General features: G+C 49.0%; 3 protein-coding genes across 7 annotated transcripts; 1 reads left to right on the top strand and 2 right to left on the bottom strand.

Annotated features, from left to right (window-relative positions):
- Positions 1-33,543: 33,543 nt before the first annotated feature.
- Positions 33,544-36,626, bottom strand: LOC117063924. The gene is made up of 2 exons (XM_033177801.1): positions 34,163-36,626; positions 33,544-34,026 (listed from the first exon to the last, which is right to left on the bottom strand). Exon 1 carries the CDS (start codon positions 36,492-36,494, stop codon positions 35,652-35,654), a length of 843 nt encoding a protein of 280 aa, XP_033033692.1. The 5' UTR covers positions 36,495-36,626; the 3' UTR covers positions 33,544-34,026; positions 34,163-35,651.
- Positions 36,627-41,931: 5,305 nt separating this feature from the next.
- On the bottom strand, positions 41,932-107,155 carry ERICH1 (glutamate rich 1). Of its 5 annotated transcripts, none has more exons than XM_033177764.1 (6): positions 107,052-107,155; positions 91,309-91,455; positions 71,270-71,404; positions 54,859-55,497; positions 51,422-51,616; positions 41,941-42,487 (listed from the first exon to the last, which is right to left on the bottom strand). In XM_033177764.1, the coding sequence occupies exons 1-6, from the start codon at positions 107,071-107,073 to the stop codon at positions 42,318-42,320; spliced, it is 1,308 nt and encodes a 435-aa protein (XP_033033655.1). In that variant the 5' UTR covers positions 107,074-107,155; the 3' UTR covers positions 41,941-42,317. The 5 variants fall into 5 exon arrangements, 3 of the variants coding, with proteins under 3 accessions (XP_033033670.1, XP_033033655.1, XP_033033663.1); XR_004429166.1 differs by having other exon boundaries at positions 42,351-42,487; positions 51,422-51,606; XR_004429164.1 differs by lacking the exon at positions 41,941-42,487 and adding an exon at positions 46,878-47,347 and having other exon boundaries at positions 51,422-51,606.
- Positions 107,156-114,603: 7,448 nt separating this feature from the next.
- On the top strand, positions 114,604-116,407 carry LOC117063906. Its single transcript, XM_033177750.1, has one exon. The coding sequence runs from the start codon at positions 114,955-114,957 to the stop codon at positions 115,420-115,422; it is 468 nt and encodes a 155-aa protein (XP_033033641.1). The 5' UTR covers positions 114,604-114,954; the 3' UTR covers positions 115,423-116,407.
- The last annotated feature ends 27,257 nt before the right edge of the window (positions 116,408-143,664 follow it).

Raw genomic sequence — 143,664 nt, 5'->3', positions numbered from 1 at the left:
ACTCCTGAAATTACTTTGGGAGCTTCAGATTAAAGAACCAGATTTAAGTGCTTTTAGATGAAGTATATGTAATATTTTTATTAGATTCAAGTTCTTTAAAAATTAGATGAGCGGTTACATAACTAGGGATTTAGTAATTCATCTTTTAAATTAAACCCTTTAATTCACAAGCAGGTGTAAGAAATTATGCAGAGCTCCTACATTATCTTCATCTCCTCCCCCAGTGTTGATATCCTGCAAAACCATGTCACATCGGCACAGACCAGTGTCAACACCCATCTGGCCAAGATGCAACCCAGCCATGCCTTTCACGGCTGCACCTGAGCCCTGTGTCTCCCTGCTACCCTGACGGCCACTCCTCTGCTCTCCCTCTCCTCTAATTTTGTTGCAAGAATGTTTTGTAATTGGAATCATGCAATCTATACCTTTTTGTGATGAACTTTTTTTCCTACTCAGCACAATTCTCTGGAGATTCATCCAGGTCATGGTATCATATTCACTCCCTTTTAGCATGGGGGTAGAATTTCATGGTCAGACATAACGCAGTTTGACCCTTCAGGCACTGAAGGACAAGCTGACGTAATCTCTTGTGCACAGCTTTTGTGTGGACGTATGTCTTCGTTTCCTTGGGATGAGTGCCTGGGGTATGAATGCTGGGTTGCAGGGTAGTTGCAGGTTTAGTTTTTAAAGCCACTGACTGGTGCCCTCCAGGGCATCTGCACCATCTCCTGTTCCCAGCAGCAAAGCAGCAGCAAGCGGCCACTCCCTGGCCCAGGGCCTGGCACTGTCACTGTCATGTTAGCCATCGGGATAGGGGCGCGGTGGTTTCAATTTGCAGTTTTCTGATGACTAATGCTGTGGAGTGTTCTCATGTCCTTATTTGTCATCTGTACGTCCTCTTTGTGAAATGCCTCTACAGATCTTTTGCTCATTTTCTGATTGCATTGTTGGCTTTCCTTTCCTGTTGGAGTTTGAGCGTTCTCTAAATGTTCAAGGTGCTGGTCCGGTGTCGGATTTGTGTGCACTGCTCCCACCTGGAGCTTGTCTTGCACCCTCTTGGCAGGGTCTTTCACAGAGCAAGTTTTATGTTTTTGCAAAAGTCCAATTTGTAATCATTTTCCTTTGGATGTTTAGTGTCAAGAGTAAGAACTCCTTGCCTTGGTAGACCCTGATGATTTTCTCCTGCACTTTTCCTGACATATATATCCAGGGTCCACTTTGAGCTAATTTTGTAAGAGTGTGAGACTCAGGTTGAGGCTTGTTTTTGCCTCAGGGGTCCAGTGCCTCCCACAGATCGTGGACAGAGACGTCCTATCCCAAGTTGCACACATACCTTCATCAAACGTCAGCATGGCGAATTCATGCAGGTTTATTTCGGGGTCTCTAATCTTGATCCAGGGTCTGCCCCTCCACAAGTGTCACACTGTCTTTTCTGTCACTGTAAAATAAGTCTTGAAATTGGATAAAGTGTTCCCTCCCACTTTATTCTTTCCAAAATTGTTTTAGCTAATTTAGTTCCTTTGCCTTTTCATCAAATTTTGGAATAATTTTGTCTTTATTTCAAAAATTAATTGTTGGGTTTTGAGATGGAATCTCAATCTGTCGCCGCGGCTGGAGTGCAGTGGCACAATCTTGGTTCACTGCAACCTCTGCCTCCCAGCTTCAAACAGTTCTTGTGCCTCAGCCTTCCAAGTAGCTGTGATTAAAGGTGTGTGCCACCACATCCAGCTAATTTTTGTACTTGTAGTAGAGATGGAGTTTTGCCATGTTGGCCAGGCTGGTCTTACTCCTGACCTCAGGTGATCTGCCTGCCTCAGCCTCCCAAAGTGCTGGGATTATAGGTGTGAGCCATTATGCTCAGCTAATTGTTGGGATTTTAATAAGAATTTTGCTAAACTTGTATATCAATTTGGGGAGAATTGGTATCCTTACTATGTTGCGTCTTCCAATCCATTGATAAGCTACCTCTATTTATTTAGATTTTGGTTTCTTTCATCAGTGTTGTCTAGTTTTCAGCACACCAGTCCTGTAGAGGATGTGTTACATTCACACACATTTCTTTTTAGTAATTATAAATGGTATCAAATCTTTAATTTCAGCATCCATGTGTGCCTTCCTAGTATATAGAAATGCAATGGATTTTTGTGTGTTTATTTTGGAATGAATCTTATGGCCATGGGTGAATAATTATATCTTACATTGCTGACTTCTATTTGCTAATATTATGTTAAGAATTTCTGTATCTGTATTTATGGGGAGTATTGGTTCATGGTTTTCTTTTTGTGTACTGTCTTTTTGTCTGATTTTTGTATCAGTGTAATATCAGCTTCATAAAATCAATCAGGAAGCATTCTCTCTTCTGTTTTCTGAAAGTGATTGTGTAGAATTAGTGTTAATTCTCATATAAATATTTGTTAGAATTCTCCAGTGAAACCATCTGAGCCTGGAAATATCTTTTGAGGACTTCTTAAATTATGAATTTAATGTCCTTAATAGATATAGGTATAGTTGAATTGTTTATTCCATATTGGGTGAGTTGTGGAAGTTTGTGTATTTTGAAGAATTGGTCCATTTCATCTAAGTTGTCAAATTTATCTGTGTAAAGTTGTTCATGGTGTTGTCTCATTGTCTTTGGATGTCTGTGGGGTCTGTAGTGATGCCCCATCTCATTCCTGATGCTGATCAGTGCCTTCTCCCTTGGTTTTGTCGTCAGTCCAGGCAGAGCTTTGTTGGTTTTGTTGCCTCCTTGCAGATCTTTGAGCGGGGGAGTCTAGGCCCTCACACCCTTTGCTGGTGCAAGTAAGGTTGGCGCAAGTGAAGCTGTGGCCTCAGCTCTCTCTGCCTGAACATTCCCTCTCTAGGCTCCCTGGTTTCTGGTCCTGTGGCTGGTGTGAGCAGGCTTCCCTTGGGCCTGTTATTGTCTGCACCTCTTGTGTTGCAGTTTCCTGGCTTTTTCAGCTCCAGGTCTGGGATACACCAGGAAAAATTCATGGCTCACCTCGTGCCACTCCTCAATTCTGGGGTCCCCAGTCAGTATGCTTTCTTCTCACCTTTCAGTTTTTGTTTCCTTTCTATATGCTGTGTGGTTTTTAATTGGACTTAACATGAGAATAGAGAAAATTACATCTTCATCTTCTGATGAGTGGAAATCCTAGTAATTCATTTTTGAGGAAAGAAAGTCGAGCTGAAAGGATCTGTCACTTTGAAGGATCCTTCTCATAAAGGATCCTCCCATAAAGGAATTTTCAAAGTGACGATGTCTCAAGTGACCACTATCTTTCAGGATGTGTAAATATTTTATTTTTGACTTTCTGTGTATTATAATGTTTATTGGAGATTAAATCCTTCCTAGGTGGCAACTTTACAAATGTCCCTGAATTTTCTTCTACATTCTGTAAGATTTCAGATTGAACTCATGAGCTCAAGAAAGTCTTCCTTGTAATTCTGGTTTGCAAGTGAAGACAGCAGTTTGAATTTGTACAGAAGTGATCATGGCAGCACCATCAGACCCGAGGTCACAGCTGTCCTCTGTGCCCAACACATGACTTGACTCATATCAGATGCCAGACAGATGTTGACTGAATTAAATTTACAAATGCTGCTTCCTCACATCTGACGTTTGCTTTGAACCTCTGCATAGTTTGGTGGTTTGCAATGATTATTATTTTTTCTTTAAAGAAGAGGAGATGGAGACTGAGGGGCTGAGGCTACTTGTCCAATGTCAGAATACCAAGTTCAGTGGCTGGATTAGGACCAACATCATCTGCTTTAACTTAAGGGGTCCAGAACTTGCTACCCCAAAATATGCAACAATAGCATATTGATTAGTTTGAGCTAAAAGAAATTGAAGGCCAGGCACAGTGGCTCATGCCAGTAATCCCAGAATTTTGGGAGGCTGGGGTCAGAGGATTTCTTGAGCCCAGGAGTTTGAGACCAGCATGGGCAACATAGGGAGACCCCCGTTTTTAGAAAAAAGTAAAAAAATTAGCTGGGTGTGGTGGCATGCGCTTGTCGTCCCAGCTACTCAGGAGGCTGAGGTGGGAGGCTCACTTGAACCTGGGAGCTGGAGGCTGCAGTGAAAAAAAATTAAACAATTGAGAGCCAACACAAGAATGCTCTTTGCCTCCTCATAAAATGCCGAAATTAATGTATAAGTTTCCACTTTTGTAAAGGAACTGACACTGATAAGGGAAAGGCTTATTAGTAAAGATCTTGTACGAGGAGGAGAGTTACTCTAGACAGCCTCTACCCCAGAGCACCAGAGAAACTTTTTTTATTTTTTTGAGACAGAGTCTTGCTCTGTCCCCCAGGCTAGAGTGCAATGGCACCATCATGGTTCACTGCAGCCTTAACCTCCCAGGCTCAAGTGATTCTCCTGTCTCAGCCTCCTGAGTAGCTGGGACCACAGGTGTAAAGCATGCTCAGCTAATTTTTAAAACCTTTTTTGTAGAGATGGAGTCTCACTATGTTGCCCAGGCTGGTCTTGAACTCCTGGGCTCACGCAATCCTTCTGCCTTGGCCTCCCAAAGTGTTCGGATTACAGGTATGAGCCACTGAGCCTGGTCCAGAGAGACTCTTACCTGCACAACTAGACAACTTTATTCACCAGACAGCTCCTTCTTGCACCTTCCCAAAATTTGCCTCCACCACCCCCAAGAAGCCGCAAGCCTCTATTCCCTTCTGTGGCTCAGGATGCTGTATAGCCCCCATCAGCTGGCCCTTCCCAGGCCTGATGGCCCCGGAATGTCCACCTGTGGATTGTGCATGGTTACCCTTCCTGTCCCCACTGTCCCCCACCCCACCTAACATAGTCTGTGGCTGCTAAGTCATTCTGGACTTGAACCTCCTGAAGACCAGAGCATTCTGTTCAGCACAATCACCAGGAGGTCAGAGCCACCAAAATTCCTGTCTTTGGAAACGTGGAGCAGCATCCACTCTCTGCCCCAATGTCACGCCTTCTGAGGGAGATAAAACCAAAGGACATCATGAACCCCAAAGCAAAAGCCAGTTCAGCCTAATACCTGCTTGCCACCCAGCCAAAACAATGAAACAACAACCAACCATTTAACCCTCACAAAATTCTGGCTCCTTGACAAAAAGAAAATGCATGGAACACTGCCCTGTGCAGAATAGAGAATCAGCAAAATTACAGATGGACCAGCAGGTGGGGAGGACACCGGCTTCACTCCATCCCTGACATACACACTCCAGTATGGAGTGGAATTTAAGAGAGTCAAGTGCATCCTCATCTCTGGTTTCCCGTTGGATCTCATTTTGCCACGGGGGAGTTTAAACAATTGCAACGTGTTTTCTCATACACTTGTCTTAATGTACACCAATACTTTTACATAACTTCTGCTGCCTCGAATTAGCCAGAGACACACATGAACTTGTCCAACATTTGTTCTTATTTTAGTGTCAGTCCCTTGGGGAATGTGCCTTGGTCTGTGTAATAACAGAAAACACGGTCCCTAGATTTTCTGAAACAACAAAAATTTCAAAATTATTTTCTATTTTCCCTGAAGTACAGTCACACTTGTGAAATTGTGTCTTATTTAAACAAAACTATATGAAACACTTTTTTAATGATTAAAGAATCATATTTTCACTGCATAAAAATAAGAAAATTCAGTAAAGTATAGAGAAGAAAACCAAAACTATCCACAATCCATCATTAGAGGTAGCCATTAACATTTTGGTGTATTTTTCCAATATTTATACATATAATTGAGATCAGACTCTGTATGCAATAACTTTGAATATTGCATTTAAAAATAGACTTTCTTTTTTAGAGAAATTTAGATTTTTATAAAAATTGAGCAGAAAGTACAAAGTTTCCTCATACCTCCTCTCTCCAGTTTTCCCTATTATTTATATCTTGTCTTAGTGTGGTGCCTTTGTTACAATTCATGAACCAACATTGGTATGTTATTATTAACTAAAGTCAATCATTTAGAACGGCTAGGACTCACTGTTGGGTCTGTAAACGTTGTGGGTTTAGATAAATGTGTAATGACCTGTACCCGCCATTCCAGTATCACACAGAGACTCACTGCTCTGAAAATCATCTGTGCTCTGTGGCTTCATCCCTCTCTTCACCAATCCCAGCAACCACTGAGCTTTTTCCTGTCTCCACAGTTCTGCCATTTCTAGAATGTCCTGTAGCTGGAATCACACAGCGTGCAGCGTTTTCCAATTGGCTTCTCTCACTTAGTAATCTGCATTTAAATTCTTCCACGTCTTTTCATGGCTTGAAAGTGATTTTCTTTTTAGCCCTGAATCATATCCCATTGTCTTGAGTGAAGGTTAAACTTCTTCACCTGCCCCTAAAGGTATGAAAATGAATGGATGGGGTGAAGTCTTAGAGGAGGGACTAAATAGAAAACCCAGAACTGATTGATCCTGATGGCGGATTGACTGGCAGGAGCACAGGCATCATCTCTGGTGCCCCCACCGCATCCCTATAAGCCCCCCGCATTCTGAGCAGATGCTTCCCCTGCCAGGAGGGACCATGCTGCATCCCCCGGGGCTCTTGCGAGGACGATGGCAACCCCTCAAATAAAGTGAACAGCTCAATTGCTCAGTAATGCTGCGTTTATTAATAACAGCATCCTGGGCCGGGTGGGAGTCAGGCAGGGTCTGTCTTGTGAGTTCCTGGCACGAGAGCTGCACGATGTCCTGGGCCTATGAGTCATTGAGTAGCTAGAAGGGGCTCCGGGGACCTTGTGAGATTTGTGTCTTTTTAAATGTAACTATGATTTAGTATCTGATGCGGTGTAATAAATATTTAGTAGCACATTTTTCTGCAGATGGCGAGGGAGGAGGTCAGTCCCTGCCAACAAAACACAAGTTGTCTGATTTACTGAACTTCCTGGATGGTTTGGGTTTGTGTAGAACCAGCATCTGTTTGAAAAATGCTTGAAAAATAATGCAAAATCTTTCTCCAAACATTACCCAATTACCAAATACTGTAACTTATCTATTTCTTTCCAGTGGAATAAGTGCTAAGCGTGACTTCCATTTCCTAAAATAAAGTGCCTTACAATTAAGTATATATTCAACTATTGCAATTAGATTTTCACATTGATGGTGCAGAGCCCAGTGGAGTGGAGTTGATTAACTGTTGTGAAAACCAATTCCATTTATTTTATCTTCAAGTGAATTTTTAAAAGGAAGTTAATATGTTGACTTATCTTGGAACGATTTGTCATTATATTCCTCACTTAAGCCCTGGGTGTTAGTTTTCCTATTTTAGATTGCCCTAAATTGAAAAGCCGCTGCCATTCTCTCTTCTGATCTAGAGCTGTCTCTAAGTTTGTCTTTCTCATTTGTAAAGACTGAGTATAACCTCATCGCAACATTCTAGACACTGCCTATGAAGGTTCCAGAACGCATAGTGGTTTCGTTCGGAAAGACTTGGGAAAATGAGTCTTATTCTGAGAGATAAAGTGTCCCAAAGTGAGTTTTGAGAAAATAGATGTCTAACAGGGTCATTTATATCAACCTCAGAGACAAATGATATTTTTTGCTCGTTTCTTTTCTGTGGGCCAAGCTCAACTATGTTTCAACTGCAATTAATTTTATTAGACTTTCTTTTTATGTAACTCAGACCGAAGAGTGACTACATGGAGACTAGAGTAAATCATGTCACGAATTACCCCACATCCTTTACTCTAAAATGCAGTTTGCTGTCAGAATTATGCTTCCAAAATGGTCACAGATAATTACTATGTAGGGCCCAAGCACACAACACCCTGTGGGGAGAATCTCAGATTTTCTGCACAACTGTGCTTCCTGAGACCTGACGCTGTCAGCAGAGTACCCTGGAGCACACACACGAGTAAGACACCTCCCCGCCCTGGCTGCCACAGACTCACCAGAGTTCACAAGGTCTGCCTGAGGAGAACGACCATATCTAAAACCTAGTATCAGGATTTCCGGCTAGATTGCATCTTCCACTAAGTTTTTAAATATATGATTTTTTTAGAGGAGCAAAAAAGGGTGACATCACAAATATTCAAAAAGTTATATAAATACTATTGCATATGGATTACATAGGATGTTAGTGCTTATTAAAAATCTCATTATCGAAAATCATGCCAGGTGCAGTGGCTCATGCCTGTAATCCCAATGCTTTGGGAGGCTGAGGCAAGGGGATCAGTTGAGCCTAGGAGCTGACACCAGCCGGGCAATATAGGGACCCCGTCTCTACAAAAAATACAAAAATTAGCTGGGCGTGGTGGCGCATGCCTGTAGTCCCAGCTACTCAGGAGGCTGAGGCAGGAGGACTGTTTGAGCCTGGGAGGTTGAGACTGCAATGAGCTGGGTTCACACCACGGCACTCCAGCCTGGATGTCAGAGTGAGACACTGTCCCTAAATAAATTTAAGAAAGGATGAATTGTATTTGCAACAAGCCATCGTGGTGAGAGTGAGGGATTCGGGTACCATGGAGCTCAACGGCTGGTTTTGAATGCACCAGAGCATTAAAGGAAGGAAATGATCGACTCTTGGCCAGAGGCTCCCGTGACTGTCCTTAACGAATATCTTCCTTCCCATCTGAAATGGATCCATTTTGATTGGAGCTAGCACGCTCTATCTTTCTCTGCCTCCATCTCTATACTCTGCAGCATAAATGCATTCCCTCACAAAATAAAAGACATAGATTTTCTTTATTTCTCTTTCAACTCAATTTCTTATGATTAAAAGAGGAAAAGCAAAGTACTGGAACCAATGGAGTATGCGTGGCTGAGCCAGATTTGGTCTTTTCCAAGCTCCATGTCCTACTCAAGGGCTCAAAGACAATGACAATGTAGAGTAACAAAGCAACGCACTGCAATGCCTGCTTTTCAGATGTCTGGGCAAGTCCTGAGGGTTTGAGCAACCTGAACATGAATCAACTAACACAGTAACTAGTCGAGTTTGAAAGGTCACAACATTTGAAAATGTTCAAGGCCTCATTTCCATGGATGAAGAAAATCTTGCAGATTTGTTGTATCTTTTATTAATGTTAATTTAGCTAAGTAAAAAGATTTTCAATTTCCAATTTTTATTTAAGATGACATGCCCGTGAATAAAATCTGGAGACCAGTAAAGTATTTGTGCATATGCATGCATAATATACATAGAATGTGCAAAATAAAAATACTAAAGAATGAATTATGAACCTCATTATGTGGATAAAACGCATTTGAAGTGGAAAATACGCCAAACATGAAAGAGAATTTTCACTGGGTACAGTTCAGAAATTGTGACAAAGGAATATCTTAAATGTATTACTCTTCTTATGTAAGAACAGTTGTTTAAATTATAAGAATGCCGGCCGGGCGCGGTGGCTCAAGCCTGTAATCCCAGCACTTTGGGAGGCCGAGATGGGCGGATCATGAGGTCAGGAGTTCGAGACCATCCTGGCTAATACAGTGAAACCCCGTCTCTACTAAAAAATACAAAAAACTAGCCGGGCGACGAGGCGGGCGCCTGTAGTCCCAGCTACTCGGGAGGCTGAGACAGGAGAATGGCGTGAACCTGGGAGGCGGAGCTTGCAGTGAGCTGAGATCCGGCCACTGCACTCCAGCCTGGGTGGCAAAGCAAGACTCCGTCTCAAAAAAAAAAAAAAAATGCCTAATGGGTTGAATTTCATATGTGTAGACAGATCCAAATTTTTTAAAATAAAAATTCAATATTCATGAGACTCAATCTAGAAAATACATTAGAAAAGGAAAATATATGAAAAGTTATATGAGTAAATTATAAAATCCTAGTCAAAACTGATAAATAAAACACAAAATATTTGGTCAATAATCTCTCCAAGGCCCCTGTATGGCTTAATTTCTTTGTGCCTTTGTTTCGTTATCTGTGAAAGAGCTTCAAGAGTTGCATAAAGTCTCAAATCGGTTCGAAAAATTTAAGAGTTGTATTGATTTATTGGTCATTCTTTTGGCAAATACGTATCAAGTGCTTTACTACAAACACAGATGGTGGTTACAAAGATGCCTCTAGCATGTAATGTTCTCCGTGACCAAATTCACTTATTCATTCTTTTGCCAAGAAGAGAAGATTCCCACAAGGATTGGACACTCCATCAAGCTTCCTTTCAAAGCTTTGCTATCTCATGGCCAGCGATGAAAGACCAGTGCCCTAAAGCTCTGGTGCCACAGGCCGGGCATCGTGCATATTTCTCCTCCCAGGAACTCAGGGCAGTCGCTGTTCCCATCTGTAAGTGAAAGCAGGGCCGGGGGACTATTTCTTTCCCGAGGTCTCAGCGACTGCCCAGAACCAGAAGTGTCAGCCTTAGAATGCTCACCTGCTGCCCACGTGTCATCAGGGAGCACTCCCAGGCCCTGGCTGGCTCTTGGGCAGCTTTGGTACTGGTTTGGCCCCAGCTCCAGCGCAGCGGGCCTGACTCCCAGGTGACAGGCAGGTGGTGATGGAGGAGGCAGGTGCAACTGTAGCAAGGGCCGCCTCCCTTTGGAATCTGCCCAAAGATGCAAGCAGGATTCCCAGGAGGCAGCGGCACTGCAGACAAGTGGTTGAAACAAGGACAGCCTTGAAGAAATAACCCTGAAAACGTTTTGGGGGGACTCGATCAGTGTCTGAGAATTTCTGTACATGAATCACCTGTACACAACAGGCTGTTTGCTCTGGAAAGCCCATAGGCCAGATTTCACATTTCTCTGTAATGATCTGATGCCTCCTCTGTCAGCTGTCTGCAGTCCCGGCCATCGCCTACTGTCCCACAAACAGCTTCCCAGCCACCGAGGGGTGGAGTCTCAGGAACCTTATCTCAGACCCTTGGAAAACTCTCTCACTTTGAGACTTGGGGCCCACCTTTCGGAATTGCAAAAGAAACACTGACATACGTCTTCATTAAGACAAATCCACTGGGTATGGTTTCATGTTTTTACAGATATTTAACCTCTCTCAGTTCTGGAATTGTGTTAGCATTTGCACTTTTGATTCATTTGACTCCAAGTGTTATAACCCCCTTGGTATCTGTCTAGACAGGTGCTGCCTACTTAATGCAGTATTATTACAGATTTGTCAGGTTACTGGTGGGACCGTGTCAGGATCACTAATAGTCACGTGCGTGTGTCTATGACCCCTTCCAAATTCTAAGCTCTTCATGGATAAAGACTAGGATTTCTCTTCTTCTAGTGTTTCATGTCGGACTAAATAATAAGTATGAAAGAGTGTTGAGTCAATGTTTTCCATTCACTTCATTTCATCAATTCATTCTTTACCCAACATACACTTGTTGATGCCCGGCTCTGTGCCCGACACGATGGTAGCTGTGGATGGTAGCTTTTGATCTGAAAAAGCATCCTTCGTTCAGGTGGAAGCTGGACAGGAACAACCCACCCAGCCAGTTGGGTTCCTCAGCTGTGTGACACCAGGGAGCTGCTGTCTGGGGACTGCATATATTAGGAGAGGGACAGAGTGCGTGACTGAGCCACAGGCTCACCTCAGCCAGTCAGAAGGGCTTGAGCACTGCCTCATTCAAACCACTTTGGAGCAGACAAGACCCCGCCTCCCAGCAGCCCTGTACCCGTCGGCCACTGAAGATCTCAGCTCTCGCCCGCCTTGCAAAGCTCGCGGCATCTGAGTCTTGGGTTCCTGGTCCATTGCTTAAAAAGTCACTCACCACACAAAGTCGAAAGCAGACAGTTCAAAGTCAAAAGCTTGACCTGGAATTGCCCAGGTCAGCACCACAGCTGGTTAAGGCGCCCCCCTACTCTTTGCTCCTCTTATTTTCTTGGTCTTAAGCCTGCTTAGAACTCCTGGAAAATCAGGTTAAGGGAGATCAGTTGTGTTCATTATTTTAATACAATGTTTATTGATCCACAGATGTGTGCTGATTGCTGGGATAAAGAGATAACTAAGATTAGTCTTCCTAAGCCCTCCTTTTCTCAGTCATAAACAGGACAATGATCAAAGCAAGGATCACAATAGTGCCCGGGGTGGCTGTCGTCTCTATGAAGCCTGGTGCACTGATGCCATTCCTGCAACGGGCAGGCTCAGACAATGGCAGTGTTGATTACGGAGGTGATGGCTCCAGCTGCAGACAGCTATTTGGCAAGTGCTATGAACTATCCCTGATCGGCCCAGGGGAGGCGCGCATCTGACCCTTCACCATTGGAAATCAACTTAATGGACTGTCCTGGAAAGGCCATCAGTCTCATCTAAACAGGAAAGACAACATTCTTATTGCTTGGAGGTTTACTCGAGTGAGAACTGAGTGGAATGAGAGAGAAAACACCATTGCGATGAGCTACGTGGTAAAAGCTCAGAGAGGACAGAAAATTGCGTTTCATTTTCTGATAAAACATCTTGTTACAAATTTACAACCCTGTTTTCTGTCAATATTCTGCTTTCCTCTTTAATGAATATGCTGTGGTCTCACACAGTACAGAGAATCTAGGGAAAGTAACCTAATGAATTACTAAGTTACAATTTTCCAGATGACCTCGACTGCTGTTTTCTTGAAAATGTAGATGTTTGGGAATTGCTGGAGAAGACACACACACGTTCTCAGCCCATCACTCCCCTCTGTCACCTTTAGTGCACGCCATGCCCAGAAATGTGCAAGACAAGAAAGTCTGTTAAAAACACCCTGTACTTCTGGTAATTTTTTTCTCTGTACTGGTAAGTTATTAATAAGTATATTAAACTCAAGGGTACACCTTAAAGAAATTCCATAACCTGAAAAGTGTAGTCACGTGGGTTCATGACAGTTTCTCTGTGTCCAGGTGGTGTCTGGGGCACAGATCTCTGTAACGCTGCATTTTCACATTTGTGTGGCAGGGGGGGCAAGAGGGAGGGCGTTAACTGGCAGTTGCTGAAGACAGGTTCCTGTTGGCCAGGTGTGGGCAGCTGCCATCCTGAGACAGACTCCCGCCATGTGGGTGAGGTTGACAGAGCCCCGCACCCCCCGGTCATGCTCTCCTGGCTAAGCAGACTCAGGGCTGGACAACAAACCCAGATATGTACGACCAGAGCACTACTCCCAGGAATTTGGAATTGATATCTGGGGACCACAACACGCGCATCTGGGAAATGGAGCTGAAAAGCAGATAAAGTCAGGGCTGGGGAGAGAGGGAAAGAGAATAAGAGTGAATGGGGAGAGGGAGGCAGAGACAGAGAAGGAGAGAGAGACACAGAGAGAGGGGGAGGGGACAGAGGCAGAGGGAGAGGAAGACAGAGAGAGAGAGGGAGGGAGGGAAAGACAGGGAGAGAGGGGGAGAGAGAGAGATAGAGGCAGAGGGAGAGGAAGACAGAGAGAGAGAGGGAGGGAGAGAGAGACGGAGAGAGGGAGAGAGAGAGGGACAGAGGCAGAGGGAGAGGAAGACAGAGAGGGAGAGGGAGGAAGACAGAGACAGAGAGAGAGATGGGGGAAGACGGGGGGGGGGAGGAAGAGAGAAGGGGAGGAAGAGAGAGAAGGGGAGAGAGAGAGAAAGGGAGATAGAGAGAGAGGGAGACAGAGACAGAAAGAGAGAGAGAAAGAGAAAGAGAGACATTGATTATATAAGCAAGCAAATACCCAGAAGGAAGAAAAACGATTCAGGACCAATGGAATAATTCTGGTTCCTACTTTGATTCTTTGTCCCAGCCCACCCACGACTCTATGACAGTTCCTATGATTCCAGTTTAGCTGGCTCCGAAACTGAGCATGGAAGAAGGCAGGAGTTCATGCGGGGCACAGGCGGTAGGGAGCAAACGATCCCGAGGGGTACTGGTGCCTTCTTGAAGCGCTTCCATAAGAAGCGGGAAGTACTCCAACTGCTGGGAGCGTCTTCTAGATTGGGATGTTCCTGGCGGTTCAGGGCAGCCAGAGGATGCCTCCTCAGAGGGCTTCCCCCACTACGTCCAGAGCATCGCCGTTGCTCATGGCTCCACGCCTGCCTCACCGTTCTCAGCACTGATCACTCCCTGTCATCTGCTGCCTGCGTGTTTATCCATTTGCTCCTCATCTGACCCCACGGGGGAGTGCTGAGTGCTTGGTGCTCAGTCTATCCTCACTTCCCTCTGACTGCTGAGTGCTTGGTGCTTGGTCCATCCTCACTGCCCTCTGAGTGCTCTCAGTACTCGGTGCTTAGTCTGTCCTTACTGCCCTGTAAGTGCTTGGTGCTTGGTTTGTCCTCACTGCCTGGAGCAGTGCCTGGCATAAGCTCAGTGGGTACACGCTAACTGACTGAGTGACTGATAGCCTCCCCCTCCCACCCCACTCTCTTTCAGAGACCTTGGGCAACATTATCAAATCCTCCAGGCCTCAGCTATGAAATGGGTGTGACTGGAACCTCCTTCCAGGCTGTGGTTGAGACTAACTGTGTTATCACACACAGCATGCTCGGAATAGCACCCAATGGATATTAACTATTAAAATGGTGGTTAAACCTGGTGTCATGGACTACACTGCTATGTGTAATCTTAATGCAAGAGTACACAGACTGAGAGGGCCACTTGTGACGTGGTCCCCCAAATGCCTGACCAAGTCGGAGATCAGTGGTGGAATTTTCAAAGGTAGAGGACACAGCTACCACCTTGGGAGTGGTGGACTCCCCCGAGAAGACAATCATTTAACTGTAGAAAATGGTTTTAAACATCATTTAAAGTCTCTGAAATGATCCTAAGAGCATACACAGACTGAAAAACTATTTATTCAGGAAAATTCAGTAAATCTTGGTAAGAACAGTGAGCGTCTGTGGCATTTGAGCCTCAGCCTCCTTCTCCCCTCCCTCCCAGCCCATCAAGAAAATGGGAGCTCTGCTCTGTACAGATGTGGAAAAGAAAATGGGGGCCCTACTCCCCCAACGCCCAGTCCGGGGCTCTGGCCACCTGTGTTTCCCACCTCCCAGCCCCGTGTTAAAATGTGGAAAGCCAAATACAGAGAAAGTCTTGAGAGCAGCAATGGCAAGTGACCCACTGTGCAGGAGGGAGCTCCAGGGAGACCCGTCTCGCACAAGGGGATTCTGTAGGTAATTGTAAAAGACACTATAATATATTTCTTCTTTCTTCTCTTATTTTAAAAACACTTACATAAAAGAATATGTATATAATTATATTATTTGTGTTATAACATATAGAAATGTAATACATTTGAAAATAGCAGCACAAAGAAGGCGGTTTGGAACAAAGCTGTATTAGAGTGACAGAAATGGCATCAGATAGTGACCAAAATCCACAGGGGGAAGAAAAGAGAATCAGAAATGGTAAATAAGGAGGTTAATATAACAAACTTTATAAACATATACTTGCTCTCCTTTCTTCTCTCAACTTCTTTAAAAGACTTAAGATTATGTAAAGTAGTAATTACAACAATATATTGTTGGGTTTGTAACATATACAGGGACAATATATTAAACAAGAGCACAAAAAAGAAGTCTATGGAATGAAACTATGTTGTATGAAGTCTATGGAATTGAACTCATTCCACAGGAGTATGTTTCTATATTTCACTGGTATTAGGCTAGTATAAATCTAAAATTAAATTTGATGTTAAGATGTACATGGTAAGCCCCAGAGCAACCACTAAGAAAATGACTCAAATAATACAGTAAAAAAGTCATTTAAGGAATAAAAAGTATTACATTATAAAATATCCACTTAATACCAAAAAGCAATAAAAGAAAATGGATGAATAATAAGGACATATAGAAAACAAAAAGTGGGCCGGGCGTGGTGACTCACGCCTGTAATCCCAGCACTTCGGGAGGCCAAGGTGGGTGGATCACAAGGTCAGGAGTTCGAGACCAGCCTGACCAACATGGTGAAACCTTGTCTGTACTAAAAATACAAAAGTTAGCTGGGCATGGTGGCGCACACCTGTAATCCCAGCTACTCAGGAGGCTGAGGCAGGAGAATCGCTTGAATCTAGGAGGTGGAGGTTGTAGTGAGTGAGCCAAGATTGCACCACTGCACTCCAGCCTGGGCAACTGAGTGAGACTCTGTCTCAATAAATAAATAAATAAGAAAACAAAAAGCATAATGGTAGATATAAACCCAATAATCAATAAAAATAATATTTAAATGTGAATCAATTGAACAAGTCAATCAAAAGGCAGAAGTTATCAGACTGAATAAAGGGAAACAAGAAACCGGCTTATCAAGTGTGTCTGTGTGTCTGTCTAGTAGCTACAATGTACACTGACTTCCTATAGAAAAAGTATTCATCTTCTGTAGAAAATCCAGTGTAGCTTTTAAAAATATAAATGAGTTGAAAGTTAAAGAACAGAAAAACATATGCCATGCAAACAGCAACCATGACAGAGCTGGAGAGGCTATACTAACATCAGAAAAAATAGACCCTAAAACAGAAAATGTTACTAAAGATGAACATTTTGTAATGATAAAAGAGTCAATTCATCTGGACAATATAACAATTATAAACCCATATGCACCTAACAGTGGCACCCCAAAATATATAAAGCAAACTGGTGAAACCGAAGGGAGAAGTAGACAATTTAACAATGGTTTTTACAAACTTCAATACCCCACTTTTAATTATTTATGGAACAAATAGGCAGAAGATCTACACAGAAATAAAAACTTAAATAAACTTAGATTTAACCAGCATCTACAGAATACTTCACCAAAAACAGCAGAATACATATTCCCAAGTACACATAAAACATTCTCCACGATTGACAATATGGTGCATACACCATAAAATAAACTTGAATACCTTTAAATAGGATTGAAATCATAAGTATATTGTCTGAGCACAATGGACTTAAATTAAAAATCAGTAATAGGAAGAAACTTGGGAAATGCACAAATACCTGAAAATTAAACAATACACTCCTAAATAACCAATGGATGAAAGAAGAAATTACAAGGGAAATTAGAAAAAACCTTGAGAAGGATGGAAACAAAAGCACATCATGCCAATATTCATAGAATGCAGCTAAAGCAGTGCCCAGAAGAAAAGTTATAGCTGTACACGCTTATATGAAAAAAGAAGCTCTCAGATCAATAACCTTTCTAGAGAAACCACATCTATAACCACACTAGAGAAATTTCTCACAACAAAAGATAAGTGTGTGATGTGGTGGATATGTTAATTAGCTTGATATAACCATTTAACAATGTATACATATATCAAACATCATGCAGTAAATATATGTAATTTTTGTCAACTATACGTTAATAAAAATTTTGAAAATAATTAAATAATTAAAAAGAGAAACTAGATAGAGAAGAGCAAACTAAACTTAAAACCAGCAGAAGAAAGGAAATAATCAAGATTAGAGCAGAAATAACCGACAGAGAATAGAAAAACAATAGAGAAATCAGCAAGACCAATGGTTAGTTCTTTGAAAAGATTGACAAAATGACAATTCTTTAGAAAGACTAAGAAAAAAAGAGAGGGACTAAATTACCAAAATTAGAAACGGAAGGGAGGACATCTTGTAAAATAATGACCTTATAAAAGTAAAAAAGGATTACAAGTGAATAATATCAATTATATGCCAACAAAGTTAAATACAATTCCTAGAAAAACACAAACTACCCAAACCAACTCAAAAGAAAATAGATCTGAAACAATTAGAGATTAAATCAACAACGTTAAAACTTCCTTGCGGCTGAGTGTGGTGGCTCATGGCTGTAATCCCAGCACAATGGGAGGCCACGGATAACGATCACTTGATGCCAGGAGTTTGAGACCAGCCTGGACAACACAGTGAGACCATCTCTACAAAATATAAAAATGAAAAAAATTAACCAAGTGTGGTGGTATGTGCACCTGTAGTCTTAGCTACCTGGGAGACTCTGGCAGGAGGACTATTTGAACCCAGGAGTTTGAGATTATAGTGGCCTAAGATTGTGCCACTGTACTCCATCCTGGGTGACAGAGCAAGACTCTCAGAAAATTAAAATAAATAAATTCCTTGCTATGGTCTGAATGTTTGTATCCACCCCCATATATATATTGACACTCAATCACCAAGATGATGTTATTAGGAGGTGGGGCCTTTGGCGAGTGATTAGGTCATGAAGGCCCTGTGAAAAAAATAGGATTAATGCTTTTATAAAAGAGGCCCCCAAGAGCTGCCTTCCCTTCTGCTATGTGAGGATGCAGTGAGAAGGCACCATATCTATGAAGCAGAGAACGAAGCTTTTCTAGATACTAAATCTGGTGGTGCTGTGATCTTGGACTGTCTGGTCTCCAGAACTGTGAGCAATAAATTCTGCTGTTTATAAAGTACCCAGTATTGGGTATTTTGATATCATAGTCCAAACAGACTATCCTTGAAAACCCAGGCCAGGCAGCTTCACTAGCAAATTCTATCAGACATTTAAAAAGGCAGGACACAGTGGCTCACACCTGTAATCCCAGAACTTTGGGAGGCTGAGGTGGGAGGATCACCTGAGCCCAGGAGTTTCAGACCAGCCTTGGCAACAGAGTGAGACCCGATCTCTATAAAAAATCTTTTTTTTTAAATAGCCGGGTGTAGTGATGCACACCTGTGGTCCCAGCAACCCAGGATGCGGAGGTGGGATGATTGCTTGAGCCCAGGAATTCAAGGCTGCAGTGAGCCATGATTGTGCCACTGTACTCCAACTTGGGCAACAGAGGAGATCCTCTCTCTAAATAAATAAATAGATAAAACATCCATACTAATCAATACCAATACTGTCAATACGAATCCTACCAAAAAATAGAAAAGGGTTTAACACTTCCCAACTCATTCTATAGAACAGTATGACCCAGAGATAAAACAGGCAAAGATATCAAAAGAAAACTACAGACTAATGTTCCTTGTGAATACAGACACAAAAATCCTCAACCAAACACTAGCAAACAACTTAAAACAATGCATAAATGGAATTACACACCATGAGTAAATGGGATTTATCCAAGTAATTCAAGGTTGGTTTGGCAACAACCAAAGTAACAGCAACAACCAGTGTAACAGACACCATATGAATAAAGTACAAAATCCATGTGGCTTCCCAATAGATGCAGGAAAGAAATTTGGGGAAACTCAACACCCTTTCATACTAAAAGGATGCTCAACAAACTAGAAGTTGAAGGAAACCTCCTCAACCTGATGCTTATGTTTATGGTCAATTGATTTTCAACAAGAATACTATGACAACTTGAAAGGGAAAGAATAGTCTTCTATTTTTTAATTTAAAAATGTTTATTTTTTCCAGGTTTATTGAGGCATCGATGATAAAAATTGAATGTATTTAGGTTGTACAGTAGGATGTTTTCAAATATGTGTAGACTGTGAAATAATTACCACAATAAAGCTATTTAGCACATCTATCACCTCACAGAATTACCATTTTGTGTGCATGAAGAACAGTCATTTAAATAAATGATGCTGGAACAAGTGGACTTTATGTAAAAACATGAAGTTGAACCCTTTTCTTACACTACTCACAAAGACTAACTCAAAATGGACCACAGACCTTAGTGTCAGAACCGAAACAATAAAACTGTCTGAAAAAAACACAGGTGTAAGTCTTCGTAACCTTAGATCAGACAATGATTTCTTAGATATGAACCAAAAGCACTAGTAATGAAAGAAAAAAGTAGATAAATTGGCTACATTAAAAACTTTTTTGTTGCAAATGATACCACCAATAAAGAAAACAACACACAGAATGGGAGAAAATTTTGCAAATCATATACCTAATCTAATGAGGGACTAGTATCCAAAATATACAAACAACTCTTACAATTCAATAATAAAAAACCCAACTACACATTAGTGAAGGATCTGAATAGACATGGTTCTAAAGAAGTCATGCAAATGGCCAACGAGCACACGCAAAGATGTTCAACTTCATTATCCACCAAGAAAATGCAAATTGAAACCACAATGAGACATCACTTCAAACCTGTGAGGATGGCTAGATGAGAAAGATAGATGACGCAAGATTGGAGAGGATGTGAAGACGTCGGAACCACTGAGATGAGGAACCAAGGTAATGCATACATTCCTGATGAGGATGTGAGATGGTGCAACCATGTGGAACACAGTCCAGCAATTTCCCAAAGAGGTGAACACAGAGTCACCACATGACCCTGCAGTTCCACTCCTAGGCACAGACCCAAGAGAAGCAAAAATACATTCACGCCAAAGCTTGTACGTGATTGCTCACAGCAGAGTCGGTATCTGTCCATTCTTGAACTGCTATAAAAAACTACCTGAGACTTGGGTAATTTCTAAAGAAAAGATGTTTAATTGGCTCATGGTTCTGCAGGCTGTACAGGAAGCATGGCTGGGGAGGCCTCAGGAAACTTACAATCGTGGCGGAAGGTGAAGGGGAAACAGCACGTCCTGCATGGCTGTAGCAGGAGGAAAAGAGTGAAGGGGGAGCTGCTACACACTTTTAAACAGTCAGGCTCCCTGAGAACTCACTGTCACAAGAAAAGCCAGGTGGATTCCACCCCTGTGATCTAATCACTCCCACCAGGCCCCTCCTCCAACAATGGGGATTACAATTCTACATGAGATTTGGGTGGGGACACAAATCCAAACCATATCAGAGTCCTTCACAATCACCCAAAAGTAGAAACAACCCAAATGCCTGCTATCCGATGAACGGATAAAGCAAGATCTATTCCAACAATGGAATAGTAGCCACAAAAAGGAAAGCAGCAGTTAATGCTGCAGCAGGAATAAGCCCTGAAACCACGATGCTGAGTGAAAGAAGCCAGACACAGGAGGTCACGTAGCGTCGTGCTTGTCTACAGGACACGTCCAGAGGAGTGGACAAATCTGCAGAGACGGGAAGTAGGTTCGGGGTTGCTGGGGCTGAGGGTACCGGGTCTGGGTGCATGGTGGGGTCTAAAGAGCACGGATGTCTTTTGGGGGTAACACAAGTGTTCTCACATTCAGTGTGGTGATGATTGTACAACTCTGAATATACTAATAGCTGTTGAATTACACACTTTAAATAAGTGAATTTTACAGTAAGCAAATTATGTCTTAAGACATTAAAAATAATAACAAAGGATGGAACTCACACATCTTCTTTAGACAGAAATGGAGTCTCACGGCAGCAAGTGTGCTGAAACCTGCTTCTGAACCATGCGCAGTTGTAGGCCTGTCTCAAGTGTTCTGTCGCTGGCCTGTGTCCTGCCTTGCCGGGGGATGTGTACGTGGAACACGGTCATGTTCTCTGTTATGCAACGTAATTTTCACCTTGGGCTAAGATGACGTGATTTCTTCAAAGGTTTGTGGCAGAAATCCCATTTAAGAAACTGGTCCAGATTTCTTCATACCATAAAATTGTTTAAAGAAGTTATTTATTCTGCCTAGCAAAGAATATTATTTTTATTCCATTTTCATCCATTCTGCAATAGCAAATGTACTTCCCACTTCACAGCTTTCTTCTACACATATACAACTTTCGAACATGTGAACCATTTCCATGCACCCTCCCTGGCCTTCTGTGTTGAATTTTCTTTGTCATTTTCTCAGGGAAAGGAAGCTGCATATTTTGTGGCTGTTTTAAAGAAGAGTGAAAATAGACTGCACAGAATTATCTGTAGAGTTTGACATACAAATTGCTGGGAGTTAGGCCTGAGTCTACTCGGAAATTGTGATGGCTGAGAAAATCCCATCCTCTGACAATTCTACTCAGGGCCAAATAGTGAGGATCTGGGCACTCGTGGCTTGAAAGGGAGTGACCCGGGGGGGCTGCTCTAAAGACCCTACTTGTCTCCTGAGCCAAGTCTGAGCCTCTGCCAGGTCTTCAGGGGCAGGGGTGGGTCGTTCTGAGCAGGTTCTTAGATGAAGAAATGCACATGAACTCAGCTCTGAGACACGAATAACACAGTGCCTAGCGCACCTGCTGCAGGTACAAAGGTGAGCACCGGAGAGACATCCCCGTGACACAACTGAATGGACGCGCTGCCTGCAGAGGCACAGTTCCCTCCGAGGAGTGACACTCTGCCGGGGAATAATTTTATTATGAATGACCTTGTCAAGGTCCTCCTGAATACGGAACTGTGGCTGATGGCCTGCCTAAAGGGTGTTCCAGCGGGGATCTGTCTCTCATCACGATGCCATCCTCACCCTGAGCCCCTGGACTCCTGTCCTATCTCTCGGTTGCAGAGTGAAGATTTTCTGCTTTTTATATTTGCTGACTTATATCACATCATGGAGTTTTTGGTCTCTTGATCTGGGAGGCTGTACAGGGACAGCTAAGCAAATGCTGGCGGTTGGAACCTGCTCTTTCTTGTCTAGAGCAAGGTACCTTCCAGGACCAGCTGGGATCCTCTGGATTCTCAACCCCAGCTGTGCCATGGAGGAGGAAAGCGCAGCTTGGCCTGGTACTCACCAAGCTCTCATCATGGTGCCTGACACCCCCTTCTGTCTCCTCGGAGGGCCAGGCTTCCGTGCTCTGGGCTCCAGCAGGACGGGGACTAATGCATCACTGAACACCTGCATCAGTCAAGGTCATGGATATTGGGAAGACAGACAGCAGCAGATCCAGGTCTGAGCTCACATGCGGCCACTGACATGCTGTGTGACCTGTGGCATTGGCCCAGGCTCCCTGAGCTTCAGATTGAGCTGGAGATAAGAACACTTACCTTATAGGATTAAAAAGGGGTATATAACACGCCAGGCGCTGGCAAACAAAGTGCATGAGTGAATGACGGCTCCTTCTCTCCCATCCCTGGACAGGAAAAGTCTGCACCTCACTGAGAGCCTCGACTTCACATGCCAACTTCAACAAACTCTCACTGCATCTCTCCCAGGGGTCAGGCACTCACGCTACATTATATCTAACTCCCAGCACAGCCTTCTGAGGTAGGACGTATGACCGCCATCATTTTCCACACCAGGCAAGTTTTACGAAGTGTCGGTGCCTTCCCAGAGCCGCATAGCCAGTGGGTGAGAAGATGGCTCTTCAGCCACAGGTCAAGCACTTTGTCCTGTCTGTTTCACTGGCCTTCACGGAGGCCCGTGGTGCCTCCCTGCACCACCTGAACCCGACAGCAAGGCCATGGGGCTGTTGCTCGCCCCAGGGGCTCCTCTTGGCCTGAGAGTTCCATGCTCAGCTGCAGGGGGGTTGCCAGTCCCTGCTCTCTGCCTTTTCCTTGGAGAAGCCTCTGTCCAATTGTGTGGTCATAGCAAAGAGACAGCGAGGGTCTGACAGGCTGGGGAGCCCAGGAAGAGGAAGGCGAGGACCAAGCTCTGGGCAGATCCCAGCCTCCTCCCCTAGTCCCCTCGGGAAGGGGAGGCCCAGCAGAGAACACAGGGGCCGGGGGGCCTGGAACGTGCTGAGACCACAGTGCAGGACACTCCCAGCTCAAGAGGCCTCAGCAGGGGAGCCTTCCTGGGGAGTGAGAAGCCAGCAGCCCCTCCCCTCCCTTCCATTCTCATCTAAATGGTCCTCTCTCTGTCCCTGCCCCAGACCGCAGAGAAAGGAAAGCAGGCGCCATGAGGAAGCAACATGGGGCCTAGAGTCTTTCTAGATGGTTCATTATGAGGCTCTGGAAGTGCTATGTGTGGAAATTATAAAATTACTTGATGTTATCTGCAGGCTGGCCAGGGCCCCAGGCAGGCAGAGCGGGGTGGGACCCTGGCCAGGGCCCCAGGCAGGCAGAGCGGGGTGGGACCCTGGCCAGGGCCCCAGGCAGGCAGAGCGGGGTGGGACCCTGGCCAGGGCTCCTGTGTCAGCTCAGAGCTGGCTGTGGGTAGACCTGCATCCCAACTGCTATGGAAATTCTACTTTACTGGGAGTTTTTGTTGAAGTTTGGTCATAACTTTTGGCCTCTTGAGAGTGATGATCTCATCAACAGGACTGCTGTGATGGAGAGCAGGGCCTCCGCCTGCACCTTCCCTGGCAACCACTCCCCTGCACAGGGCATGTGGCTGCTCCCCGGTCCCCAGGCAGCTGGCGACCCTGGCCAGGCCCATCAGTGACCACAAGGGGCTGGGAGGGGCATGGGACCTGAGAGGACTCCCTGGAACTCCTGGGGTGATCAAAGGCTCAGGGCTGCCTTTCTTAACATGTTGAGGTCAGCCTCAGGTTGCGGCCGCACAACAGAAAGCAAAGCCAGAGGAGGACGTTGAGATGAGAGTAATGCCCTGTGGGCCTTCCCCTCATCCCCACCCACACCTCACGCCTTCCCTGAAGCTACAGCCCTGGGGTGAAAATCCTTCCTCCTTCCCTTTCAGAAGCTTTCATGAGCATTTCCTGGGCTCACCCAATGCTGAGGCAAACAAGCCCCCTCTCCCAGCTCCCCTCCTGTATGTCCTCCTGCAAGTCCCTCCCCTCACGCACCTCGGGGGTCTCAGGACCACCCCAGCTCAAGATCAACGTAAAGACTGAAGGACATGGGAGGGAGGGCCTGGCACCCGCCAAGCTGGCTTGAATCCAGCAGCATTCCCTGCTCAGAAGGGCTCTTGGGGCCATATGCAAACCCAGACAGGGACTCGGGCCATCGCTTGCATCCCATACCCCAACACAAAGCACCTCCAAAGTGATGGGCCCAAGGGATGGCTGAGAATCAGTCCTAAGGCTCTGACGGTCCTCACCCCCTCCCCAGGTTCCTCCCATTTCAGCCAGGAGGCCAAAGGCCAGGCCAGGAGCCAGTCCAAAGGTTGGGGTCAGAGTGGAAAGTTTAGGGACAAGCTCCTTTCTGTGAGCCCAGGCACATGACGACCGCACCTGCCAGACTGAGCACACATGATCACATGGTCCCACCCAGTACCCCCTTCCTAGCAACACTCAGGGCTTTATAATGGCAACAAAAACTGCTGACGCGCTAACCCAGGATGCAGGTGGAACACACAGATGACCAACTACACGAGGTAGAGCTGACTCACACCCTCCCGTGAACACCCACACAGACAGAGCTGACTCACACCCTCCTGTGAGAACTCACACAGACAGAGCTGACTCACACCCACACAGAGCTAACTCACACCCTCTCGTGAGCACCCACACAGACAGAGCTGACTCACACCCTCCTGTGAGAATCCACAGAGACACAGCTGACTCACACCCACACAGAGCTGACTCATACCCACATAGAGCTGACTCACACCCTCCTGTGAGAACCCACAGAGACACAGCTGACTCACACCCACACAGAGCTAACTCATACCCTCCTGTGAACACCCACACAGACAGAGCTGACTCACACCCTCCTGTGAACACCCAGAGCTGACTCACATCCTCCCGTGAACACCCACAGAGACAGAGCTAACTGACACCCACACAGAGCTGACTCACACCCTCCTGTGAACACCCAGAGCTGACTCATATCCTCCAGTGAACACCCACACAGACAGAGCTAACTCACACCCACACAGAGCTGACTCACACCCTCCCATGATCACTCACATGAGGCAGAGCTGACCCACACTCATTTCCCTCCTGACAAGACAGTTTTGAACCCACAAACGCTTATCTTTCCAGGTGCATTTCACAACTGCCCTCCTGCCAGTTACCACTGCCCCACCTGCCCACAACACTGCAACGGAAGCCGTGTCTCAAGCAGGCCTCACTGAAGACCACGGTCCATGCTGCTGAGGTCGTGAATGTGCCCAGCGTGGCCACCTGGCGCTGGCCTTCCCCATCTGGGGAAGCTGGAAATGCCCCAAAGTCCTGGTCTTGGGTTCTGCTTTTTCTACTCACATGAAGACACTCGGATCTGGGTCTGAAGTGCAGGCTGTGTTCCCACTTATCCCATCACTGAGGTCTTTGTGACCCCAGGGTCAGCTGTGTTCCCACTCGTCCCATCACTGAGCTTCTTTGGGACCCCAGGTCATCCTGCCTATTCTTCCCAGGCTGCAAATTTCAATGTATACGATCAGGATGAAATATCTTCCTAGAAGAAGTGATAGAGAAATAAATGAGGAGATGATTTGAAAAGCACTTTGAACTAAGAATTCGGGGCCTCTGGGCTATCACTCTGGGCATTCCACAAAATATCAAAGAACCTGCCTGTCGTCAGCCACCAATCCGGTTCGCAGACACACAGAGCACCCTGGATTCAGAGGCAGCCCTGTTCTTCAGTCCCAGCTCTGTTGTTTACTAGCCTCCTGGCCCTAATTAAGTTTCTTATTTCCTGAGCTTGTGTTTCCAGGTAAGAGTCTCAAGAGACAAAGGAGAATAACGGTCCCTAAAAGCTGCCGCATGCGTGCCCTGTGTGTGCCCATGACGTGTCCCAAGCCCTGATGGGGAGTGGCTCATTTTGTAGCACGCGGCTGTCATCCCCATTTCACAGAGGAAGAAACTGAGGGGGCTGAAATACTTGCCTTAGACATGGAAGCAGTCAGTGGCAGATAAACAAGAAACGGAGTGGAATGCCACCTAATCGAGGGACCTCTGTGGGAAGGTCCTCATGAAAAGGCAGCAGGTGCTCCTTTTTCATAGCAAAAATGTGAATTCTTTCTATTTCGGCTGAACTTTTCACATCCCAGCTCCTTTCTGGAGCTGCTGACACACAAGCCCCAGGTGGCAGCGCGAGCTCTCTCCGTCTGCTTATGTTTTTTTCTTGCTTGTGACCCTGAAAAATTGCCAAAGTCAAGGAACATTCTGTAATGAGATTTTACTATGAAAGAGGAGATTTACTCCCATGAATGTCAAATGGTACAACTTGTTTGTCAGCTAAGACGGCTGCTTTCCAGTCCTAATTCTGTTCTGGTAGATGCTTTAAGTATTTCATTTTTGTTGTGTTTCTAGTGAGAATGCAATGTGAGATGAGGCCAGCCTCAAGCTGCAGATGTAGAGAATCACCTGAAATGATCACAGGGAGTTGTCCTGCAAGGATCTGGGCACTCCAGGTGATGAGCTGCACGTGCACGAGAATGTGTGGATGGAAAGAGGAGTCCACGCAGGTTGTAAGATTCCTGAGTCCATGTCTCAGGTGTTGGTTCCTTGGGAACAGGCCTGGAGTATTTTCCATGTTGGGTGCAGCTGGGACTGAAGTGCTTCCAATTTGATTTTGATAAGAGCCAATAAAGGCTGGAAACACCGGACAATTGAAAATAACAGAAATTGTTAATTTTCTTAAAAATCTCAGTTTTGTTTCAATGAAGACTTCCAGAGTCAGTGAGTTTTGAGGGGGGTGTGGAATGCAGCAAAACGCTTGAGGACAGATCAGCTCACTTTTCGACCTCACATGGGATTCGCCCGGATGCTTCACCGACCCCTATTTATTAGGAGAAAACTCAAGTCAGCACCTCCCAGAACCACTCCCAGCCTCTCACTTCTGGAGGTGGTTGACATTTCCTTACTTACCCTGGACAGGTGGAGGCAGAGGACTTGGCATTTAATCTATAGTTTTACATAGAAATAGAGACACCAGTGGAAAATGATGGGTCATTTGCTGGAGTCTGACCACAAGCTGATTTTTCAAATTTCCTTGAGTTAATTCTAGTGGCGGAAATCTATGTGTAATTAATAATGCCACAGCCAACAATTTTCATACGTTAAACAGAAATCAGCCATTTAGGAGGCCCCTTAGTGGCCAAATATAAGCAGTGTTTACAGGGCCTCATTTTCAAAATTAAAAATTAAAAGAGGAAAAGAAATCCCAAGTCCCCTTAAGGAGTAATCTTGAGGAAGTCGTTGACAGCTTTAACCTTGGCTGGCTTTAATTAGCTTGGTAAAGGTTAATGGCTTCTATCGTAATGTATTTCCTCAAAGGTCTCTCTCATTCCACAGCTAAAGAACTTTTCCCACAGATTATTCAAATTACAGCTTAACAATATCTCTTGATTAATTGTACTGGGAGGAGGCAGCGTGTCTGAGCGTGATCGAACCTGTGGAGAACACAGTGGCCGTCATGCCCGGGTACGCTGGCAGCGGAGCTCCTCCCGGAGGACCCTCCCCCGCCTGACAATTGCCCTCCTGCTCCGTGTTTTCCAGGCTCATCTCAGATGCCGCCTCCTTGATGAAGCTCTCTCTGGTCCCTGCCCAGACCTCATCAGAATCAACGCCCCCAGGCTGTGCCGGCCAAAACCCTACAGTGCCTCTGGCCACATGAAGTCCTTTCTTCTGATCCCATCTCGTCCTCCAGTCACCACTGGTCTCAGGTCAAAGCTTTTTCCAAGGAGGCATCTATTAAATGTTGAAAGAATAGATTCGCAGCTGCCGCCTGCTCAGAGCAGTGGGAGACCATGCGGGAAAACGGCCTGCCAGGCAGACTGTGCCCTTGCAGATTCCTGATTCAAGGAGAACTTAGGGAAAGCCCAGAGATGATTTCACCCTGGGTGAGCACATACAAGAAGGGGCATGTGCAGATTCTTCACAAGCCCTCCTTAGACACTGGCCCACCATCCCAGCGCTGAACGCGACTGGCCCAGGTGGCAGAGGCACTGGTGTCCATCAGGGCCCCGGGGTCGGGAATGCACACTGCTAACTGCAATTTGCTTTGCTCTAATTCATCTTAGCAGGGGAACTGCTGCAAAGAACGTCCCTAAAAAGAATATCATGGTCTGGACTTTTTTTTTTTTTTTTTGAGATGGAGTCTCGCTCTGTCGCCCAGGCTGGAGGGCAGTGGCATGATCTCGGCTCACTGCAAGCTCCGCCTCCCGGGTTCATGCCTTTCTCCGGCCTCGGCCTCCCGAGTAGCTGGGACTACAGGCGCCGCCACTGTGCCCGGCTAATTTTTTGTATTCTTAGTAGAGACGGGGTTTCACCGTGTTCGCCAGGATGGTCTCGATCTCCTGACCTCGTGATCCGCCTGCCTCAGCCTCCCAAATGGAAAATTTTTTTTTAAGTTACAGAAACCGCAGCTGAGTATTTCATAGTAATCAGCCCACTGGCACGTCTGTTAGGAGGTCTTCATCATCCCACAAACACGCTGGTCTGCGTTGATCTTGTGAGGCGCTGGCTCTGGTCTTGTGAGTTCTCACCGGCTCGGAGGGTCGATGTGCATGAACCAACGCGTGCTGCACACCCAGGATGTCTACAGGGCTGGGGGCCGGAAAATCGAGTGGCTTGTCTCTTGCCCTCACACCTGTGGCAGGCAGTTCCAGGTAACGCACAGGAATCCCTCAGGCTGGTGGAGCTGGACAGGAGACTGTAGCCTCCTGACTGAGTGTGCAGGTGGGAGACGCCGAGGTACTTGCTGGAACGTGGCCCTAAGCAAACTGTGCGGTTTTGCTGGGCCTTCCCTGTTGCTACTGGAAGAGTCCCGTCAGATGGAAAAGCACCCCTGCCTCTCACAGCCCCAGGCCACCAGGTGCCCTTCAAGGTCCAGGGGAAGGCACCCTGCCTGGCATAGCCTGGACCATCTCCTGTCCACAGCCGGGGACTGCTTCGCGCCCGGCGCCCACATCCTGCCTCTCGTTAAACATTGAGTGTGACTCCTGCGATTCTCTGGCATGAGACGCTGATGCAGTGATGGGGTCACAGCAGGGACGGGAAGCTGGCAGGGCGCAGGTTGTGTTCACCACGCAGGCTGTGCTGCGGTGCAGGGGGACCAACCAGAGAGAAAGGCTGACCCCTGGGTGCCTCAGAGTCTGGCACATTCCAGCCACTCCAGGGCCCAGCTCTCATGGGACACACCATCCAGGGGGCATTTTGCAGACTGGGGATAGGACTGTCATGGTGACGGGGGCACTGATGGTCCCCAGCGTGCACAGCCCTGGGTCGAAGCCCTGCCCCTCCTGCCCCTGCTGGCTGGGCCCTGGCAACTCCCCCAACCCCCACACCTTTGAAAACCACATTCCCACCAAGCCTTCCTCAGGGTGGACTTGGTCTCCACGTCTGTCTGGGGACTCTGACCGATGGGATGGCATCTGGAACATCACTGAGAGCCACCTGCAATTTCGGGAGCTTGTGGGATGTGGTGTCAGGCATGGGGCGGCTCCCCAGGGCTGTCTGGACGGTTGTAGGCACAACTTCCTTTTGTCTCTTTTTATTGTAGTGAGGAAGCAGGATTCAGATCTGAAAATGATGTTTATAACTAGATGCTATACTCAAGATGATAAGACACGTGACAGAAAAAGGAGGCACGGACTCAGCACCTGGAGAAACACCCGGAATCGTGCTCCCAGCGGGATGCAGCCCCCTGAGCACCAGGACGGGGGCCTGACGGGGCAGGGGCGGCTCTCCAGGAGTAGGAGTCCTGTGGGCTTGGCGAGGGGCCCACTGGGCTTTCTCCAGTTGATCTTACATGTTAAGTAGGGACAAAAATCCGGGAAGGTGTCTGTTATGAATCAAGTCCCGGCCTCATGGGGCCACTGCTGCAGGGATCACTGTGTGGCCTCCTGGCCCCGTCCTAAGGCAAGTGCCTGGCCTCCTGCAGGTCTGGCCTGCGGCAGGCTCTGGCTTCGAGGCTTCTGCAGAGGGCGGCTCCTTCCTTTCCATGCGCTGTGGTCATCGTCCGTTTGTAAATTTAGTCTCTCGCTGGGGCCCACAGGTGGTGTTTTCTTGCTTGTGACCCAGAAAAACTGTCAAAGTCAAGGAAGATTCTTTAATGAGATTTTACTATGAAAGAGGAGCCTTACTCATGATAATCAAACAGCACAACTCACTCGTCAGCTAAGGTCACTGCTTTCCAGGCCGAATTCGGTTCTGGTAGATGCTTTAAGTATTTCATTTTCATTTTGTTTCTGATGAGAACGTAATGGGACATAAGGCTAACCTCCAGCCATAGACGTAGAGAATCACCTGCAGCAGGTTAACAGGACCCCAGTGCCTTCCAGGCGCTGCACGAGTGGCGTTCAGGGCCCAGCCGCGTCTCTCCCTCTCTACCCCAGTGTTGGTCTTAGGAGGAAAACATCCAGCCTGACCCGTTCTATGACAGACGTGTTGCCAACCTATCCAAACACTTCTCCCCCCGCAGCAGGTCTTGGGGCTCCCGAGTGGACCTGGGGTGAGTGGGGCAAGGTTTACCAGCAACGCCTACACGTGAGTTTCGGGCCCAGCCCTGCACCCACTTCCCAGAAGCCCAACACATGCTGAACGCTCGCGGGAGGCCGGGCCCTGAACACACTGTCCGCTCTCTCGGAGGCGGGAACTACGGGGCCCAGGGCCAGAAGAACTGAGATCCGCCTCCTCCCACGGGCTGGTCACGGCTGTAATCTCTCCTCTTTGCTTTCTGAAAAATGAAATTTTTATTCAAGGCCTGAGTCAGGGTGAGGGGATTTCAGAGACAAATTCCACACAGAGCAGTGAACCTGAGCTTCATTCACCCCGGGGGAGGTGGGTGTGGCCCCTGGCAGGGAAGGCCCCTTCCCCTCGGCTGGCACTGGAGTCTGCGTTGAGCTGAGCTGTGACCACACAGATGCGCTGTCCTTGCATCGGGACGCACCTGCAAGGAGACCCCGTCCGGTCCCCACTGGAAATGGGCCTTGTGGACTTTGCCCCAAAATGATTTCCTATTGTTGAAAAAACTTTCAGTCTAACTCTCCCCCCGAAATTACACAAGCAGGGTTTATTCTGGCATTTTTAATGTAAAAGATGCTTTGATTATTTAGAAAACACTGCATGCCTGAAGCTGTGCTTGAAAAGGTAAATCTCTTGAACCTGATGGCAGAGAGTCGTGCTGTCCTTGCTGTCCCCCCAACCCTCATCTTTCTTCGGAAGGAATTCTATGAGAGACCTGCCATCATCCTGCCATCGTTCCCTCAGCCCTGACCCAGTGCAGGGCGTGGCTGACCGTGGTGTCAGGGAGGCGACCGTGGAGGCTTGGGAGTTGGCAGGAATTTGAATTTCTGTAATTTTGCTTTGCTGCCCAGGTGGGTCTCAAACTCTTGGAAGCAATCCTCCCACCTCAGCCTCCCAAAGTGCTGGGATTACAGGCGTGAGCCATGGTGCCCAGCCCAGAAATCTGAATTTCTAGGACTTTCGGGTCCTGGTATCTTTCACCGCAGTTCCAGCCGTGCTATCCACTTCACGCTTGGCCCCCACTGGCTCCTTCTGTCCTGAAATGGAACCGGTGCTAATGGGATCATCAGGCATTTCTGCACATTGAGTGCCATGTCTGCACATCCGTGAGATGCACTGAGATGCATGTTTTTGGCACTGGCTGCTCTCATTTGTCTCCAACATGCAGTTACTCCAGGACGACGTGCAGTGGAGAAACACGGATTGTTTAAAGCAGGAGCTGTTGTAATTCTTTCTCTGAAGGTTTGGCATTGGCCTTGCAAGATGGCAGCCATTATCAAAAGTGATCAAAACTCGCTTGCTCCTCAGCAGAGGTTTAATGACGTCTCCATGAACCAAATGTTATGAGACTCAAGCAGGAGAAGACCATGTTTACTCAAACCGGCTTCACAGTGTCACAAACTAGAGTGACTTTGAGAAAAACTGATAGAGCGATTCAAAAGCTCTAATTAAAAGGAGAAAAAACATTTTTCTCTGCCTACAGCAGCCGTATGTATTCAGGATGATTCTCCGTAGATTAAAAAAAATGATCCTACCAAGAGTAACAATTTAAGTCCTTGAAAAATCTTTAGCTCTCACAAAAATTGGGAAATTTGCCTAAACTGGTGTTTAATTAAATGCAGAACAGAAATCCATTTTGGAAACTGCATTTTATTCCCAAGTAATAAAACTGGCATTGGGGGGAACTGATGGAAGGTGCCAGGCAGATGAACTATGTCCTGACAGCACCAGCCTCTCCTTGGGTCCTGTGGCCCAGCCCCTGCCGCCAGGCTGGATGCTGAGGGAGCCGTGCAAGCCGCAGCCCCACCTCACTGAGGGCCGCGTCCACGGGGAGGCGCATCAGAGCCCCGCCTTCCCCTGCCCCTGCACCTGCTTGTCATGAAGAAGACGGCAAAGGAGGGCCTGGTGGTGCCTGCTGTGAACAATACAGGCGACATGTGACCTCTGCAAATTCCTCGCTGGTGCCTCCGGTGAGTGTCCAGTGAACCAGGTGCCCCAGGGGTGCAGAAGTGTGCTGCCCACACCTGGTCTTGCTGGGAAACAGGCTCATCCCGGAAGTCACGTGGCAAAGCAGTTCACATCAGTTAATCTGTGCCGAGGGCCTACCGAGCACTCCATGTTCATACAGGGTCCTCATTTAATCCTTCTCAAAATCCCGTGAGGGAGGGTGTCATCCCAGTGTTCAGGTGCACACTCGGGTATCGTGACAGCAGCCCCAGCGTGGACTCTCACCATCATCCTGTGCACTTTAATGGAAACCACTCACATCCACACATCAGGCCCACGGCAAGGACGCTGACTCCAGGTCACAGGAGGGGAGGTGCTGGGACCTGTGGGGCTGACACAGTCGTGTCCCAAACTGGACACAAATCACACAGGTGGTCCACACAGGTGGTGGGAGTTGTGCTCAGGCCCTCGGCGCGCCCTTGGCAGCAGTTACACGCCCTGCTTTCAGAGACAGGTGGGGTCATCGTAACCGTTTCTGGATCACAAGGGGGAGGGATCCTACCTCTCAGGAAGTGAATCCTGTCGTGCCACTGGTTGTCTCTGAACCACAACTGTTACTAACAACGGTGGCACTGGCGACAAGACGCGTGAACCTTACCAAGTGGATGCTGAGTCTGTGTTCTTAATGAAATCCAGAATTAGGCAAAGAGGAGGGTCTGGCAGGAGTTTGAGTGAATTTTACCTTGGCACTGGACCTACACAAGGGTAGACATTTGTGTGTAGGATAATTTAAAAAGGACTTGCAATTTGAAAACAAATTTTTATTTTTATTTTAAAAGGACTTGCAATTTGAAAAGGAAACAGTGAGTCACACTGGAAAGGCAGCAGATAGCACAGTAGGTCTGCTAGGAGGGAAAATACAAACGAATGGTCCCTTGGTGAAGGGGTCCAGGCAACCCGGGAAGCTGCCTGGCAGCCCCCATGGAGTCAGGCCAGCTCACTCTCCTGGATGATCCCCAGAAACACTCCCCACTGTCTCCCAAGGTGACATCCTATAGCTGCTCCCAGGACTTCTCTGTGGTATCAGGGAGTGTCATCATTAGGGGAGCTGCATTTGTGGGGTGACAGGTTCAGGGGAGACGGGGCCCTGCCCACGGGGCCAGCTGGACTCTGAGTCTTTCAGTCTTGCTCTACTGCTGGCAGATGGTCTATCCCCGAGGCTGAAGCTGGTTCCCTACAGCCACGTCACAGCACTCCAGCCCCTGGGAGGAGGGATGGGAGATGGGTAGACAGATTTTTCATAAGGGCCTGGCCTGAAAGTTGCAGCCTTTGCTTTCCCTAAGGACCTCACTGGCCAGAACAGTTATACGCCGTGTGCGCCTGCAAGTTAAAACTCACCGCATCAGTGAAAGGAGGAGGGCAGAATGGACATGGGGACAATTAGTTCCTGCCACAGCAATGGAAACGTACAGTGTGGCTGATGCAAATGATGGCAGGTCAGACAGCAGCTAGAATCCACCGTGAGGTGCACAGACAGTAACACGTGTGCGCATCTTAGAAACAGGCTGTGAAGAGACCAGAGAAAGCGAAAGGCACAACACTGCTCACCTGAAGGCTGCTGTGGCCTGAATGCGTCCCCTCCCTAGAACGTCAGCCCCTTCACAGTGGACTTCCCAGCACCCAGAACTACGAGAAATACGTTTCTTTTCTTTACGGATGAACCTGTCTCGGGTATCGTGACAGCAGCCCCAGCGTGGACTCTCACCATCATCCTGTGCACTTTAATGGAAACCACTCACATCCACACATCAGGCCCACGGCAAGGACGCTGACTCCAGGTCACAAGAGGGGAGGTGCTGGGACCTGTGGGGCTGACACAGTCGTGTCCCAAACTGGACACAAATCACACAGCTGCCTGTGGCCGAGGTCACCAGAGAAAAGAAAAAGCAAAAAAACAAAAACAAAAAAAACACACAAAAGTACAGCAGACATCTGAACAAAAGGGGTTTTTAATCCCAAGTAGGAAGCCAGGAAGGAGTCCGCTGGTTCTGGTTCTTCCCTTCGCTCCAGCGTGCACTCCATGTGAACACGGGGCAGCCCTGTGGCCACCGGCCTGGCACCACCACTGCCAAAGTGCATCTTAAATGCAGAACAACAAATCATACTTCCATGTTTTGCATTTTGAAAATACTGGAAAGAAAGCTCCTTTGCAAGTGATTGAAACAGTTATTTTATATTTTGATGACTGGGTAAAAACCACATGTCAGAGATGAAAATTAAAGAGGAAATTTAACAATTACATAATGATAGTAGATTCAAATATATAATACTGGGAATCTAATTTTCCAAAGGCAAAAATAGAGAGTAGTTCTGTCATTTCCCATAAATCTATACCCAGGACATTTTCCTGCCTATAATCTCTGCATAGTTTTGAGTGGATTAGTTCCAACAGGTGTGTTCAAGGATATCTGCATACTAGTGCAAATATGTTAAGCTCAGCAGGGTGATTTCCTAAATTCTTTCAGATGCTATTATTGATAACAGGATTTTCTGTGGAACCGTGTGCCACTGTGGAAGGGCTGATCTGAGTTACTGCCTGTACAGACACAGATGCACTTTATTGCCTGGATGAATTTAGACATGGGGGCAGAAAACTGAGGCCAGGCTTTCCTCCCGTCCACCAGCACCTACCAGCATCCAGGGAGAGCAAGAGATGGCATATCTGTGCCAGTGGAGCTGTCTTTAGAATAACCAAGTATTTAGTTAAAATAACACATACCTATTTATTTGCATTTCACCCTGAAAACAACAAGAATAGAGCTTGCGAAAGGGCTTGTACGCTCAGAGTGTGGTAACCTGGCTTCTTGGCTAATAGCAGGGCTTTCTTTTATTCTGTGCTGTCCTCAAGGTCAAGCACAGAGAACTCCAGGGTGGGTGTATCCTGTGCATGGTGGAGGTGCTCAGAGCCCCCGGCCCTGGGGGGAGGGTCCACAGGGGAGAGGTGAGCCCTGTTGTCACCTTCCTTAGACTCCAGGACCGCACCTCTCCCGAGAGGGTGGGGGGAAGGGGTGCCAAGCGCCGGCTGCTCTGAGCTCTTCCCGCAGGAAGGTGGGCTCAGATCATAAAGCACTCCCTCCAGGAGGCAGGAGCGGGAAGACGCGGCTCCGAGGCTCTGTGGCCCCTGGCTGAGCAGCCTGACCATGAGTGCCGGTGCTGTCCGTCCGCGGACGCCAGTGCTGTCCGTCCACGCGAAGACAGAGCAGCTGCACAGGGCGGACGGCTCATCAGAGCAGGTGAGCTGACAGCTGGGCACCAGCAAGAGCTTCCCAGGAATCGGTGTCAGGGCTGGGAGCAGCGGTGGCCCCAGGTTGGGAGGAGCCGTGACAGGACTAGGCCCGGGGAAGCGTGTGCTGGGCGTCCGGGAGAAGGCGGCAGCTGCAACATCCGACACCCAGGGCTGCGGGGCCTGAGCACCCCAGGACCAGGCCAGGCGGGGGCGGCCTCCCTGCTGAGTGACCCCGGCCACGTGGGGCCTCCCTGCGCTGAGTGACCCCGGCACGTGGGGCCTCCCTGCGCTGAGTGACCTCGGCCACGTGGGGCCTCCCTGCCGCTGAGTGACCCCGGCCACGTGGGGCCTCCCTGCTGAGTGTGACCTGCACGTCCAGCATTGGCTTTGGGGCATGTTCAGAAGAACAAGGCTGGCAGGGTGTGGTCTTGGTGCTCGCTCCATGCTGGGAGTGCACAGAGCTGAATGTGTGTTGAGTGTGCGGCCCGGCGCGGAGCCCGCGTTCCTCTGTGCGTGGGAGGGAGCTACTTCCCCTTCAGTGCTGTCGAGGAGGATGCCGACCTCCGCCAGGCCGAGTCAGCACTTTGTCCCGGGTCTGACTCAACGGCCCTGTCCGCACTGGGCCTCCCTGTTCCAGCTTTAGTGACAGTCTCAGGAGAGAATGCAGGCAGAGTGCGCTCTCCTTTTTCTGCCCTGGGGGCTGACATCCACTCACGGATGCCACTGAAAGGGCGGCCCTTGTCGTCTCAACTCGCTTTTCATCAGTTACCATCCTCGGCAGGACATGGGCACCTCCTAAAGTGAGGATGAAACGGGCTTGAGCTCCCAGCAGCAGCCGCCCGGTGACTGCAGGTGCCCCCGAGGCCGGCCCCAGGCACGGAGAGGGAAGCAGCCAGGCAGCCGGCCAGGGAGGCACCGTGCCAACGCTCAGATTCCAGAGCCAGCGCCGTGCCCAACGGCGGGAGAGAAGGAGGACATGAGGCGCAGGACGCAAGTTCAGGCCACCCTGACCTGAGGAGGGGCAGCCGCCCCGCAGCCCATGCTGATAAAAGGGTCTCTTCTGCTGTGGGCTCCGAGGCCTGCAGAGCCGAGACCTGACCTCCTAAAGCGACAGCAAGGGGCCGCGGCCACCGCAGGAGGCTTCACCGATTCATGGTGAAAGGTCCAGTGAAATCCCAGGAGAGCCCAGGAGAGTGTGACTGGGAAGTAGATCTGGGGTCCCGTCGCCAAGGCGGTGTGTAAACAGTTTACAAATGACAGCAGATGTTAATCATCGCAGCCAAGAACAGTCCTCGTTCGTGCACGGTAGAGCTCTAGTCTTGCACGGGTTCAGTGGTTTCAGGAAGATGCCTTGTTGGGGAACCACAGTCCCTGGCTTATCGCACATACTTGCCATGGCTAGATTGAGGCCAATATGGATATGGATTGAGGCCGCATTTCAGTTAAGTTGAATCAGACGCTGCAAGTCAATGTCAGTTGTTTTGGGTTTAAGTTCATGTCTGGTCCAGCTTAAGTTGTTAGTACAAGGTTGGGAAGGGAAGTGGCGCTGGGCTTACAGGGTCCTCATCTCCTAAACCTGCCTGATACTGTGAGACGCTGGGGTGGGTGGGAGTGGGAAAAGAGGGAAAGGGATTTTGAAAATACTGATTCTAATTTTGAAATCTGTCTTTAAACATATCATCCCAGGGCTCCTTGGAGAAGCAGCTGATCCCAGCTCTGGGGCACGGAAAGTTTCAGGTGAGCGTGGGGCTTCGGGGCCTTCAGAGCAAGAAAGTGCCCTTGGCAATGGGGCAGGTGGAGAAGATGCAGGAGCCAGCCCAGAGGGGCTCCCACTGGCCAAAGAAGAACCTGGGAGTCCACGAAGTGGGAAGGGGGATTAGGGAGAGAGACAGAGAGCTGGGGGCGGGGACAGGAGAGCCAGAGAGAGAGGGACAGGCAGGGTTGGGGAAGAGTGAGGGGAGAGAGAGGCTGAAATGGAGTGGGAGGGGCAGGGCATCTCATTTCCCTTCAGCGGCCACTACGACATCATTGTCAACTCTCTACTTGGAAATCAGTGAGGAAAGGGATTGACTTCAGCAGCTCTCCCTTGCTTAAGAGAAACTGTTTCATCTCCTCTTGAGAAAATACCTTTTTCACAGAATGCTTGGTAATAAATGTGGCAGGAACGGTAAAATTAGATCGACTATTTTGCAACCCAGATGAAGGCACTGATTTAGGAAAAGGCCGTTGACAGTTGCCGAGGCATCGGGGACCTGGAGGCAGAGCGTCTGCGGGCGCTGAGGCATCTCTGCATGGGTTTACCAGCGACGGCTCTGCAGTCACCTCTTCAGACAAGGGATTGCCCTGGTGCTCCATGCCACCCCACCGACGCCTTCCCTGAGCTCACCCTGCACCCACATGCCCTCTGAATCCGACGCCTGCAGACCTTACTTCCGGTGGCAGGAAACGCAGCTGGCAGAAGGAAAGGTTACGTGATGGAGGGAGAATCCATTCCACAAGAGCGAGACTGTGGCCTGGCCCCAGCAGTCACCGCCTTTAGGGAAGCAGCAGACAGAGATCAATGAGACAACACAGGCCCGCAACCAAATGCAGAGCCCGACTGTTGGCTGCTAGTTGGAAAGACGTCCTGGGGACAGTGGGGAAATCCAAATAGGAACGGAGTGGAGTTGATATCACATAAAGTGACCACGAGCTTGCCTGGGATTATTCTGGCTCACACCTGCTGTTCCGGCATAATTATTAATCCCAACTCATTCACTTTCCAAAGTGTCGTGTTCTGGTGATAATTCCTATGGTCACTCAGAAGCTAGGGAATTGGTGTTAGTTGTCTTAGGCATGCTAGAGAATTGGTGTTAGTTGTCTTAGGCATGCTAGGGAATTGGTGTTAGTTGTCTTAGGCGTGAATAATGGTGTTGAGCTTACAGGGCATCTTCATTCCTAGGAGATGCCTCGGGCTCAGAGAATTTAAGCTACTTGGAGAGACCAGAGGCACACAGCTCATATGATGTAGAACTGGTTTATAAAAGCCGTGGTAAACAAAACCCAAAAGTGGGCACAGGACTGGAATGCACATTTCTCCTAAGAAGATATACAAAGGTCAACACGCACACAAAAAGACGTCTGACACCACTCATCAGCATGGAAACGCAAATCAAAACCACGAGGTGCTGCTTCATAACCATCGGGATGATTATCAGGTACTGTTATAAACCAGAAATAAGTGCTGGTGAGGATAAGCAGGAACGAGCACCCTCGAGCGCCGCTGCTGGGAATGAAAAACGGTGCAGCCGTTGTGGAAGACGATGTGAAAGTTCCTCAGAAAACGAAACCCAAATTTAATTACTGTATGATCCAGCACTTCCACTTATGGGCATAAACCCCCACCTTGAAAGCTGGAACTCAACAGGTGCTTGTACACCCACGTTCGGAGCAACATTACTTCAACAGCCAAAAGGCAAAAACAGCACCAAGTCCATGTACAGATGAATGCAAATGAACAAACACAGTGCAATGTGCTAACGCGAACTAAACATGGCCGGCGAAGGATGCCAGGACATCTATATTTGAGTCCTTGTGGACGAACCGTAACTCACCTTAATAGCAGACAGGACTGAAAACCTAATTCAGGAGTCTGTGCCTGTGACAGTGGCCGAGTCTTGACCAATCCCAGCGGCCATACGTCAACCACGCATAGACTGCCGAGTGTTCAAACTGTTTCAATAAGGCAAACGCCAACCTGGAACCAATCCAGCTGTTCTGCACCTCTCTGGCCATTTTTATACATCACTTCCCCCCCTCCTTTTTTTGTCTGTATATTTGTTCTGACCATGAGGCATCCCTGGAGTCTCTCGGAATCTGCGGTGATTCTGGCGCTGCCCGATTCATGAATCATTCATTGCTCAATTAAACTCCTTTAAATTTAATTCAGTTGAAGTGTTTCTTTTAACAAATGGAATATGAATTCAGCCTTAAAAAGGAGGGGAGTCGACACAGGCTATAACACGAGGAACCCTGAGAATGGTATGGTGAGTGAAATAAGCTGGTCACAGAAGGATGAATCCTAGAGGGTGGCACCGAGGAGAGGTCCCCAGAGGAGTCGGAGCCACAGAGACAGAAGGTAGGATGGTCGGTGGCTGCCAGGTGCGTAGTTCCTGTCTAATGGGGACAGAGTTTAGGTTTAGGAACTCTATATTTTAAAATGTAAATTTTACAGTATGTGTATTTTATCACAATAAAAATGTATTTTTTAAGTGTAGACTTTGCCTCAAAAGCCCCAGTTCTTTCAACCTAAGTAAGAAAATAATGCAAAATACACCAAAGACTTTAAGACCCTGTTCATCCTAAGGCAACGTAACAGTTCACAAATAAAAGAATAGCTAAGTTAATTGAGGTCCGTTAACTTATTAGCATATTGTGCTACCGTTAGGATGGATGGCCAGGAAGCTCCTTCAGAAGCTTGGTAAGAGAAAACTTAGAGTGACTGGAGGGGCGGAGCTAGGAGGGGGCCTCCTCGAGGGGCTGCAGCGCTGGGGAGGGCTGTTTCCCGTTCTGGGTGTGGGTTACAGGGGTCTCGGCATTTTGTGAGAGTTCCAGGAGGTGTGACATTATGGTTTATTATGTTTCTATATGTATGTTATACATCAAACAATGTTGACTACAGTTTTAAATAAATTCAAAAATTATGGATCCGTATTGGCAACTATGTAAAGACACACACTGAAGGGGAAGATGGAAAGGAACCTCTCACCAGCTACCAGAGACGGCTTAGGTGACATTCCCGAGGCCACCACAGTGACATCCCCCCAAGGCCGCCACGGAGACGTCCCCATAAGGACTTGGGCCGACATCAGTGTCCCCGTTGCTGCAAGGGGCGGGCAGTGGTGTCCGTGGTGTCAGTGCAGGTGGATACATCATGGGTTTGCCCTAGGAGAGGACTGTGCCCGTGGCTGCTGTGCCTCCAGCGGGACCCAAGGTGGGAACACCTACCAAGCTGGAGACAGCGGGTCACAATGGCTTTGCTCGCGGTGACCAAATCATCTCAGGCTGGACGCCAGTGCCCTGGGGAGTTGCGCCCTGGTGCTCACTTGAGTACTTTGATTATCTTTAGTAACAAATTCGCTTCAGCCCAACTCACCACAGAAAGATATGGAGAACAACAAAAAGGAAAACCAACCCCAAGTGGTCTCCGCCGAGCCCTGATGCACGACGGGACCTCAGGCCAAGCCCACACCAAGTCACGCCCCAAGGGACTAGGGAGAATAGCTGCGTTTGATTTTGTTCTTCAGCTCCACCTAAGTCTTTCTAACAGCAAGGACTTGGCTGTCTCTAGATAGGAGACAGACACTGTCCAACTTATTCTAAAACGCTCTTTCACTTTTACGCTCAGACGCCCTCATGCTACAGGCAGGTTGTAAGCAAATCCAACATGGCAAATAGTAATTAAGCCTGCAGAGAGGAATTCTGTATGTCAGCACACCCAGGACCGTATATAACAGGAGTCTCACTTGTTTTCATTTGCCCTGCTCTCACATAGACTTACCTTCTCACCTACGTGTGGGTCTCATGTTCTGGACAATGGTGCACCGGCACCTGCCCTCGCAGGAGCTCCTCTTTTCTTCTTTGCTGTGGTCAGTTCCAGGGGCCGAGTGGATCACGCAGTAACCATCATGGGGCATCGTTCCGGAGGCATACATGGCCTTTTCTCCGGCTTGCTCGCTCCTTATCTGCATCCATTCTGTCCTCTGCACTCCTTCCTTCTTTCCTCTGTGCCCCACTCCCATTCCACTCCTCTCTCATGCACAGTCACACACAGTAGAGAGTGTATTTCCTAAGGAATAGGAAACCATAACAATAATGGTGATAGATACTGCAAGAGTTGAAGAAAGAAGAAAGAAACATGAAAAGCAGCTCAACAGTCTAAGACAGGTTTATTTTGGAGAATAAACCAGAGAGGGGCTTCTGCCCAATTTTGGTCAGGAGCCTTTTCTCTTAGAGACTAAGGGTATTTAAGAGTTCTGGGAGGGGCAGCTTATGACAGGCTAGGAATGTTTCTGTGTGCAGGACAGTCTTATTGCAGGATTGGAATGTCTCTGGTCAGAGGAGAGGTTATCTCGGGGTTGGCACGTCTCTGGTCAGAGGTTTCATTTGTGGTTTAAGGTCATGTTGACATTAGCCATTAGGCTGATGTTTTGGGGCTGGATTTAGGCGGTTTCTAAACCAGAACTTACAGTGGTGATGCTTGTCTAAGATGGCGATGCTCCTGCTCCATCAGTGCAGACTGTGCCAGTCTCCCTGATGGTAAATCCAGTCTGGGTCTCTGCGGGGAATGGCATCGTTGGCCACTGGATTTCGTACAGGGGCTTGATTATGGAGTTCATCTGCATGAGTTTCAGCTGAACGCCAGGTGTGCCCTTTTTCATCAGGAGTGAGGGTGGAGGCTAGAATGATATAAATGCCATGCCACATTAAATTAAAGGACTGAGTAATATGCAGAAATTCCTTGCGATAATGAGAGGGATTTTCAGAGGAAGATCCCAGATGCTGTTGGATCTGTGACAAATCAGACGTAGAGAAAGGGTCATGAACGCGAGCACTGCCTTCAACCCAGCCACCCCCGGAAGAGGAAGAATGGCAGAGGTGGTTTGACTGGCTGGCGTTTCCTTTGTCTTTAATGTCCAAATGTAAGGCTGGGCCCACCAGTTCCCAGGGGGCATCCAGGAGGGGCCCCAACCCATCCCCATAGACCACGTTTGAGAGAGTGGCTGGCACGGCCCCTTTCTAGAGGCCATTCTTAGCTCCAGCTGCTGCTACCCTTCTTCGTGCCCAAGTGGCCTCTGGCTGGGCCCCAGTCTTTGGCTCCCAGGGCTGGGGCTGCAGCTGGACTGTGGTTCCTGGACTTCCTCACCACAGCCTCACCACAGGGACAGGAGGGCCTAGCCTGGCCCTGTCACCTGCCCCTCCTGGATAATCTGCCCAGGCAGATTACCTGGGCAGGCCTGATGGAGTCAAATGCAAGCTTTAAAAAGAGGTTCTCCATACCAGAGGGCTCTTCTGCCACCCTGAGGTTGGCTGCCAGGTTGGAGGGGCCACAGGACTGGGACTTGGGGCCTCGAGGAGTGGCGGCGGCCACAGTGTCAGCCAACAAGGACTCGGAGCCTCTGTCCTGTGGTCACAGGAACAGCATTTTGCTGGCGGCCGGTGGGTCCACAGAGGTCCCCGCATGGCTACGCGGAATCCCCACTCTGTACCGACACTGCGAGGCGGCAAATGGTGTCATTTCAAGCCACTGGGCCTATGGTCGTTTGTTATGCAGAAAAATAAAATTCATTAATACTTGTTACGATAAAAATTTTAGAATTCAGTTTCCTCCATCCCCGGCCCCGGCCCCGGCCCCGGCCCAAACTGGGAGGGAGCAAGAGATCAAAGAATGGCTGGGACACAGCCTGCCTGGACAGCCGCAGGACAGCACTAAGACCCGCAGCTTCCGAGCTGCTTCTGCGTGGGTTCCCGGGCTTGCTGCCGGCCATGAGCAATGGAACTACTCTCCCGGGCAGTTGCTGGCTCCAGGTTCTGGGGATGCCTGCTCCTACCCCAGGTCCTGGACAGTTCTCGGGTTGGCTCCAGGTTACTGGAATGTCTGCTCCTCCACGGGGCGCTGTGACCTTGGTTGGCTCGCTGCTCAGCCTTCAGGGTTCAGGCAGTGGACAAAAGCCCTCAGTAGCCTGGTGGGGAACTCACTGCACCACAATACCCTGTTGAATAGGTTTTGAGGAATTTCTGACCCCTTCAAAGCTGTACCCAATACTGGTGTGAGGCGGGGTGGAGGCATGCACGCTTCTTATGTGGGAGTGAGGCGGCCGGAGGCATGCACGCGTCTTATTTGGGAGGGGGTGGAACCCATCCCTGTGATTCTCTGACGAGCCCCAGGATGAGAGGAAACGTCACCTGGAAAGCGCTCGGGGCAAGAGCTGCAGAGAGAGGCAAAGCCCAGAACCGACCCTGTGGGCCCTGGAGTCTCCCGAACCCACCACAGTTCTGCCCTGGAGCCGGGCGGCAGCTGGGCCTGGGAAGCAAATTGGAGATGGGCTCATGCAAGCCCTCTCTGCTCAGGCTCTGCAGACACAGGCGGAGGTCCCAGGGTGCAGGCAGTACTGATGGGCTAAGAAATTCTGTGTTTTTTCCTTCTAGGCACAACTGTCTTAATATTAGCAACCTGATGACAATTCCTCATGCTCCTGAGTGCTTCCTTCTCTGCCTGTCTTAACTGACATGGTTTACAGAAAATAAATTACATGAACTGAATGAGTAGTTTGCACTATTGTAGAAGATAAATTGATTTAATTATTATCTAACTTCAAACACAGTGGAATAAACAGATTATCATATCTATGCTGGCATATTAGAGACAAGATTTATTTGCTTTTGTTTTGTAGAAGATGCATTTTCCCTTTTGGAATCAGAATGACACACAAAACGAATTAACCCTAAACTTCCACCTGCTCCACTGTACCCCTATTCCTCAATATTCTCAGGATCAGGAAAGTGAATGCAGGAGGTTTCACAAAGTAAAGCCCCACAGGATCACAGAAGCAAGAAGTGAGTCTACAGGGATTCTGCGGAACGCAGGAAAAGGCTGACACATTCCCCACCGCCCCCTGCAATGGCAGGGATTCCGTGGCACCTATAGGGATTCTCTGGAACCTACAGGGATTCCGTGGCATCCACAGGGATCCCGTGGCACCTACAGGGGATTCCGTGGAACCTACAGGGATTCCGTGGAATGCAGGAAAAGGCTGACACATTCCCCACTGCCCCCCCGGCCATGGCACATTCACTTGCAGGGGATGGAGAAAGTGGAGATGGTTCATCATTAAAAGACACAAGTGGGACGTTAAGAATAGTAAAATTATGAATTTGCCAATATTGAATTTATTTTCATATTTGCAAAGCATGTGCTATTAATTAAGAAGCATTTAGGCTAGGCACAGTGGCTCACGCCAGTAATCCAGCACTTTGGGAGGCTGAGGCGGGTGGATCACTTGAAGTTGGGAGTTCAAGACCAGCCTGACCAACATGGAGAAACCCCATCTCTAGAAATAAAAAATACAAAATTAGCTGCGTGTGGTTGGCGCATGCCTGTAATCCCAGCTACTCGGGAGGCTGAGGCAGGAGAATCGCTTGAACCTGGGAGGCGGAGGTTGCAGTGAGCCGAGATGGTGCCACTGCATTCCAGCCTGGGCAACAAGAGTGAGACTCCATCTCAAAAAAAAAAAAAAAAAAAAAAAAAGCAGCACTTAAACGGGAGGTTTGCAGGCTGCTGCCTCTGAGAGCCCAGGTTCCACAAGGCCATGGAGGTTCTCGGTGGAGGCAGGAATCTGGCTTGGCGTCACTTCAGCACAGGTTCTTACCATGGGACGAGGGGCTCCTGGCCACTCCCACGCCTCACAGTGACTTCCGAGTTAGGGGACGAGAAGGGAGGGCAGGGCTGGGCAGGGCGCCCTAAGGATGACCACAGCTCCCCTGAGGCCGAAAGACGGTGGAGCAGCAGCACCTGCAGCTCCTGCCTCACGTGTGGCCTCCTGGGAATGCCCCATCTGGAGCGGCCTGCGTCCTGTCCTCGGGTGATGCTGGGAACAGTGGCGTCCGCTGCCACATGCCTGTGCTCCAGGGCCTGCGACGTGCATCAAGCTGGGGATACTGCATGACCACCAGATCCCAGGGGACCGTCTCCAGTGCCAGAAACATCCCTGTTTCACCTGCTTCCAGAAGGTTCCAGCTTGTGGAAGAGACGTCTCTTAGAGACCTGGAGGGAACTGGCAGGACAGGGGGCAAGGGGGACGACAGGGCTTCCTTCCCCTCCCTCCACGCTGCCCACCTAAGCATCAGCTTTGGGCAGGGGTGGTCTGGGCTGATGTTCTCTAAAGACAGAAGCGGACAGCAACCCCCGAGCCGCCACCTCCACCCGCCACCTCCACCCGTCAGAATGGCCCTGATCAGCACTGGGGGTGTGGGGGGCCCAGCAGTCCGCCTGGCAGCCCCTCAGAACGTCGCCATCACCAGGTGACCCTGCAGTTCCATTCCCCAGAGGAAGGGAGACGAGCACCACACAGCGCCTGGGACACGGATGCTCACAGGCAGGACAGGGCACACGCGGGTCCTGGAAGGCACAGAGGGTTGCTCTCACCACAAACAGGATGAGCATGGTGGTCCCAGCAAAGCATGGCAAATGCATGTGGTACCTTGAATTATGCACCTAAAAATGACTAAAATGGAGTTTTATGTATGTTTTACCGCAATAAAACTCTTCATAGACAGAGGCACTGCCCACTGCCCTCACAAATGTTGTACCAATTGACTGATGCTTTTTTTTTTTTTTAATTTTTTTTTTTTTTTTTTTTTTGAGATGGAGTCTCGCTCTGTCGCCCAGGCTGGAGTGCAGTGGCCAAATCTCAGCTCACTGCAAGCTCCGTCTCCCGGGTTTACGCCATTCTCCTGCCTCAGCCTCCCGAGTAGCTGGGACTACAGGCGCCGCCACCATGCCTTGGCTAGGCTACTTTTTCGTATTTTTAGTAGAGACGGGGTTTCACCATATTAGCCAGGATGGTCTCGATCTCCTGACCTCTGATCCGCCCGCCTCGGCCTCCCATAGTGCTGGGATCACAGGCACGAGCCACTGCGCCCAGCCTGACTGATGCTTTTAAAACTTAGTAATACCAAGAACTGACAACTGCTTCGATGACAAAAAAGAAAGTCCAACAGGAAAAACTGGCACTTGATATGATTCACAAAGTAGAAAAGAGAAAAAAAGAAATTCAACTATAATCAGACTACTTAAACTAGAATATTTTAATACCTAGAAAGCATTCTTAAAACAGAGACTTTCAGATACAAGGTGATTCAAAACTTCATAAAAATATATGAGCTTCAAATGATACAGTTTAACAGAATGTCCATTTTCAATTTTTACAATAATTAGAAAAACAGAATCACATTTTATGTAGTAATTCAAGACATATATAATTGCAAATTGGTGAAAAATTTCCATTTTACCCCAATTTCTCATCCGAAGCCTCAGATGGCACCTTCCCCATCAGGAACAACACATGAATAAATAATATGGCAGAAACGTCTTTCAAGTTCCCAGAGAACTAACTCTAGGCCCACTTCACATTTGTCTTTCATGTTTTTATTAAAGAGGAGCTCGTCTTAAAGAGATATTCCATTTTAGTCACTGCTCTTCTCAGGGAGGATACGTGTGATCCAGTAACTAAAGAAAGCTGAGATTACTCTGGCATGGTCTGGAAAGCAAAAAACAGAAATAAACAAAAAATAAAACAAAGACAAAAAGAAAAATCAGAAGTTATTATTATGCATACATGAGCCTTTGGGCCCAAAGTGAACTCCCAAATAATCTAATAAAATGCAACTCTGGCATAAAACTGACGTTGAAAGTGACACATTACACCTGCTAATCACACATTATGTACTCCGTATGCCAACACACTGGCTCAGTTATGAATATTTGTATTTCACTGGGGCATGAACCCTTGGTTCACTGGCTCTGTTACACCAGCACTTCAAAACATTACAGTGCAATATATTACAGGCTTAAAATCAGACCTCAAAGAAAACCCATATACAAACCGAAATGAAAAGGAAATAGAAGTTTATGTCAAGGGTGAACAAGTAGAAAAAATTCAGAAGTGGAGCCGTAAGTGAGACAACATAGGACCACGTGGCGTCCACGTCATGAAACCAGGGCTGCAGCAGCACCAGCCAAAGGCAGCTGAGACACCACATCGCGACACCACAATCACCCCTGATGTTACCACAACCCTCAGGGCTTCCACAGCGGGGCCCCGGCTCCGACCTCTGAGCCCGCCAGTCCCCAGAGTCTGACCTCTGAGCCCGCCGGTCCCGGCTCTGACGTCTGTGCTCACCGGGCTCATGGCGGGACACTGGCTGCCAGGGAGGGCTCTCCCCAAAGTCAGGTTTTACAACTTGTCAGGGCACCAAATGCTGCACCTAGAATCTGCTGCTTCTGAAGCTTCCAACCACAGAGAGCCAAGCTACAGACAACAGAAGCCCATCCATGCTCCCCGCCCAGGCAGGCTCCATCCCGCCCGGGGGCAAACTGCCTGAGCTCTGGAAATCCCCAACAGTCAGGAAGATAAAAATCTAATTCCCTCACCGAGGGTTAGAGGAGGGTGCCAGTCCCCAGCCCTTCTCAGTGCGCGTGCGACAACACTCAAGGAACGGCAGCTACTACTGATGAGGAGCGTGTGTAACAAAACGTCACAGAAGCGGGGGAGCTTCGCCCTGACGCCGGCGTCCCAGCTGAACGCAGTCCCGCAACTGAGGAAAAGTAACTGCTGAGCCAGAGAAGAGGGAGAGGAGACACGATCGGCAGAAAACACCCACACCTGTTTTTTTTTTTTTTTTTTTTTTTTTTTTTTTTTTTTGAGACGGAGTCTTGCTCTGTCGCCCAGGCTGGAGTGCAGTGGCCGGATCTCAGCTCACTGCAAGCTCCGCCTCCGGGTTTACGCCATTCTCTAGCCTCAGCCTCCCGAGTAGCTGGGACTACAGGCGCCCGCCATCTCGCCCGGCTAATTTTTTGTATTTTTTTAGTAGAGACGGGGTTTCACCGTGTTAGCCAGGATGGTCTCGATCTCCTGACCTCGTGATCCGCCCGTCTCGGCCTCCCAAAGTGCTGGGATTACAGGCTTGAGCCACCGCGCCCGGCCCACACCTGCTTTTAAAATGTGATTTCTGTGCTCATCCTATGGAGGTGAGAGACACAGTGACTAATTAAATTCCTAAGCTAGTATTATGGAAAAAACCCTTAATTTCAAAAACTATATGCCAAGTCTGCATTAAACAAATACAATGTGTGAAAACAAAGCTTCATTGTTCATAAAATTTCATTTCATAAAATAGCTTGACGTAGAAAAACTGTAAGCACATATTCTACAGAACTCAAAGGAATCCTTTCTTAGAGAAAACAGATCCCTACACACAGTTTAGTTCTATCAGTGGCTTAACGTAAATATGTGTGTATACAAAACCTGTCCGATGATTTTAACATAAGAAACCAATTGTTTTAATATTGGGGGTTCTGCTAAATTCTTTTGATGCAAAAAAGAATTGCCAAAACTCTTTTGATGCATGTCAGAAAAGCCTCAAGTGTGAGAAACAGAACAAAAATTTAAAAAATTAAAAATTTAAAATCACTTACTTTCATCTCTCATAAAAATCTATCCGTTTAACATAATAAAATTGGCTTTTTTGCAGTTTGAGATAAATCTTATTATGGAAATCTAAGTTTTTTTATTTATTTATTTATTTTTTTTATTATACTTTAAGTTCTAGGGTACATGTGCATAATGTTTTCTAAGTTTGTTAAGTACTTGCTGTAAGAGATCTGACGACCAACCAGAAACAGAGATGCCGGCCTGGGGCCAACGCCACCCTCGCCTGCACACACAGGTGCCACCTTCCCGGTGGGGCTCCTCCCCTCTGCCACTGCCGCCCGTGGGCCCTGTGTCCTCCTCCAGTGTCGTTTCTCATGACCCCTGGCCACGCTCCTGGTGGGCGTCTGTACTCACTGTCCCTGATCTCTCTCCTCCCTGCACTCTGGGCCCCATGGCCCTCTTGAGCCTCAGCTGGAACCCGAGGTCTGACTGGCACCTGCACAGCCACCCAGCACTACGCTCCGGGCAGTGCTCTCACCTCAAACCCGATCCTTCTGGGAGCTCCACCTCCTCCTCACGGTGACCTGGTCCTCCCAGTGCCTCGCCGGCCACTCTGCAGCTCCCACTGGTTCTACCTCCACAGTGCACCTGGACGTCGGCTACAGCTGCCTAACCCGTGGCTGCACCTTGGTCTATGCTGCAGGCCCCTCTCAGCAGGTCCTCAGCAGCACCCACCTGGTCTCCATTCTCCATGCCCTCCATCCAGCCTCAAGATAACAGCCCAGAAGCCTCATAGCCTCCAGGAACCTCCTGTCTCTGCGTAGAAGCCCACAAGGCTGCACATGTGCCTGGTCCTGTCACCTCTCCCCCTTCTGAGACTCACTCAATGCACCTGGCCCTGTCACCCGCACCCCCTGGTCCAGCCACCAGGCTCCTCCCATGTGCCTGGCCCTGTCACCTCTCCACCTTCTGCACCTTCTGCGACTCACATCCATCCCCTTGTCCAGCCACCGGGCTCTTGGCAGCTCCCCAAACACACGGGTTCACCCACCTCAGCACATGCGCACTTGGCTGCAAAAACACCTCCTCTTCCCACTCCTCCACAGCCTCATCTCCAGGATCTACCTGGAGTGCTACGACGCATCTCACCGTGTATCTGGCTTCTTGTCCTTCTTTTCCAGCTCCTCAGCTAGGGAGCGAGTGCCCCGGGGCGGGGTCCCTGCCAGGCTTCCTCAGTGACAGGCTTCACAGCCCAGAGCACCACGCAGGGCAACACACAGCCGACACCTCCTCGACGGAGGAGGACGTTCTGCATAAAGGCAGCTCCTCCGGCACCCACATGCTCTGCACGCTGATGGTCCCCGCAGCCCCTGGCTCCCTGCGCCTGTGCCACGGCATCGTCATACCACGGTGATGTAGCGCTGTTCGTTATCTGGCTTCTCTAACATGCTAGTCTTGACACCTCAGCAACCCTGTGGGTTTCTAAGCACAGAAACCACCCCCGACACTTACTGTGAAACTCCCTCCACGAAATCTGCAGACTCCTTCTCTGGGACGGGTGCCACACACTGGCCCTGGCCAGGTGTGCTGCTCTACACTCAGTGGTGTGCAGGTGAATGGCTCAACAGCCTGGACTTCAGATTTTCAGCATTTGCCAGTTTCTGTGGCCTGAATACCCTCACCACAGCTTGTGTCACCACACATGGCATTGGGAAGACATGAGCACAGCTGCCCCAGCACACAACAGTTTACATGAAAAGGATGCCCAGTGGATGTGGTGGAAAATAAGTCATCATCACCACGTCAGGGGTCCAATAAGGTACCAGACAGTTGGAAGCCAGCAAAAATTTGCCATCTACTACACCAATAGAGAGAAGGAAAAGAGGAAGAAATGAATTCACTTCTATTGAAACTTAGGAAAATTTGGCTCCAAGAGTTGATAGCTCCCAAGTCTGGAAACTCAGACTGCACATGCGTTTCTGCATATATTATGTGAAATATTTTTATATCAAGCAGAGATGCAGGAAGCCTGTTTCTCTGTGGGACTCCATTCTCCCACGCCATATGTGCAGCGTCATATTTTCCAACTCATTGCTGTTTTGGTGCCATGTAAGTCTTTTAGAGGCAAACCTCAATGAGAGTATCTTAAGCAGGACCTTGAATAAATCGTACGGTACTTACCAGGAGGCATCGTGCAATGTTCTGGGAACATTTCCAGAGCACGCTTCAATCTCTCAGTATCTTGCAGAAGCAGCAGTGTTTTCAGGTGGTACAGGATGGACACGTCTGAGGGCGGCATGCTGTGTGATGCAAGACGGTCCAGCAGTTCCTCAGCGGCATCGGCGAGGGCGGCTGAAGCTGCATCTCTGGAGACACCTACATAAAGTCAGTTTTGCTTGGAAATACGGTTTTGTTTTTATTTCTATAAACTAAAGATAAGCTTTCCTCTCTTAAGGAAGGCCTCAAACCTACGCTTCCACATAGAATGAGATGTCTGGGAGATGAGAAGCTACCAGAAGAGAGAATCAGAACAGAGCTCAGTACAAAACACCACTGCACGAACGACCGTGGAAACCTGGCCCGTCTACGTGTCTGTCTGGTGAGATGCCTTCCCTGGCCCGTCTACGCATCTGTCTGGTGAGATGCCTTCCCTGGCCCGTCTACGCATCTGTCTGGTGAGATGCCTTCCCTGGCCCGTCTATGCGCCTGTCTGGTGAGATGCCTTCCTTGGCATCTGTCTGGTGAGATGCCTTCCCTGGCCCGTCTACGCGCCTGTCTGGTGAGATGCCTTCCCTGGCCCGTCTACGCGCCTGTCTGGTGAGATGCCTTCCCTGTCCAACACACAACTCAAGGCCACGAATAGCAGCAGGATAAACCAGACAATGAACCAAGCTCTCTATGTCATAGCTTTAAAAAAAGAATCAGACTGTGGCTGTTCGGAAGAAATCAAGGAGAACGGAAAACAAGCCCGACTTCCCCTCGGTCTGGTGGCTGGTCTTGTTTCTCTGGCTGCTGTTGAGCAGTTCGACTGCAAAATGTGGTCGCCTGTGGTGGTTTCGGCACTAACCCTGCTTGGACTTAGCAGGACTTCTTCAACCTGTGACTCTGTGTCCCATAACAATTGTATAAAACTCCCAACTGTCATGTCTTTCTGTCCCGCCACTGCTCCGTCCTCTCTCCTGTCCACCTGGGCCTGTTGCAGACACCGGACTTCCCACTCCAGGTCTGCTGGGCTCTTTCCTATGTTTTCATCCATTTTCTCTCCACCCTGCATTCTGGAGACTTTCTTTCACCCGTCTTCCCGGTCACTAATTCTCTTTTAGGCGAACCCTCATTTGCTGTTTCCCTGTCTTTTGAGGCCTGAATTTTTGTTACCATATTTCTCAGGCCTAAAATTTCCATTTGATTATTTTAGTACATTCAAATTACCTGGCAAAATGCTCCAATTTTTTCCCCCTTATTTTAAGCTTCCTGTCTGATAACATCAGTGTCTCCTGCTCCCGCTCTACTGCTCTTTTCTTCTTGTTTTTGGAGCTGTGGTCCTGTTTCGTGGCATGCCTGGTAAACTGCTGCTGAATGCACAGGAAAGACTGCAGAGGTCTAGGACGGCGATATTTTCTTCTAGACGTCTCACCCTTTGCTCCGCCAGGCAGACAGAGGAGAGGTGGATCCCCTGGACTGTGCAGGGACTGAACTGACTCCAGGGTGGCCACACATCTGGGACAGGGTCGTCTGCCTCTGGGCTGCCCTGCTCTGCTGGGCTTCAGAGTCAGGCCAATCCTCATCTGATCAGCACCTCAAGATGGCCAAGAGGCCCTGATGTTGTTCGGAGTCTCTCTGTGTGGCTTCTCGTCTTCCACCCACAGCTTCAGAATTGGGCAAAGGCGCTAAGGGAAGCCATGCAGAGTGTTGAGTTCTGTTCTCCAACCTCCGAGCCCGCCGGCCTCGGCTCCGACCTCCGAGCCCACTGGTCCCCAGGCTCCAACCTCTGAGCCCGCCGGCCCCGGCTCTAATGTCCATGCTCACCAGGCTCCAGGCTCTGCTTTTGGTCTCTCAACCTGTGAGGCTAGTTTTTCTGCCTCTCTGGGCTCCACCAGGTCCTTTCCCCAGACCCTCACCCAACGCCCACACTCAGGACTGGCAGATTCCTGAAGACAAGTGGCTGCAGATGTGTCCATGACAACCTCCCCGTGAGAGTTCCGGGAGTTTCGTCTTCCTATGAGCCCATTTCCTGAGGAGCTTGCTGATTCCTTCAATAGGTGTTTCTCAACCTAGCTTTTTGGTTACTCCCAGCATGACTGTTGGTCTGCCCCCAGGTGGTCGAGCACACACAGAATAGAAAGTTTACTGAGATCTTTCCGAATTCTACTCTACTTTGTAATGTCTTAGCCACGTCTTCCTGATGTGCCATCTGGATGTGTTTTCAATTTGTTAATATAATCTGCTGAGAAACATGCTAAAGAGGAAGAGGCTAGAGTGCTCTTCGTACTGAAACCAATCTATTAAAAATGGTACTTATGCATCACTGTTAAAAATCAGTTACTTAATTCCCCAATTATTACATAGCTGATACTTCTTAACCTTGTTCATAAGAACACCATCTGGGAGGCCGAGGCGGGTGGATCACGAGGTCAGGAGATCGAGACCCTCCTGGCTAACACGGTGAAACCCCGTCTCTACTAAAATTACAAAAACTAGCCGGGCGCGGTGGCGGGCGCCTGTAGTCCCAGCTACTCGGAGGCTGAGGCGGGAGAATGGCGGGAACCCGGGAGGCGGAGCTTGCAGTGAGCCAAGATCGCGCCACTGCACTCCAGCCTGGGCGACACAGCGAGACTCCGCTCTCAAAAAAAAAAAAAAAAAAAAAAAAAAAAAAAAGAAAAAGAACACCATCAAATGCCCTGCTTAAATCTGGATCTGCTAAACCCACATTAACCTGAACCTGCTGGTAACATCATTAAAAAGACACCTATACCCACAAAATTAAAAAGCATTAAAAAAAAAATAACAGAGAAAAAAACCAGGAAGCCATCCCTGGTGCGTATCTTTGTTCTGGGGCAACCCTGTGTCCCTAGGTCAGCTGTCGACAAAGCGGAGTGCAGATGTAAGCAAGCGCCATCTGTGACATTAAACCTGTGCTTACTTTCCTTATGTCCATACAAACAACTGCACAAAAATGTTTGCTGAGAAATCACGCATCCATTCCACGTGGAAGAGAAAATGAAATCTGTCCTAAAGGCGCAAGCTGTGTTTCCTTCACCTCTCAGTCTGCTTATGAAGGTGAGCTCAGTTCATCAAAACCTCTAATTTCGATTTATCTCTTGTTTAGAAAAACAGCCTGGATGCCAACACACTCCAAAACCTGACCTTAGAGGCATGGAGGACACGGGGCCAGCCTGTTCTTGGCACAGGCCACGGCCGCCACACTGCTTCTCTGGATATGCCAGGGGCACGTGCCCGTCCACATCATCAGTGGAAAGCACGTAAATACTCTGATCTTTGCCTTATAACTAATTATTTACATTGAATATTTTTAATGTATGTTTTCACATTTCAGCATATTTCTTTCTTTTAATAAACTTTTAAGTGGATGTCTCTATGCAAAACAGTAAAAAACATACCGTCATAAAAATACATTTCCTGTGTTGACTTCAAAAAATTTAGAACACTAGCTGCCTTTTCATCGGTAACTGTATCATCTTCCTCCCCAGCGTCTGCACCATCGTCCTCCCCGGCCGGTATCGGATCTTCCTCGCTGGCGTCGGCACCATCCTCCTCCCCGGCCAGTGTCGGGTCTTCCTTCCCAGATTCCACACCGTCCTCCTCCCTGGCTGGTGTTGGGTCTTCCTCCCAGGAGTCCGCACCTCCCTCCTCCCCGGTGTCTTTAATGTCTTCCTCCCTGGCCGGTGTCGGGTCTTCCTCGCTGGCGTCCGCACCTCCCCCCTCACCAGCCGCTCCCATGCCTTCCCCTTCACTGCTGCTGTCCTCCGGCTGGTACATGAAGCTGACACCAGCAGCCTTTGTTGCCAAGCCCGCTGCTTTCTTCCTTTTAATTTGCTGTTTCTTTTTCAGTTTCCTTTTTTTATTTTTGCTTATCATGGGCCCGTCTGTGTGCTGTCGCTGAAATTTCTCCTGTAATGGACTCTGCTGTTTCTCTAATTCTGCTTGTTCTACAAGAACACTGCTGGGATTTTTTAATTTTTTCTTTGACTTATGCTTCCTAATTCTTCTTCTCTTTGGCTGGTCATGAGGATCCTGATCTGTTAAAAAAATCAAATATAACAATTTTCAGTACAACGAAACCATAACAAACGTATGAGGCTAAATTTTCCATCAGGATCTTGTAGTTTTAGTAGAAAAAGAGTTTATACTATTTACTTCGGTGATTCTCAACTTTACCATCAAAGATCCTGGGATTAACAATAATATAAATTAGCAGCCTACTTTTTTTTCCCCATAAAAGACTCATTCAGATGTATATACACTCACAGATGCTACGATCATAATAAATGGTATGCTTTGAAGGATGTACAAGTTGTTGCTTTTTTTTTTTTTTGAGACGGAGTCTCGCTCTGTTGCCCAGGCTGGAGTGCAGTGGCCGGATCTCAGCTCACTGCAAGTTCCCCCCCCACCCCCCGGGTTCCCGCCATTCTCCTGCCTCAGCCTCCCGAGTAGCTGGGACTACAGGGCCCACTACCTCCCCCGGCTAGTTTTTTTTTTTTTTCTGTATTTTTTTAGTAGAGACGGGGTTTCACCGTGTTAGCCAGGATGGTCTTGATCTTGTGACCTTGTGATCTGCCCGTCTCGGCCTCCCAAAGTGCTGGGATTACAGGCTTGAGCCACCACGCCCGGCCTTTTTTTTTTTTTTTTTTTTTTTTCTGAGACAGAGTCTTACTTTGCTGCCCAGGCTGGAGTGCAATGGCACAATCTCGGCTCACTGCAACCTCTGCCCCCAGGTTCATGCGATTCCCCTGCCTCAGCCTCTCGAGTAGCTGGGATAATAGGCACGCACCACCAAGCCTGGCTAATTTTTGTATTTTCAGTAGAGATGGGGTTTTGCCATGTTGGCCAGGGTGGTCTCAAACTCCCGGCTTCAAGTGATCCACCTGCCTCGGCCTCCCAAAGTGCTGGGATTACAGGAATGAGCCATTGCACCTGGCCAGTTATTGCATTTTTAGAGTAAAATTTCATTTCTATGAGCCTTGGGTGGGGGGTGGGGGTGGGGTGGGGACAGGAAACCCTTATTTCTTATTTTTCTTAACTTTTATTTTACAACTAGGTCCTTTCTAAAGTTACTTGTGTGTGAGAATAAAAAGTAATGATGACTTGCCCATCTTCATGCATTTTGACACAAAGGCTAAGCTGGACTCCAGGTTGGCAGAAGGTGGTTTATAGACAGCATAGGTTGGTGGTGTGCTGGTAAATGGCTAACAACCAGCTCTCTGAAAAGTCCCGAGTCCTCCCATCTACTAATTTCCCTGGTGTAAATACTTCCCCACGGCCGATTTCAAACTACCACTCTGGTGATGCGGAACATGCGGAACAGAAGAGGCAGCACAACCGATTCTCACGGACTGAGAGGGGCAGCCTGGGTTGAAACGGGAGACTGGGGAGAGGGTGGGTAGAAAGCACCATGGATAAACCATGGCAGTCCCAACACCTCTGTGAGGACAGAGGCGCGGTGCCCCCTCGGTGAGGGCGGAGGCGTGGTGCAGTTCTGATTTTTAGGAAGTGCCTGTGTGAGTTTTCTGGGCTGTGCACCCCATCACAGACTGTGAGGAATCAAAATGAAAGAGCGTGAGTGAAGTTTGTGAGACACTGTAAAGGCAGGTTCCCTATCATTTCCACTCAGGCGCTCTCCCTTCACCTCCGAAATGAGATGGAATACATGAGTTCCTCTTCCACACTGCATCTCTTCACAGCGGCCTCCTATTCCCCTCTGTCTCAACAGCCTTGAGCACGCTGCCCTCAAAGCTCAGGGCCCGCCCGCCAGCCGGACAGGAACCCTGCAGAGGGCGAGCTCCGGGCTCCTGCCCAGCCGCGGACACCGGGAGCTGTGATTCGGTCCCACCCCACGACTGGATGAAGCAGTCGCATCCGTTTCTCTCACCCTGAAAATACAGTAAGTATTTTACCAAGCACCAGCCTCCCGTCTTCATCGGATGTAGACACCCCCAGCTCTGTTCACCACTGTGCAACTGTGAGCTGAGGCCGCTGCCGCTCTGTGGAGGAGAGCTCCCACCCTGTCTTGATGTGACTGGCTTCTGCACATCCTCTGCCGCCACAGCGGGGCACAGGCTGAAGCAGCTGCGCACAGTCGCAAGGTGAAGGCCGCCCAGCCTGAGGCTCCTCAACACCTTCGTCTTGCTCCTCACTCACCAGCGGGTGTTTGAATGATTTCATCTGCGAGTGTGTGTTGCTACTGGGGTCCACTGTGCAGGTCTGACCAACCAGCCTGGCCCAGACGTCTTTGAATAGCAACCCCTAGATCTGCCCTGAAAATACTGATGTTTAAAAACCAACCACGGCTAGGTAATCCATTTTAATTTCCCAGGTTCCGTTAAAAACAGATGAAATTAAGCCTCTCCTCTTAGGTGTCTATTAAAAAATATGCTTGCCTTCATTAATTTGGAGATAAGTAACACAGAGTATTTCCCCACCCAGAGGAAGCCCCTCTGGGGCGTGACAGGTCACAGGGGAGACCCCCATCACCCAGCAAGAACACTGCGTGGGGCTTATCAACCTCCAGGTTCCTCCTGGCACGTCCTTCTCCACCAGCTCTCAGTCAGGGCAGCTCCTCACCAGTGTCCCACCCCGGGGTCGGCTTCCCCTCCTAAGACTACAAGAGAAACAAATGGTTGCCCTATTGAGATCGATTATGCTATTGATCTATTTTTATATTTTTATAAGACTATAAAACAGTAATTTAAAAAGGTGAAGGAGGCAAAAAGGCCATAAAATGGTAAGTTTATCCTATTTTTTCACATAACTGTGTGTGCATGTGCTTGTGAAAAGGAAAACTTAATATACATTAAAAAAAGAGACTGGACATCCATTTCTCAGGATGCTCCCTGCGGTTGCTCCTTGGGTGGTCTAAGTACAGGCTGCTTTTTTCCCCCACTGTATTTCTCTGATTTCCAAATCTAGTTTAAGAGAGGAGGCTTGAACTACCAGCATCGGGAACACAGAGGTGCCGATACGTCTTGTTGGTGTTAAGAAGGTAATGAAAGGATACTGCATGCAATGTCGTGCAAATCAGCTAATCCGTTAGAAACAGATTCCTGAAAAAAGTACAGTTTATCCAATGGACACACAAAGAAACAAAATCACAAAACTCCTGTATCTGTCTTTAAAAATGAGTCTAGTTAAAAATAGTCCCACAAAAGAACTGCAGGCTTAGATAGGTTCACCCGTGACTTTTACCAAACATTTAAAGAAAAAGTCTTGGGAGGCCGAGACGGGCGGATCACGAGGTCAGGAGATTGAGACCATCCTGGCTAACACGGTGAAACCCCGTCTCTACTAAAAATACAAAAATTAGTCAGGCGTGGTGGCAGGCACCTGTGGTTGCAGCCACTTGGGAGGCTGAGGCAGGAGAATCGCTTGAACCCGGGGGGCAGAGGTTGCAGTGACCCGAGATTGCACCACTGCACTGCAGCCTGGACGACAGAGTGAGACTCCATCTCAAAAGAAAAGAAAAAGCCAACACGTCTTACCCGTTTCCAGAGAGCAGAAAAGATAATGACCTGAGTTTGTGTTTCCAGGTAAGAGTCTCAAGAGACAAAGGAGAATAACGGTCCCTAAAAGCTGCCGCACGTGTGCCCTGTGTGTGCCCATGACGTGCCCCAAGCCCTGATGGGGAGTGGCTCATTTGTAGCACGCGGCTGTCATCCCCATTTTACAGAGGAAGAAACTGAGGGGGCTGAAATACTTGTCTTAGACATGGAGGCAGTCAGTGGCAGATAAACAAGAAACGGAGTGGAATGCCACCTAATCGAGGGACCTCTGTGGGAAGGTCCTCATGAAAAGGCAGCAGGTGCTCCTTTTTCATAGCAAAAATGTGACTGGGGAGAGCAGAAAAGATAATGACCCCTGACGACTCCAAAGTCCCTCACGGCTCTGGGCCCTCATGGCCCCGACACCCGTCACAGCTCTGGCCTCTTAGGGTTCTGGCCCCTCCCAGCTCCGACCCCTCCCAGATCCCGCCCTTCCCAGCTCCTGCCCCTCAGAGAGAGTGACCCCTCACAGCTCTGGGCCCTCCCAGATCCAGCCACTCACAACTCCCACCCCTCACAGCAAGTGAACCCTCACAGCCCTGACCCCTCACAGCCCTGACCCCTCACAGCTTCGGCCTCTCACAGCTGCCACCCCTTATAGCTCCCACCCCTCTCAGCTCGGACCCCTCCCAACTCCCACCCCTCACAGCTTCGGCCCCTCTCAGCTTTGGCCCCTCCCAGCTCCAACCCCTCACAGCAACTGACCCTCTCAGCTCGGACCCCTCCCAATTCCCACCCCTCCCAGCTTCAGCCCCTCCCAGCTCCGACCTCTCACAGCTCCCACCTCTCACAGCTCCTACCTCTCACAGCTCCCACCTCTCACAGCTCCCACCTCTCACAGCTCTCACCCGTCACAGCTCCGGCCCCTCACACCTCCCACCCCTCACACCTCTGTGAAGCCCCCAGCATCTTCACTCCCCTGACAAGGGCATTGCAAGAGGGGAGCAGCACGGGCCCATCTCTCCCACCGATGTTGCTACAAATAGTCCATGCAAAATATTCACAAAATTCCAGTCATGTAAATCGTATGATAAAATCTCGAATCAAATGGCCTCAAAAGAAGAAATCTAAATCGGATACACGGTACCTACAAGCACCCACAGCCAAGGTCATACGTGATGGTGAAATGCCGAAAACCTTTTCTCCGACAGGTCCTGTGACATCACTGTGGCCACCTCCACACCAGGGCTCTGGGCAGGGCAAGAGGGAGACAAAGTGTACAAGAGCTGGAAAGGAAGAAATAGAGCTGCCACCCCTGTAAACACAGAAAATCCAAGAGAATCCACAGACTCCACCCCATCAACAGGCGAGCATGTTACAAACGCAGTGGTCACTACCCAGGAGAAAAAGGAACGCGCCACCAACACACACATCGTGAGCTGCAATATCCTGACAGTGTGTGAGAGCCCAGACCGCCCCATGTCCCCAGCTGCACACACCACCTGGCTCCACTTCTGTAAGTCCTGGGGTCGGTGAGCAGATCCACTGGGGCTTCCTGGACAGGGCAGAGGGGAGGAAGGGGCCCTCTCAGGGCACAAGGAGACCTGGTGGTGATGGACACATTCATTATTTCAACTGCGACAGTGGTCTTGGGGTCATGCTACATGCAGACTCATGAAACTGCACACTCTGAACGTCGGTGATGCTGCCCAAGGCCATTAAAAAACATTGTATCCCAAAGAGAAAGATTGGATGCGTCTGGCAGGCTCTGCCGCACCAGCTTGTGGCCTCTGCACCCCACTTCCCCTGCTGTCAACTGGGGGTGAGAGAGCAGCTCCACGGTCATGCAAATCCCCATGCCCAGAGTGCTACAGTGCTGCCCGGCCTGAGGACGCCGAGTCCACGGTGGCTACTCCATCCCAGATCTCAAAGTTCCTGACGCTTCTAGACAAGGGAGCACTGTACAAAATAGCTGACAATCCAGCCCGCAGAAAAAACAGCATCCTTTAACTCTGTCTTACTTAAAACATGTGCCTGCGTTTGTGGTGAGACGTACCCAGCAGGGGGCACACGAATTTGGCAACTGAGAAAAAAAAGATGTTTATGAATGACTTTCACATACAAGATGGAGAAAAGCTTCCTTGGGGATTGGAGTCTAATGCAAAGAATGCAAGAGTAATCAGAACTCGGAGGAAGGAAACGCAAACAGGATTGCAAAGCAGTGTCCTCCGCCTAACTTAGACAGAGGCCCTCCACAGGTCTTGCCAGCAGAAGCCACAGAACCCATCCGTTTTGCAACTGTTGAGCTTCGGTTCATTCAGACAGACCTGTTTCATTGTAATGATGTTTTCATTATGCTGTTAAGTTTCCTGCCAAGCCAGAAACCATTTCTTAAGCAGAAGCCGCATTTACGTTTGCCGTTTGGGTGGAGAGATGGCCAGAAGAGCCTCTTCCCAGCTGAGACTTCATCAGGCTCCGGACGGAACCTCCTCCGAGGCCCACCTGTGCACTTTCCGCAAAATCCAGTCTCAGCAACAACCCTGCTAAGCCACTTCAGCAAGGACCCCACCCTTGACACCTGATTGGGTTCCTCACCCCACCGCCCCTCGGTGACCTCTGAGGGCCCTGTCTGCCTTCACTAAGAATCCTGGTGGGGTGGTTCAGCCAGAATCTCCCTCACCTTTGATGTCTCCTCTCAGAAGTTTTCCATCCACCCCCACCCTGCTCCTTGGCTCCAGATTCCCACTTTTCCTTGTTGTGTTTGTTCTTGAGCCCAGGCCCTCTCCCCCAGTGCAAACCCGTGGTGGTGGTCCCTGTACCTATGGCGATGTCCTGAACGAAGGCTTCCTCACTGTGGTCTGACAGGTGTCTCGACCGCCGTGACACAATTACAGTCACAATCTCCCAGCTTCGCAGTCTCATCTGAGGGGTCTGACCAGCATTCCCTTCTCAGGTCTAGTGAGGAACACAAGACCCTAAGGAACATTACCCAAAATAAGACAGTGGCTCAGCAGGTCAAGGGGAAAACAACTGAGGCTTTATCCAAACAGCTCTGAAGCCCTGAGCGTGCTCTCTATGCTATGGAGTCCCGGTGGCTCTGACACAGGCCCTTTTACCCTGATGCACTGCGACTTCTCCACTCATGCTGCACCCTCCATATGACTTTTCAGAACCACTCCACAGACTCCAGAATGTCCACATCTCCAGGGTATCAAAGGCCCACAGTCCACGCCCTTCACACCCAGCAGCTGAAAGCGATGTGAGGGAAGAAGACGCCTGGCTATTTATAGTCAGAGCGCAGCACACTCTGAAAAGCTGCCATCCCCAAAACATAACTTTCAGACACACTCACTTCAAAAAGAGTCACAGTGTGTCAAAAATCCTTCCGCTACTATCTGGCACCTACCTTCTGATGAACTGCTGGTGTAGAGATAGATAGCAAAAATAACCAGTCTTCAGGTTATTCTAATTCTCACAGCTGCACCTTCTTACATGAAAGTAGGCTAGGCATTTTAAAGGAAATAGGAATTTTATTCTAGATTCAAAGCTAGGCTACAAATTGCATCTGATAATTACTGTCAAGCTACCCATGTCCACTAGGTGCTAAATAAAAAGTAGTAAACTTCTTACCAAGCAGATCTAAACCCTATCTGTGAAAGCAGACCTTTCAAATGTAGTAACATGAACTCTTCCAATTGCTCAGTGTGGTGTTTGCCTAAAATCCAGAATAGTATTTTGTAATAACACACAGAGTGTACTCATTTAGGCAAGGAAACACTGGGGCCTGCTGAGAAGCATGTCCTGCTCCAGGCAGGGTGGTTTGAGACCCCTGGGACTCAGGGATGGATGAGTGGTGGCTGTGGCTGGGGTGGACCATGGCAGTTGCTTTCCATGTAGAAGACCTGCCACAGAGAGAGGAATTCATGTTTGATTTGGCCTTTGAGGATAAAATGCAGACCCAGCAGCCAGGGCTTCAGGGAACGAAGGTGGCTCACACGGCTCCTGGGACAGAGACTTCTCCCCAGGGCCTCGGCCACCAAGGACTGCCTGTGAGACGGGGAGCACCCCTCCAGGGTCAGCCATGAGGGTCAGCAGGTGCCAGAACACCCTACGAATAAAGAGGACTTGAAGAGTTTCCTGTCACTTTAAAAAAATGGATTCTCGCTCTCTCTTCTCCTAATGGATCTGAATCTGGAGCAGTAATTTCCAAAGACAGCAAGGGAGGCACAGCCTCACAGCTGGAAATGTGGCTTCCTCCCCTGGCTCCATGCCAGCTGCAGAACATAATTTAGCTTTTGATTTCAAATGGCACTGAAAGAACATACGCGACCTCAACGTTATCAGAAACTGAGCTGGGCTAGAACACCACAATCTAGATGCTAAAGTTTTTGTGATTTTGTATTTGGATGCCTGGCAGTGATCAGGAACCACCAAAGGAAAGATTAGTTTTGCTCTAGATGAGATCTGCTGCTAAGCTAAATGTCTGCCTCATGAATACTTACTAAACATGTGGTCAAATACACATTATTTTATCATCTTCAACAAGATTAGTTCCTGAATTCTTCCCTGAGACAGACTTTGATACCGAAATAATGTTCAAATTTTCTAGGTTAGTTTTGAATAGGCTTGAATTATACATACTCAAGAAAATATTATGTTTCATGTTTACATGTTTTGAATCTTAAAAACTGACATAGTGGAAGAGTGAGTAGTGTCTCACCATAAAACACTTTGATAGTTTTAAAAACAATTCACAGTCATTTTCTGTAACTTTCCATAAAACGGCCAACAAAATGATAAGAACTTTATAAGCAATAAAAGGCTTAAAACAGGGCAATAAAGTGCTAAATTCCCTTAAATAAAACTGCCAAAACTATGAGGCAAGTCATTAAATTAAAATTAGATGAAGGAAAAAATTTTAAATTTAAATAATGAGAAAGTAATTACAACAATACAAATGAAGAAAAGACATTGAATTATTCAATAAATATAAAGCCACAGTAAATAAAAAATTTAAATAGTAAATTTAAACAGAGTAAATGTATCCTCAAAAAATGTTAAAATGAGGTTATATTTGTGGGAGGCTCTGAAACTATGAAGTGTTTTGTAAATATTCTTCACTGACTTGGACTCGTGACTTTCTGCGTTGAAAACTTAACTAAAACGCTCATTTACTTCACGGGTTTTCAGTGGTACCACAAAGAAGAGGGAGGCTCTGAAGCCTGCAGCTTAATTCCAGTTTCTGTCAGGACATCTGTTTTCCTCCTGGGGATATTTTAGCATCTTCTTCCGAGGCCTGTGTCTGGCATCTCGAGGGTCTTTCTTCATTATCATGGTAGGGACTTTCAGCCATCTTTCTGTTCCTGAGAGTCTCTTCAGCTTTGGGCAATTCATGTATTATTTCTTCAATAATTGGCTGGCCACAGTGGCTCAGGCCTGTAATCCCAGCAATCTGGGAGGCCGAGGCAAGCAGATCACTTGGCCCCAGGGGTTCGAGACCAGTCTGGCCAACAAGGTGAAGTCCCTTCTCTACTAAAAATACAAAAAAAAAAAAAAATTAGCTGGGTGCAGTGGTGCGCACCTGTAGTCCCAGCTTCTCGGGAGGCTGAGGCAGGAGGGTGGCTTAAACCCAGGAGGCAGAGGTTGCAGTGAGACTGTGCCACTGCACTCCAGCCTGGGTGACACAGCAAGACTCCATCTCAAAATAATAATGATAATCATCATTTTCTACCTTTTTTCTCAGTTATTCTTTAACTTCAATTAATTACATATTATTATCTAGTAAAATGTTCATAATCACTCTATTTTTGTAACACATTCACTTCAAGCTAAAAGTAGTATTAAGATATACCAATATCTAGACATTTCTCTAGTCCAAACTGCTTAGGCATATGTGCCAACAACAGCTTGGAAATCAAGTAACTATGTTTTAAGGAAACAAATGGCAATGAGAACAAATGCATTCTTTTATTTCTTCCTAGGCAAGCAAAACAAAACAAAACAAAAAGTGTAGATCCCACAGGTGAGTTACTTCAAAGTTAATGCCTGACCCCCTGCAACCACAGTCTTTAATCAAACAGCCAATGCTATGCTCACTGGCTTAAGTCCGGAAAGAATCTAGGAGATGCCAAAGATACAAAAACATGACCACACACAGCTCCAGCCTTTTAGAAACCATCACAGCCTTTTCTGATGGCCCAGGATGCATGAGCCCTCCAGGTCCAGGCTCTTATCTCACTTGTGCATATGGAAAGGCAGCTGAGCAACATGTCCCTGGCAGGACACCCAGCATGAGAGAGCGAGTGAGAGTGCGCGCACAGCAAGGCGCCCCTCCCCTCTTCTAGGACCAGGCGAGCTTGGACACAGCCGAATGTGTGAAGTCTCATTTCAATAAACCAGAACGACAAGAACGAAACACTGCTAGCTCTGACTCTGAGAGGCCCTTGAGAGGGTGAGATGCGAGGAATGCGGAGCGGGGACAGCCCCACCACCCGCCCCCTGCACCCACGAGCCACCACTCTGGAAGGCCTCAGAGAAGTCAGGCTAGGACTCCTACAGCAAAGGCAAAAAGCGGAGAAAGCCACGATTCTGTCAGAGCATGGACGGATGTTTAACTCACAAGGAATCCACATTACAACTGCGCATTTACGCATTCTTCCAGAAGCCGTGAAGTTAGTAACTAGTTCAACTGGTGCTTGCTGCTAGAATAATCATCACAATAGCTCTCTTCAACTGGTGCTTGCTGCTAGAATAATCATCACAATAGCTCTCCACAGAAATGACTTATGTTCATGATTCTGCAGCTGGATCTGAGCACAGAATCTGAGTCAATGCCTCAAACACCGCTTGTGATTACGAACCGGGGAAATACTGACACTTGCCTTATGGGCTGTTTTTATACAAAATCATTCAACGCAGTTCACCAAATATTGACTTAAGACTTAATTACACCAGGCGCCAGGCTAAGGCTCCTTAGGGAATAAAAAGCAGGCAATGCTTACGTTTGCACAAGCTTTGCAATAAGCCCAGACGGTCTGGCACAACAAACGCTAAGTGTGCGGGTCGACTATCACCCCACGGGCAGGGAAGGGGCCTGAGGGCGCGCAGGGGAGAGGCGGGAACCTGTAGAGAGAGGTGGTGGCGCGGGGAGCGCGACTGGAGGGAGGCGGGTCCCTGTGGAGCGCCGCAGGAGGGAGGTGGCGGCGCAGGGAGCGCCCGGGCGGCCCAGGCGAGGCAGGAGGCAGTGCCGACCCGACCCAGGGCTGAAGTCGGCGGAACCGGGGCCAGTGCGCGCCGCGCTAGGGGGAGCCCGCTAGGCCCGCGGGGCGGCCTCGGGGCGTAGCCAGAGGGGCCCGAGCCTAGGCCGGAGCAGGTGGACTTCGGGGCGGCCACGGAGGAATCGGGGTCCAGGTGCGGAGAGTCCTCGGGTGCAGCGGCCCAGCCCCGAGAACGGAGCGCGCGGAACCGGCGCAGGCCTCGGAGACTTCCAGCCGAGACGGGACCCGGGTTTCCCGAGCAGGATCTGAGGCTCCAAGGACATCCTGGACGGCGAGAAGGCGCCGAGAGGGGCCCGAGCCGCGACCGCAGGAGAGGCGGGGTGGCCCGTGGTTAAATTCCTCAGGCACCGCATGCAGTTCCCGGCTGCAAAAACACGCGAGACAGGAGAGGAGCGAGGGTCTGCAACCCAGGTGGGGCAAGGGCGCCGTCAAGGCTGTGGCCAGCGGGGAGTCTGGGAGGCCCCTGAGCCGCCCACGCAGGTTTCCCGACGTTCTGGCAGAACCCGCAAAGCAGGACCTCCGCCCCAGCTCCAACCCGCGCCCCTCGGCCCCGCCCCCCGTCCACCTCGGCCCCGCCCCCCGCCCCACCTCGGTCGCGTCCCCCGGTCCACCTCGGCCCCGCCCCCCGCCCGCCGGTCCACCTCAGTCGCGCCCCCCGGTCCACCTCGGCCCCGCCCCCCTCCACACCTCGGTCGCGCCCCGCGGTCCACCTCGGCCCCGCCCCTTGGTCCCGCCCCCCCGTCCACCTCGGCCCCGCCCCCCGCTCCACCTGGGTCGCGCCCCTCGGTCCCGCCCCCCGCCCCCCGCCCGCCGGTCCACCTGGGTCCACCTGGGTCGCGCCCCTCAGCCCGGCAACCCGGCTCCTCCGCAGGCGCACGGGCTGGCTTCCCTCTGGGCTTTCTTAGCGCTGCGCCCATTCTGTAGGCCAGGCTCACACAGGAGCCTCCCCAGCTAGGATCCGCTTCTACAGCGCCCTCCTGGAGCTCTTCCCAGTCTTAGGTCCTGAGCACACCGCCCAACACAAGCGTTTAAAAAGCATCTGATACAGTGAATTACTTGGTAAACCCTGATTACTCAGTGTACTTCCAAAAAGGAAAAGATGTAGCTCAGAAAACAAGCCCTGTTTTATTAACTTAATCTAAGAAGAATGAGTTAAGCAGCTGAGAAGTGGGGAAAGGTGGTAACTACCAGAAAATGGAGGTCAAAGGAAACAACTGCTACTGAATAAAAACAGTGAACAGCTGACATCTGGGATTCCTGGCAGCCAAAGCAAAAGGGTATCCATGGGAAATCGCTCTCTTATCCAACAAGAAGTACATGAGCTCATGAGAACAAAACATTTTTCTGGTGCTGAACTCTAAAGGGAATACTTTTCACCTGGATTTCTACAGAACTGCTAGTGACTGCACAGTGAATGAGGAACAAGATTTTAAAGGACAGTTTTACAAAAACAAGGAAAGAAAGCCAACACTCTCCAGGTCTTTCGATTAATCTGCAATAAAAGATGAATATAAAAAGTGAAACTTCAAGATGATATTTTCCCAGAGAGATAGACTCATATAAACTAGGTGAAGAGCTCACGTATGATTTTTTTTTGTTGTTTTTGAGACGGAGTCTCACTCTGTTGCCCAGGCTGGAGTGCAGTGGTGTGATCTCAGCTCACCATGGCCTCCGCCTCCCCAGTTCAAGCAATTCTCATGCCTCAGCCTCTCAAGTAGTTGGGATTACAGGTATGTGCCACCACACCTGGCTAATTTTTGTATTTTTAGTAGAGACAGGGTTTCGCCATGTTAGCCAGGCTGTTCTCAAACTCCTGACCTCAGGTGATCCGCCCACTTTGGCCTCCCAAAGTGCTGGGATTACAGGCGTGACCCACTGTGCCTGGCCTCACCTATGATCCTGACTGGATGTAAGGTAAGCATTTCCAAAACCTAACGGACTGATCAATTCCTGTGTTCCCTGAATGAGGCTCTGAGATGTTGGCGGTGCCCCCACACCCCTTGTCTCCTCCTGGAGGGGTCTGGCAGGAGCGAGAAGGTGTACCACCATGGAAATTGCCAGCCACTGTGTGCCACTGGAAAACCCAGGGAAGAGAGGCATGTTGGGGGCACTGTAGACATTTTCTTCTAAAAATTGCCTGGCTGGACTTGTTTCCAGCACAGTGGCATAGGGACACGCTCTCATGCCACTGGGAAGGTGCCTGGTGTCCCCACAGTGGTCAGCTGGGCCCCGAGTCCTGCCATCCCCACAGTGGTCAGCTGGGCCCAGAGTCCTGCTGTCCCCACAGTGGTCAGCTGGGCCCCGAGTCCTGTAATGCGGTCTACACAGAAGAAAATGGACGTAAGGGATATTTTGAGGACAACGTGCTTACCCCAGCTGCCCGGAGGAATGTTCACATCATTGTATTTAATAGACTCTGTAACTTCATGTAGGGTAGCGTTCCTATGACACGCAAGGACCGTGAGCAGAACAGTGTCCTGCCAGATAAGTGAGTTCACCTGCTAAATGCAACTGTGTAGCATTTTCCATGGAGAATCTGCCAAAAAGGACAGCTTTCTTCTGGCATAATCTATAGTGGGTTGTTCTGTCACTAACAGGCCAGGGGTTTACCAGCTTTTGGAGAGCAAGACACAACCCCACATCAACAAGACAAGGAGTATGTGCATGTTTCTGTCTAGAGCCAAGACCCATCAACCCAGGTGGGAGAAGTCCCAGAACCACATCCAACATAACGCCATTTCCAACACAACGCCATTCAAGACTTCCCACAGCCTGTCTCCTTCCACCTGTTCCTGACAAGCTGTGAGCCCAAAAGCACCCAGAGTCTGTGCTTGTCACATTCAGAGATTACCCAAAGAACACAGACAAGACAGAGACAAACGGCTGGAACTTAGGTCTTCCTGTCCTGGCTTCTGGGCACAGGCCTGCTTGTCTTCATAACAAATACACACAGGCCCTAACTGATATGGTTCATGAGCACTAAATCTCCACTTATCACAAGGCAGTGGCCAGGCACCCAGGACAAGACCAAGGGCAGGGCCTCAGCCTGACGGAACCGGGACCAGCAGACCCAAAGGCGCAGCAAGTGCTGCTGAGGGGGTCCAGATGGCCTCCGGGAGGGTGGAAACTAAGTCTCAGAGGCTGGGCAGCCAGGAGGGGCCAGGCTGAGGGCTAAGCACCAGGTGTGACACCCTGCCTGGGTGACAAGGCCATGGGCAGCCGATCCAAGCCGCTGCGGGGCTGCCCCGGCACAGGGCAGGGCTGCTCAAGGTCCTGAGTGTGAATGCCCAGAGGGCCCAGTGCCAGGCACAGCAAAGGCAAAAACAAACAGCATTTTCCTCTGCAGCTTCCTGGGAGTTGAGGTGTGGGCCCCACCTGTTCAAAATGAAAGCCAGCGACCTGAGTGCTTCCAACAACGTTGGCCATTGCTTTTCCAGCTCCAGTTCTCACCTCTGTGCTTAAAACTGCAACAGAAAAAGCTCAAAGGCTCTTGCTTCTTGTGTGCCGTGTTCCCACACTGACCTCTGAGGGTCAGAGACAGAGGGGTCCTGTCCTTGCTTCTCCCGGCCTCTGGCTCCTGAGGGCCCTGGAGGCTCCATCAGCTCCACAGCTGCAAGGCTGTGCTTGGGGCTCGCTCTGGCCATTTTCTCTTTCATTTTGAAGAACAAAGGTAGGACACACGATTACAGGGTGGGCATTGCTGCCTTTTACCCAACTTTACCATTTCAAGTCACTGACACCAGGCCATCCTGACAGCCTGCCTGGAGGAGGTGGCAAGGGGGCCCGGGCAACAGGAAAGGAGTGACTCCTCAAGGGCTCCTGGACACACGTCCTCAAGAAGCAGCTTGTGAAGAGGAATGCCCGTCCACCTGGTGCAAGTATCTTTCCACTTCCTGGAAGAACACGGCCTAGCTCGGTCCTGACACAGCCTGTCTGGGAAGCAGTGTTGGCTCATGGCCAAGTGAGCCTTCTACCCTGGGGTCCAGCACAGGCCTGCCCTGGGAACATGAGCAGCATGGACAACGGGGTACAACAGGGCGTGAGAGCCAGCCGCGGACAACAGGAAGGGCGAGAGCGAAGGCCAGCTTCCTTCTTGAACAGATTAAGTACGCAATGAAGCATATTCACCCAGAGTATTTATCTTCATAAGAACACAATTAAATTTTCTAGTTAAATAATCTATTTATCTAATAATTGTGTTTCAAAGATTTTCAACAGGGCTTGAAAGGATGAATCCATTATTCCCTAGTTATCTCATTTTTGTTTTGATGGTTTCTGATCTTTTAGGAAGCCAGAAAGACAAAAGCAGTCAAAAACCACATTTTGTTGACAAATTAATTAATGTTTGTAGTATAGAGTTTCTTAGTTTATATATTGCTACAAATCATCTAGGTACAACTTTTATTTGAAAATTCTAAATTCCTCTTGTGCACCTTAAAAAAGATCAACGTAAAGCGAAAAGAACCATATCCCTCTTAAAGTAAAAAGTATATGGGCAACTCCAGCTTTTCCACGCTCAACAGTAAACTGTATTAAGAGAATATTAAATGTTCTTTCATTCATACGACATGCAACAACAGCAATTATAATAATTTTTTCTAAAAGAGATTCGAAGTAAGTTATTTCCTTGATTACAAATTTGATGTACCATCTCAGAAATTTTGAGAAACTTGGAAATTCAAGAAAATAATGTTTTACTAAACCAAGACAAGTACTGTTAACAATTATTTAATGGCATTTAATATGTATTTAGTTCCAGAATACTCCTAAAGCATTAACAAACATGGGCTATAGTCATATTCCCACTTTCAATCTCCCCCATATGAAGCCTTTTTTCCTGCCATTACAAGTTTTTTAAGCATCACCTTTAATGGCTGTAGAATGCATACGTACACCATGTGGTTCACTATGCAGTGTAAGAACATGCTCACCCACCCCCCCAGATATAAACTGAGATAAAGGTATTACAATACTTCAAAACTGGGAAATAAGAGCTTATCTGCAAAGATGTCCACCTTTCCTCCCACCCAGCATTTTACCTTCTGTGTCGTCCCCGCTGGAGGCGTTCTCAGGGCTCCCACAGCTGCTGGGCTCGGGCCAACAGGGGACATAGCCCTCGGGAGGCCCACTGGCGGTGTAGAGCCGTCTGGCAGTCGGGGTCTCAGAGCTAGCGTCTGCAACACAGGAGGAAAATAGCAGGAACTAGTAAATATCACAAAACGCAGTCATACATTTATTTGCCTTGATTACATCATCGTTTCTCTAAATTCATTCAAGACGTGAAATCAAATAGCTCAATAAAACCTAACCACTGTCATAAATACTGACTTTAATATGTCAAGTATTGTGCCAGAAAAGCAAGTCAGCTACACATCCAGCCAAGAAAAAGGAACTGTCCATGATTATTTGAATTCACATTAAATTACTTATTATGTAATACATAAGTTTTGTAATACAATACAAAACAGAACTAATTCATGAGCATCGCATGACACACCCTTTATCATCACACCAGGAGTCCCTGGGGATTTTAGTGCACAGACTTCTGGGTCTTTTTCTCCACACGTGCTAACAACATGAGTACACGGTGGCTGTGTGCACACACAGACACACACACAACAGACACACAAACATCCAGAAAACAGAGACAACACAGGTACACACAATAAACAACAGAGACAACACACACAGGTACACACAACAGACACACATGTGCAGACACATCAACATCCAGAAAACACACACACACAGAGATAACACAGACACAGACACACACACACACATACACAGACAACTCACACAGAGGCACACAGACACAGAAACAACATACACAGCCACACACACAGATATAGACCACACACACAGGGACAACACACACACAGACACAGACATGTACAGAGACACAGAGAGAGACACAAATACACAAGCAGACACAGACACACATACATCTTCACGGGATTGTGTCACACACTGTATTATTATACACTCATATAAGTTATACATTTGTATCTTACATGTATAACATCATTTAGAGTGAATACAGCATGTTAAAATGACTTATTGCAACTTAAATCTGCATACTTTTAATGGCTACATCATATCCCATGTGATGGAATTATAACCAGGACTTAACCACTTTCCTCCATGGCCACGTGGAGCTGACCAGAGGTCGTTGCCACTGCAGACAGTTGCTGGGACCTCCCCTGCTGTGTGCCCCTCTGCCAGAGGTCATCACCACTGTGGATGGCTGCTGGGACCTCCCTGTGTGCCCCTCTGCGCACGTGGCTGTTTGGTTCCTGCACAGGGATCTGCTGGTTTAGCGGGCAGGTGCTTCTGCCGGCTTTTCATGCACACTGTCTGGAAGGCAGCAGGGCCACTTCCTCTCAAACTGTCGGATACTAGACAGCCTCTGTCACTTTAGTCTTCCTTTTTACATGCAGAATATGGCAGTGACACTCTTGCAGGTGACAAACACAAGTGGACATCCGGCAGTGACGCTCTTGCAGGTGACAAACACAAGTGGACATCCCAGCTGGGCTTTCACCAAATGATGTGCATTTGATTTTGGAAACAACAATGACAGATATTGAGCAAAATCACTAACACACATAATAGAATGTAACTGTAAAAACCTTGAAGCCTTTTCAGGTTCCACTGTCGTCAATATACTTTGCTGTCTTGAAGGTAGGGTGCCAGAATCCTAGTTCTTAAACTAATCTGATTCACTGCAGCCGATTAATTCCTATGTCATTCCCTGCCAGAGCCAAGGGCGGATGGAGATGGCTTCTAAGTACACTGTTCCCTAGTGGGTAAATCAACATTTGATCATTTTTCACAGAATATTTTTGGAAGCTTTTAATCAGCTAAATCTTTCTTAATAAGAAAGTTAAACAGAACTTAGAAATGTCACTGTTCACTTAATCATTAGGATGGACACGGGAGGGATCAGGGAACACTCAACGACTCATGCAGAGAAAACAAGAAAACAAGGACGCAGCTAAGAGGATGGGTCCAAAACGTACCGCGCCAGGGAGACAGTTCCAGTCTATGGGTTGACCGCGGGCCGGGGCTGCACTTCTAAGCCGTAAGTGGCACCTCCTGCCACAGTCACAGGCACCAGGCAGACAGGAGCACCACGAGGGGCCTCAAGGCTGGCCCGTCTGTGAATCACGGTGACCTTGTAATCCATAATACCTTCTGGTTCTGACGTTTTATATTCTTTTGGGTAACTTATGGTTTCCTGTGAGGACATTTATGCCTTGCACAAGTTGGATGTTACATGTCTTGATCAGTTACAAGGAAGAGACTGGTTACACTTTACGGGGTGGGCGACAGCGAGAAGATTCCCCGTCCCATCATCTCCTCTGCCGGACGCACAGAGAATGCAGCATCTGTGAAGCATAGCTCCCCCGGACCTGGCATCTAAGAGTCAGGGTCAGGGAGGGGCAGTCAGAACCCCACCTCCCTGCTGGACAAGTCACAAGCACCAGCATCCCTCAAGAAAGGCAGAGGAGTGTGGTGGCTCAGAGCCCAGGGGTGACAGGCGGTTGGGTGTCCTGTGGGTTCCACCAGCATCACCCCTTCGCAGGTGTCATTGAACCTGGCTCCTTTCTTCCCGTCACATTCTCTTCAGCTCCTCTGGGCTGGTCCTGGCAGCCATCAGTTATGGAGGGGCTCATGGCCAGCCCCTGGCCCACTTCAGGCGACCGCCGGGTACCACCCAGCCCTGTGCGGAAGAGACCCTCATCCGTTCCCCTCCTGGCTTTCACACCATCTTTCAAAGCTCCTCCTCCCTTTCCCCACAGCCCTTGCCCTTGCTTCACCAGGAAAATAAAGAAATCAGAGAAGACTGCCACAGATACCTGCCCACCATGGTGGCTGTGAGCAGAACCCACATCTGACACAGATCCTTATGCCGCGCACCTGGCAGAGGCCAGCCATCCTGCCTCTGAGAGAGCGCAGCGGCTCCCACCTCCCTCCCTCCCCTTCCTCCCCATCAGCCTGTGCCTGTGCTTGTTCCTCTCACCCTCCCTCCCTCTCCTTCCTCCCCATCAGCCTGCACCTGTGCTCTTTCCTTTCACCCTCCACTCATCTCCTTCCTTTTGGAGACCTCCGTGGGGCTCTCCTGTCCTCACCGTGACTTCCCTCCCAGGAGGCAGCTGGCATTACCACTTGCTGCATGTGCTAGCAGGGCTCTCTGTGTATACACAGATGCACACATATTGTTCTTTCCTCTGTCTTTCAAATGAATTCAGCAGTGAACTCTCACGGCCTCTTGCTTCTTCACCCATGGCCTGTCTTGGTGCTGAGGCTCCCATCCCTCCTGACAGCTGTGAATGGCCCCAGGGGACAAGGCGGACACCAGTCACTCCCCAGCCTCCTGCTGGCACAGGCACAGGCTTGGCCTTGTCTCTTCTCTGAATAGCGATGGAGAAGCCTGTGCAGCGCTGACCCCACACGGGCCAACTGAATTAGCAGGAAAAAGTGTTGGAGGCAAAACCAGGGCCCACGGTGCCTCCTGCTGCATGCCCACACCTCAGGGGTGCCTGGAGAGAAGCTTGGCTCAGACTCCCAGTGACAGGCCTGCAGGTGCCCAGCCCCGGGCGACCCCTCCTCCTGCCTCCCTTGTCAAATCATCCCCTCACCTGGCACGGAGCCAGAGGCCTGAGGGCAGGTGAAGGGTCAGGGCAGGTTCTACCAGCTCTTGGCCATTTTGGTCTCCCTGCCCCCGCCCACCCCGCAGAGCCCTTGTGGAAGCCACACAGTGCCCACCCCCTCCTGCCACTCTCAGCCACCCACACAGGTGTCCCTCTCAGGAGGAGAGGGACTTCAGCGGTCAGCACAGCAGGTTTTCCCTGAGCAGATGTGGGACATGTAGCAGCAGCATGTGGGTCTGAGAGACAGAGCAGAGTGGGTGACGGGTGTGGGGTGACCTAGGCTTGAGCCCCTGGGAGAGGCCTCCCCGAGATGAGGAGTGTGGGGACCAGGAGCTTTGTTTTGGGGAATAAGGCAGCTGCCTGATGGGCTACAAGGGACAAAAATCCCTGCGTTTGGGGCTGGGCCCAGGTTGGAGAGCTCACGGGGACCACAGACGTGTGCACTTGTGACACAGGAGCCATCGGACCTGGGAGTGGGTGTGGACAGGAGTCGGAGGCATGACCTCTAGGCCCCTCCATGTGCAGGGGTTGTGGATATGAGTCAATTTAACATGCAGAAGGGGATTATTCAGCCAAAGACAGAACACTTTAATATTTTAATGCATCCCATAAACTACCCTAAGAAAGGCCATCCTAAATCATATCCCTTTTTTTTAACTTTTGAGATGGAGTCTCACTCTGTCGCCCAGGCTGGAGTGCAGTGGCTCGATCTCAGCTCACTGCAACTTCTGCCTCCCGGGTTCAAGCGATTCTCATTCCTCAGCCTCCCGAGTAGCTGGGACTATAGGTGCGCACCTCCATACCCAGATAATTTTTGTAGAGACGGCGTTTTGCCATGTTGCCCAAGCTGGTCTTGAACTCCTGACCTCAAATGATCCTCCTGCCTCAGCCTCCTCAAGTGCTGGGATTACAGGTGTTAGCCACCACATCCAGCCCTGAATTACATTTCTGTCAGCAATTGATGAGTATCCATTTTCCTGAATTCTCAATGACAAGGTGGTCATTGAAAAATTACACAGTTTTGAAAAATATTTTTAAAAAATTATTTTAGAGTCAGGGTCTCACTCTGCTGCACAGGCTAGAAAGCAGTGGCGTGATTAGGGCTCACTGTCTCCTTGAGCCCCTGGGCTCAAGCAATCCTCCCTCCTTGGCCTCCTAAAGTGTTAGGATTACAGGCGTGAGCCACTGTGTTTGGCCTGAAAAGTCTTTTGTCCATTTTGCTGGAAAAAGTGCTGGAGGCAAAACCAGGGCCCATGGTGCACCTCTGTCCTCCTCACATAGGATGCCACCAAGTAGCACTAAGTAGTCTCTGTGGGTTTTTTTTTAACCAGGGAGGGTCTCCAGGATCATCTTGCAGAGAAACTGCAAGTGCCAAGCACAACTGCTGTGCGTGCTCCAAAGTCTCAGCTCAGCCGTGGTGGGAGGCTCAGCCGAGTCCAGGAGCACAGGGCTATGGGTGCCAGGACCATGCCTGGGAAGAGGCACCGCACTCCAGCCTGTACAACACAGGGAAACCCTATCTCAAAAAGACCCCAAACCCACTAAATTTCAGCTCAGAAACTCGCCGCGCATTTGGCTCCATTCTACAATATGGTCACAGTTATTCTGAAATGAGATGTGTAAGGTTGGTTATTATCAGGAATGAAAGAAAATGGTATTTCCCACCAGCAAGGATAACTGGCAAAATGCTAAGGCAGGGAGCGCTAGCCCGAGGAGAGGGCTGGACAGAAGAGTGGAGGCCACCCCGATTGCTGTCCTGACGGCCTTCTTCTCTCCTGGTACCACGACATTTCAAGTAATTAGATCTACATCAACTGAAATCAGTGTAAATTCCGAGGACAAGCAGAACAATGCTGCCCGGTATCTCCGCTGTGCGCCGCACCCAGACCCTCTCCACCTCTCAGGGAGATGGCGACTCACAGAAGCAGGCGTTCTGGAGAAGGAGGGCGGCTTCATTTCCCTCCTATTTTCATTGTATTTAGACAAGCTCCAGCATCCAAGATCTCAGCACACACGAGAATGCACACACAGGAGCAGGTAGACACTCACCCACAGAGGCGCACAGACCCGCACAGGCACACAGACCCATACATGCGCACAGACCCACATGCGCGCATAGACCCACACAAGTGCACAGACGTGCACACGCGGACAGATCCGCACACGCGCACAGACCCACAAAGGGCACAGACCCACACAGGCGCACAGACCCACACAGGCGCACAGACCCGCACACGTGCACAGACCCACACAGGCGCACAGACCCGCACATGGACACAGTTCCGCCCATGCGCACAGATCCGCCCACACGCATAGGCCCACACAGGTGCACAGACCCGCACAGGTACATAGACCTGTACACACACACAGACCCGCACACACGCACAGACCCACACACATGCACACGCCCGAAAGCTCCACTCAGTCCTCACTACCCTGCTTCCAAGCTACAACTCGTTACCAGCTGTTTCCTGTGCTGTTTCCTGGGCCATAAAAGGTGCCACTGCCTCGTGGCTGCTCTGAGAAGGTGCTCAGCCGTGGAGGTCCTGGCCCCATCGGATGGGCTCCTCCGTGCAGATGTGGTTTGCTGTCTTTCACAGACTCTTAACCAGCTAATCACAGTCTTGGTAAAATATTCCTTTATCAGAGGCTTCCACATGGCAGATAAGATAATAGGAAAAACTCTCCTGAAAAATACTTAACAATGCCAGATAAAACACAGCAAACCTTCCTGAAATGCAAGCCGAGCTCTCAAGACAAGCGCAATCTGGCCCAAAAAAGAAGGAGGAAAAGCAGCCAAAAGGAAGTGCAGGTGCCAACCACGCTGCATGCAGTATCATGGACAATGTGAACTGTCCCCAAACCATCCACCAATGACACAAATGCTGCAACTTGACCTGATTTTAAAATACACATGGAAAAGCCGATGGCCAAGAAGGGCAGAGCAAGGGCTGAAGAAGAATCAGGTGGACGGGTCTGCCCTGCCGGATGGGAGCACGCCGTACCCACGGGTCTGCCCTGCCGGATGGGAGCACGCCGTACCCACGGGTCTGCCCTGCCGGATGGGAGCACGCCGTACCACGGGTCTGCCCTGCCGGATGGGAGCACGCAGTACCAACGGGTCTGCCCTGCCGGATGGGAGCACGCAGTACCAACGGGTCTGCCCTGCCGGATGGGAGCACGCCGCAGGATGGGAGCAGGCCGTACCCCAGAGCAGCTGGGAAGCTGAGGCACAGACGCGGGCCTGGGACAGAGCCGCTGCCACGGGGGCTGGCCCAGTACAGAGGGCTGAGGAAACTGCAGCCCCAGGTGAGCAGCGCAGAGTCGGACCACCAACTCACACCAGACAACAACTGCGAGGGCAAATACTGTCTAACTACGATATGTGTATTTTTTTCTGCATAAAAGTATAAAATATCTTTGCTATTGAGGTAGATTTTAGATAAAAATTTCTTAAAACACAAAAACTATGAAATTAAAGATGAAGTCACATTATATCAACTTCTAAACAATGGAAGACACTGACGTTTTTACAAATGAAAAGGCAGCCAGGCGCAGTGGCCCACACCTGTAATCTCAGCACTTTGGGAGGCTGAGGTGGGCGGATCAAGAGGTCAGGAGTTCAAGACCAGCCTGGCCAACATGGTGAAACCCCATCTCTACTAAAAATACAAAAATTAGCTGGGTGTGGTGGCAGGCGCCTGAAATCCTAGCTACTCAGGAGGGTGAGGCATGAGAATCGCTTGAACCCAGGAGGCGGAGCTTGCAGTGAGCTGAGATTACACCACTGCACTCCAGCCTGGGCGACAGAGCAGGACTCCATCTCAAAAAAAAAAAAAAAAAAAAAAAGAAAAGAAAAGGCAATCCATAAGAAAAGGTGTTTGCTGGGCTTTGGAGCATCTAAAGAACCCCAGAAATTGGTAAGACAAATTGGCAGCGGCTCTGTCCCAGGCCCGCGTCTGTGCCTCAGCTTCCCAGCTGCTCTGGGGTATGGCAAAGAAACACAGGCAAAGGCAGATGGTCAGGAGGTGTGAAAGGCTGTCCAGTTTCGTTAGCTGGGTAACGTGCATTGAATAAGAAACAGAAACCTCACACTCGATCAGTGAAACTGCGGATTAACTGGGCCCTGGAGAAACAAGAATGCCAGGAGAGTCAAGTAGGCACACAGTGGCACAGCTGCTTCAAAGACAAGCTGGGAATCTGTCCCTTCATTGAAATGTACAACCAACACCTCTCTAGGTACACACCCCAGGGAAACTCCCCAAGTGCAGACACACAAAGACAGAGAAAGATATCAGAAACCACAGGAGCAGGCACCTCCCACTTCCAGCCAAGACAGAAAAGACTTGAACAGACACTTAGAAGAAGAAATGCAAATGGACAATAAGCACAATCGAAAGCAAAACATGAAAGAGGCCGGACGGTGCAGTCCGTGCTGCAGGATTCACTCTCATCACACTCAGCACCAGGTTCTGTGACGGGACGGTCACAACTCAGCAGGAGGGTTTGCATCTTGTGTGGGGGTAACACTAGTGCCCGCAGCTAACGGCCAAGACCCGCCAAAGTGGACCCTTTCGGCCCGCACAGCCTTGGTGATGGACGCAGAGGGGCAGGGCGGAAGCCAGAACGCAGGAGCGAGAGCTGGACGCCCAGGGAACCAGGCGGAAGCCTGTCTCAGTCCTTGCTGCTGACGGTAGTAGCAGGTGTCCTACTCAGGCCAGGTACCCCACAGGCCTGGGGTCAGCTGAAGGAGGGTCCAAGAAGCTGCAGAGAGCTGGAGGCCCAGAACTACCCACAGCACCTAGGCAGGCAGCAAGTCTGCAACAATGCACGTGAGCTGCGTGGGCTTCCACCCCCAGGAGCCGGAAACTAAAAGGGCTTACGTCCACCTTCCGAGTTTCAGGCAGAAGAGCCTCCCGTGGCCCCCCGTTAACCAGGAACATTCGGGGAGGGAACTGTGGGAACCGCAGTTCAGCACAGCCAAGTGGACAGAAATGAACCCATCCTGTCTGTTAATGGCACGTCAGTAAGATACAGATGAAGGTGCAGGACAGAACAAATGCACACACCCCATCCTCCTCCCAAGGCCCCACCAAAATGAGAATAAGTGGGTTTGCAACACACAGAAGACAAAGGAAGGACAGATGAAAAAAATACAGTGTTGGAAGGTGAAAAGTAGACAGGATACTGAGTCCTACAACGGCAGCCGAAACACATCAGACACGAGACCTGCTCCAGTGGGGCTGCCAGGGAGCCTGGAAGTGGGGAGGAAAAGGGGTGCAGGCAGGCTGTGGAAGCCTCCCCACCACCGGTGGGAGACCAGAACTCACTCTCTGCAAAGGCCAGGTCTGGCCCCCGGGAGCCTTCGACACCACAACTGAAGGCGAAGTCCCCGTAAGATAAACAGGGAGGGAGAACCTGTCCACAGAGAGTGTGGGAGACCCTTCTTCTCCTTCCCGCTCCAACTCTGAGATGCAATGACAGAAATGAAGGGTGCAGCAGGAAGGGTGGAAGATGAAGTTTGAGAAAATCTCCCAGAAAGTGGCCTTAAACCACTAAACCACAAAAAATCAGGGAGAAGAAAAAAGGGGACTCTATTGGGAGACTCAATGTCTGAATGACAGGAATTCTGTACACTGAAGATTGAAAGCAAAGAGCAGGAAATGATCAAGGAAATAAGAGAGCGGCACACGTGCCCAGACTACGGAGGCCACGACAGATAAAAACAGACCACGCTCAAGACCGCAGCATCAAGCTCCACCATGTGAAGGCCAGAAGCAAAACTGCAAACTGCCGCGAGGGAGGAAAACTGCTCGTAGCCAAAGGAATCGAGAACCAGAAAGGCAACTGCCTTCTCCAGCGACAATGGATGTTAAAAGTCTTAAAGTGTGAGACAATTATTTAGCCCAGAATTCTACACCCCAAAAAACAAATTTTAAGTACAAGAATTAAGGTACACTTGACCTTCAAGATTCTAAAATATTTATCTCCCAAAAACCATTTTCCAGGAAGTTACTAGGGAATGTGTTTCAACAAAATGGAAGCAAACCCAAGAAATGAAAAGACTGAGGCCAGGATAGCAAAGGAAGCCCCTGGGAGAGGCGAGATGGGGAGTTACAGCAAGAACTTGGGGGCGGCCCATGCTTGGGGGTGGAATGGTCTGGAAGAGGCTACGAAAGATGAAGCTCACTGAGCCCTGAATGTGTCTGACCATAGGACAGGGAGGTGCGGGGAGAAATTAGCACTATTAAGTATTTAGGAGAAAATGCAAAAATCCAAGAAAACTATTAACTCTACTAAAGCTCCGCTCACGCCACGAAAGTTTTCACAAAATGGAATAATCACGTGTTACGTGAGTCAGCAAGAAACTATATTTATGGAGACATAAACATGTAAACAATACTGATGTACAAACATTTTGAAAAAATTATATTGGAAGGACAGGGGTTGTAAAAAATATGCATCCATGGTAGGGGAAGGTGCTAAAAAAAAAGGAAATCCTTAGTTTCCAAAGTCAATACATAAGATTTAATCCTCTCCTTCCCTGCCAAAAAAGAATAAGAAAACAGGAAGCAACAGTGTAAGTGTGTGACTCTGAAACGGGGGTAGTTTACCCCGGAGCAGCCGCTGCAGAGCTGGAGGGTGTGTGACTGGAGTGATGGGCAGAACACTGCTGTTTTTAATAATAATTCCTGGAGAATTATTTGAATCTAAAATATATTGCAACATATAACTGACAACTTAAAAATAAAGTTCAACATGGGCTCTTCAGTGAAAGAAATTTACCGAAATGCGCACACCCTGGTTATTTTGGTTGTTGACAAATCAGTCTTATCTTTGGGACAAATGGAATTATCAACACTCTTCTAGAACCAAAGAAACAGATCGTGTAACGTGAACAAATATCAATCAACTGGTTAAATCATCGCCATAATTACCATGCTTTGTCCTAACTGTACAAGAACATTTTCCTCCGTCTCATGTCCAAGGATGGATGTGGGCACTGTTCCTCTTCTGGCTGCCTCCTGTCCCTCACAGCGCACCACTCGGCCCAGCCCTGATATCCAACAGGCCTCCTCCTGGACATGCATCTCAACGGACCCTGCGCGATGGCCCGTGCAGAAGTGACCCACGGTTCTTACCTTTTTTGTTGTGATTTCATCATTTTGCCCCTGGCCAAGACTTCTCTTTTTCCAGGTGCAAGTAAATTATAACATTTTCCTTTAACATTTCCAAGGCATAGCACTTCAAAAAATATGCTGCTCTTTCATGATTTAAAAAAAAAAAAAAATCAATAAACTGGGCATAGAAGGGAATGTCTTCAACATGATAAAGGCCACGTATGAAACCCACAGCTAACATCATACAGGATGGTGAAAACGGGGATGCTTCCTCCTCAAGATCGGGAATGAGACCAGGATTCCCACTCGTGGCACTTTTTGTCAACATCATAGTACAACTTCTAGCCAGGGCAATTAGTCAACAACAACAACAAAAGGAAGCAAAGAGCATCCAGACTAGACAGGGAAAAGTACAACTATCTTCACTCACAAAGGAAAAAGTAAAACTACCTGAAATCACAGATGACAGCACCTTGCACCGTGATGCACCACACAAGACGCTGGTGAAGGGCTGGCTGCATGTGGGATGGCAGAGCCTCAAGATAACGCAGACCCTGAAGATGGTAACACCGCACTTTCCCTACCTCTTTAATGTTTGGATACATGAACACTCACCATCGTGTTACAGCATAGGCATGTACTGACCGGGCAAGCAGCCTGGGAGCAACAGGCTGTGCCACACAGCCCAGGCCTGCAGCCGGCTCCACCGTCTCCTGTGTGTAAGCAGACTTTGCTCACACAACAATGGAATCCTCTAAGGATGCATTTGTTGGAACGCATTATCATTGTTAAGTGATGTGTGACTGTATATAGAAAACCCTAAGGAATCCACAACAAAATTGTAAGAGCTAATAAACTAGTTCGGCAAAACTGCAGGATACAAGGTCAATGCACAAAATCCCTTGCATTTTCACACACAAACACCGAACGTTCCCAAAAGAAAACAAAGAAGAAAGCAATTCCACTAAACAATAGCACTAAAAAGAATAAAATACTTTGGAATAAACTTTTTAAAAAAGGGTAAAACTTTTCTATGTCCTGGAAGTACTGGAAGGAAAAATATAAAAAAAAAGATAAGGCCAGGCGCAGTGGCTCACACCTGTAATCCCAAGCACTTTGGAAGGCCAAGGCAGGCAGATCACCTGAGGTTGGGAGTTCGAGACCAGCCTGACCAACATGGAGAAACTCCATCTCTACTAAAAAAATACAAAAAAGAATTTAGCTGGGCGTGGTGGCACATGCCTGTAATCCCAGCTACTCGGGAGGCTGAGGCTAGAGAATCACTTGAACCCGGGAGGTGGAGGTTGTGGTGAGCCAAGATCATGCCATTGTACTGTAGCCTGGGCAACAAGAGTGAAACTCCGTCTCAAAAAAAAAAAAAAAAAAGAAACTACAGTCTGAAAACTACAAAATATGGTTGAGAGAAATTAAAGAGGACTTAATTCAATGAAAAGACATCATAAAGTTAGGGACTGGACAACGTAATATTGTTAAGACAATACTGCCCAGTGTTCTACAAACTCGTGCGATACCCATCAAAAGAAATTGACATGCAGATCCTAAAATTAATACGGAATTGCAAGAGACCCTGAGTCTTGAAAAAGAACAAAGTAGAGGGACCCACACGTCTCAATTCAAAACTTAGTACACAGCCACAGCAGTCAAAACAAGATGGTGGATGGTACAGACACGGGATGGACATAAATCAACGGAATAGAATTGAGAGTCCAGAAATAAACCCCACATCTGTGGCCAACTGATTTTTTTTTTTTAGACGGAGTCTTACTCTGTCACCCAGGCTGGAGTGCAGTGGTATGATCTCGGCTGACTGAAACCTCTGCCTCCCGGGTTCAAGTGATTCTCCTGCCTCAGCCTCCCAAGTAGCTGGGACTACAGGCTCCCGCCACTGTGCTTGACTGATTTTTGTATTTTTAGTAGAGACGGGGTTTCACCACGTTGGCCAAGGCTGGTCTCGAACTCCTGACCTCAAGTGATCCACCCACCTCAGCCTCCCAAAGTGCTGGGATTACAGGTGTGAGCCACCGCACCCGGCTGCCAACTGATTTTCAAAGAGTGCTAAGTCCACTTGATGGGGAAATGATGTCTTCCACAAATGGTGTTATGACAATTGGATACCCACATGCAAAGGAAGGAAGTTGGAGCTCTACCTCACACCATACACAAACATCAGCTGAAAATGGATCAAAGACCTACACATAAGTGCTAAAACTATAAAACTCTTAGAAGAAAACCTAGGCATAAATCTTTGTGACTTTTGATTAGGCAATGATGTCTTAAATATGATATAAAAATCAAAGGCCACAAAAAAAAAAATAGATAAACTGAACTTTATCAAAATTAAAAACTTTGGGGCTTTAAAGGACCTCACTGAGAAAATAACTCATGGTATAGAAGAAAATATCTGCAAATCTGATGAGGACTCAGTATGGAGAATGTACATCCAACTCCTACAACTCAGCAACAGAAAGACAATCCAATTAAAACTGGGCAAAGGATGTAAACAGATAGTTCTCTAAAGAAGATATACAAAAGGACAACACGCAGGAAAAGATGCTCAACATCCTCAGTCATCGGAAAAATGCAAAACCACAATGAGATACCAGTTCACACCTACAAGGATGGCTATTATCTAAAAAAAAAAAAAAAAAAAAAAAAGAAGCGTTAGTGAGCATGTAACGTAGAGAAACGAGAACCTTTATACAATGCTGGTGGGCATGGGCATGTAACATGGTTCAGCTGCTGTGGAAGAGTCCAGCCGTTTCTGAAAAAAATAAACTTGGAGTTACCACTTGACCCTGCATTTCCACTCCTAAGTATAAACTCAAGAGAATCGAAAACATACGTCCACGCCAGGCCACACAAAAACATGTGCGTGGATTCTCACAGCAACATGACTGACAACAGCTAAAAAGGAGAAACAACCAAACGTTCATCAGCTGATGAATGGAGAAACACAATGTGGCCCATCCACACAATGGAATATTAGCCTTAAAAAAGCAAGTGAGTTCTGACCCATGCTACAACAGGAATGACCCTTTAAAAAATTATGCTACATGAAAAAACCCAGACACAAAGGGTCATACGTTGTATGATTCCATTTATATGACATGTTCAGAACAGATAGATCTATAAAGAAAACAGATTACTGGTTTCCAGAGGCTAGAGAGAGTGGGGAAGGGCTGAGTGGTTAAGCGATAAGGAGTTTTTTTTTTTGTTTTTTGTTTTGAGACAGGGTCTCACTGTGTTGCCTAAGCTGGAATGCAGTGGCACAATCTTGGCTCACTGAAGTCTTGACTTCTCAGGCTCAAGTGACCCTCCCACCTCAGCCTCCTGAGTAGCTGGGACTATAGGTGCACATCACCATACCTGGCTAATTTTTGTACTTTTTGGTAGAGACGGGGACTCGCCATGTTGCCCAGGTTGGTCTCCAACTCCTAGGCACTCACCTTGGCCTCCCAAAGTGCTGGGGTAACAGGGTGAGCCACTGTGCCGGCCAAGGTGTTTCTTTTTGGTGTAGTAAGAATTTTCTGGAATTAGATGGTGGTAATAGAATGGTTGTACAACAGTGTCAATACACTAAAAAGCACTAAATTGTATACTTTGAATTGGTTAATTTGAAATGGTAAATTTTAGGCTACCTTTCTGGGGTGCAGCCTTATCTATCTCGTCCGTGTGACACGACCTCATCATCACAAATTCCCTTTTAAGCCAAGGGCCAAGTGGTTTTGGTTGCTTGTAATTTAAGGGTCTAAAGTGTCCAGGGAACTCACCCAAGGACATTAGACTTGATAGACCAGAGTGTGAACCCTCCGAAATCACATGGGAGACCATGTCACCAAGGGAACCAAAGCAGGGGCAGCGTCTGCACGCTTACCCTGGCGGGGTCCTCCCTCAAGGGCCATAGTCTGTTTTTCTGGGGTGTGCCCACCCGTCCTGACTCTGCGCTGGCACCTCCACCTGGACATGGCTCCAATGGTTCAGCAAAAGGCTTGTGCACCCGACCTTCTCATTTGCTCCCTGGAAAAACAATTTTTTACCCTGTGAGACTAGGTCAACTCACATCAGTATTTTGACTTTTAATTTAACATCTGCGTATTAAACAGTATCTTACAAATGCCACTGAAATGAAGTGGTTGAATGCTGAAGCTCTGTGAAAAGATGTTACCCAAAGGATCACCAACAACTTCAAAGGCCAAGTGCTTTGTCAGAATCACAATGGACCAGCCAGTTACAAATCAGAACTCTTTCAACACCAACTTGAAATAATCATCCTGACACTGTAAGCTTCCCATATGCCACTGCTGCATGAGTGCATAACTTAGTAAAATAAAACAGGAATAGTGATGCGAAGAATTGTCTCCTGACAATTCCAGAGAGAAAAGGAGGTCTGAAAGTGTTTATTTTTAAATAGTGATTTTAAAAGTGAAAAGCCAATCACTTTAGGCAAGAAAACACATATCTTCTAGAAGGAAACTGGCCTGGAATTTACAGATATTATTTTTTCACTTAGAAATGATCCATCATCCATCCATGCATACAGCTTCAACTGCCCCACCTAATTTCATCTTCCTACCACCAGATGTTATTGGTGAATGATCACCTTTAAAACTTTTGTTAGGTTACAGCAAAGAAAAAGCAAATCAACCCTAAAAATACAATTTTAGAAAAGATTAAAAATGTTGGTTCAGTAAAATTCAGAGAAAAACAGGAAATGTTAGGGACGGCCTGCTACTTGTAAGGCATGACAGTGCACATGCTCCCCATTACCATGAGAGTCGTACGTTGTTATCATCAATAAACTGACGCTGACACACTGTTGCCACCCCAGTCTGCAGTTTACATTGTGGTTCACTCTCGTACATCCTGAGTTGGAGAAAATGCAGAATAAGATGCGCCCACCATGGCGGCATCGTACAGGGCGGTTTCGCCGTCCTGCAAGTCCTCTGCGCTCCACCTGCTCCTCCCAGTCCCCGGCAGCCACTGATCTTCTCAGGGTCTCCTCGGTTCTGCTTTTCCACAGAGTTACAGAGTTGGAATCACAGCGTGTGGCCTTTGCAGACTGGCTTCTGTCACTCAGCAATAAGCATTCAAGGTCCCGTCGTGTTTTCCACGGCTTGATCGTTCATTTCTTTTTAGCCCTGAATAATTTTCTGTTGTCGGGATGCACCACAATTTGCTTATTCATTCACTTACTGAAGGACATCTTCGTTGCTTCCAAGTTTTGGCAGTTACGAATAAAGCTGCTATCGACATCCATGTGCAGGTTTATCGACGTTTTCCATCTATTTGGATAAATGAAAAGAGGCATAACTGCTGGATCATACAGGTAAGAATATGTCTAGTTGTGTAAGAAACTACCAAACTGTCTTCCAAAGTGGCTGCCCTGTTTTGCATTCCCACCTGCAGTGATGAGAGTTCCTGTGCCTCCAGCATTTGGTGGTTGTCAGTTCTGGATTTTGTCTCCTCTAGTAGGTGTGTGATGGTGTCTCATTGTCTTGATATGCATTTCCCTGATGACAAACGATGTGAAACATCTTTACATAGGATTATTTGCACCATATTTTCCTTGGTGAGGTCCACATCTTTGGCCCATTTTCTTAAGTTTAAGAAATCTTGAAACATTTTGAATAACAGTCCTTTGTCAGATATGTCTTTTGAAAATATTTTCTCTAAGTCTGTGGCCTGTCTCTGCACTCTCTTGACAGTGTCATTTGCAGAACAGAAGATTCTAATTTTAATGATGTCCAAGTTATCAGCTGGACATCTACTAATCAATTCTTTCTTTGATTGATCAAGCCTTTGGTGTTGTAGCTAAAAAGTCACTGCTGAACCCAAGGGCACCTAGATTGCCTCCCATATTGTCTTCTAAGAGTTTATAGTTTTGCATTTTACACTTCGGTCTAAGATCCTTTTTTTTGAGATGGAGTCTTGCTCTGTAGCCCAGGCTAGAGTGCAGTAGCACCATCTCAGCTCACTGCAACCTCTGCCTCCCGGGTTCAAGCGATTCTTCTGCCTCAGCCTCCCGAGTAGCTGGGACTACAGGTGTGTGCCACCCCACCCAGCTGATCTTTGTATTTTTAGTAGAGATGGGGTTTCAACGTGTTAGTGAGGATGGTCTTGATCTCCTCACCTCGTGATCTGCCTGCCTCGGCCTCCCAAAGTGCTGGAATTATAGGCGTGAGCCACCGCACCCAGCCCAGATCCATTTTTAACAAGATTTTTTTTGTAAAAGATTTAAGGTCTATGTCTATATTTTTATGCATGTGGATGTCTAGTTGTGCCAGCACTATTTGTTGAAAAGACCATTCACTGAATAGCCTTTGCTCCTTTATCAAATGACCTAAGTCAGTATTATTTATGTGGGTCTATTTCTGTACTCTCTATTCCGTCCCATTAATCTATGTGTCTACTCTTTTGCCAACAACACACTGTCTTGATTACTGTAGATTTATGGTAAGTAAGTCTTGAAGTCAGGTAATGCCAGTCCTTTGATTTTATTTTTCTCCTTTAATATTCTGCTGGCTATTTTTAGTCTTTTGCTTCTCCATCTAAACTTTAGAATCAGTTCATCAATATTCACAAAATAACTTGCTGGGATATTAATCAGGATTGTATTGAATGTGTATATCAAGTTAGGAAGAATGAGTATCTCTATAATATTGAGTCTTCCTATCCAGGAACATGGAATATCTCCTCAATTTTTAGTCTTCTTTGATTTCTTTCATCAGAATTCTATAGTTTCTTCATATAGATGCTGTACACATTTGTTAGATTTACACCAAAATATATTATTATGGGGGGAGGGTGATGGTAATATAAATGATACTGTTTTGTTTTGTTTTTTTGACGGAGTCTTGCTCTGTCGCCCAGGCTGGAGTGCAGTAGCACGATGTCGGCACACTGTAAACTCTGCCTCCCGGATTCAAGTGATTCTCCTGCCTCAGGCTCCCGAGTAGCTGGGATTATAGGTGTGCACTACCATGCCTGGCTAATTTTTTGTATTTTTAGTAGAGACAGGGTTTCACTGTGTTAGCCAGGATGGTCTCAATCTCCTGACCTTGTGATCCGCCTGCCTTGGCCTCTCAAAGTGCTGGGTTCCAGTTGTTCTTTGCTGACATATAGGAAAGCAGTTGACTTCTGTGTATTAACCTTGTATCATACAACCCCACTATAATCCTTTATTAGTTCCAGAAGTATTTTTTGTTGCTTCTTTCAGATTTTCATTACCTGCGTTTTCTTTAAAAACTTTGTTATGCTGATTGAAAAAGCAAGAACATTTCTAACAGGCACAATGGACAGTGCATTAGCTTTCTAGGGCTGCCATTACCAAGCCCCATGGACTGAGTGAACTCAACAACAGACATTTGTTCTCTCACAGCCTGGAAGACTGGAAGGCCAAGGTCATGGTCTCAGCAGGGCTGGTTTTGGACCTTGGCTTGCAAATGCTGTTTTCTCTGTTGTCACAGGGTCAAGCCTCTGTACGTATGCGTGTCCTGATCTCGTCTTCTGATATGGACACCGGTAATATTGGATTAGGGCACACCCTGATGACTTCACTGACCCTTAATCAACTTCAGGACCCCATCTCCAAATACAGTCACATTCTGAAGTACGGGGGGTTAGGGCTTCAACTTACAAATTTGCTGGTGGTGGTTGTGGGGAGGAGCAATTCAGCCTTTAACAGGTATATTCTTTAAAAGGTAAAAATATGCCCAACAGCAGTCACTTACTCCTTAATTGGAATGTTATCCTACTACACTGGGAGCTTGTACCATTTGAAAACATTAAGCCATATGGGAAAAATGCAGAAAGGAACATGGAATACATGGATTTGTCCCACAGGAAAAGCATGCTTAGTGTAACCCCATATCTAGGAGACATGAAGGAAACCTTTTCCTTCTCACTTGTCTTCAATCCTGGACCAGAATGGTGTCCGTGGCACTCATCACATCGCAGGTTAGACAGGATTTCTGAGGGGGCCTGGAAATGGAATCACCACACAGAATATTACGTCTGTGGGAAAACGTGTTCACAGTCAACGGAGATCTGACCTGTGGGGCTGGAAGGTGATCTGTGGGATGACAAGGACTGCCTGTTGAGATCCCATTGCATGGCTCCATTATAAGGTGTGTGAAAACCAGAGACCATGCAGCTCTCAGGAACACAAATGCATGGCGAACAAATGCCCAGTGAGAGACCACCGCTAAAGAAACACGAACGAGATCCCCAGAAATGGCACCCAGGAACCCACGTCTGGCTTTACGGACTTATGTGTTTACTGCGGAACAGAATGGACCCGCCCATATGTGCTGCACCCAGGTGGTCTTCTCCTGCATCTCTCAGCGGGATGTGCTGCACACAAGCGGTCTATTCCTGTGTCTCTTGGTGGGATGTGCTGCACCCAGGTGGTCTATTCCCGTGTCTCTCAGTGGGATGTGTTGCACCCAGGTGGTCTCTTCCCGCATTTCTCAGTGAGATGTGCCACACACAAGTGGTCTACTCTCATGTCTCTCAGTGGGATGTGCTCCACCCAGGTGGTCTCTTCATGCGTCTCTCAGTATGATGTGCCACATACAGGTGGTCTATTCCTGTGTCTCTCAGTGGGATGTGCTGCACCCAGGTGGTCTCTTCCTGCATCTCTCAGTGTGATGCGCTCCACCCAGGTGGTCTCTTCCCGTGTCTCTCAGTAGGACATGCCGCACACAGGTGGTCTCTTCCCGTGTCTCTCAGCGGGGGTCTCTCACAGTCTCACAAGTGAGTGGAGCTGCACTGCAGGGATTGAAGCTGATGGGACCCTCATGGCAGATGATCCTGCAGCCACCAAGAGCTTACGTGGGACTGTCATGGGACAGATGTCTGCCAAAGACCATGGGACAAGAACATCAGAAGCCTGTCCCTGAGTGGGTACAAGCTAACGGGGTCAAGGAGGCCACCACAGTGACTGGAGACACGGTGTTGTGGTGGGGAAGGCACCTGTTTTCCTCAGAGGACAGGAAGGCTGGGCCAAACCCGAGTTATAGTCCAAATGGCATCTTCAGAGCACACGAGTAAATGACCCCAAAAAGGCAGCACCCTGACCTGGCCTTGGCTGGGGAGTCCACAGGGGCCTTGGCAGAGCTTGTGTGGACAGTGATGCCTGCCCTGCCCACCTGCTGCAGGCCCTGTGCAGATCTGCAGACAGAAGCCCAAGGCCCAGAAGATACATTCTCCAGGGCAAGTGATGATGACAGAGGTTAACTTCAGTCCCTGAGACCCACCCACATCTGCAGACAACCTCACCTGTCAAAGGCTGAGCATGTTTCCGACTCACTTTCTCAGAGATCACTTTTGTTGGTGGATTTTGGACAGCCAGCGTCTGGGGTTCCCTCTTTCCTTGGCCACTTGGAACCCGAGGAAAAAGTCTCTGCAGCACCTTCTCAACAAACACTGTATGGACAACCGATGAAAAGAAAAGGAAGAAAAGGAACCAGTTATGCAGTTTACTGAATCACACATGCCTTTTACTCCACACAAACACATCCTGAAAGCACCAACGGAGACCCAAGTCCCCGATCCTCCCACTCTGGGCACTGCACACCGGGATCCCCCAGACTCTGCCCCTCGGAGACCCAAGTCCCCGGTCCTCCTGCTCTGGGCACTGCACACCGGGATCCCCTAGACTCTGCCCCTTAGAGACCCAAGTCCGCGGTCCTCCCACTCTGGGCACTGCACACTGGGATCCCCCAGACTCTGCCCCTCAGAGAAACTCCTGAGGCCGACCCTAGAGGACCCCTCACCATCCTGCCATCAACTGACCCTCTCCACAGGGCATCACCCTGAGTCCCGTAGGCTGTGCACTGCCGGCAGGTGCTACCTCTGGCTCCAGATCGCTTGGTTCCTCCCTGTGAGGTTGAGGCACATGCAGGCCGTGACCCCTGTCAGTGGGGCTGTGGTGCTGGGTGGATGGTGTCAGTGGCCCACAGCACCTGGAGCCAGGTGTGTGAATGGAGCAGGTGTGGGGGGCCCTCAGGCAGGGCAGGCACCACCCCACGTCCTCTGGGAACTCGTGGTCTGCACTCTCTCCCTTAAACTGAACGTGTCAACAACTGCGACTGGGGAGAATTCCGTGCACCTGACGCGGTTTAGCCACTAAACAGAGATTCTTTACTTTGCTTGTTTTTGTTTACATTGTTTAAACTGTGGGGACAAACTGTCAAAATGAATAAATATTTCTGCCCTAAGAGTGGTTAATGAACAGCCATTGATCTCAAAATAGCGTAGTGGATAAGGTGTGGGGAAAAGTTAATGAAATGAATTCTTTTAACCTCATAAAATTTAGAAAAAAGACAGCTGCTCTGGAATAACCAAAAGTCGCACAGCAGAAATCAGCACTCCTGACACAAGTCCCTGGTGCCTTTAGGAACAGGGAGGCGGGGACTTGGCCTGACTGGAGGCGTGCAGGGATCTGTCATGGGCTCCCTGAGAGGAGATGCTGGGGGTGGCTTCTAGGCGAGGCAGGGAGGCTCCATGGCCCTACATGGGGACACTGTAGCTGAAGGCACAAACCCTTCCTAATTCTGGCCTCTCGGACAAACACGTGGCAGAAATCACCCTCCTACAGGCCCCGCTGTTAAGAACACTGCATGGGTTTCCACGCAACGCTCACCAGAACTCCCCGTGTCCTCCGTGGACGGACCATGAAAACCCTGAGCACAGAGCTCAGTGGAAGTGGGTCGCAGTGTGATCATGAACACGGGGGCTCTCACCTGAGACTCTGCACCTCCACGGCTCCCAACAAGTGAGCGCAAAGGCTCCTTTTGCTGGGAGGAAATGACCTCTGGTTAAGTGGAAAACCTGAACTGAAACGATGTGATCCCTAAGCCCCCGGGGTCTTCACGAGGTCCTGGCAATGAGAGGGTCCCCATACGCTAATTTTTGAATATGACGCACAAGTGCTCTAGCACAGGACACCTCAAAAGCTCCTGCTGGCCGTGGTGAGCGGGTCTCACCCCTACAGAAAGGGCTGGAGGAGACACCTTGGCTCTCAGGGAGCAAGAGGCGGTCTGTGAAATGCTTCTAAAAATGTACTGCAGTGCTCCCAGGTATGTTCAAAAGAAGGTTCCAAGACTTCAGATACAAATCCAATTGTCACATTTCCTTTAAATGTCAAAGAAGAAAATGTCCTATGCCAGATGACCGACCTGGTGACGAGCAGAAGAGATGGTGGGCAGATAAGATGAGCTTTAGCCAACATCTTCACAAACCAGAACAAATTCAAAGACAAAACCGTAACCAGCCACCCAATTCTGCAAACAAGGACAGGGCGCTCAGAGCTAAAGCCTTGCTGGGCCTGGGGCAGCCAACGCGGACATGTGGCTGAAGTCGTCTCCCTAGGCCCAGCTGCCTGCCAGTGTCTGGAGCTAGGAAAATGCTACGGAGAAATCCCAGGCAATGGTCAGAGCCAGGCAATGCTGCAGAATGCCTGAAGCTGGGCAAGCACAAGACAGTCCCAGGGAGTGGGGCAGGCCCTGACTAAACAGCCACCACCAGGAGACGTTGGGCCCAACCAAGCATCAGATGACAGAGTTCGTGGAAACAAGGCAGCTGATCCCAAAGAAAATGGCAGAACACACCAGGGTGCAGGTCGGAGCGCACTGAGACCCTGCAGAACACAATAGGGTATGGGTCGGAGAGCACTGAGACACCGCAGAACACACCAGGGTGCGGGTTGGAACGCACTGAGTCTGGCCCCAGGTAACAGTCTTTCAAGGTTTCCTGAGGCAGATTTCTGAGCTAAAAGCATCATAAGAATGTGCCTAAAAAAAAAAAGATAGGTAGGGAGCATTTTCACTGAATTCCATCCAGTGCCTGCAATAAATTACATGTATAGCCCAAGTAACAGTGGTTCTCTAACAATACTGTTAAATTTCATGTTTCAAATGAAAACATCTGATATAGGTGTACAGTACATTCAGAATTTTTATAAAAATTCCAAAATGGAAGTAGAAGGTGGGAACAATCTAAAGTCAGTTGGCTTTAAATTCAGAGTGACAGCTGGCAGGGGTTTCTCAGGGATAACTGACAGGGCAGAGGCCACCCTGGGAGTCACAGGCTCCGCCTTCTGTAACACAGTCATTTCTCTTGGAAGAGATTTACATGATTCCAGCTGGCGCAGCGCGCCGGGCCCACAGAACCCCAAGGCCTCTGGGTCTTCAGCCTCTAGGATTTCTGCAATTCCCCTGCAAGCCTGCTGAGGCGCCGCACGAGCAGATTCAGGAAGGGTGGTTCCCAGAACCATGCAGACCAGGAGGTCCAGGCCACATGCCGAGGCCCCAACGCCCTACTAAGGAGCTTCCCCATAGACCACCTAGGCAGGTCCTGGACTCACTTCTCACTGGGAGCAAAGGGCCTGGGGCCACTGCCAGGGCTGAGAGCCTGACCCTCGGGGCTTTGCCACATGAAAGCCCCAGGCCTGGCGAGGCTCAGGGAGGCTGTTTCAACGTGAAAACTTGGGTTTCTGCCCCACCCCAGCCCTGGCTGTGTGAGCCCTCATCCAACAGTGGGCTCCCGCATCGACCAGACTCCGATCCTGCCCCATCCACCCTCGATGCCTCACTTTCGTCCCATTTTCCTCGTCCTCCACCGTTGTGACATCTCTTGCAGCAGTTATGTTTTGGAATTGCTGTAACTTGCGTCCAGTGTTCTCAGGGTGACACTGAGGTCATTCACTTCTGCAGAACTGCAGATGGGCGCTGGCGCCCACAACCGGCTGGGATGCTTCTCTCCGCTGATGCCCTCGGTCGCCTGCAGGTGCTGTGAGGTCTGCTGGATTTCTCCTGGCCAAGCAACTCTCTTTCCTTTAGAACGAACAAACACCGTGGAGGAGACACCTCGGGACTAGATCCTTTTCCTCCTCAATCTCACCCACTAATTCTGGCATCTGCTGGTGGGTCCTGCCGGCAAAAGACGTGGCTGTGGGCTCCTCAGTGGCTTCCTTTCCTCACTCCTTCGGTGTTTATCACACAGAATTCTGTACTGAAGAACTGCCTGCATTTGCACATGTATTGAATTATTACCTTTGTGTTATGTAACACCTAAAAGACTCGTAGATGTTTCATTTGTTCCAAAAACCATCGCCCTGTACTGCCCACATATACTTTGTTGCTCAAATAGTCCCGGCACTGGCCACAAGGTCTGCCGCAGTGTGGATCCAGCGCCCTCCAGCGTGGACCCGGCGCCCTCCAGCCCACCTGGCCCTCCCATGAGCACACAAGGCCCTACAAGGTACCGCAGGCTCATCTTGTGTTTCCTCTGCCTAGGCCTGGAACCAGCAACTTCTCCAAGGAGCCCAATATTTAGAAAGCAGGATGGGGCCCTAGGTGTGCACCTTGCTCCTCTTGTCTTCTGAACACAAAATCTCATCATGCCAGTCCTTGAAAATCACCGACTACTCTGCACAAATGAGGCCTTGGAGGAAGAGGAATGTCCTGGACACCCTCAAAGACAAATGAGATGTCCGAGAGGTAAATGCAGGCCACACAGACATGACCAACGGCAGGACGCCGAGGTGCCCACGAGGAAGGACGAGGACACACACCCGCACCATGCCAGCGTCACCCATGGACATGACCGAAGGCAGAATGCTGAGGCACCCACGAGGAAGGATGAGGATGCATGCTCGCACCGTGCCAGTGTCAGCCACAGACACACAGGATGACAAAGCTGATATCTGGGATAACAAATCAGGATGCCAGGAAGAGCATGCAACTACTTAAGAATGCAGGAAAACAGGCTGCTTAAAATCTTAAGCAAATAATACAATTTAAATATAGAAGTTTAGTCCTTCACAGTTTTCACATGGAGGGTGGGGATGGGAAGAGGGCTGTAGGGATTTGGATGTGCTGATTTACGACGGTCAACACATAAAGATCTGTACAGTTTACAGCCATGGGAAAGACAACGTCCCTTTTCAAATTCAAACTTGAGCATGGTTGTCCAAAAAAACTAAAGCAAAAAGAACACCTTTCGGTAGCCTAGGCTAAACTGGTTTAAGTATCTCATGAAACCTGTGGCTGAAGGGCCTCCATCTTGCACGGGTGTTCTAGAACCTCGTGAAGGAAAACATCTTTCCCGGCGGCCCACACACTCCTGGAGGTCACCGTGTCTGCTCCATCGCTGGAATGAGCCTGAAGCCACGCTGGCTCCCGCTACTTCTGGTAAAAGCCTTGTTACAGAAAAGGCGAGTGTGTCCCTCACAATGCTTCACTGACAGGAGTTACAGCATGATTTTGATATTAAATATTGACAAAGGCTGGTTTTGTGTCATATTATGCATGACCAATGAATTATTCATAAAGCGTCCTGTAAACAGGCACAAAAACAGATGATCTCAAATAGATGCCAAAATGGGTATCTCATTATAAAGTGGGAGATTTTGTCTTCAACAAGAATTTTAATAAATCTTAACCCAGTTTAATACAAATATCCCGGTATCTAAAAATAACTTTGCTGACAAATATACATGTCTAAATATTTGCAGCTGCTAAAATATAAATCATACGGTATTTTTTTAAAGAATACTTTTAACTTTTTAAAATCAGTTTTTAAAAGAGCAAAGTTTAAAAAGCAAAATTAAATATTAATAATTACTTTCCACCAGCTAATATTGCTGGCAGATGCATAGACGAGTGTCACTTCCTCCCAGCCCCGGAGAGGAGAGGATGGAGGCTGGGGCTGGGAGAGACCTCACGGACATGGTGCCACTTTGGGTTTAGCGCCTGAGCTGACAAGCGCCGAGTGTGCAGCCCTCACACACCTGGCCCAGGCACGCAGGGACTTTAACACCAGTGCTTACACTGTTTATTTACACAGAAATCATCAGCTGTTTTAGACCAAAACCACATTACATGGCACTGATGCCCTTGCTGGTTCTTGGAATAGTTAGAGGAATGACATGAGGACCCCACGAACTGCTGGTGGTTTCCTGCAGATCTGGACGTGATTTTGTAAACACAGCCTGTCTTCCAATGGGCCAGCTCTACTTGGTGACTAATACCAAAAGCAGAACATAAATGAAAGGCTTTTTCCCTCCAGAATAACCAGAACACAGTGAAGCATTTGTCATTTTTGGTTTGTTGAAATGCTCCTTTTTGATCTAATGTGTTTTTACCTAAGTGTGTGTATGTCTATGAGCTACAGATGGAGGCTGAAAAAAAATCAAGTTAGAGGTTAAAAGCCTCTTTTCTGTTTACTTTACAATGTGTTGAAAACAAAAGAACCCACAAAAACAGCGCTGGACCAGCTGGTGCGGCGGGAGCTCCCGGAGCCCTCCATGCTGTGTGGCCCAAACGAAAGTGCCTTGTGGTCACAATGACTCCATGTCTGCCAGAAGCCTGAGGCTGGTTCTGTTTGCCTTCCCACACCTCATCAACGTGCTCCGCTTCCAGCAGCAAGAGCAAGTTTTAACTTGAAACTGTAGTGCCCATCAAAAAGCAATCACCGGAAAATAAAAAGGCAGAGGACTGAGTGTTTAATGCCAATCGAAAAAAATAACCTGCAGGAAAACAAATAAATCACCAAGAAGGCCAAGCAATCAGCACTGAGAAATGAAAGACACAACAACAAAAGGCCAAGGCCCAGAAAAACACCCCATCAGAAATTCACATGCCGCAACACCCAGCAGAAATGAGTCCCTTTCACGCGGGAATTCAGTCACTTTGGTATAATCCTCAGAAAGGACTGCTGCCTACACTTGCTATCTCAAGTCAAAGACATAGCCAAATACCAATAATATCCTTCAGTAAAGTGTTCTTTGGAAATTAGACACTTAGGAAAAACTGTAAATATATGTATCTCACAAAGAAACAAAGTTTGACCCTGGAATTGAACCTATTCAATTCTAAACTCTTCCTAAATGCAGTTGCTGATTTTAAAATCGAACAGTTGGGTATGAAACTCTTGGTGCTGGAAGATATTAGAATTAACGATCATTCGTGATTCTCTAAAATTTCAAAAGTTTTGCTATCACCCTTATAAACTGGTGTCTCTTGGGAAAGTGTGACTTTCAGAGAAAATACGTGCACAGCTTATTTGGGGATGTGAAGAATGAGATCAGTTCGAAAGGACCTATTTCAAAATGCGGATGCTCAGGAGAAGCTGTAAAACCGACAGGACCACACGCTTACAGGGATTCACTAAAATAAGAGAGACCACAAATATTCATGAATGACTTTACAATGTGAAGTCACTGGAGGAGAAAACACACTGATGTGGTTTGGCTGTGTCCCCTCCAAATCCCAAGTGACATCTGAGCGCCAGTGTTGAAGGGGGGCCTGCTGGGAGGTGTCTGGGCCATGGGGGCAGATCCCGTGAGAATGGCTTGGTGCCCACCTCATGGTGATGAGCTCTTGGAGATCTGGCTGCTTAAGAGGCTGGGACCTCCACTTTCTCCTGCTCTCCTTCTCTCCTTAGGACGCTGGCTCCCCTCTGCCTTCCCCAAGGGCGGCAGCTTCACGAGGAGACCTCACCAGAAGTGGGTGCTGGCGCCATGCTCCCTGTACAGCCTGCAGAGCCATGAGCCCAGTAAACCTCTTTTCTTTATAAATTACTCAGCCTCAGGCATTCCTTTACAGCAATGCAGAACAGACTAATACTCATAGAGAATAAAATCGGTTTATAACATTCCTTTTTAGTTTCCACTTAACAGATTTACAAACGGAAAAGTGATTAGATTTTCAAACAAGAGTCAGCAGGCTTCTAACATCATATTTAAATGAAAAACTGTTATGGAAAACAAGACTGGAGATAACCATTGTAGAAATTTCCACCATGGCCGGCTTGGAGGTGCTTGCTGCCTGCCTCCTTCACCTGTCACATTGCAGAATAATCATTGTAGAAATTTCCACCATGGCCGGCTTGGAGGTGCTTGCTCCCTGCCTCTTTCACCTGTCATATTACAGAAATCTCCCAAAACATTTCCACTAAAACCACAAAACACACACAAACCACATTATTTCATCAGTTTAGAGAAAATATAAAAATCCTGCTCTCAGTGAACGGCAGCTCTAGCTGATCTTTTTCCTTCTACATCTGCCTGTCTCATTGTAATAAGCATTTTAAATTTAACATTTATCAGGATTATTGCATTTTTTGAAAATCTGATAGTTTGAATTTTCTTTTTTCAGTAAAAACTATGTTTAAATGCCTGCTGAAAATATGCTGGCCCAGTCACAGCTTTCTTTAAAACAATAATCCCGGTGGGATTTTTTTTTTTTTTCATTTTATCCCTGTAATGAGGCAAGGTATTTAGCCTTTGACTATAATCTAGAAATAAAGGAATAAACTGGGAATAGAATTATATCACTTCACAAGAAAGAAAAGTTCAGTATGTTAATTCAACGAGTAGTAGATTCTTGAGGAGTTTTGTAACAGAATGACAGATGGGAAAATAACTGGCTAATATTTAAGCAAAAGTAGGCAAGCTCTGAAATATCAAAAAGAAAGAACAAAAACAAGCGCTCGACATCAAACCAGAAATAACCCTTGAATGGGACATCACTAGAACCTCCCGCCATGACCGATCTGACGTGGGATTCTCACGGAGGAGGTGAAAATACACCAGATCATCATTTTCTACGGAAACTCTAACCTTTGAAAAAAGAAGAAAGCCAGGCACCTGTAGGCCAGGTACTCAGGACGCTGCGTCAGGAGGATGACTTGAGAACCAGCCTGGACAACATAGTGAGATCCGATCTCTACAAATAAAAAAGGAGAAGAAAGGAAATATTCCACGCAAACTTTTTCCAGAGTTTTCCTTGTAATTTTATAACCAGCATCTGTCATATCATGAAGCGCTCACAAACATCTTTTACCTTCACGGGCGGCTGCAACAGTTTTCATTCAGCAACTGGCAAACACACCCAGCGGGGTGCAGAGCAGCCCAGGGGCTTCCGGAGAGGCTGGCACTGCCCAGAGAGGGCACGACCCTCTGGCAGCCCACTCAGTTCTCGGAGTTGTTTTCTCACCGAAACAAGGCTGGGCTAAAACATGCCGAGAGGTCACTGGGAAGGCAGTTCATCAAGTTGCTTGATGAAAATCAGGAGACACCAGATAAACTATACCTTTTACTCCAACATTTTTATTTTTTCCAGTTTCATTACACATTGGCTTTTTCATTAGATAGATCTTGAATTCAGCCCAAAGAACTTGCAACCCATAAGGGATTCCACACCGACAAGCCTGGTGTTGTTTGCACGGGCAGGTTGCGCTCACTGAGGACGCTATCAAGAATGTGGAATCCAGAACCCGGGAAGTACCTCCTGCACCGACACCGCCTTGCCTGGAGCACCAGTGAACCACGGCTGCCCCACTGTGGCCTCCTGGAACCCACTTCTTCCCTGTGCCAGCCAAGAAGGTCCATGTGGTCCTTTTTGGGTGCTGTGGTTTCTCATCCCACGCCCTGATGCAGTGACGCCTCCTAAACTGCTCCCCGCTTCGGCTTCCGTACCTGCTCCCCCACCTCCGGCTTCCGTATCTGCTCCCCCCCTCCGGCTTCCGTATCTGTTCCCCCACCTCCGGCTTCCGTATCTGCTCCCCCACCTCCGGCTTCCGTATCTGCTCCCCGCTCCAGCTTCCGTACCTGCTCCTCCTCCGGCTTCCGTACCTTCTCCCCCTTCAGGCTTCCATATCTGCTACCCCTCCGGCTTCCGTACCTCCTCCCCCTTCAGGCTTCCATACCTGCTCCCCGCCTCAGGCTCCGTACCTGCTCCCCTACCTCCGGCTTCCGTACCTCCTCCCCCTTCAGGCTTCCATACCTGCTCCCCGCCTCAGGCTTCCGAACCTGCTCCCCGCCTCAGGCTTCCGAACCTGCTCCCCGCCTCAGGCTTCCGAACCTGCTCCCCGCCTCAGGCTTCCGAACCTGCTCCCCGCCTCAGGCTTCCGAACCTGCTCCCCGCCTCAGGCTTCCGAACCTGCTCCCCGCCTCAGGCTTCGTACCTGCTCCCCCCTCAGGCTTCCGTACCTGCTCCCCCCCCCCCGCCCCCCGGATTCCGTACCTGCTTCCCCCCTTCAGGCTTCCGTACCTGTTCCCCTACCCTCAGTCTTCCGTACCTGCTCCCCCCTCAGGCTTCCGTAGCTGCTCCCCGCCTCAGGCTTCCGAACCTGCTCCCCGCCTCAGGCTTCCGTACCTGCTCCCCCCTCTGGCTTCCGTACCTGCTCCCCCCTCAGGATTCCGTACCTGCTCCCCCCTCAGGATTCCGTACCTGCTGTCCCCTCTGGCTTCCCGTCTGCTCTGTTCTCACAGGCACATGGGTCCCCCACCTCCGTCTCTCCTGCACCCAGGGGACAGAACCAGCGGCAGTGACCAGCTCGTAACTCCAACAGAACCTTGCATGTGATGAGTCACCTGGCTGGGTCCTCACGGTGCTGCCGCCCACTTTACAGATGAGCCACCTGAGCATTAGTAGAGTGAGCTCTGAGGCAGCAGTCCAGCAGGACTGACCTCGGTGGTCGTCCCCTTCGAGACTGAAGCCTGCTGTGCACTGGGGCCCCGGCCACTAGGGATGGGCGCATTCGGCATCCACCACCTCCTCGGCCCACTTCCCTCTCCAGACGCACACCAAGCACAACTCTCTCCCAACCTGCAAGGAGCCGATAGGAGCCCATGTCCGGGCAGCTCTTGCAGCCCTGCTGCAGCCACCGCAGTACCGCATCTCCTCGTCCCCACGTGCGCTGGCCTTCCCACCACTGCACCTGCCCTTCCCTGCTGGAGCTGACCTCCACACCCCAACCTCACCACACACCAACACTCCTGCAGGGCCTGGCTGGCACGGCGCCTCTTGCTCTGCCGGGACTCTCTAAACCCCCCTGTTCCATGAGGTAGGTTCCTTGGTTCCCTCCCTCCCTCCCTTTCCTAAACCCCCGTTCCATGAGGTAGGTTCCTTCCTTCCTTCCTTCCTTCCTTCTTCCTCCTTTCTCCCTCCCTCCTTCCCTCCCTCCTTCCTTCCTCCCTCCCTCCCCTCCCTCCCTCCCTCCCCTCCCTCCCCTCCCTCCCTCCCTCCCTCATTCATTCAGTTATTCACTTGGGAAGTGCTCCTGAGCACGCTGCCCTTCCTTGAAGATGGGGAAAGAGGTGCCAACTCCTGTTCCGGAGGAAGGGCTCTACCGCATCTGAGTAGAGAATGTCAAAGCCACATGTGTCAATGAACACAGCCCCACTTCTGCAGGACAGCGATGACTCCTGTCCAGCTCTGCACAGAGTCCCACACACGGGGCCAGAATGAAAGTCCGCCCCAACAGAGGCATCAGGCACCCAGCCAGACCAACACCACACTGCAAGAAGGAAAAGGAGCCTCTTTCCAACGGAAACAAATCCGAACTGGCACCTTCAGCTCTGGGACTCCAAGGGAGAGGCAGGTATCACAGGCAAGTTGCAGGGTACGGCTGGGAGATGCACACACCACACAGGGCCACATCCAGACACGCATGTACACACACACCACACGCAGACACGTGTACGCAGGCACACGACACACAGGCGCACACGCATACACAGGCACACATGCATGCACATATACACAGGTGAACACCCAGACACACATGTACACACATGCCACACACAGACACATGTACACAGGCACACCATACACAGGCACACACACGTACACACAGGCACACACACGCAGATATGCATGTACACACACACCACACACAGACATGTACACACATACCGGCGCACACACACCTACATGAACATTGACACACATGTACACACACCACACATGCACAGACACAGACACCACACAGGCAATACATATGTACATAGATAACACATACACACACACGTACACACACAAGAAGACATGCATGTACATACACACATGCAAAACACACATATACACACCACACAGGCACACATACACACTACACACAGACATACACACCACACACAGGCACACACACTACACACATACACACCACACACAGGCACATATATGCATGCACACACACATATACACACACCACTCCGGCACATACACATGCACACATGTACACATATACACACGCACACCACGAAGGCACACATGCGTGCAAAGATACCCACACCTGCACAGATGCGCACACACACAGGAATGCACACAGACATGCATGCACACAAACACCAGACACGTGTGCACACACAAAGGCATACACAGACACGTGCACACACAGGAACAACGGTACACATACATGCATGCACACTGACAATATGCACACACAAACTCACAGACCCACGCCTACACGCAGACACCTCTCCCCAACTACCAGAGCTGCAGGAACTCTGGCACCAGGCCAGCACCGTGGACAGCGCCAAAGATTCCTGGTGTGTGAAGTTGGGGCAATCCACTCCCTGAGGTGCAGGAGAAATCAGAAGACGACAGGGAGGTGGCCACCAGGAAGTGTGACCGCTCACAGCAAGGCGCTGGCAGCTCCAACTTCATCTGAGGAGTGGAAGACAGAGGCTGCCCACCTGCTCCAGACTCCTTGGCACTAGAGGACGCACCTGCAAGGGCGAGTGAAGCTGTCCTGTGCATGCAGCAGTCACAGCAAGAATGAATTCTTATTAAAAAGCAACCAAGCATCCTGCGCTCCAGCACACGTTCCCCAGGCTGACAGCAGGCTGGGTGCCACGCAGGAGGAGGCCTCTGGGATGGGGCTCTGTGGCCTTCCCTACAGAAGGCCCAGCCAGGCCAGCAAGGCCGTGCCAGCAGCATGGTGCCCTCGGAGCTCTCTCCTTGATGCGGGTGGCTGGCACCACGGAACCACCTTGATGGGAAACTGCAGGACAAGGAGTCAAAGGACTGGCCTCAGGGTACAGTGAGTCGAATGCAGGGGGCGCTGCCGGGCAGGGACTCTGCTTAAATCCACTGGCACATCCCCCCACCACACACACAGCAGCATGTGGTGAGGACAGGCCTGGTGCAGGGAGAGAGGGAGTGGCATGACTGCCTGGCACTCCTCTGCCTGCTCAGGGCTGGGCCCTGGGATGGGGCTCCGGCCTCCACGGGGCTGTGGCCCTCACCCCAGCATCTGAGGATCGCCTCTGCCCAGCAAAGCCCACACAAGCTTTGGCTCCTCCGGAAATGTCCCTGAAGCACACACGAAGTCAGGGAGAGGACCAGAGCCAAACCCCTCACAACGACCCACCACCAGGGAGGAGGCTCCGTGAGCCAGACAACAAGACTCCGCCCAGGGAGCAGGGACACAGTCAGCGTCTCGAGAAGGAAGCAAGGAGCAAGGCCCCACATGGCTCTGCTCACCAACACAAGATGCCCTGACAGGCACTGGGAGCCGTGCAGGGAGGAGGAGGCAGCAAGGCTCAACCCAGCCAACAGCAGATGCAGTCACTCCTGCCAGGAATCACCTGGGCCGCTCGAGGTCCTCACCCACCGCAGCAGGCCCCTTCCTCGAGGAGCACGCAGCCCCTGGGGGATCTGTGACACTGGGGGCCTCCCCAGTCCACTGCAACCCCAGGCCAGGCTCCCCTGACCGCTGGCTACCCTGCATGCCAGGAACAGCCTGACCTGAGCTAGCACTTAATTACATGCCAGATATTCACCCAATCTCCCTGGGTAGAATGGAGGCCACAGTGCCCTTCCCCTTCCTGGGATCCTCTTCAGTTAGGAGAGCGGTTCATGGTCGGAGCTGCACAGCACCTCTCAGGCTTGCAAAGTAGGCCCAAGAAACATCCTCTAGTGCTCTACTTACACCAGCATAACATAGAGCACATTTGACCAATTTGTACTCAAGTGGAGCTGCTGCAAAGGCAACACATTCTTCCCATTAATCCTGCGGAGTTTTGCTACACATTGTTACAGGAAAATTGTCTCATTAACAGGTTACATTGCCTAGCAAAACAATCTACTTCCAGGAAAAAAAAAAAAAAAAGCTTAGAATCACTGTTTAGCCTGACTGCCAACCTTTCCACCTCATGTTTCTTGGTTTGTGCCAGAGCCAAGCAGGGGAAAGTATGGGCCCCTGGATGTGTCCTCTGTCAGCAAGCACTGCCCTAACCCCAAGCACAGCCTCAAAGCACAGCAGAGCTTCACTTAGCTCGGGGAGGGAAGGATACCGTGCCTGATTCGCTGCTGCAGCCAGGGCCTGAGGGGCTCTGCCACATTCAGCAGACGCTCGGCCAACACCCTGCGGTGAATAAACGACGCCAAGTCAGAGTTCTGAGTGGGGTCCGCTCCAGGAAGGCACACCTGCGCCTCGTGGCACCTGCCTCCTCTCCCACCATCAACAATGGTGCCCAACCCTCATCTGCAACCACCCCACGACCCTGAGCTGGACCACAGGAAAAGAGACATTCCTGCAAGCGGATGCCTCCATCCCCTCCTCCAGAGGCACACTCGGCACAAGCACACCCCAGTTCCCTGCTCCATCAGATCACAAATGCTGGGAAGTTTTATTCCAGCTAAATCCTCCCTTCAGTGCCTCTCAGAGCCTAAGTGCCACTCAGCTGATGGGCTATTCAGACGATCGCGAGGAAGACACACAGAAAACTAATATTTTCTCTCCCAGCTACATTTTATACTTTTGGGATTTATTAACCCATCCTTCCAACCACAATGTCCTTAAACAACCTAAATTTACTTGACCATTCTGTCACATATCCAATAGTTTGAAAAAAAGGCCGTTTCGAGGGAAGATGATTAGTGAATGACTCAAACAATTAACTTCCATTCACTTTAATTTAGTGAGTGGAGAAAGGTTTTTTTTAAGTTGATTAGGTACATTACAGATGCTATAGAGTTGCAAACATTTGAAAGAATGTAAGAGAAGAATGTGCTATGGTTTAAAACGAGAAGAAAACCCGCAGTAGCAAGAAGCCCCCCACTACGAAGGCAGAGACAGCTTTGCAGGCAGTTCACCGTCAGGTCTGCTCCTAAGAACCTCGACACTGAATTCACAGCCTGCCAGCCCTGCTTCCAGGAGATGGTCATGAACAAAGTAGTTCTGGTGCTGATTAACATATGTGAATGTCCATTTTAGAGCCTAACATCTGACTGCTTAAAAACTGTTAGGTCATTTTTAACCTGTGAGCTGATCAGGTGACAACTCCCTGGCCCTGAAGGAGAGGGGGAAGCCCAAGTGCAGTGTTTCCCTAAAAATCATATTTTCCATATTTGAGACCATATTTTCCTCCACATTCTGCCTCGAGAAATTTTTTAAAGCAATTTTTTCGTAACTACAGTTTGCCACTATCTTTTCATTTCAAAGGGACAAATATCAGTTTTAAACATAGAGAAGGAAAAAAATTCATCAGCGTCTGAATTAATCCAAGTAACACGAGCTTCAGGTCAAAAACCGCCACTCTTTGCATTATAATGATGATTACAGGGTGAGGGTAATGAGCTGGGGTTTGCAGGAGGAAGGAGCACGCTTTATTTTCTAACACTTCCGTTCTAAGGCATGGCCAGGTTAACCAATTCCATTATTCTGCTCCTGTCTTTGGTACTGCCTAATACTATCACAGAATTTAATAAGCACTAGGATGCGCCCCACACCTTAGGTCCACTGAAGGTAAACGCCACGACCTACTTCTCTCAGATGAGGACACAGTGGCTCAGGGAGGTTCTGCTGTACTTTTTGGTGAGGCTGCCGGAGCTGGCTGCAGCTCCACGCCGGAGCCCTGGGCTAGGACTCCTCTGAAGAGCTGAGCGGCCCCTACTCACTCACCGACAGGGGCTCTGCTAAGAACACGAACCCCTGGCTGGCCTCGCCCCCGCCCAAGTCCCCAGACACCAGGTGGAGCCTGGCAGGGCCGGCCCGACCAGCAGCCATGCAAGCAACAACAAGGGCGAGGGGTGGGCCGCGGTCCGGGGTCGAGGTCTGGGGTAAGAGCGAGGGATGGGTAGGGACTGGGGTGGAGGTGGAGAGTTGGTCCGGGTTTGGGGTGGGGCCTGCAGAGGAGCCGGGGTCGGGGTCCCGAGTCAATATTGCGGTCTAAGCCGAGAGCCGGGTCTGGGGTCCGGGCAGAAAGCCTCCACGCCGTCCCCACCTACCGTGCTTCCTGTGCGCCGCCATGCGGGACCCGGCCGCGAACCTCAGTCCACCGCTCTCAGGTCCGACCTAAGCGCCCTGCCTTCCGGGTTCCGCCCTCCTGGGCCCGCCCACAACAGCAGGAATGCCCAATCCGAATACGGGACCCTGCCACGGGCTGTCAGTCAACTAAAACACGGCCGTGGATTGGCTGATATCGAGTCTGTGGGCGTGTCGCGAGGCTCCAGACCCGCCTCTGGGAGCCTCGCTGCGGAGCGTGCGCGGAGGGAGGGCTGCGGGGGCGCCGGCGCGGGCTCTCGGGAGCCTGAGGACGCTGTGGGGGCGCTGGCTGCGCCTGCTCTACGCGGTGGCGGAACTCTGGGGGCGAACGCTAGGAAGGACGCTGTGGAGAAGAGGGGAGCGGAGGGCCCCAGAGGAGACGCGCCCGCCCCCAGCCCCACGCGTGCACCTGCGGATCCGCAGTCCCCGCTTCGCCTCTAGGCGCCTGACGGACACGGGAGTGGCCAGGGCAGTGCCCCCGGCCCCAAGGCACCTGCAGGATACAGGGAGTGGCTAGGGCGGTGTCGCCGGTCTCCAGGCACCTGCGAGACACGGGGAGTGGCCAGGGCTGTGACCCCAGCCCCCAGGCACCTGGAGGATACAGGGAGTGGCCAGGGCGGTGACCTCCAGCCCCCAGGCACCTGCTGGACACAAGGAGTGGTCAGGGCGGTGTCCCTGGCCCCCAGACACCTGCTGGACACAGGAGTGGCCAGGGCGGTGACCCTAACCCCCAAGCACTTGCTGGGCATAGGGAGTGACCAGGGCAGTGCCCCCGGCCCCCAGGCACCTGCAGGATACAAGGAATGGCCAGGGCGGTGTCCCCGGACCTCAGGCACCTGCAGGATGCAGAGAATGGCCAGGGGGATGCCCCCGGCCCCCAGACACTTGCTGGACACAGGAGTGGCCAGGGCGGTGACCCCAACCCCCAGGCACCTGCTGGACACAGGGCATGGCCAGGGTGGTGTCCCCGACCCCCAGGCACCTGCAGAACACAGGGAGTGGTTAGGACGGTGCCCCCGGCCCCCGTGGACATGGGGAGTGGCCAGGGCAGTGACCCGGTCCCCAGGCACCTGTGGGACACGGGGAGTGGCCAGGGCAGCGGCCCCCACGTCACCCCGGCTTGCCCGACCCCTTCTTGGCTCCCTGTCCAGCTTTGAGGGCCTCTGCCCTCCTGCTCCACCCCCTCAGGACCCTCTTCCTTGAATTCATTTCTTCCAAAACATTTCCCAAGTGTGTGCCAGGTGCTGTTCCTCATGTGGGCTGTCTCAGGAGAGGAACCCACGGAGATGAGTGTTTTGGAGGAAAATGAAGCTGGTAGGGCCTAACTGGAGAGTGATGGGCATGGGCTTGAGGTAGGTGAGGGAGCAAGACCAGGAGTACCCAGGGAAAGAGAGCCCACAGGAGGGAAATGATGTCCCAGGAGAACGGTTGCCCTGTTTTGAGTTTGGGGACCAGAAGCAAGGCCAGGATAAGGGGAGCTCAGAACAGGAGGAAAGGAGACCCCGGCCCGGGCAGGGTCTGCAGGAAGCCTGATAACTTGGCATGTTCCAAGAAGCAAGGTGGAAAGCTGTTACACGATATACAGCAAAAGGGTGAAATGATCTGATGCACTTTCTTTCTTTTTGGGGTAGACAGTGTCTCACTCTGGCCCAGGCTGGAGTGCAGTGGTGCCATCACAGCTCACTACAGCCTCCAGCTCCCCACCTCCAGCAGTCCTCCCACTTCAGCCTCCCAATGTGCTGGGATTACATGCCTGAGCCACTGTGTGGGGCCTGATGTACACTTTAAAGAAGTCATTTAGCCTTGTGGTAGGAATAGTGTTGCATGGAACGAAGCGTGGAGATTTCGTCTGCTGCAATAAGAGATGCTGACAGCTCACATCCAAATGGTGGCACTGGAGGTTCTGGGTTGGGGGCTAGTTAGATTGTGGATGTGTTTCAAGGTAAAGCCAAAGAGATTTTCCGATTGATCGAATTGAGCTGTGACAGAAAAGGAGAAATGTAGAATGGCTGTAAGTTTTTCATTTGGAAACTGGAAGGCTGGAGTTGTACTGAGGAGGTGGAGAGCTTTCTGGGGGATCTTCATTTGGTGGTAGTGTGCAGTTTTAGACAGGTCAAGTTTGAGGTGCTCATAAGATGAGTAAGCATATGAGATCATGAAAGGAGCAGGCATGAACTTTAGAAAGTGGTTCAAGGAATAAGCCCCGAGGGGCTCTGGCCTTTGAGAGGTGAGGCGATGAGGGGGCCCCAGCTGGGGCACATGAAGGGTGGCCAGGGAGAAAAGGAAGGTCCTGAAGCCAAGTCAAAGAACGAACCATTTGTCTCCAATGATGTGGATGAAGCAAGAGGAGGATGGTTGCATTTGTCAAGGGCAGGGGCCATCAGTGATCTTGGTTACAGGAATTTTGTTGAAGTGATAGAAGCAGAAACTTGATAGAAATTCACAGAATTTCAAGGAAAAGTTAGACATTGTACACCATTCTCTGGTGGGATCATGCAAATAGGGCAATAGCTGGAGGGTTTCTGAAGACAGAACACACACATACATACACACACACACACACACACACACACACACACAGAGCAAGAGTGAGAGAGAATGAGAGAATTTGACCTGATCAAGTTGCCATTGAAAATGGGTGATGCAGGAGGGGAAATAATCACTGTAATGAGGCTGCATCTTGAACTTGTTCTCCACTTCATCATTCTCACCAGCACTCAAGCCCACTGTGGACTCCCCCATAACAAAAGCCTCCCAGGAAATCTGTATTTTTCTCCAGCCCTGTTTCTTCAATCTCTCCCACACCCAAACTGGCTGAAATCGTTGACCACAAAGCCAGTCTCCACTTTGAAGTCTTCCATGGACTCTGTGACCCCGTCCATCTTTTCTCTCCACCACTCCACTGCACCTGCTCCTGTCAAAGTCCCCAAGGCATCCATGTCCCCAGCCCCAACACACAGTTCTCAGTAAGCATGTAACATGCTAAGGCCTCCCAGAAGTGTCATCCAATTGCTGGGCCAAACTTGGGAGTCACTGGTGACTCTCCTCTTCCTCTCTTCCTGAATAACCCATCCAGAAAAATCACATCAAGCGCATTCTACTTGCAACGTGTCTTACTTCCACTGCTGAGTTTGTGTCTTCATCATTTGTCACTAGGATTTCTCCAGCCTTTTTTAGGTTGATCTCTGCAATCCCAGGATTTCTCCGAGCATTTTTAAATTGATCTCCCCAATTCCACTCTAGTTCCTCACTCCCACCCTACTGCCATCTCTTCTTATAGAAGCCAAAACGGTCATTTTAAAATCCCATTGCCATTTAAAAACCACTGAACGTGGACCATCGCAGCAACAGGATAGGGAAGAAAAACCGCACAATCACATCAATAGATGCAGACAAAGCATTTGACAAAATCCAACACCCATTCATGATTTAAAACCCAAACACTTTCAGCCAACTATGATTAGAGGATAACTTCTTCAGTTTGATAAGGGACACCTACAAAAACCCTGGAGCTCACAGCATACTAAACAGTGAGAAACTAGAAGCTTTTCCCCCTAAGATCAGGAAGAAGGCAAGGCTCCCCCTCTCACCACTTCTTCTCATTATCATACTAGAAGTCCTGGCCAATGCAATGAGACAAGAAAAGGAAACAAGGTATACAGATTGGGAAGGGAGAAATAAAATTTTGTCTGCAAATGACATGATCGTCTATGAAGAAAATCTCTGCCCTGCTCAAAATCCTACATCATATTTCATTGTATAGAGGATACAAATCAAAGCCCTTAAAATGTCCTGAAAGACCCTTGAGTTTTTCTCTAGTCATGATCATGTTGTCCTTCTTTTCTCCCTCAGTTTCAATTATTCTGACTGTTCAGTTAAAGGAAAATGTGGCCAGGCATGGTGGCTGTTCAGTTCAAGGAAAATGTGGCCAGGCATGGTGGCTCATGCCTGTCATCCTAGCACTTTGGGAGGCGGAGGCAGGAGGATCACTTGAGCCCAGGAGTTGGAGACCAGTCTGGGCAACATAACAAGCCCCCGTGTCTACTAAAAATACTAAAAGTTAGCCAGGCATGGTGGTGCACACCTGTAGTCTCAGCTACTCAGAAGGCTGAGGTGGGAGAATCACCTGAGTCAGGGAAGTTGAGGCTGCAGTGAGCCATAACAGCACCACTGTATTCCAGCCTGGACAACAGGAGTGAGACCCTGTCTTGGGGAAAAAAAGGCCAGGCACAGTGGCTCACGCCTGTACTTTGGGAGGCCAAGGTGGGTGGATCACGAGGTCAGGAGATCGAGATAATCCTGGCCAACATGGTGAAACCCCGTCTCTACTAAAAATACAAAAAAAAAAAAAAAATTGCTGGGCGTGGTGGTGCACATCTGTAATCCAGCTACTCAGGAGGTTGAGGCAGGAGAATCGCTTGAACCAAGGAGTGGAGGTTTCAGTGAGCTGAGATCGTGCCACTGTACTCCAGCCTGGTGACAGAGTGAGACTCCGTCTGAAAAAAAAAAAACAACAAAAAACCACCAAGTCCTTCTATCTCCCCAGGTCTTCAGGCCTGCACTTACCTCCCTAAATCCTATTCCCAGGGCCATGGCAGAGGCTACCTCTGATGCCACCCTCACTGTGCTCTCAGGTTCCGGTGCACTTCCCTGCTGGTTGGCCTCTGGACTTTCTTTGAAGCTTTGGGAGGTGCTCAGCTGGGGGACTGGGGTGTGTGGGTGAGGAGCAGCCCTCAGTCACTGGTACCTAGAAGCTGGAAAGCTGTCCAGCCTTCCTATGTTGACGTGCACTCCAAGCTGCTCCTCTTAGAGCACCCCCAGCAGGACGGGACCCCAGTGCCCACAGGAGCAGCCTGGTGTCACCGCAGCCTCCAGGACGTCCCCTCCTGCCCTGCCTCTCTCTCCCTACTTCCTCTCTCTAGTTTCCTGGGATCGATCTCCACAATGAACTACCTGCACCCAAATCCGCATCTCAAAACCTGCTTGTGGGAAAACCCAGGGGAAGATTTAATAACGACATCCTCAAAAAGTTCTTTCCTGATGTCACAAACCACATTCGTTGCCGTTTCCACATTCACCAATAACACTCCATATGTTTCCTTCAGAGAAGTAATTATAACTTGTAATTTTTCCTTGAGTAACTTCTAGGTGGACCCCTCTCTAGACGGAAGGCTTCGTGGGGCCGGCGACCGTGGCTTTCTGTACTGCTCATACACTAAGAACACAGGAGAAGCCCTCAGTACATTTGTGTGATTTTCTTGTTGCTGTTGCATGAAAGAATAGATTCTTTAAAAAAATGTGAAGGGATGGGGACGAAATGCCAGGGAGGAAAGCAAAGGGAAAGTAAATTGTGAAATGAAAATAAATTGACCTGGAATCTCTCCCAGGTTGAGGTTTGGGCTCTGAATCCAGTGGAGACCACTGATAGATTCGGGAAACATTTAGGAGAAATGGACAGCGGCTGTACTTCTTTCTTCCATTCACCTTGCTATCCCCTCATTGTTTAGCACTCTGCCTTGAAAATAAACTGCAACTGATGAATATTTGGGTGATCAACTATATGGGAAATTCTTACAGAGCCTGGTTTAAAGATCTTGGAATTTCTGGAAAAGATGGGTTTGTCCATTCCAAACATTTTGGATGACCTGATTTCATTCTAACTCCCATCCGTCTTTCTATGCGGTTTGTTTTCGCATCTTTTATCTCATTTAAATGCCATAGCCACGCAGGTGGAAAGCAGAAATCCATTTCTGCGTTTTTGTTAAACTGGGACTTCGAGACTTGCCCAGGGTCGGTGACTGCCCGGGGACCCCCATGCCAGCGCGTCTCGCTCCCGCGTTCCGCTCCTGGAAGGGCAAACCCATGACCCTGGAGAGGGTCCGTCAACACGTGGCCAGGGTGGCTGATCTTCCTGGCTGCTGTGGTTGTCAACACCACTTCTCCGGGTCGATTTTCCCTTTTCTTCGGCTCTATCGCCCATACGCCGCTCACAGCAAACCCAGGCGGCGGGCTCCCTCCAAGTGCTCTCCCTGCGTCCGGACCCAGATTCTCGGGGCGCCCCCGGTGGGTCCCCGTGAAGCCGCCGCCGCACGCCCACCTCAGCGGAGCCCGCCTGTGGAAACCGGGGGAGGTTCCGCTTCCAGCACCCACGCGGCGGCCGCACCTCGCAGTGAGACCCTCGCAAGCGCCCGCGCCTCCCTCGCCCCGCGTCCCCTCTGCCCCGCGAGCCCCCCGGGAGCCGAGCCGACTCGAACCCGAGCGTGAGTCCCTTGCACAAACACGCCGGCGCGTCCCTAACCGCGGTCCAGAAAGGCTGACCCTGCCCGGGGGCGACGGGTGTGACCGGGTCCCCCGCTAACTTTCGGGCGCGGTGAGCGTCGCCCGCGCGCGCCGCGGTGGAGGCCGCTGCTTTCCCGCCGGGAGCCCCGCGCCGTCCCCGGGTGACCCGCGCGCCCCGCGCAACAGTTGGGGCCGGGCTGTCCGCGCGCTCCCCGAGCCGGGCCCTTCCCCAGATGCAGCCGCGCGCCGGCCGCCCCCCAGTGCGCCGGTGCCTCCCCGGGCGCCGAGTGCGCAGGCGCCGGCCGTGAGGACCTACCGTGCGCCGGGCTCGAGCGCTGTCTGAGCGCGCGGCGGCGGCGGCGGCGGACGGACAGACGGACCGCGGACGGACGGACGGACCCCAACCCGCGAGCCCCGGGAGCCGCCGGCCTGAGGAGGGGCCGCTTCGCCATGTCGCCCCGCACCTGCTGAGCTCGGAGCGTCTGAGGATGTCCGCGCTGAGGAAGGTGCGAGCCACCGGGGGCCGCAGGGAGCTGGGCGCGAGGAGCCGGGCGCGGGGCTGCGAGAGCCGTCGAGGCGGGGAGGGGGCCTCGTGTCGGAACCGCGGGGACGCAGCGAGGGCGTCAGGGTTGGGGGCGGGGACGAGCGGGGGTCGTGCCGCCCGCCAGGGCCGGAGCGCCGGTGACCCCAGGGACAGCCTGTGCTCGGGGGTCGCGCGTTGCGCTCCTCGCCGAGCTCCGCGCATCTCTGTCCGCGCTCGGGGGTGCCGGGACCCTGGGCTCCGGGGGTGCGGGAGCCACGGGGCCGCGGAGGTGTGAAATTCTCCGTTCGTGGAGGGGGCACAGCCTGGGGGGCGCCGGCGGGCCAGGGGCTACGCGCCTACCTCCGGTGGGACAGCTGCGAGCGAGTGGGGGCGGCGGGCAGCAGACTGCATCCCCCTCCCCCCAAGCCCGGGTGGAAACGCCGACGGGGACCGGGAATGAATGAAGGGTGTCGGGCTGGGCTGCGCGCGCGGGGGCTCGCGGGGGCGGGGGCGGCCAGGAGGGGGTCCCTTGTGCCGGGCGGCCGCGGCTGCGGAGACCAGGCGGGGTGGAGGGTGCGCGCAGCGAGGGGGTGGCCACCGCCCGGCTCTCCAAGTGCGAGCGAGGAGCACGGGGGCTTTTTTAGGGGTGGTTGCTAAGCGAGGCGCTACCCAGCGCAGGGTTTTGTAACTAAGCCTCCCCCGGCAGCGGCTGTTGCTGTTCTCCGGCTCCTTCGCTAACGATTGCAGGAGAAATAACGAGGATGTAATTATTACAGCCCTGCGCGGAGGGCTGGGAGGCGGCGGGCGCGGGCTCCTCTGCCTGCGCGCCCAGGTGGGGCTGGGCTGGGCTGGACTGGACACCTCTCCCCGCCCGGCCCTCCCTCCGCGCGCGGCGTGTGCGGTGCCGGAGGCTTCGGAGCAGGCTGGACTTGGGAACCCGGGGAGGAGCCTCGAGGAAAGATAGTTGGGCGAGGTGGGCGCCGGCGAGAAGGCGGAGCCCCGGGACAGCGGAGGTTCTCAGGTGGAGAGCGGGCGCGGGGGCGAGGGCGCGCGGCGGGTCTGCTATGCGTGTCGGAAACTCGCAGCCCCCGGTCCCGGCCCTGCGCGCTTGGAGCCCGGGTCCTTCCCGCCCCTGCGCGACGCCGCCGCCGCCGCTGGTGAATGGCGATCCTGGCCACGGCTTGGAATTGGGAATTGGTGACTTATCGGCGGTGCCGGTCTTGTATCGATTAAAGATAAAGCCATCAACAGTGAATTTACCCTTCGTGTGGATGAACTCGGCCAGCCCGGGCTGTGGGGGATTTGGGAGCTGGAAATATCCTCCAAAGCGCCGCCGCTTCTCCCATCATCCCGGACTCGAGGCTGGAGGCAGCTCCGGTGACGCGAAGGCGAGGACCCCCCGGCGGGGTGGGGCCAGGAGCGCCCCGGACAGAGACCCGGTCCCAGCGCCTGGCGGAGCCCGGCGATCCGCGCTGTCAGGAGGACTCTTATCAACAGCCGGTGATTTAATTGTGTTTGCAGTTGGGAAATAACCCAGTACCTCGGCGTAGCCCGAGGAAGTCCAGGAGGCTCTCCAAGGACCCCTCCCCCAGGTCGCGAAGCTGCGCTAAACCCCGGCCCCAGCGCACCTTGGAAAGCACATTTTGGCCTGAAGTGAACGCACCTTACACCATTTTCATTTTACTTCCTTCCTTTTCTCTGAGAAAGGTAATAGATAACCAAGGACAAAAATGGCGAAACGATGAAAAAATGGTAATTCTTGGCAGGTCAAGTTGTTACTCTGGGTTTAAAAAAATGTCATTAATCAGGATTTTCCAGTAGCTAAATTGTCTTGTGCCGGCAGCTGGGTGACTCACAGATTTGGCTCCAATAGTAATTGTAGAGTGTGCGTACCATTTCCTTCTGGATGGTGTGACTTTTTCATTGCTTGGAAGAGAACACATTAGAATATTTTATCCCCTACATCTGGCAGCATGGGGAGCAGGCTGTAGGCAATATTCTGTCCAAGCACAATCTGGGCGGGGAGGGACAGAGGTGACACAGAGCCGGCCCTGTCCTGGGTTCTGTCTCGGGTCACCTGAGGCATCTTCACTGTGCCAGCTCAGGGGCGTGGGATCTGCTCTCAGTGATGACCTGGGGCGCGTCCTGCCTCTGTGCGCCATTCCTGCCCCTTCACTGTCACTCCTTGGTGATCGCCCCTGTTCTTGGGTAAAAGTGGAGAGGTACGGAACGGAACGGCTTCCTCCGTTGATCTACCACGTCAAATCTGCGTGTTGTATTTTCAGGTTAAAGGGTAAACGTTGTAAGCAAAATGAGTACTATGTCAAATAATTCAAAGGAATGAAGTAATTTAAAGTAAAGTTTTCTCAACACAGAGATGTTTTCTCAGATAAGCATTCTAAGTCAGCTTTTCATAGTATTCAATGTGTATTTGTTATCCTTTGAAAGAACTTTGCACTTACGATAGTCCAAAGTGGTACAGCTGGAGACAGAAATAAACATGTTTTTATTTACCAACTTTTTGTATGCCTTTTGTTACTTGTGATTTAAATGGGTTAGTTCGATTTTTATTTTTATAGAATTCAGATCACATTACATTATTTCTCCCCAGTGACATACATGTCCTTGTGTGGCAATCTATTGCTTCTCTTATTTTTGTCTACTTATTTCAGTTTTGAAATTGGTGGAAATTCCAAATTAAATATAAAAGCAAAAATGGGCTTCATGGAATTTAGTTGAGTTCTGTGTACCCGGAACTCAACTAATTCTGAAACTAAAGTGCTCTAATATCTTTTTAAGGGTGAGAGGATTTTGTTTTGAAGACATTATCTTCCATAATGTTAAAATTGAAGGAATGCTATAAATTTTTTATTATATAATCGTATTTGAGGAAAAGCTTCATGACGCCTCACTTATCCAAAGAATTGAATGATGTATACTTTGATTGTAGATTTTAAAATGAAGTTAATTAAATATTCTATTTATTGACCCTCAGGACAGATGCTCCATGGTCATTCATTGGATACAATAAAAATAACTATGATTCATCATTTTGGCCAGATGGGAGTCATATTTAGAGCATTGCCAGCATGTTGGTTATAAAAGAATTATAGGCTGCCATACAGGAAGTTAGTGGGCACACTTTCTATGCAGTTGAAAATTATTCTTAATCAACCGTAGTTTTACCAAGTAGTTTTCATCATACGAGGCTTCCTAGTACCACCAACTTCTTAAATATGTTTTGTTGCTTCCTAGGTACCTGTGTGTACAAAAACTGAGCATGGTGATTTCATGTGTGTTCATGACAAAAGACTTTAATTTCTAGGGAAGCTAAGCAGGTGGGCTTTGGCGTTGACCAGGCATGGCGTCGTAGGGTGTGCAAACTCTAGTTTAAATCCTACATCTGCTGGTTGCCACCTTTCCCCTCCAGGGCTTAATAACAAATTAATCTCCTCAGCAAAGGCAGTAGAAGCTCATCTGTAAACCTCTGTTTTTCTTTTTTCATGTCATTCTTCTGCACACTGACTTCATCTGCCTATGAAAATCTTTTCCCAATCCTCAGGTCATGGGCCTTGACCTGCAGTCCCTTAACTTCAGCTCCAGGAGAGGTACCTGGCTGTTCTGGCATCCCGGTGACGGGTGTCCGCTGCAGCTGCTCTAAGGCGTGCACCTCTCCTGATTTGCTGGCAGTGTCTTCATGTGGGATGTTAGTTGCCTTAGTTCTGAAACTGTCCTGTCTGTATTTATTGGTGGGCCTTCAGGAGTTGAGCTTTCTAGACCCGTTGCTGCAGACTCTGGCGTATTCGCAGTTCAGCGTAGGCCTGCCTTTCTAGGCAGCAGCAAGCTCCCCTTGGAGAATACTTGCCCCCTCATGGGGTTGGCTTAGTGGATCCCTCTTCCCGTCAGAGGTGGCTCCTGACTGGTCGGAGCCTTAGCTCCCTCTCAAGAGCACCTGGATCGTGAAGAGTGGGAACTTTCTAGGAAGGGAAAGCTTTAGGAAAAACGGCGGGAAAGGTGTAAGGCCTGGAGCTGTGGCATCAGTGCACAGCCTTGTGGGGATGGCCTGTCTGGAAACAACACCTTCATCATCTGTCTGTGGAGGAGAAGGGCGGCCGTTATGCAGAGAGCTTGGTCCTGAGGACGCTGTTGGAAGCTGTGAACTAAGTTATGCCTGAACCATCATTACCCCGTGATTTTCAGTTTCATGAACCGGGATATTCTTGCTTTGAATTGACTTTTCTGTCCCTGACAAGCAAGTGGGATATTTGGGTTTTTAGTTTCTCCAAACATTTCCATGTTAAAGCTCTTGTTGCAGGGAAAGGCTTGTTCATCTTCAGGTACTGTTCTTATATGGTACATTGTGTGTATCAGCAGGAAAAGAAGAAAAAAATTTAAAAAACCATTTTAAACAATGAATAAACATTTGGAACCAGCCCATCTGTAAACTTGTGTTAAAAATTTTCAAAGTAACCTGCGAATCTGACCGATCATTGTCTTTAAAATGTTTCACACTCGTGCCGGGCGCGGTGGCTCAAGCCTGTAATCCCAGCACTTTGGGAGGCCGAGACGGGCGGATCACGAGGTCAGGAGATCGAGACCATCCTGGCGAACACGGTGAAACCCCGTCTCTACTAAAAAAATACAAAAAACTAGCTGGGCGAGGTGGCGGGCGCCTATAGTCCCAGCTACTCGGGAGGCTGAGGCAGGAGAATGGCGTAAACCCGGGAGGCGGAGCTTGCAGTGAGCTGAGATCCGGCAACTGCACTCCAGCCTGGGAGACAGAGCAAGACTCCATCTCCAAAAAAAAAAAAAAAAAAAAATGTTTCACACTCTGCACAAAAGAAAAAAAATGGAAATGATCCCCGAGGGTCCACAGAGTGTGTATTTTAAGTTAGGCTGTATTAAAAACATCCTCCTGTGTGTAATGAATGTTGGTCCCGTGATTTTTGCACAGCATTGCAAGTGGCTTTCTAGAGACAGGGTATCCCTCTGTCATCCAGGTGGGAGTTCTGTGGCATGATTATAGCTAACTGCAGTCTTGACCTCCTGGGCACAAGTGATCCTCCCACCTCAGCCTCTCTAGTAGTTGGTGTATGCCACCACACCCAACGAATTTTTACTTTTTTTTGTAGAGAAGGAGGTCTTGCAGTGTTGCCCAGGCTGGTCTTGGATTCCTGGCCTTAAGGATCCTCCTGCCCTGACCTCCTCAAGTGCTGGGATTAAAGGAGTGAGTCACTTTTCCTGGCTGTATTTGGCCGTTTATTTGACCTCACCATATTTTAGTTTTCTCATCACTAAGAGTGGGGCTAATGCAATATTAACTTGATAGGGTTTAGGAGGATTAAATGCACTGATGACTGTAAAGTGATAAGAATGGTGCACATAGTAAATGCTGGATTAGTCTTGACTAGTTTTATCATGAAAAAATATAATTGAGGCCTACTTTGAGCCAATCCACAATGGAAGTTAGCAAGCCACTCTTTGATTTCTCCCAAAACTCTTTTACTTATTATTTCTGGTCTTCTTTTACTTTTTTGTATATCTCTTGCCACTTTCCAAAAAGTTTTTGACCCAACTTAACCACAAAAGGACAAGGGCAAACAAGTTAATTAGAAAATATAAATAGAAAATTAGAGGAAACAAATGTGATAACCATGAGGATGAATGTAATTCTTCGGGCATCACATTTGACACTGAGCTTCCAGGGAGTCAAGTCAACAAAAACCCAAAACCACAAAGCCATGTTCGACCTCACTTGATCGTGCTATCAGGGTGGACATTGCATACTCATTTTTTGGTGAAGATGAATTTTCTCTGGCACTAACTTGTAAGAGATGTTCTGAGGTTAGATCTTATATTCAGGGACTAGGGTTGTATAATATGTAACAGTTACAAATACAGAAGTTTTTTTTTTTTTGAGACGGAGTCTTGCTGTGTCGCCCAGGCTAGAGTGCAGTGGCCAGATCTCAGCTCACTGCAAGCTCCGCCTCCTGGGTTTACGCCATTCTCCTGTCTCACGCTCCCGAGTAGCTGGGAATACAGGTGCCCGCCACCTCGCCCGTCTAGTTTTTTGTATTTTTTTTTTTTAGTAGAGACGGGGTTTCACCATGTTTGCCAGGATGGCCTCGATCTCCTGACCTCGTGATCCGCCCGTCTCGGCCTCCCAAAGTGCTGGGATTACAGGCTTGAGCCACCATGCCTGGCCACAGAAGTGTTTTTTAATGATTGTGTCTTGATTTGGTTTCTTTGAAATAAACCAGAAAAACTCACATGTGCAGCCTACACTCAGCACTGATGATCTCTTCTTGGTGTTTATTTACTTATTTATTTAGAGATGGTCTCACTTCTGTCTATCAGGTTGGAGTAGCATAATCACAGCTCACTGCAGCCTCGACCTCCTGGGCTCAAGTGATCCTCCTACCTCAGCCTCCCAAGTAGCTGGGACTACAGGCATGTGCCACCACACCAGCTAATTTTTTGTATTTTTTGTAGAGATGGTGTTTCACCATGTTGCCCAGGCTAGACTCTGACTCCTGTGCTCTGGCCATCGGCCTACCTCAGCCTCCCAAAATGTTGCAATTATGGGCGTGAGCCACTGTGCCAGGCCTTTTGCTGGTATTTGCATGTGATTTCCGTGGCCAGGTCTTCATGTCTGCATCACTCACTAAGCTACTGTGGTTTAGGGCTGAAGACATGTGGATTCATGTTGTGTGTCCTGCAGACAACAGCAATTTCTCAAGTTTCGTGTGCCTTCACATTTCATCTGAGTCTTTGCATGTAGATGCCCAGAAACCTGTTTTAGCTGAAGGTAAGTGTTGTTCTGGTGGCTGTGGCAGTCTGTGGATGGAGCCGTCATAATGGTTCTCTCAGACCCATCGCCACTTCCCTTTTCTCTCTCTTGTCTTGCGCTTTGGGAAAAAGTGCTCGTTCGCTCAGCAAGCTTAGAGGCAGCATCTCCTCTCCACACATCCTCCCTGACCCACGAGATTGGGTTGGGCAGGTTTCTCTGTGCCCTGACTGTTAGGGTGACACCTCTCACCACCTTGTAATTCCCACTTTCCTTGTCTTTGATGTTTTGGAATAGCCACTCTGTGAGAAGGGTCTTGATCACCCTTGAACCCTGGCCCCTGGTCTCATCTAATGATCTGAATAGGTGAAGGTGCAGAAGAGGGGCTGACGCCTCCTCGAGGTACAGATTCCCCAGCCTGACCTGCGTCTCTGTCTCTTCTCCGGCCACGTCGCCCTCCCGGGGTGCTGGCTGTCTGCTCCCCACAGTCACTCTCTGTTCCCTGCCTGGGCTGTGCCCCAGCAAGACTCTGGCTTCACCCACACTTGGCAGTGCTTTTCATTCTGCCTTTTCCTCATGTCTTTTCTCTCAAACCTAGTTGGAATGCTGCTTCCCCGGCCCCAATGCCTGAGTGAGGTCATGCTCCCAGCCTCCAAATTCTTCGCTGGGGCTGGGTCCCAGCCTCCACCTCCCCCAGTCTGTCCACATGCTATCCTCAGTGCAGCAGAGATGGCAGGAAGGGGTGGCCCAGGCCATCTCTACACCTGCTGCAGGGTTTTAGGCCATGTCACTGGATAAACAGTTGCATGACCTCGTAAATACACACAGTTGATGCCTCGTTACACCGCCGTCCCTTCTCCATGTTTCAGCCGCTGCTTCCGAGTTGTGGGTGCTGGAGACAAGCACAGCAGCAGGTTCTTTACCTTTTTTCTTGGTCTTTAATATGAAACCTTTAGCTCTTTAAAAATAATTTCCGTTGTGTAACATTCTTCGTAATATTTTGACATTCTGAACAAACTTCCAAACATCTGTTTTCTGACTATCTTTACTATATATAATTTAGAAATTTGCATAAACAATTGAGAGTTGTAGTTTCAACCTTTTGTTGTGGCCATTTTAGAATGTAACACTACTGGGTCTGAAACAAAATGTTCTAGGTTGTCGCTATAATTAGATTCAAAGTTTTATTTTTGTTGGTGAAACTTGAATTCTGTAGTTCTTTAAAGCAACCAAACAGTATTTCTCAGTCTTCAGTTTTTCCTGCTACTTGCTTCTCTAATGATATTTTCTTAAGAGTCACAGCACTCAATTTAAAAAAAAACTCTTCTTTGCATGTAACTATCCCAGCAATTTCACTTCTGGAAACTTTTCCTAAGGAAGTAATCATGAATTTACAGCAAGTTAGGTAAGTGGATGTCCCCTCCAGTTGTGTTTCGTAGTATAATACTGGAAAACAGCAGTAACAGGATTGGGTAAATTCATGGTGACACAGCAATGTTATAAAAAATACACATCCACAAAAAGATGGAAGTTAAGTACTTAATTCTATAAGAAGGTGTTCATACCATATTAAGTAAAGAGAATGGATTATAAGACAGTGTGAATATGTTCATCCATTTCCCTAAAGCCACTGAGTTTGGAGCATAAAGACCAGACTGGAAGGATACCGACTCCAGAATGAGGAACCCTAGAAGCCCGATCACATCTCCATCTCACTCAGTGCCAGGCCACCTGCCTATGGGGGTCTGCACCACCCCTCACAGCCCGCCCAGGCCAGCTAAGTTCATCCCGTCAACACTCTGCCCCCATCACCCAGGCCTCCTTGCTGGTGCCTGAACTTCAGTGATTGTCCTGGTTCGGGGCCTGTATGCCCTGCAGGAAGGATGGGGCGTATCTCTCCTTTCTCCAAGCCTTCCCACATGTGGGGCTTCTCAGAGAGGCCAGGCGAAAGTGGGTGCCATCCCTCTGGTGCTTCCGGCTCCCTTGCCTTCTCACGCCCCGTGCAACTTATTTATTTTTGATGTTTTCTGATCATATCTGGTATCTGTTGAGTGCTTGCTGTGTGCCAGGCACTGCTGGGCGAGTTACTCACATTAACTCATGTGATTCTCATGCCAGCCCTGTGAGGTCAGTGCTGGCGTTGTCTGCAGGCTGCGGATGAGGAAACTGGGGTAGAGGGGTCAGATGGTGCATCGGATCCCGTGTGGGGTCACACAGAGCCTCAGGCCACATCGGCAGGGGGGCTCCAGAGCTGGGGACGCAGCTGCCACCATCCAGTGTCGCGGGCTGGGAGAGATCTGTGGGATAGAGGGCCGCCCACTGTGGTCATGGCAGTGTCCCCCATGCCTGACACCTTGCTGGGCATGAGCCCCTCATTTGCTGAATGAATGTGGATCAGAATGCCAGCTGCACACCTGCAGGTGCTGAGGTGGACAGTGGTTCTGATTTTCTGTTTTTTTTTTTTTTTTTTTTTTTTTTGCTGTATCAGAATACTTTTGGCTGCATATAATAGAAAGTCCCACATAAAACAACTGAAACTGAGGATTTGTGAGTTCTTACCACAGAGCACCACAGCAAGTCATCCTCAGCAACCAGGTTCCTGCTGCCTGCTCTGTGGCCTTCAGCATTCCGGCGTAGCCCCTGCTGGCTGCAGACACTGGCCCTAAAGGCATGATGCGGGGACGGTGCCCTGCTGGTGACATCAGCCCTGCAGGCGTGATGGGGGACACCTTTACAGTAAGGAAACCTTACTGTGAGTTCTCCAGAAGACCTCCCCTCACATCTCATCATGTCCAAGCCAGTGGCTGGGAAGGGCAGTGGGGCCCTTGCGCTGGGCCTGGGGTCATCACACTCGCCCTCCCGGGCTGAGCTGTCCTGGTTCTCCAGGGGCCGGGGAGAGCCACACGGGAAAGCCGGCCTGTCCTAGAGACCAGGAGGCTCTAGAGGGTGAGGGGCTGCCGGGCACTGCCCTGCCTCTGACTGCTTCTCTGAGTGTGTGCACTACCCACAGTGCATCATACTTCTGAGTCTTACGGGACTTCTTTATGTTTTCGTTCAATAAAAAGACTGCAAGATATCATAAAGTAGACAGGGAAGGAGAAACCTCCTCTGAAAACCATCGAGCCATAGTGACAAGTGCACCATGTACCATGCGCCGTGCCAGTCACGTGATGGGCTTCACTGCCGGGCCTTGCTTAGGCATCTTTGGTCCCGAGTTCCAGAAACGAGCTCTGACTGACGAAAAGCAAGGCGGAGAGACCGGGAGGACAGGCCATGTTCCAGCCTAGGGGAACGCAGAGGACACAGGCAGCCGGAGGGTGAGCTCTGAGGTGGGATGGGGTGCAGGGCAGAGGTGGGGGCTCTGCAGCAGTATGGGGGGAGCTCCATGACGGGATGGGTAGGCTCTGTGGCAGGATCGGGTCAGGGGGCTCCAGGATGGGGCAGGGTGGGGGCCTCCGTGGTGGGACAGTGGGCTCCCTGGTGGGATGAGTGGGTCTGTGGTGGGATGAGTGGGTCTGTGGTGGGATGGCGGGGAGCTCTGTGGCAGGCTCTGTGGTGGAACGAACGTGTCTGTGGCGGGATGGGCCGGCCTCTGTGGTGGGATGGGTGGGCTCTGGTGCTTTCTGTCTCTGCCTCACTCCTCTAAGACTGAGGTCCACAGAGCCAGCTCAGCTCGGCTGCATGCTCCACGTAGCTGCAGGGGTGCATGACCCCTGAGTAGGGACAGAGTGGTCCCCGTGGGCGTCGGTGAGTCAGCATATCCCATGCTGTGACCCGAGGAGGAAGCCCTTACCGGGCGTTTGTTTTCTCCCAGGAAAGCACTAGAGTCCAAACCATAGAGGAGCCAAGAGATAGAATATCTTGTATCATTTACCACTCACTTTAGCTTTTTAAAAAGTGCTTACATATATCGGGTGACATCCAGCCCCGCAGTGCTGTGAATTTGCGAATAGCCTCACCGAGGAGTGCGTGGCGGCGCACAGGTGTTCCGCACTGCCCATCAGCACCTGCCTGTTCCTCAGAGCCCTCCTCTGTGGTGGGCTGGGACATGCTCAGAAAGCAGCCAGTGGCTTCCCAGTGGACAAGGACAGACGAAACCCCGGGGTTACTGCTTTGTCGTGTGGCATGGAGACCTGTCCTTGGCTGCCAGGTCTTTGCTTTCTCACAACTTTTACTGTATTTGTTATAGCTCTTGAGATTCTTCTCGCCTACAATTTATTTTGCTCTCTCTGTATCTGATGGTATCATGGGAGGCGAGTTAGGCTACTTTTGTACATTTTCTTTTCTTTTTTCTTTATTTGAGACAGGGCCTTGCTTGTTGCCCAGGCTGGGATGCAGTGGCATCATCATAGCTCACTGCAGCCTTGACTTCCTGGGCTCAAATGATTTTCCTACCTCAGCCCCTGAGTAGCTGGGACTGCAGGTGCATGCCACCACACCCAGCTAGCTTTTTATATTTTCGGTAAAGCTGGGGTTTGGCTATATTGCTCAGTCTGGTCTCAAACTCCTGGGTTCAAGCAATCCTCTTGCCTTGGCCTACCAAAGTGCTGGGATTACAGGTGTCAGTCATTGCACCTGGCCTTCTTTTCTTTTGTTTCTGGTCATTTTATCTGCTAAGTATTTAGGAGCTAATTAATATATTACAAGTCAGCAATAATTCCATGACCTAGAAATCATTGGTGTGTTTCTTTCCAGCCTTCTTCTAATTATTTTAAAAATGAGATTTGGAAACTACGTTGTTTTTTTTTCACTTTATATTCTTTTCTAAGAATTTGCCCATATATTCAAAACATCCTTTTATAATTTAATTTTAATCGATGTGTAGCGTTCCTGTATGGTATGCGATTAAAACTTTCCCCTGTTGTTTCACATTTAAGTTACTTACAAAAATGTTTGGCCATTGTTCTGTGGCTAATGTATTTTTTTGAATATTTTCTGAAAATGTAGATCTTTTTTTTCTCCAGTCAATTCCTAGGAACAGAATTATTGATTAATGGGTGTGTTTAGTTTCCTAGGGGCTGCTATAGCAAGTTACCGCAGATCGGGTGCCCGAAACGGCAGAGTGCACTCTGGGTGCTGGAGGCTGGAAGCCTGGAGCCAAGGCATCCTGGGGCCTGCTCCCTCCAGAGGTGCGGGGAGGATCCCCTCCTCTCCTGGCTTCTGGTGCTCCAGGCATCCTGGCTTGTGGCCTCATCGCTCCAGCCTGCTCCTCTGTCTCCACGTGGCCTCCTCCTCTTCTCCGGGGTCTCCCCTTCCATCCATCTCAGATCTACCCCGCGGGACACATGTGAGGGTGGTCAGGGCCCCCTCAGAAAGCCCAGGGTTATCCCCTCACCAAAGAGCCTTAGTTCGTCACCTCTGCAAAGCCCTTCTTCCAAACAAACTCACATTCCTGGGTTGAAGGGCTTTTCCTGGGTCTCCCTAGGGCCGGTTAGGCCAGCTGCACGAGCGAACGATCCCGAGTCTAGAGGCTGTTGCCAGAGCTCTCTCTAGACTTGCGCATCCACCCTGGCACTGCACGTGGGCACTGGCCGTGCCGCGTCCTTGCCACACGAGGGGAGGTCAAGGCGACTGTGTGGAGTGGGCTCAGGGAGGACGTCAGAGGAAAAGTAACAAAATAAACCAAAATAAAAGGGAATGAAGAAATGGATCGATAGATCTGACGAAAACATTTCGAATCTTTTCTATGTCTACAGGAATAAAATCAAGTGCATGTAGAAACAGTTTAATACCCTAAATATGAGGGTTTTCCTGAGTGCATAAAAATGGACAAAAAATATAAACAGAATATTAATAAAGAAGCCAATATTTCAGTTAATAAGCATTTGAAAATGGCCAGAATTGCCAATGAATGGTAACACAAAACATGACTTTTAAAATCTACAAGTGAGCTATTATTTTACAGATAATTAAGGGCCATACATTTTGATGTCTGACTTCCAGGGCACCTGGCCCATGTCCCTGTCTGTGCCTCCGCCCTTCCCTGCGCGTTTCCGTCTACCGCGCGGCCCTCATGGCTCGTCGTCTGCAGCATTTCAGGCTGATGGGAGAACAGTGTGTCCTGTCTTTATAATGAGATGTATATTCCCTGTTTCAAAAGGCCTAATGGGATAGCATTTTTTAAAAAGAATTCAAACGGACTCAATTTAGTTTCTGAAAAATGTCCAGTCCAAAAATAGCCCTATTCGGAAATATTCGTCACTGGGCTCCTGCTCGTTTTGTCTGAGAAGGTGAGTTGGCCGAGTTGTGGACGGTTGGAAGTTCCTTTCTCCATCAGCAAACAGGTGTCCGTAGGCACGCTGACGCAAGGCCACCCTCTCCTAGAAAGGAGCGTTTTCCTGGCGCTTGGCTGCTGCCGGTTTCTGACAGTCACTCGGAAGGTGTTGCGCCCTCTGTCCCTCTCACTCGGCCGTCTCGTGACTCTGTGACCAGGCCTCATATTTTTTTCTCCCCTGACACATTACAGAAGTTGAATAGTGAGGTTAGAGAAACCTCTTTCTGAGTTTCCTGTCTCTTTCTGGTCCTTATAGGAAGTTCATCTGACACTTTTTTCAGGCCCATTTTTTCTCCTTAAAGAAGTGGTCAATTGCTGCTGGCTTAGGAAAGGGTCTCCCTCCAGGGCTCTGGTGTGGGCTGGGTTCTTCCCTGGCATCCACTCACCCGGTTCTCATCTCGCTTGCTGCTTGGAGGTGAGGGTGCTGGGTTGCCTGTGCCACCTTCTCCCTTCCCTGTGCTGAAATCATTTGTCTGTCACTTTTTCCTCACTGTGAGGTCAGTGTGGGCTGAATCGTTCTGTCCAGTTGTCCTGTCATGAAGCAGAGAGGGAGAGGAGAGACTCAGGATAATCCCCAGGCTGCCAGCTACCACCAGTGGGTACAGAAGGCAAGGTGCACGTTGCTCTACGCTCATGCCTTGCCTTCCTCCAGCCTAGTGTGTCTGGGCTGGTCTCACACCCATGCATTAAAGGGCAGATGAGGCCTGGTCTTGCCCTCCGGAGGTCCACAGTCAGGCAAGAAGCACAGATGTGCCAGTCTCGGTTGCACCACCAGGCAGAGGTGCAGCAGTGCTGAGCCAGATGCCCCTGCTGATGGCAGGGCCCGGTCAGCACCAGCCGCCTGTGCTCCATGTGGGGTCAGAAGGAGGGGATGGGGCAGGAGGTTCTCCAGACAGCTCTGTCCTTGCTGAGCACAGTGGGGGCTGCTCAGAAGATGAAGGCTTAAATTCTCTCCTGAAATTTATAAATGGGAAGATGCCATGGCGGCCGGGAGGCACTGGAGAGAGGCAGCCTGGAGGTGCAGGCCACGCTCATGAGGGATGCTTACGACTGGATGCTGTACTTTCAAGGTGGGTAGGGGAGGCCCTCATGGTGCTGTCGCCTGGGCCCGGGGCACTGCACATCCGGCTCAGAGCCTCCCACTCCTGCCCCTCCAAGAAGGCGACCTCCAGGTCCTCAGAGCAGCCTTCTGTAGGCGACTCTCTCAGCCATTTCAGTAGATAACCCTCACTCCGTTCCCATTATCATCACGTGAAAAATGGCAGAAACTGCAGTCATTGTGTGGTCACCACTTTCCTATACCTCTTCCTTAAGGGAACAGACAGATTACAGCTCAAACAATCTTTTAACTTGGTGTCTTTGGGTCAAGTGTTACCATGTGTCTTGCAAACGTGAAAGCAGAGATGTTGAAAAGCCAGGAGGCTTTATTGGGGGGACGCAGACCTGACCGTTTAGGGCCAGATGGGTGTTGCTGTGGACCCAGTCACTTACACTGAGGAGGGGCCCGGTGTTTATGAGGAATTGCTACTCTGTATCATGGAACACAAACTTTACAAAGGTGTCTTTGGAGGCTCATCAGTGCCGGGAAGTCAGGCCGTCCCCTGCTCTTTCCTGAGTTTCCAGCTCACACGGCCCTGGTGGGTTTGTTCTGAAGCCCCCTCTATAGGGAGATGGGGCATTGAGTCACTAGGAAGAATAAGGGCCTTGAAATCATAACTACGCCAGCGAACGTTTACTTCCAGGAAAGAAGAATTGCAGGGATGCCTGTGAGATGGAAGATGCTGCTGAAGGTCTTTTGAAATTGTGGACAGACCCGCAGGAATGAGAAGTTCTCGGTGAGGCGCTGACAGGGAGGCACAGATGCCTGGGGGAATGAAACGGAGCCACAGACGGTGGATGGAGCGGGAGGAAGTAGTTGGTAGAGCAGCCAGCAGCCCTAGGAGCTTCGAGTTCTTTATTCATCATTCGAATGCTGTGGGTATAAAAACGTGCTGGCTCACCAGATGGAGCCTTATCCACTCCTTAGACACACTCGTGTGTCCTCTAAGATGATCCAAGATAATGAAATAGATAAATACTTGCTATTTTCCTTGAGGTCTTAAAAAATCCTGCACAGAGAAGGCCGGGTATGTTGAGCGGCCCGCCATGGGGTAGGCCGTGCCCTGTCTGGGTGGTGCGGTGCACCAAATGATTGCAGCAGGAAGGGCCTTCGCGGCACCACCACGCCCCCAGCAGCATCAGGTGCACTTTAATTCCCCATTTAACAGCTGTGCCTTCTTGCTTAGTTGCCTCCAGCTCTCTTTCCGAGGGTGGGAAGTTTTGGTTGCCTGGCGGATCTGAGTGAGGATGGAGCCGAACCGCTCCACGTGGGGGGTGAGTGGTGCTGCGTGGGAGGCATCAGGGCAGGTGCGAGGGATCACTCCACAGAGGGCAGTGAATGATGCGGCAGGGGAGGTGTCAGGGCAGGTGCAAGGGATCGCTTCACGTGGGGGGTGAGTGGTGCGGCCTGGGAGGCGTCAGGACCGCACCACGTGGGGAGTGAGTGGTAGGCCTATGGCGTGGGAGGCGTTAGGGCAGGTGGGTTTCCCAGTCCTCAGGGCAGCCTCTGCAGCAGGTGTCCCAGCCACATGACAACCTTTGTAGGGCTCACTTTGCCAGACCCTGACAGAATTCGTCATTGAACCTTAAACACTGGGACAACTCTCTTCCTAAAAAGTCCGGGACTGACAGGAACCAAGACACTTCTGGCCTGGGTTTTGCATGTTTTACCTGCCTCCCTCTGTGCCCATGCCTTTCCTGAAAGGTGCAGTGAGCTTTGCTTAGAAACAATGATTGCAGTGTCAGTATCTTACATTCCTGAAGATAGGAATAATATTACTTAGACGTCCAGGGACACAGAGTAGGGACTGAAAAGCAGTGTGCCTGGTCAGGGGCAGGGCTTACACCTGCAATCCCAGTGCTCTGGGAGGCCAAGGAGGGAGGATTGTTTGAGATCAGGAGTTTGAGACCAGCCTGGGCAACATAGTGAGACCTCACTTCTAAAAAAAAATTAGCCAGGCGTGGTGGCGTGCACCTGTAGTCCAGTCACTCAGGAGGCTGAGGTGGAAGCATCGCTTGAGCCCAGGAGGCTGAGGCTGCCATGAGCCACACACGCCACTGTACTCCAGCTTAGTGACAGAGTGAGACCCTGTCTCTAAAAAAAAAGAAAGAAAGCAAGTTAGGAAGCAAGCAGTGTGCTGTTGTAACCAAGATACATATTTTTAGTCCATCTGGTAAATCATCCTAGCAATTTGTGATAATCTGGATGACTTTGGCTGAGTTTCTGAAAGCTTGCTGACAATATGTTCTTCTAGAAGAGACTTTTGGCGTGTCTGGTGGATACAAAAGAGGACATGAGGGTTTCTTACCGATGAGTCATTCATTCATTTGATGTATTTACCGATAACCCCCAGTGCACCTGTCAGTGGGTTTGGCCTTGAGTGTGCTTTTGTAAATACAGAGGACAGTATTTTCTGGATTTAGAGTCTGTGGAGGGAGGTAAGTATTAAGTATCCTGTAATCCCAGCACTTTGAGAGACCAAGGTGGGTGAATTGCTTGAGCTCAGGAGTTTGAGACAAGCTCGGGCAACATGGAAAACCTTGTCTCTGCCAAAAAAATACTCAAATTATTAATACCTGGATGTGGTGGCTCGTGCCTGAGGTCCCAGCTACTTGGGAGGTGGGAGAAGCACTTGAACCCAGGAGGCAAAGGTTGCAGTAAGCTGTGATTGCCACTGCACTCCAGCCTAGGCAACAGAGCAAGACTCTGTCTCAGAAAGAAAAAAAAAATTAAGTGCCAAGCAAGTGAATTGCTAAACATGTTTTTAATTATCTTAATTATAACTGAGCTCTGACTGTGTGAGCAGCTGGAAGCCCAAGAGGGAAGCGGCATTGGAAGTGAGGTCTGGAGTGTGAGGGGCAGGTGGGGGTGAATGTATTCCAGGCCCAGGGAGAGAGGGAGGGGCGGAGCTCTTGGTGAATCTGAGGACTGTGGGTCGACCAGTGGCTGGTGTGGCTTGAGGGGCTGGAGAGGGGGCCCCGTGTGTGTTGGATCCCTGGCTGGGCTGCCGTCCACTGGCTGACGTCCCCAGGTGTGGTTTGAAAGAAAAAAGTGCTGGGCATTGGCTGGGAAGCCAGGGTTCTGCATTTGCCAATTGACTGTCAGGGCTGTGCCACCCACACCCTAGAGACCATGGCAGGCAGGGAGGCGGGTGGAGAGTGGGGGGATGATGCTGGGGTGTGCCCACAGGTGGTCAGGGGATCCAGGGGTATCCTAGTGCTTACCTGGGGGTTGGTACCCTGGGCTGTTGGGCTCCTGTTTTAGGTTATAGCTGGTATTTGACTGACAAGGCATTAGGGGCCAGGCTGTGAGGGCCTTTTAGGTCATGTTAGTGGCTTTTTTTGTGCTAATAGTCATAAGAATACTTTATGGCTGGAATACTTGCCGGGGGCTGTGCGAGGGTGAGCAGGTTGAGGCCACGAGTGTCTGGAAGGATCTGGCGTCTGTGGGGGATACTGCTGGTGGCATAGGAGACGGGAGAAGGTGATGGACTCATGCTGTTTAGCAAGTGGACCAGGCATTGTCATGGCCATAGGGGGGCAGATATGGGCAGGTGAGGGGCTGACGGCAAAGACAATGCCGTTGTGGGACCGCCTTTGAGGGCCAGGTTGAGTTAGAAACCTTGGAGCTGATGTTGAGAATGTTCTCTAATCTGGTTTTAATTAGCACAGATGCAATCTTATATATTAGAGAAGATTTTAAGACACAATAAAAAAAATGCATGAATTTTAATTTGCCAAACCAGGCTTTGTTCTTTAGGTGTGAAAGTTGGGATTTACTTTTTTTCATCTCCCTGATTTCATATTCATATCCAGCCTACCCTGAGATCATACCGGGATCTCAGGACAGAAGTCAGTTGAGTCAAGACCTGTCCAGGCTAAAAGATCATCTGGTCAGGCCTCACCTTTCGCCAATGCAGAAACTGAGCCTGGACCTAGAATCCCCCTTCCCCTGAGCACTGTCTCCCCACACAGGCTCTGCCCAGCCACGCCCTCCTCACCCTGAGCTTGAGTCAGGAGAACGTTCTTTTAGCAGATCTCCCGCCTCCGGTCTCTCTCGGCTTGAAACCATCCTACACACAGCTGCCGGGATAATCTTTCTGGAGCCATTTTTATCATGTCACTTCTCTGCACGCGGTGTTTTCTGTGCCTTTTGGCAGACCCAGATTTCTCCTTTCTGTCTCTCAAGCTTTCTGCAAAATGTCCTCTTTCCTGGGGTGCCCGCAGTGGGTCTTCCGGAACGTTTGCTGCGAGAAGCCGTTCCTGTGCAGTTCCCTGTTCGTGGCTCCCTGTTTCCTGCCATGGGGCCTTTGCACATGCCACACCCCCACCTGGAATACTTGCCATCAACCCCCGCCTCAAGCTGCTTTTCCTCGTCGCTCTGTCCCCTTCCCTCTCCCGTCTAACGCAGAGCCCTTTCTGCTGTAAACTTGCTCCAAAAAATTCTTTCCTCCCCTGAACTCTGACCATTTCTTCCAGTTTGGGTCCCTTGTAGCAGTGAGTTACCCAGTTTACACTTATAGAATATGTAAAATACTGCAATCCAGCCAACCTGCCCTCATCCCGTGATGAAGCTGATCTGTGAAAAACACTAAGGCGGCCCCCATGAGATTTGTTGAAAACACGGTTTCCTTCGTGTGTCGGCCACAGTGCAGTTGCCTGAGACTCAATGTATTTAGCATGGTGTTTTGAGGACTGTTGTTCTGAAAGTTGAATGACCCCCTTCACTGGGCACTGGGCTGATGGGATGTTCTGGTGGGTTCCTAAGCATAAGCCTTTGCCTCATTTGGGTCTTCTCTTTGGACCCGGCCGTCCCCTCCCCTGTGTCACGTGCTGCTCACGGCAGCTGACGGATGGTGCTGAGTCACAGGCTGCGTGGTCTGCAGGCTGGCTGAGGGTCAGGATCGTACGGGACCATATCTGAGATCAGATGTCTTTGAATTAAAGAGTGTGTGTCTTTGATTTTCCTATTTTAGATTCATGTTTTTAGCAGAATCTGGAGGGTGTTGAAGTTGTTCTGAAGCCGTATCCAGTTCCCTGGTGCTCTGCATCAAAGTCACTGTGGAATCAAAGACTGAGTCTCCTCTCGTGTATTGTAACGAGGAATTGGGGCACATGTACCAGGCATTCCTGAATGCGTCTTGTCTCCTCCTTTCCCATCTCTGTGCTTGTTAGTGACCACTGGGCAGCGTGGGGCAGGTGTGTGGGGTTGAGTCCTGGTGTGGCTGTGCCCTTTACTGTCCCTGCCCTGTTATTTTATCTGCGAAATGGAGATGATGGTAATTTCACCACCTGCCATCCATGGCTGTTACAAAGATCAGAATGAAAGTGAGGTCACTGTGGCCTAAAGAGCAGGAGTGGCCATCCCGAGGTTCCCTCATGTCCAGGTGGACAGTGAAGCCAGGACTGATGGAAGAGCCCTGTATTGTGAGCAATATTTCTTATTTTTGTTTCCAAAACTATTTTTTTCTTCCGGCAAAAACTCGGTAGTGCCACATCTGTACTTTCTGAATAGACTTTGAAACAATCATGAAGGCCTTCTGTAGGTAGAGAGTTACCTCGTTTTCCTATTATTGCTTATCAGGTTGTATTTAAAAACTTAAAAAAGATTTAATGTTTATATATTTATAGATATTTTAAATAAAAGTAACGTTTGCATACAGTTTACAAATCAAATAGTTCAGAAGGAATTACAATTGAAAGACAAGAGTGTCTTGCTCTGCCTCTGGCTGCCCCAAGGTGCCCAGGAGACTCACTGGTAACTCACTGTTAAAGACTTTCTTTTCTGAAATTTTATTTGAGACAGGGTCTCATTCTGTTGCCCAGGTGGGAGTGCAGTGGTGCGATCATGGCTCACCCCTGGGCTCAGGTGATTCTCCCACCTCAGCCTCCTGAGTAGCTGGGACTACAGGTGTGCACTGCCACACCTGGCTAATTTTTGTATTTTTTTGTGGAAATGTCTTGCCATTTTGTCCAGGCTGGTCCTGAACTCCTGGGCTCAAGTGATCTACCCGCCTCAGCTCCCAAAGTGGTGAGATTACAGGTGTGAGCACCATGCTTGGCCAAGACTTTATTTTTCAAAGAGTTTTAGATACACAGCAAAATTGAGCAGAAGGCACAGAGAGTTCCTATCTACACACTACCCTCCCCAACAGCCTTCCCATTATCAATACCCCCAACAGCCTGCCTGTTATCAGTTACCCCCACAGCCTTCCTATTATCAATACCCCCATAGCCTTCCCGTTATCAATACCCCCACAGCCTTCCCATTATCAATACCCCCACAGCCTTCCCATTATCTATCAATACCCCTGACAGCCTTCCCATTAGCAATACCCCCAACAGCCTGCCCGTTATCAGTTACCCCCATAGCCTTCCCATTATCAATACCCCTGACAGCCTTCCCATTATCAGTACCCCCCACAGCCTTCCCATTATCAATACCCCCACAGCCTTCCATTATCTATCAATACCCCTGACAGCCTTCCCATTAGCAATACCCCCAACAGCCTGCCCGTTATCAGTTACCCCCATAGCCTTCCCATTATCAATACCCCTGACAGCCTTCCCATTATCAGTACCCCCACAGCCTTCCCATTATCAATACCCCCACAGCCTTCCCATTATCTATCAATACCCCTGACAGCCTTCCTGTTATCAGTACCCCCCACAGCTCCCGATTATCAATACTGCCTGAGTGGTGTGTCTGCCACAGTGTGTGGACCCACACTGACGCGTCATTGCTGTACAGTCCATGGTTGACATGGGGCTCCCCTCTGGGCTGCACGTTCCTTGGGTTGGGACACGTTCCCGGGGTTGGGATGGGTGTGCACAGGTGTGTGTCCAGCACTCCAGAATCTGTAGTTGACATGGGGTTCCCCCTTGGGTTGCACGTTCCTGGGGTTGGGACGGGTGTGCACAGGTGTGAGTCCAGCGTCCCCCAGCGTGGTTTCCCCGTGTGACTTCCTGCGATTGGTTCCTGTGTGTAGCTCTGTAGGGGTGACTTACACGCCCCTGATGTATCTACTCTAGACATCAAGTATTTACCACCTCTTCCCCTCTCTCGATGGAATTGAACCATTGCTTTTAGTTCTCCTTTTGCTGAATCATTAACTTTAAATAATAAATCGCACCTTAATTTCTTGCTCTGTCAACTCTAGGCAGTGTCAGTTGACAGCTCAGCTTGCCATAGAGAGACGCTAGCACCTCCACACTTCTCATTGCACTTCTGCCACCCAGCATTTGTCAGAGTTGAGACCTTTGAAAGTCTGTTTAGTAATCAGAGTTAATTTTGGTGCTTTTTTGTATAAGCTGAACATTGAAAACAAAGCTCTGTGTCCACCTTACACTGACATTTTCCCCTGCAGAGCCGACTGCTGCACGCTGACGGTTTTCTTTCTTGTCCTTTCTGGAATTTCTGTGGCTTCTTCTTTTCTTGCATTTCCATCTTTATTCCTCTTAAAGGCGTTCCAGAGGCCCACGGGATGACACGGGTTTCTCAGTGTGCCGCCTCCTGTCTCCTCCCTTGCTGCCTGGTCTGTGGGGATTTCTTTCCTGGAGCCTTCTCTGTGACTTTCAGAACCAACTTCTCTTTAGGCCTGAATGCAGTCCTGTCCTTGCTAACCCTTTTATCTCTCTCCTGGTTAGACCTATTGTTTCTTAAATTTCTCATGTTTTTCTGTCTTGATTTCCACCTTCATTTTGTCAATGTCCGTCTTCAAATAATTTCCTAAAGTTTCTCATCTTGCCTGTCTGAAACTCTACCCTCACATATTTGAAAGTTTGGTTGGGTATAGAGTTCTGACACCAAAATAATTTTGCCTAAGAATTTTGAGGGTATTTCCCTTTCCTGAGTTTGTTGGTTTGAACTCAGTGTTGTTGCTGGGAAGCCTGATTTTTGTCCCTTTGCTGACACTGACTCCTGCTGTCCCGACCCTCAGTTTATTCTCTTTATCCTTGTGTTCTAGAAACTCACAAAGGTGTGCATGGGTGTCAGGTTCGTCCCTTAGTGCAGACGCATGGCTTCGGGCAACTCTGATTTGGAATTGCACGCATGCACCTGCTGCTTCCACAGGCGCTTGGCGGTGTCCCTCTACCCCTCCCACTTCACAGGCACTTGGCGGCTTCCCCCCACCACTCCCACTTGCTCTCCTGTTGCTGGGGTTTGCTGTTCTGCTCAGGGTGGCTTCACCGAGAGCCACCGTGCTGCGGGAGACCCTAATTCCCAGAGCTTAGGTCTCAAATCAATTTTTGAGAGGAAGAATGTTCCAGTTTTGCGAGTGGGTGGTAGTTCCCGGGCTGATGGGCATTTTGTGTGGGGCATATGAGGACTGGCAGCTGACGTGGTCGGTCCTGGCTAGCGTCGAGTGTTTGCCTGTGCCCAGCACCGTTCTGAACCACCCGCTCTCGGCACGTCGCCTGTGTCCATTTCGTCTCTGCCCGTAGTGACCAGGCCTGGGTGTCTTGAGCCTCTGCTCCCTTCCTCTCCAGTTTCCAGCAAATTGGTGGAACCTGCTGGTCTTCCACCTAAGCCTTTCATCTCTGTAGATTTCTTTCTTTCTGAACTCCTTTACCGTCACTCACTGGGGGTTTGAAGGAAGAGGAGGTGCACACATACAGTTTCTCAACCATCTCGAGTCGGGAGCAGACTGCAGTTCTATTGTATCACGGATTTTGGCTTGAAATGTAATAGAATTCTCTAACATTATTCACATAATAATGGTCAGGCCTTCTGTAAGATTGTAGTTTTTTCTATCTACGTGGTGTTGCTTTTTAAAAAAATCTGTGGATTTTACAATTTCACAAGTGGACATATGACTGAAAGGTCAGTGTGGGGGATCCTGGATGGGATGGGTACCGAGTGCCCTCCATGTGCCCTTAGGGTACGTCTTCTTTCATGTTTGAAAGCAGAGACATCAGCAACCATGGGGTGAGGATCATTCCTGTGTGTCAGGCACTCCTGGAACCCTTCCTAGAAGTCAGCCTGAAATACAGAGCAAGCTCCCTCTGTCCCTGAAATGAGCGCTTGAGGAAGAGCCTGAGGTCACGCTGTCTTCACCCCTCCATCCCGGGCTGGCTTCTGGCACCAGCTGCCCAGCCTGGCCTGTAACACCCTGGGGAGGAGGCCTGGAGAGGGGACGTGGAAATGTTGGCCTTGAGACTGAGAAAGTGAACACTCCTGAGGACTGGATGAAGATGTTTCTGAAGCAGGGGATTTTCGCTTGTTTTTAAGAAAACCCAAGGAGGAACTAATGAACCTGCCCCGGATGCAGCATCGGGAGTATTCGCGGTGACAGGTCGCTGTGGGTTTTGGCGTATATCTTCCAGGCAGTCAAAGGCTGTGCTACGTAACTGTAACAGAACTCCCACGTATCTCCGTGAGCAAGGTTTCTCATGCTCACGACTAGAAAAACAAAACGTAATCCTGGAAGTAATGCTCGGCCCAATTAGTCCAACAGAAACTAATATTTATCCATGGGAGAAAAAGCCCGCTCTTGCCATGAAGTGGTAGAAGTTGACTTTTTATGTGCAACTTGTTACTAACCATAGGGAATGTCTTCATCAAACACTTGGGACCTCATGGTCACAGGGTGTTTTAAAATGTAAATTGTATTCGCATATACATCTTCGTTGCAGGAAAGTATAACATGATGGATGAGAACTTTCAAGCATGTAATATGTTACTTTGGGATGAAATTCTTTGGCTCAAATGGAGTAGAATTAAGAGGTGAAAGAGAGTAAAAGTAACAGTGTCAAATTTGTTCATGTATTTAAGAGAAACCATTCCGAGATGCCACTTTGCTGACTCTCACGGGTCACCGACTACTTTGCAGAGCTCTTCTGCTCGCCTGCTGGGCAGCCCTACCACAGCGGCCACCCAGTGGGTATGACCCTGGGGGTCCACTGAATATATTTAAAGGAACAAGGTGACAGTTTGGCTGATTGATTGAAGGAGACAGGGTCTCACTCTGTAGCCCAGGCTGGAGTGCGGTGGTACAGTCACAACGGTCACAGCTCACTACAGCCTCTTGGGGTCCAGTGATCCTTCCGCCTCAACCTCTAGAGTAACTGGGATCACAGGTACACACCACTACACCAGGCCAGCTTTTGAATTTTTTGTAGATACAGGGTTTCGCCATATTGCTTGGGCTGGTCTGCAACTCCTGGGCTCAAGCAATCCACTCACCTCGGCCTCCCAAAGTGCTGGGATTACAGGCGTGAGCCACTGCGCCCAGCTGACAGTTTTATTTAAATGTCAGTAATGACAATGGAGTAGGAATTAAGTCACTTGCAATACTTCACTAGTTATTCCAAGAAGGATTGGAGCGGGGGAAGAAAAAAGGAAGACCACTAGTTTAGGGAATCAGGAATCCAGAAATCTGGTGGGTTTAGGAGCATGGGGATGAAGCTGAGCCCAGGCTGACTGTGCCCTGGAGGGAGCGCAGCGTTGCAGAGATGTGGAGATCAGCAGCGCAGCCGGGATGAGGACTGGGGTTAACCTGCACTTTCCTTCCCATGCTACTGCTGTATTTATTGAGAAGGTTGCTTGTTAAGGACGCACATCGTATTTAAATGAAGATCACCGTTACTGTTTTCACTCATCTTCTTGTATATCAAGATAAAGAGCCCTCCATGGTTATCAGAAAAACTGCGTGAATCTGAAGGGGGAGCTTCACTGTTGCTGCTGTGCTCTTGTGCTATTAGAAGTTGTTAAAGGAGGAGGACTTATCAACGGCATCTTGAATGGGATTCTGTTCCATAATTCCCACTTCTAAGACCATTCCTCATAGAATTTGCTCAAAAGGGTCTGTTGAGATTAAGAGAGATGGAGTGACAATTTATGATGGAAACACATGATGAATGGCAGACGTAGGCAGGTGAGCAGATGGTGGCGGTCGGTGGTGACCCAGAGAGGCAGTGCTGGCTGAGGAGAGGGCAGCACACCTCACCAGGGACTTGGTGTGTCCTTCGTCTCAAAGATGATAAATGTGTCCTGAGTGCAAGGCCTTGTACACACGTGAGGTGTGGAAAACCCAGTACCCAGTGGTAGAATTAAAACAAAATGAAAAGAATGAGGCAAACGATTAAATAGAAAATCCTTCTAACTGCAGTCTTGACTCATAGCTGATGATTTCCTTATTTAAAACAGTATTTAATTAAACAGAAAGTGATGGCCTCATAAGGTGAAACCAAGTGATGTTTGGAGGGCCAGGGCCTTCACTGTGTTTGGCTGAACTTCCGGCTTTTAATTGGAAATCTTCATTTTTAAGAGTCTAGTTTGTTCCAATAGGGTATGTATGTCTTAAGACTTCCTAACCTGTAAGCACATTTAGTTTGTGTGGTTTAAATAGACTGGTGAGGTACTGAGTCATGCCTCTCCCTCCCGAAGGCATGACATGCTGTCTGAATCAGGCCAGGGCTCAGCACCGCGCCGTAGCTGCCACTCATCCTGCTCATTTTGGCAATAAAGAGTCACAGGCGTGGATTTAGACTGTAAGGCTTCTCACTACCCAGAGGTGAGGAACTGTGGGGTACAACATTTTTATTCAAGTTTCCATCTAGAGAAACTGCTTCTATCACAAATCTTTTTAAACCCTTACTCGGTAATTTTCTCACTTCCTATGAATTACTCCATCCGTCCGAGAGAAGAAATGAGATCAAAACTTACATAAATGCCTATTATATACTTTGTCACTTCGCTGTTTAAAAAAGAACTATCATTTTCTTCTAAAACCCATCAACGTGTCTTCTGACAGAATAACAAGCAGGAAATACCTGTGGTGGAGCCCACAGACTCTGTGGCTGATTTTGTGGTCTAGCCTTGTTACCTGATTCCAAGCTGTTCTCAGTTTTATTAGGTAATAAAAATCACCCTTGTATTATTGCTCAGTTATTTTTCTAATTAGATACATCAGTAACCTGTACCGTAAGTACCATAAAACTGGCCCCGTTACACACCTTATGGTTGTAGTAGAGAAATAACCTGTGCTGTCTTCTAAGCTGTTGTGGACAGGGCTTGTAACTTGCAGGTTCCCTCATAGGTATAACTGTGACCTGACCAAAAAGCAGTCTATTCTAAATACCAGCCACAGAACTTTTAAAAAAATTTGTACCAAAATTTAACTATAAATCCCGATGTTTTGTATCTAACCTACTCAAAGCAAAATGAAGATTCAGGGAGAAAAATGAATGATTCCTCAGTAACCAGAATAGATTCAATAAAGCTTGTGGCTGTTACTAATATAAACTGACAGTGACTAGTGGTAGTGAGCAAATTTTATTGAAAAGTTTGAATTGGCATTTAGAAAGTATTTAGTAAAATTGGAGTATTGCAGAAAGGGACTTGAGGAACTGGGGCAGCTACAGTGTGGGGTGCCCGTCTCCATGCCCAGGTTTCAGGATGAGTTTCTCTGCTCTTATCTGTTTTTATATTGGAGCTTTTGTATATGAGTTTATTTAAAAGATAGTTTTATTGCAAAACAAATCCTAACATGAGCTACAAGATTTTCAAGGGCTGTTCTAGGACTAAAATGATTTGATAATGTATCAATGTTAAATACTGTATTTGGTAAAATCTTTTTTTTCTTTGGTGTGCAGGTAGTTTATTAATGTCCTTAAACCTGTTACTCAGTGGATAGAAAACAAATTCTTTGTCACGAGTCTAACAGTGTTAGTGCCACATGTTGGGGGAGACCATTTTTGTTGACTTGTACTGGAACCAAAATAATTATTAATTGCTAGATACGTGGCATTTGACCTATCTCAAATGACATTGGAATACAGCAGCCCTTGGAGCAGGCAAATGTCAGTCTAGTTTATATTTGAACACTGTACCCCAAAATGGTCCTGAAACAATAGTGACCCTAGGGAAAGAAATTAATTTTTGTATAATGTAAACAAGGGTCACATTTGGGAACTTCAAGGCTCTATGGAGGTTCCTCTATCATCAGGAACATGGTGCCTTCACCTGGTTGCTCTGCCATCCTTGATGTCTGTCTTTCATCTCATGAACCAAGAAAGATGGTAGCGCATCTTCCCTGCCTTGTTTGCTTCCTAGCCATGGCTGAGAACAAAGGGGCAGAGAAGGACACATTTTCTGTTCTTACCAGTGTGTTTTAGGGCCACACACATATTTCTGCTAACAGCTTACCATCCAAAACTTAGTCAAATGGCCATTCTTGGCATCAAAGTAAGCTAGGAGATATAGTCTTTATCTTAGGGCGAGCGCATGTGAACTTTTTCTTTAAAGGGTCAAATAATAAGTGTTTTAGTCATGGCAGGTCTGTGTTGCAGTTACTTGTGTCTGCCATTGCAGTGTGGAAGTGCCCAGACAGCATAGGAGTGAGTGCGCATTGCCATTTTCCTGTAAAGCTTTATGGACACTGGAATTTGAATTTCATGCAATTTTCACATCATGAAATATATTTTGACTTTTCAGTCATTTAACAGTGTAAAAAACATTTTTAGCTTATGGGCCATATAAAAACAGGCAGTGGTATTTGGTTTACTGGACTGAATTTGCCAATCCTTGTTCTAGAGTGTCCTAAGTCCAGGGGCTCTAGAAACAAAGAAGGACATTTTTACATTCATAAGAGACTCAATACATCAGGAAGATATGATAATTATAAACATGTAGGCACATAAGAAAGGAATCCCCAAAACATAGGAAGCACTAATTGACAGAATTGAAGAGAGAAATAATTCTACAATAATAGTTAACAACTTCAATAACCCATTTTTCAATAATAGAACAATCAGGAGATCAATAAGGAAAGAGAGGACTTGAGTAACAGTATAAGCCAGTTGGATCTAACAGTTAGATACAGAACATTACACTCAATGATAGTAACTACACATTCTTCTCAAGCACTTGGTCTATCCTGGAGAATGCTATCCAGACCATTCTCCAGATAGACCACATGCTTGGCTACAAAACAAAAATTTTAATAAATTAAAAAATTTAAGGTAATGCAAATGATTTTTTCTGACCACAATGAAATGAAAGTAGAGATCAATAATAGAATGAAAACTAGAAAGATCACAACTACGTGAAAATTAAACAACACATTCTTAAATAATCAATGGATCAAAGAAGAAATGACAAAGGAAATAAGAAAAGACCTACAGACAAATGAAAGCAAAAGCACAGCATACCAAAACTTACGGGATGCAGTGAAAGTAGCATTCAGAGGCAAATTAATAGCTGTGAGCAACACCTACATTGAAAATCCAGAGAGATCTCAAATCAGTAACTTAATTGCACATCTCAAGGAATTAGAAAAAGAATAGCAAACTAAGGTAAAGTTAGCAGAAGGAAGGACATAAAGATTAGAGTGTAGATAAATAATACAGAAAATAACAAAGTCAAAAGTTGTATCTTTGACAAGAAAATTGACAAATCTTTATTGAGATGGATTAAGCAAAAAAGAGGGAAGGCTCAAATTACTTAAATCAGAAATGACAGAGGGGGAGTTACTTATTGACTTAACAGAAGTAAAAAGGATTAAAAGAGAATACTGTGAACAACTGTGTACCAACAAACTGGATAACCTAGATGAAGTGGACAAATTTCGCGAAACATACTACCTGTCAACACTGAACATTAAAAAATAGAAAACCTGCACAGACCTATGACTAGCAAGGAGACAGAACTGGTAATCAAAAACCTCCCAAGAAAGAAAAGCCCAGGACCTTATGGCTTCACTGGTGAGCTCCTTCCAGCATTGAAAGAATTAACACTGATCAGACGCGGTGGCTCCCACCTGTAATCCCAACACTTTGGGAGGCCGAGATGGGTGGATCATGAGGCCAGGAGATGGAGACCATCCTGGCTAACATGGCGAAACCCCATCTCTACTAAAAATAAAAAATAAAAAAATTAACTGGGCATGGTGGCACACACCTGTAGTCCCAGCTACTTGGGAGGTTGAGGCAGGAGAATTGCTGGAACCCGGGAGGCGGAGGTTGCAGTGAGCCGAGATCGCACCACTGCCCTCCAGCCTGGGTGATAGAGTGAGACTCCTTCTCAAAAAAAAAAAAAAAAAAAAAAGGAAGGGAAAGTAATGTTCCTAACTCATTCTGTGAGGCCAGCATTACCTTGATACCAAAAACCGGATAAAATCACTAGAAGAAAACTACAGACCAATATCCTGCATGAATATACATGCAGAATTCCTCAGTAAAACACTAGCAAACCAAATTCAACAGTGTTGTAAAAGGATTGTACACTGTGACCAAATGAGATTTATTCCAGGAATACAAGGGTAGTTCAACGTATTAAAATCAATCAGTGTAATGCACCACACTAATAGAATGAGGATTAAAAAACCACATGATCATCTCAATTGATGCAGAAAAAGTATTTGACAAAATCCAGCCTTCTTTATGGTAAAAACACTCATTAGGAAAAGAGGGGACTTCCTCAACGTCATAAAGACCATACGTGAAAAACCCACAACTGATATCATACTCAATTGGAAAACACTGAAACTTTTCTCCTAAGACCAGGAACTAAGTAAGGATGCCCACTTCCTAACTTCTATTCAACACAGTGCTAGAAAGTTCTACAGAGAACAGTTAGGCAAAGAAAATAATACAAATTGGAACATAATAAAT

The sequence above is a fragment of the Trachypithecus francoisi genome, unplaced genomic scaffold (assembly GCF_009764315.1).
Source record: "Trachypithecus francoisi isolate TF-2019V2 unplaced genomic scaffold, Tfra_2.0 Contig01558, whole genome shotgun sequence".
Lineage (NCBI taxonomy): Eukaryota > Metazoa > Chordata > Mammalia > Primates > Cercopithecidae > Trachypithecus > Trachypithecus francoisi.
The sequence above is the reverse complement of the archived record's forward strand: the minus strand, read 5'-3'. Positions and strand labels throughout refer to the sequence as shown.

Coding starts and splice junctions, on each gene's coding strand:
- LOC117063906 (XM_033177750.1), top strand. CDS start 114,955: ATGCGTGTCGGAAACTCGCAGCCCCCGGTCCCGGCCCTGCGCGCTTGG.
- ERICH1 (XM_033177764.1), bottom strand. CDS start 107,073: ATGGCGGCGCACAGGAAGCACG. Junction 71,405..91,308: donor ACATGCTCAGCCTTTGACAG/GTGAGGTTGTCT, acceptor CCTGTGTTGCAG/ACGCTAGCTCTGAGACCCCG. Junction 51,617..54,858: donor GGAAATGTATTTTTATGACG/GTATGTTTTTTA, acceptor GACTTTATGTAG/GTGTCTCCAGAGATGCAGCT.
- LOC117063924 (XM_033177801.1), bottom strand. CDS start 36,494: ATGGAGCGAGCACCAAGACCACACCCTGCCAGCCTTGTTCTTCTGAAC.